The sequence below is a fragment of the Somniosus microcephalus genome, chromosome 26 (genome assembly GCF_052327205.1).
Source record: "Somniosus microcephalus isolate GS21.2 chromosome 26, FLI_Smic_1.0, whole genome shotgun sequence".
Taxonomy (NCBI): domain Eukaryota; kingdom Metazoa; phylum Chordata; class Chondrichthyes; order Squaliformes; family Somniosidae; genus Somniosus; species Somniosus microcephalus.
The window spans coordinates 52,974,357-53,096,252 of record NC_141012.1 but is presented as its reverse complement, the minus strand read 5'-3'; the positions used below and the strand labels follow the sequence as shown (position 1 = coordinate 53,096,252).

Sequence of the window (121,896 nt, the reverse complement as noted above, 5' to 3'; positions counted from 1 at the left end):
CGAGCAGTGCCGGGCTGGGCTGGACCGAGGTGACCAGCAGTGCGCTCTCGAGCAGTGCCGGGCTGGGCTGGACCGAGGTGACCAGCAGTGCGCTCTCCAGCAGTGCCGGGCTGGGCTGGACCGAGGTGACCAGCAGTGCGCTCTCGAGCAGTGCCGGGCTGGGCTGGACCGAGGTGACCAGCAGTGCGCTCTCGAGCAGTGCCGGGCTGGGCTGGACCGAGGTGACCAGCAGTGCGCTCTCCAGCAGTGCCGGGCTGGGCTGGACCGAGGTGACCAGCAGTGCGCTCTCCAGCAGTGCCGGGCTGGGCTGGACTGAGGTGACCAGCAGTGCGCTCTCTAGCAGTGCCGGGCTGGGCTGGACCGAGGTGACCAGCAGTGCGCTCTGGAGCAGTGCTGGGCTTGTAAGGATTCCGGGGGGGCTTCTTTTAAACTGGTTTAAGGTAATCTACCTGGCCAGCAGTCTTTTTGCTGCTGCACTCTAAACCAATTTACAAACAGCGGTTTCGAATCGCTACCCCTCCTTTAGTTCTGAGTGGAGGAACTTATAATTAATGATATTAAAACGGAACACGTGGTTTGGATGAGAGAAAATTATCAAGCTTTATTAACTAAAAGAAACTACAATCACAATATCAAACTATCCCACACGAACACAGTAAAATTGTAAAACTATATATCAAGGGGGTACACACGGCAAAAACGAGGGGTACAATGGCTACAATGTATTTAAACAATCTTAGCAATTCCCTTAAATCACCATCCCCCCTTAACTCCTGCTAGGTTGCCTTGTTGAGAGTCAGAAAATCTCTGCTCACATGGTCCAGCGAAGAGAGAGAGAGAGAGAGAGAGCTCACCTTATCGTCCCAGGAAGTCAAGAGTCAAGAGTCAAGAGAGCGAGCTGGCTGCTCAGCCCTTTTTTTATACCTGGTGAGCCCCTCACATCCTGCCTTGCAAGGGCCGAGTGCAAAATTAACCCCAAAGCAGTGATAGGCTAACTCAAAGTGGTTAGATTGAGTTAATGTGATTTTCAGAGCTCCCTTTGCTGAAACAAAAGGGAGGTACATCTGCTCTATTGTCCAGTGCTGGGTGATTGGAAACCCATTTAAAGTTGACGCTTCCCATTCAAGGTGCAAACGTCTCTTCTGCAGTTTCAGGTGTATCTAAACAAATGCTAATAGCATTCAGTTGCTTTGTAAACAAAGCATTGTCCTTTGTCTTCATCGAACCTTACTTCCAGACACAGAAAGCTGCATTCCAAACCTCTTTTGTCCATGTGGTGTGACAGCCATTTTATCTTTGGAAACTTAAAAGCACCTCGCTCAGGGATCCTTTAATCAAAAAAATGAATCTTCAGAACTGTAAATTATTGCGAATTCTTACAGGCTGGGCTCGACCGAGGTGACCAGCAGTGTGCTCTCGAGCAGTGCTGGGCTGGGCTGGACCGAGGTGACCAGCAGTGCGCTCTCGAGCAGTGCTGGGCTGGGCTGGACCGAGGTGACCAGCAGTGCGCTCTCCAGCAGTGCTGGGCTGGGCTGGACCGAGGTGACCAGCAGTGCGCTCTCCAGCAGTGCTGGGCTGGGCTCGACCGAGGTGACCAGCAGTGTGCTCTCGAGCAGTGCTGGGCTGGGCTGGACCGAGGTGACCAGCAGTGCGCTCTCGAGCAGTGCTGGGCTGGGCTGGACCGAGGTGACCAGCAGTGCGCTCTCGAGCAGTGCTGGGCTGGGCTGGACCGAGGTGACCAGCAGTGCGCTCTCGAGCAGTGCTGGGCTGGGCTCGCGCTGTTTACTTTGCACATCAATAATTTGGGAGAGGTCAAAGTTTTGGGGGCTGAGAGTGGTAAATCTGAACGACACAGGGTTTTTGTTCCTTAGAACCAGTGTTACCAGGAAATAGAGGATCCACTGAGCCAATCTAAATGAACAGGAAGCAACAACTGTTCTGCATCGGAGTCATGAGCCAAGTTCTTATCAGAGCCGGAGGCCACAGTGATAAGGACAGGAGAGAGCCCAGCAACGCAGCATAAAGTGTTTGAGCCCATTACAGAAAGTAAAACACTGGAACAAACTAAACCTGAGATTAGAGTGTGAGAACTGGAACAAAGATACCGAACAGGAATTCAATCACCCACTGGATTCGATTTATCCTGTACCTGCAGCATTACCTGTGCCCGAACCTGTGCCCGTACCTGTACCAGTGTGTCTGCCTTTACCATTACCTGTACCTGTGCCTGTCCAGTAAAATGTAATGATGAGCCTCACATGCAGTTTAGAGTTCATTCGAATTTTGAATTAAGCAAAACATTGTTTATTGGGAAGATAGGGAGATGTATCATTTTGTCTGAGGATGAAGCAGGGACAGGACTGGTAAAAACCATCGTACACTCTGAGACTGGAGCTGACCTTTGGAATAAAACGCGAGAGGTCCTGCAGACAGTCTCCTGGGTGGTGGTAAGATCAGCTACAAACTATACATATTTAACACACAAAGTTACTGAGATACAGTCGTGAGTTGCTCCTGTACATTGTGATATTCCTTCGATATGCAGATTAATTATTAATGTCATTAAATTTCTCATCAAGAAAGAAATAATAATTCAAACCCTGATCCTGCCTGTTCACTATTGGACTGGACAAAAGGTATCAATTCCTGGCCTGTAAATCCCAAGCTGCAGAAGGCGGGTCTGAAATTTATGATGGCCATCCCCTGTCCAGAAATCCCATTCCTTCAGTTCCCGGTGATCAGTTTCATTCGACAGGTGGATTCCCCTTCCGCCCGCTCCCTCCCCCGAGCAAGAAGCGAGGCAACAGAGCTTAAGGAACAAAACAAAAGTAAAGAAAGTTCAGAATAATTGGGCAGAAATCATCAGCTTCTCAATGTGGATCAAGGAATGTACAGGAGCTGCTCCTCACTCAGAGCTGAGTCTTCATCTCACTCCTCATCAGAAACGTTCAACAGACGGGCGCACGAGTTCTTCTCTGAGCTCTTCAGCTGCCCCAGCTCCATCGCACCAGCTCGCTTCGATTTTATCTGCAGGAAGCTGCAAGGAAAGAGATTCGTTTCAGAGAAAGTGTAGAGAGTAAAGCAACCTGTCGCCACACTCTACCGTCCTGATATTACACCTGCTTACAGACAGTGGGGGGCAGTTATAGACAATGGGGGATTTCCTGCACCAGTCCCGGTCCCTGTGCCTGTATCAGGGTCAGTACCTGTCCCTGTGCCTGTATCAATGTCAGTCCCGGTCCCTGTGCCTGTATCAGTATCAGTCCCTGTCCCTGTGCCTGTATCAGTATCAGTCCCTGTCCCTGTGCCTGTATCAGTATCAGTCCCTGTCCCTGTGCCTGTATCAGTGTCAGTCCCTGTCCCTGTGCCTGTATCAGTGTCAGTCCCTGTCCCTGTGCCTGTATCAGTGTCAGTCCCTGTCCCTGTATCAGTCCCTGTCCCTGTATCAGTGTCAGTCCCTGTCCCTGTGCCTGTATCAGTGTCAGTCCCTGTGCCTGTATCAGTATCAGTCCCTGTCCCTGTGCCTGTATCAGTATCAGTCCCTGTGCCTGTATCAGTGTCAGTCCCTGTCCCTGTGCCTGTATCAGTATCAGTCCCTGTCCCTGTGCCTGTATCAGTATCAGTCCCTGTCCCTGTGCCTGTATCAGTGTCAGTCCCTGTCCCTGTGCCTGTATCAGTGTCAGTCCCTGTCCCTGTGCCTGTATCAGTGTCAGTCCCTGTGCCTGTATCAGTGTCAGTCCCTGTCCCTGTGCCTGTATCAGTGTCAGTCCCTGTCCCTGTGCCTGTATCAGTATCAGTCCCTGTCCCTGTGCCTGTATCAGTGTCAGTCCCTGTCCCTGTGCCTGTATCAGTGTCAGTCCCTGTGCCTGTATCAGTGTCAGTCCCTGTCCCTGTGCCTGTATCAGTGTCAGTCCCTGTCCCTGTGCCTGTATCAGTGTCAGTCCCTGTCCCTGTGCCTGTATCAGTGTCAGTACCTGTCCCTGTGTCTGTATCAGTGTCAGTACCTGTCCCTGTGTCTGTATCAGTGTCAGTACCTATAGCTGTACCGTGGGGTACTGGGGCCCCTGTGGCATTTATTGACCATTCCGAGTTGCCCTTGTGAAGGTGGCGATGGGCCTTCTCTTGAACCACTGCAGTCCGTGTGGTGAAGGTCCTCCCACCCTGCTGTTAGGGAGGGAGTTCCAGGATTTTGACCCAGCGACGAGGTGGGGTTGGTGAGTACTGGAGCCCCAGGTTTCCTTTCACTGACACATTAAGCAGAGGTTCTGACAGTTTTGAACCCAATATTGAACACACTCCCTTTTGTTCGGTGCTATCCAGAGCAGGACATGTGATGACTGCCACACCTCAGGCCCTGTGGCAGGTGGAACTCACCAGTACATCAGCGTGAAACTGATCGCCACGATACCGATGGCGACTGCGAAATGCCAGCAGAAGCACATTGTAATGAACATGATGTTTTCGTGGTCATCCTCTTTCCAGTTGGACCCACCGCTGGGCGGGTACAGGACGAAGCCAATCTGAAAGAGACGAGACAGCTCTCAGTGTTAATGTACAGTTAGAGCACAGCGTTAATCTCCATAACTGGGTGTTAATCTCCACTCGCGCCCAGTGACATGGAGAGACAGACAGACAGACAGACAGACAGAGCTACGGAGGGGGGTTGGGAGTCCATTGTGAAGGAAGCTGCTCACCTGCCAGAACCAGCTCCCCTGCAGGATTGCCAGGCTGGTTCGCAGCAGCTCCAGGATGATGTTGTCTCGCAGGAAAACCTCCATCATTATGATTAAGGAGCCTCCGAACACTGCGGTGAGCAGAAGTGAGTGGATGTGCAGGTCCAGGGGAGGCCGGTTATGGACGTGGAAGTAAAATAGGAACCCTGCAGAAATGAAGATATATATCAACGATCAATCACACGTGTGCTGGTGAATAAACCGTCAATCACACGCGTGCTGGTGAATAAACCGTCAATCACACGCGTGCTGGTGAATAAACCGTCAATCACACGCGTGCTGGTGAATAAACCGTCAATCACACGTGTGCTGGTGAATAAACCGTCAATCACACGCGTGCTGGTGAATAAACCGTCAATCACACGCGTGCTGGTGAATAAACCGTCAATCACACGCGTGCTGGTGAATAACCCGTCAATCACACACATGCTGGTGAATAAACCGTCAATCACATGCGTGCTGGTGAATAAACCGTCAATCACACGTGTGCTGGTGAATAAACCGTCAATCACACGCGTGCTGGTGAATAAACCGTCAATCACACGTGTGCTGGTGAATAAACCGTCAATCACACGCGTGCTGGTGAATAAACCGTCAATCACACGCATGCTGGTGAATAAACCGTCAATCACACGCGTGCTGGTGAATAACCCGTCAATCACACACGTGCTGGTGAATAAACCGTCAATCACACGCGTGCTGGTGAATAAACCGTCAATCACACGCGTGCTGGTGAATAAACCGTCAATCACACGCGTGCTGGTGAATAAACCGTCAATCACACGCGTGCTGGTGAATAAACCGTCAATCACACGCGTGCTGGTGAATAAACCGTCAATCACACGCGTGCTGGTGAATAAACCGTCAATCACAGGCGTGCTGGTGAATAAACTGTCAATCACACGCGTGCTGGTGAATAAACCGTCAATCACACGCATGCTGGTGAATAAACCGTCAATCACACGCATGCTGGTGAATAAACTGTCAATCACATGTGTGCTGGTGAATAAACTGTCAATCACACGCGTGCTGGTGAATAACCCGTCAATCACACGTATGCTGGTGAATAAACTGTCAATCACATGTGTGCTGGTGAATAAACTGTCAATCACACGCGTGCTGGTGAATAACCCGTCAATCACACACATGCTGGTGAATAAACCGTCAATCACACGCATGCTGGTGAATAAACCATCAATCACGTGCGTGCTGGTGAATAAACCGTCAATCACACGCGTGCTGGTGAATAAACCGTCAATCACATGCGTGCTGGTGAATAAACCGTCAATCACATGCGTGCTGGTGAATAAACAGTCAATCACACGCGTGCTGGTGAATAAACCGTCAATCACACGCGTGCTGGTGAATAAACCGTCAATCACACGCATGCTGGTGAATAAACTGTCAATCACATGTGTGCTGGTGAATAAGCCATCAATCACACGCGTGCTGGTGAATAAACCATCAATCACACACGTGCTGGTGAATAAACCATCAATCACACGCGTGCTGGTGAATAAGAACATAAGAACATAAGAAATAGGAGCAGGAGTAGGCCAATTGGCCCCTCGAGCCTGCTCCGCCATTCAATAAGATCTGATCTAATCCTAACCGCTAATCCACTATCACAGAACCATCTCCTGAATCGAACAGAATTAGACACACGAAATAGGAGCAGGATCAGGCTACACGGCCCCTGGGCCCGCTCCGCTACCCACAGGGCCATGACCGATCCAAACCTAGACTCATGTCCAAATTCCTGCCCGCTTATCGTAACCCTTAATTCCCTTTACTTCTAGGAAACTGTCTATTTCTGTTTTAAATTTATGTAATGATGTAGCTTCTACAGCTTTTTGGGGCAGCATATTCCATGGACCTACCACCCTCTGAGTGAAGTAGTTCCTCCTCATCTCAGTTTTGAAAGAGCAGCCCCTTATTCTAAGACTATGCCCCCTAGTTCTAGTTTCACCCATCATCGGGAACATCTTCCCTGCATCCACCCGATCCAACCCCTTCACAATCTTATATGTTTCAATAAGATCGCCTCTCATTCTTCTGAACTCCAATGAGTAGAGTCCCAATCTACTCAACCTCTCCTCATATGTCCATCCCCTCATCCCCGGGATTAACCGAGTGAACCTTCTTTGTACTGACTCGAGAGCAAGTATGTCCTTTCTTAAGTATGGACACCAAAACTGTACGCAGTATTCCAGGTGCGGTCTCACCAATACCTTGTACAACTGAGGCAATACCTCCCTATTTTTATATTCTATCCCCCTAGCAATGAAAGCCAACATTCCATTGGCCTTCTTAATCACTTGCTGCACCTGCATACTAACCTTTTGAGTTTCGTGCACCAGGACCCCCAGATCCCTTTGTACTTCAGTACTTTCCAGTTTCTTGCCATTAAGATAATAACTTGCTCTACGATTTTTCCTGCCAAAGTGCATAACCTCACACTTTCCAGTATTGTATTCCATCTGCCAAATCTCTGCCCACTTACTTAGCCTGTCTATGTCCCCTTGCAGGTTTTTTATGTCCTCCTCACTCACTACTTTCCCTCCCATCTTAGTATCATCTGCAAACTTTGATATGTTACACTTGGTCCCCTCCTCCAAATCGTTAATATAGATTGTAAAGAGTTGGGGACCCAGCACCGACCCCTGCGGAACACCACTAGTTACTGATTGCCAGTCTGAGAATGAACCATTTATCCCAACTCTCTGCCTTCTGTTAGATAGCCAATCCTCTATCCATGCCAGAATATTACCCCCAATCCCGTGATTTTTTATCTTAAGCAATAATCTTTTGTGTGGCACCTTGTCAAATGCCTTTTGGAAGTCTAAATACACTACGTCCACTGGTTTCCCTTTATCCACCCTATATGTTACTTCCTCAAAGAACTCCAGCAAATTTGTCAAACATTGACTTCCCCCTCATAAAACCATACTGACTTTGTCCTATTAAATTATGATTATCCAAATGTCCTGTTACTGTCTCCTTAATAATGGACTCCAAAATTTTACCTACCACAGATGTTAGGCTAACCGGTCTATAGTTTCCAGCCTTCTGTCTACTGCCCTTTTTAAATAAGGGTGTTACATTAGCAGTTTTCCAGTCTGCCGGGACCTTTGCCGAGTCCAGGGAGTTTTGGAAAATTATTACCAATGCATCCACAATCCCTACCGCCACTTCCCTCAAGATCCTAGGATGTAAGCCATCAGGTCCAGGTGATTTATCCGCCTTGAGTCCCATTATTTTACCGAGTACCACTTCCTTAGTGATTTTGATCGTGTTTAGCTCCTCCCCCCCTTTCGCCCCCTGTTTGTCCAGTGTTGGGATATTCTTAGTGTCCTCTACTGTAAAGACTGATACAAAATATTCATTCAGTGTTTTTGCCATCTCCATATTTCCCACCATTAATTTCCCGGTCTCATTCTCTAAGGGACCAACATTTACTTTAGCCACCCTTTTTCTTTTTATATAACTATAAAAACTCTTACTATCTGTTTTTATATTTTTTGCTAATTTACTTTCATAATCTATCTTCCCTCAATCACATGCGTGCTGGTGTGTAAACCTTCAATCACACGCATGCTGGTGAATAAACCGTCAATCATCTGCATGCTGGTGAATAAACCGTAAATCACACGCCTACTGGTGAATAAACCATCAATCACACACATGCTGGTGAATAAACTGTCAATCACATGCGTGCTGAATAAACTGTCAATCACACGCGTGCTGGTGAATAAACCATCAATCACACGCATGCTGGTGAATAAACCGTCAATCACATGCGTGCTGGTGAATAAACCATCAATCACATGCATGCTGGTGTGTAAACCATCAATCACATGCGTGCTGGTGAATAAACCATCAATCACACGTGTGCTGGTGAATAAACCATCAATCACATGCGTGCTGGTGAATAAACCATCAATCACACGCATGCTGGTGAATAAACTGTCAATCACATGCGTGCTGGTGTGGAAACCATCAATCACACACGTGCTTGTGTGTAAACCATCAATCACATGTGCTGGTGTGTAAACCGTCAATCACACGCATGCTGGTGAATAAACCGTCAATCACGTGCGTGCTGGTGTGGAAACCTTCAATCACACGCGTGCTTGTGTGTAAACCATCAATCACATGTGCTGGTGTGTAAACCGTCAATCACACGCATGCTGGTGAATAAACCGTCAATCATGTGCGTGCTGGTGTGTAAACCATCAATCACACGTATGCTGGTGTGTAAACCGCCAACCACATGCGTGCTGGTGTGTAAACCGTCAATCTCATGTGTGCTGGTGTGTAAACCGTCAGTCACACACGTGCTGATGTGTAAACCGTCACTCACATGCGTGCTGGTGTGTAAACTATCAATCACATGTGCTGGTGTGTAAACCGTCAATCACACGTGTGCTGGTGTGTAAACCGTCAAGCACACGTGTGCTGGTGTGTAAACCATCAATCACGTGTGCTGGTGTGTAAACCGTCAATCCCACATGTGCTGGTGTGTAAACCGTCAATCCCATGCGTGCTGGTGATTAAACTGGCAACCACACGCATGCTGGTGAATAAACCATCAATCACACATGTGCTGGTGTGTAAACCATCAATCACATGTGTGCTGGTGTGTAAACCGGCAATCACACGCTTGCTGGTGTGTAAACCATCAATCCCACGCGTGCTGGTGAATAAACCGTCAATCACACATGTGCTGCTGAATAAACCGTCAATCACATGCGTGCTGGCGTGTAAACTGTCAATCACATATGTGCTGGTGTGTAAACCGTCAATCACACATGTGCTGGTGTATAAACCGTCAATCACATGCATGCTGATGTGTAAACTGTCAATCACATGCATGCTGGTGAATAAACCATTAATCACACGTGTGCTGGTGTATAAACCATCAATCACATGCGTGCTGGTGAATAAACCATCAATCACACGCGTGCTGGTGAATAAACTGTCAACCACACACTTGCTGGTGTATAAACCGTCAATCACACATGTGCTGGTGAATAAACCGTCAATCACATGCGTGCTGGTGTGTAAACCATCAATCACACGCGTGCTGGTGTGTAAACCATCAATCACATGCGTGCTGTTGAATAAACTCAATCACACGTGTGCTGGTGTGTAAACCGTCAATCACACGTGTGCTGGTGAATAAACCATCAATCACATGCGTGCTGTTGAATAAACCGTCAATCACACACATGCTGGTGTATAAACCATCAATCACACGCGTACTGGTGTGTAAACCGTGAATCACGCGTGCTGGTGTGTAAACCATCAATCACATGCGTGCTGGTGAATAAACCGTCAATCACATGCGTGCTGGTGAATAAACCATCAATCACACATGTGCTGATGAATAAACCTCGATCACATGCATGCTGGTATGTGAAACATTAACCACACGTGTGCTGGGGCTATGCTGGGTAGTACTGTAAAGTTGTCCCTGTCACCCACCCTATTCGATGGCTCCCGATGTGTGAGATGGTGTTGGAAGGATCTGTCCCCGAGTCTCTGCTCCAGGTGTTTCAAACAGGATGTGACCATCCTGGGATGGAAGCGGAGCTTCAGTATGAGACTCACTGGCGGCAGCAGCAAGAACGGTCCTGGGTGGAGACTGAGCACAGAGAACAGGGATTTAAGGAGCAGGGAGAGAGAGAGCGGCCCAGACTCACCGGCGGCAGCAGCGAGAGTGGCCCTGGGTGGAGACTGAGCGTGGCGACCGAGGAGTTAAAGAGCGGGGAGAAAGAGAGCGGCCCAGACTCACCAGCAGCAGCAACGAGAGTTGCCCTCGGTGGAGACTGAGCGCGGCGACCGAGGAATTAAGGAGCGGGGAGAGAGAGAAATAAAAAGTAATTGAAGTGTGACGTCACCAGAAAGCAGGTAAGTGATTGGTTGGTGAGTATTTCTCTCTTCTTGCTTTTTTCCAAACTTAATCTTTGTGGTTTATAGTTTCTGGAGTCTCTGTTGTGTAGCGGGGAGTGCTAGTAAACAAGGGCCCTTTAATTTAATTAATTAAAGGGTAAGTCATAGCAGCACAGCTCGGGCCCGTGGCATGCTCCTCCTGTACTATGTGGGAAATCAGGGACACGTCCTGTGTCCCTGACGACCATGTGTGCAGGAAGTGTATCCAGCTACAGCTACTGGCAGACCGCATTGTGGCACTGGAGCTGTGAATGGATACATACTGGAGCATTCGCGATGCTGAGGACATCGTGGATAGCACATTTAGGGAGTTGGTCACACCGCAGGTAAAGGCTGCACAGGCAGGAAGGGAATGGGTGACCGCCAGACAGAGTAGTAGGTGCAGGCAGGTAGTGCAGGGGTCCCCTGTGACCATCTCCCTCTCAAACAGATATACTGCTTTGGATATTGTTGAGGGAGATGGCTTATCGGGGGAAGGCAGCAGCAGCCAACTTCCTGGCAGAAGGGGTGGTTCTGCTGCACAGGATGGGAGGAAAAAGAGCGGGAGAGCTATAGTGATAGGGAATTCTATTGTAAGGGGAATAGATAGGTGTTTCTGCGGCCGCAAACGAGACTCCAGGATGGTCTGTTGCCTCCCTGGTGCAAGGGTCAAGGAGGTCTCAGAGCGGCTGCAGGGCATTCTGGAGGGGGAGGGTGAACAGCCAGCTGTCGTGGTGTATATAGGTACCAACGATATAGGTAATAAATGGGATGAGATCCTAAAAGCTGAATATAGGGAGTTAGGAGGTAAATTTAAAAATAGGACCTCAAAAGTAGTAATCTCCGGATTGTTACCAGTGCCACATGCTAGTCAGAGTAGAAATAGAAGGATATTTCAGATGAATACGTGGCTAGAGGAATGGTGCAAGGGGGAGGGATTCAAATTTCTGGGACATTGGAACCAGTTCTGGGGGAGGTGGGACCAGTACAAACTGGACGGTTTGCACCTGGGCAGGGAGTGTTTGCTAGTGGTGTTGGGAAGGGTTTAAACTAAAATGGCAGGGGTTTGGGAGCCTGTGCAGGGAGACAGAGGAAAGGGAAGCAAGGATAGAAGCAAAAGGCAGGAAGGAGAAAAGCAAAAGTGGAAGGCAGAGAAATCAAGTGTGTAAATCAAACAGGGCCACAGTAAATAATAATTCTAAAAGGACTAAGAGTGGTAAAAAAACAAGCCTAAAGGCTTTGTGTCTTAATGCGAGGAGCATTTGTAATAAGGTGGATGAATTAGCTGTGAAAATAGATGTAAACGGATAGGATATAATTGGGATTACGGAGATATGGTTCCAGGGTGACCAAGGCTGGGAATTCAACATCCAGGGGTATTCAATATTCAGGAAGGACAGGCAAAAGGGAAAAGGAGGTGGGGTAGCATTGCTGGTTAAAGAGGAGATGAACACAATAGTAAGGAAGGATATTAGCTCTGACGATGTGGAATCTGTATGGGTAGAGCTGAGAAATACCAAGAGGCAGAGAACGGTAGTGGGAGTTGTATACAGACCCCCAAACAGTAATGCCGAGGTTGGGGATGGCATTAAACAGGAAATTAGAGACACGTGCAATAAGGGCACAGCAGTTATCATGGGTGACTTTAATCTACATATAGATTGGGCTAACCAAATTAGTAACAATACTGTGGAGGAGGAATTCCTAGAGTTTTTATGGGATGGTTTCCTGGACCAATATGTCGAGGAACCAACCAGAGATCAGGCCATCTTAGACTGGGTATTATGTAATGAGAAAGGATTGATTAGCAATCTTGTTATGCGAGGCCGCTTGGGGAGGAGCGATCATAATATGATAGAATTCTTCATTAGGATGGAGAGTGAAGTAGTTGACTCAGAGACTAGGGTCCTGAATTTAAATAAAGGAAACTACGATGGTATGAGGCACGAGTTGGCTAGGATGGATTGGGGAACGTTACTTAAAGGGTTGATGGTGGATAGGCAATGGCAAACATTTAAAGATCGCATGGATGAACTACAGAATTTGTCTATCCCTGTCTGGCATAAAAATAAAACAGAAAAGGTGGCACAACCGTGGCTAACAAGGGAAATTAGGGATAACATAAGATCCAAGGAGAGGACATATAAATTGGGCAGAAAAAGCAGCAAACCTGAAACTTCAGGAGAAACTTCTTTACCCAGAGAGTGGTGAGAATGGGGAACTCGCTACCACAGGGAGTGGTTGAGGTGAATAGTATAGATACAGTTAAGGGGAAGCTATATAAGCACATGAGGGAGAAATGAATAGGAAGATATGTTAATAGGGTGAGACAAAGTAGGTGGGAACATAAAGCTGTGGGCCGAACGGCCTGTTTCTGTGCTGTACATTCTATGTAATTAAATGTAATTCATCATCCATAGAAAATGATGCTGGTACTAAAAAGGTTAAATGATGTGGCCAGGTTACACAGGCTAGATTTCGAATCCCTTGAGTATAGAGGATTAATGGGTAATATAATTGAGCTGTTTAAAATGATTAAAAGAGTTGTAGATGGAGAACAAAGAAGATGTTATTGGACTAAGTGTTCCTTCCTGTTCCAGCTCGAGTCCTGGGAGAGCGTCTTCAGGAATGACGAATCAGTGTGAAGCCGGAGCAAGATTTGGGTGTTGTGGAATCATAGAATAGTACAGCACGGAAGGAGGCCATTCGGCCCATCGAGTCTGTGGCGGCTCTTTCAAAGAGCAACGAATCACACTCACGGGCCTATGTTTCAGTCCAGGAGTATTTTAGCTCTCGGGCCTCATTTAAATACCGCCGGTCTGGGCGTAAAGAGAATGCAGAACAGCTGTCGGAGGGCAAAGGTTAGGCTGGAGGACAAAGGTTGGGCTGGAGGGCAAAGGTCGAGCTTGAGGGCACAGATCGATGGCCAAGGGTCACTCGCCAGCTTCCTGGTAAGTGACAGGTTTCGGGAGGGCCTTGCAGGAGGGAATGGGTAGGGGAGGCCGTGACTTTCCTTGTGGGCCTCTTCATCCTCTCCACTAACTGCTGACCTGCTTCAGCCTGGCAGAAGGCTGGATTTCCCACTCAGGCCCCGGTTACAATTAACGTAAGTGAACCCTGATTTGCAAAAATTTATGAGGCTCCAGCCTGCTTTAGGGCCCTCACGTGCCTGCAGAAACCCACAGTTACTATCGGAGATGGCGGGAGAGAGTCGTGTTCTGAATGGGTAAGTAACGTTTTTAAACCCCATGAATTCCACCAATGAAGTTAAATTGACGCTGGGTCTTCATTCCCGTAGGCTCTACACTGATCGGTTATTGATGTTCAGGAGAATCATCGGCACCTTGAGGACCTCGGGGTCAATTCTAACTGTTGTTGTCGGGAAAGGAAAATCAGGCAGAGGGTAAAACAAACACCCTGCTCTCTGCTGCCCACTGCCCACCCACTGGGAACCGGTAAAACCAACATCCTGCCCACTGCCCACCCACTGGGAACCGGTAAAACCAACACCCTGCCCACTGCCCACCCACTGGGAACCGGTAAAACCAACACCCTGCCCACTGCCCACCCACTGGGAACCGGTAAAACCAACACCCTGCCCACTGCCCACCCACTGGGAACCGGTAAAAGCAACACCCTGCCCACCCACTGGGAACCAGTAAAACCAACATCCTGCCCACTGCCCACCCACTGGGAACCGGTAAAACCAACATCCTGCCCACTGCCCACCCACTGGGAACCGGTAAAACCAACACCCTGCCCACTGCCCACCCACTGGGAACCGGTAAAACCAACACCCTGCCCACTGCCCACCCACTGGGAACCGGTAAAAGCAACACCCTGCCCACTGCCCACCCACTGGGAACCAGTAAAAACAACATCCTGCCCACTGCCCACCCACTGGGAACCGGTAAAACCAACATCCTGCCCACTGCCCACCCACTGGGAACCGGTAAAACCAACACCCTGCCCACTGCCCACCCACTGATGGGGCAGTCTGTCTCAATGGGTCAGCCTGTGGATGGGTCAGTCTGTCTCAATGGGTCAGTCTGTCTCAATGGGTCAGTCTGTCTCGATGGGGCAGTCTGTGGATGGGTCAGTCTGTCTCGATGGGTCAGTCTGTCTCGATGGGTCAGTCTGTCTCGATGGGTCAGTCTGTGGATGGGTCAGTCTGTCTCAATGGGTCAGTCTGTCTCGATGGGGCAGTCTGTCTCGATGGGTCAGTCTGTGGATGGGTCAGTCTGTCTCGATGGGTCAGTCTGTCTCGATGGGTCAGTCTGTCTCGATGGGTCAGTCTGTGGATGGGTCAGTCTGTGGATGGGTCAGTCTGTCTCGATGGGTCAGTCTGTCTCGATGGGTCAGTCTGTGGATGGGTCAGTCTGTCTCGATGGGTCTGTCTGTCTCGATGGGTCAGTCTGTCTCGATGGGTCAGTCTGTGGATGGGTCAGTCTGTCTCGATGGGTCAGTCTGTCTCGATGGGTCAGTCTGTCTCGATGGGTCAGTCTGTGGATGGGTCAGTCTGTGAATGGGTCAGTCTGTCTCGATGGGTCAGTCTGTCTCGATGGGTCAGTCTGTCTCGATGGGTCAGTCTGTCTCGATGGGTCAGTCTGTGGATGGGTCAGTCTGTCTCGATGGGTCAGTCTGCCTCGATGGGTCAGTCTGTCTCGATGGGGCAGTCTGTGGATGGGTCAGTCTGTCTCGATGGGTCAGTCTGTGGATGGGTCAGTCTGTTTCGCTGGGTCAGTCTGTCTCGTTGGGTCAGTCTGTCTCGATGGGTCAGTCTGTCTCGATGGGTCAGTCTGTCTCGATGGGGCAGTCTGTCTCGATGGGGCAGTCTGTGGATGGGTCAGTCTGTTTCGATTGGTCAGTCTGTCTCGATGGGTCAGTCTGTGGATGGGGCAGTCTGTCTCAATGGGTCAGTCTGTCTCAATGGGTCAGTCTGTCTCGATGGGGCAGTCTGTCTCAATGGGTCAGTCTGTCTCGATGGGTCAGTGTGTCTCAATGGGCCAGTCTGTCTCGATGGGTCAGTCTGTGGATGGGTCAGTCTGTCTTGATGGGTCAGTCTGTCTCGATGGGTCAGTCTGTCTCGATGGATCAGTCTGTCTTGATGGGTCATTCTGTCTTGATGTGTCAGTCTGTCTTGATGGGTCAGTCTGTCTCAATGGGTCAGTCTGTCTTGATGGGTCAGTCTGTCTCAATGGGTCAGTCTGTCTCGATGGGGCAGTCTGTCTCAATGGGTCAGTCTGTCTCGATGGGTCAGTGTGTCTCAATGGGCCAGTCTGTCTCGATGGGTCAGTCTGTGGATGGGTCAGTCTGTCTCAATGGGTCAGTCTGTCTCGATGGGTCAGTCTGTCTCGATGGATCAGTCTGTCTTGATGGGTCATTCTGTCTCGATGTGTCAGTCTGTCTCGATGGGTCAGTCTGTCTCGATGGGTCAGTCTGTCTCGATGGGTCAATCTGTGGATGGGTCAGTCTGTCTCGATGGGTCATTCTGTCTCGATGGGTCAGTCCATCTCGATGGGGCAGTCTGTCTCGATGGGTCAGTCTGTGGATGGGTCAGTCTGTCTCAGTGGGTCAGTCTGTCTCGATGGGTCAGCCTGTCTCGATGGGGTAGTCTGTCTCGATGGGTTAGTCTGTCTCGATGGGTCAGTCTGTCTCGATGGGGTAGTCTGTCTCTATGGGTCAGTCTGTCTCGATGGGTCAGTCTGTCTCGATGGGTCAGTCTGTCTCGATGGGTCAGTCTGTCTCGATGGGTCAGTCTGTCTCGATGGGTCAGTCTGTGGATGGGTCAGTCTGTCTCAATGGGGCAGTCTGTCTCGATGGGTTAGTCTGTCTCGATGGGTCAGTCTGTGGATGGGTCAGTCTGTCTCGATGGGTCAGTCTGTCTCGATGGGGCAGTCTGTCTCGATGGGTCAGTCTGTGGATGGGTCAGTCTGTCTCAATGGGGCAGTCTGTCTCGATGGGTTAGTCTGTCTCGATGGGTCAGTCTGTCTCGATGGGGCAGTCTGTCTCGATGGGTCAGTCTGTGGATGGGTCAGTGTGTCTCAATGGGGCAGTCTGTCTCGATGGGTTAGTCTGTCTCGATGGGCCAGTCTGTCTCGATGGGTCAGCCTGTCTCGATGGGTCAGCCTGTCTCAGTGGGTCAGTCTGTCTCGATGGGGCAGTCTGTCTCAATGGGGCAGTCTGTCTCGATGGGGCAGTCTGTCTCGATGGGGCAGTCTGTCTCGATGGGGCAGTCTGTCTCGATGGGTCAGTCTGTCTCAATGGGGCAGTCTGTCTCGATGGGGCAGTCTGTCTCAATGGGTCAGTCTGTCTCGATGGGTCAGCCTGTCTCGATGGGGTAGTCTGTCTCGATGGGTTAGTCTGTCTCGATGGGTCAGTCTGTCTCGATGGGTTAGTCTGTCTCGATGGGCCAGTCTGTGGATGGGTCAGTCTGTCTCAATGGGGCAGTCTGTCTCGATGGGTTAGTCTGTCTCGATGGGCCAGTCTGTGGATGGGTCAGTGTGTCTCAATGGGGCAGTCTGTCTCGATGGGCCAGTCTGTGGATGGGTCAGTCTGTGGATGGGTCAGTCTGTCTCAATGGGCAGGAGGCAGTTTTTACCTTTATGTTCTAGACTTGCTCAGTGTGTTTCCAGTGTGATGGGACCATGGTTACACACAGGAGGTAATGCTGGTTTTGGGTGCTGGTGTATAATGGGCGGCTGAATCGATATCGCCTGTGTTACACTGTTCCCCAAAGTCAAAATTACCCCCAAATAGTGTTGTGTCAAGCAGGCAACGTATAGGACCATGAACTCACTCACCTTCCATAAACACTGCTAGAGAGAGCACCAGGCGGTCCAGGCCAATGGGGATCTTGAGTGAGCTGTACGTGAGGATGTCTATGATCCCGGAGATGCCAAAGAACAGGTACATGGTGCTGTGCTGCCAGTTCATTAGTTTAACCCACGATTGTCTGTCCTGGCTCAATAGGTGCAGGTGGGGCCCATCAGGGACAAACTGCTCGGCTAGAATTCCTAGAGACAGACCCAGACACAAAGAGCAGAGCTAAACTCTCCGACATCTATCCATCAATAAGCATGCGCAGCAAACCAGTGTAACAGCGCACCATCTGAACTGTAGCCTGAGCAGGAAAACGTTTGGCATTCTCACCAGGTAAGGACAGCAGGAGAGAAGCCAGGGCCAGTGAGAACTAAACAGGTGAGGTCTTTCACTGTCACTGGGGGCCCAGGAGAAACAGTGTGTGTTCACCATGGTAGTGTGGTTGCCGTGACACGGTGTGTGTTCACCATGGGAGTGTGGTCACTGTGACACGGTGTGTGTTCACCATGGGAGTGTGGTCACTGTGACACGGTGTGTGTTCACTATGGTAGTGTGGTCACCGTGACATGGTGTGCGTTCACCATGGGAGTGTGGTCACCGTGACACGGTGTGTGTTCACCATGGGAGTGTGGTCACCGTGACACGGTGTGTGTTCACCATGGGAGTGTGGTCACTGTGACACGGTGTGTGTTCACTATGGTAGTGTGGTCACCGTGACATGCTGTGCGTTCACCATGGGAGTGTGGTCACCGTGACACGGTGTGTGTGCACCATGGGAGTGTGGTCACTGTGACACGGTGTGTGTTCACTATGGTAGTGTGGTCACTGTGACACGGTGTGCGTTCACCATGGGAGTGTGGTCACCGTGACACGGTGTGTGTTCACCATGGGAGTGTGGTCACTGTGACACGGTGTGTGTTCACTATGGTAGTGTGGTCACTGTGACACAGTGTTTGACGTAATAAAACTCACTACACACTTGGTTTGAGTATAAAGCAAGGCTTTAATCAACTTGTTTCAGAACATGGAGGTCTAGTTGTACTTCACTAGTTCCTTGTCTTACAAAATGTCCCTGGGCAAGTTGGGGCCGACGCCCGAGTATTTATACTCCTTGGACGGCGCCACCAGCTGGCCGTCCAGTGTCATTTCATGAGTAGTTTCTTGATGAATGATGAGATTTATAACATTCTTCCTGCCTAAAAGATTTGGAAGTCCAACGACTTCCTCTTAGCGGATCAGGCGGACCACGAATAGCCGCAGTCTTTTAGATTTTTGTTTATAGCCAGAAGGCACGTCTCCCCGGACCGTGTCTTGGTCCCTGGGCCGCTTGATCCATACCGGTGGATCGGCAGGGCCCGTGTTGCTCTGATCGACCCGAGGGAGGCTGGGGAGATCGTGACTCCGGGTGCGGGTCCCCACAGGCGCAGAACTGGCTTCACCCTGTTGGATAGCCGGGGATTGACCGGCGTCCTGGCCTCGGATGGCCATCCCATGGGGAGCGCTCGGCTCCCCGAGTGGATCCGGTGGGGCAGCTGGCAGATCTCTCGATGCCCCAGGTAGGGCGTCATCTTTGGGGGAGCGCAGAGTGTCGGCATCATCCCCGTGGGTCCCTCTATTGGTTGAGTCCGTTGAACCGGCTGGACAGGGAGCCAGGTCCTGGAGCGAAACGGTGGACTCCCGGCTATCAGGGTACCGCATGTGTGCGTACGTGGGGTTGACGTCCGTGAGTTCTACCTCATCAACGAGAGGATCGGTTTTAGATGATCGGACGAATCTTCAGAGCAGCACGGGGCCGGGAGCTGCCAACCATGACGGTAGGGACATCCCATGGCTGGAGCGACACTGGAAGCTGAAGAATCGCTTGTGAGGTGTGACATTGGTAGACGTAGAAAGGAGAGACCTGATGGAATGCAACGCGTCAGGGAGCATAGTTTCCCACTGCTGGTCTGGCAGGTTGTGTGACCTCAGTGCAAGACGAACAGCGTTACAAAAGGTAGCGTTGTATCTCTCAACCTGTCCGTTACCGATGGGACAGTAGGATGTCGTTTTACTTGTGGCGATTCCCCGTTAGGAGAGATAACTTTTGAGTTCGTTTGACATGAAGGAGGGACCCCGATCAGAGTGGATGAAATTGGCCGTACCGCAAAGGGAAAAGACTTGATTGAGGCATTTGATCACTGTGGAAGTAAGCATATTGGAACAGGGGAAAGCATGAATATTCATCCACCATAGTCAGTAAGTAGGTGTTCCGCGTTGAGGAGGGCAATGGGCCTTTAAAGTCAATGCTGAGTCGCTGCATAGGCTGCATAGCGTGTATGAGCGAGCCATCCGATGGACGGAAGAATTGCGGTTTTAATTCCGCACAAATTCTACAGGAGGAGCATGTTCTTTTCACATCTTCCATAGGAAATGGGAGATTTTTAGATCGCGCAAAGTGCAGCATACGGGTAACGCCAGGATGGCAGAAGTCAGTATGAAGATCCGCCAGAATCAAAGTTGACATAGAAGAGCAGAATGGCCACGTGATGGCATCCAGGACTACATTCTCTTTGCCGGGTCGATAATGTATGGTGTATCCAAAGGTGGCCAATTCCATCCTCCAGAGTTGTATTTTGTTATTCTTGATCTTAGTGCGTTTCCGGTTATCCAGCATAAAGGCCACGGAGCGCTGATCGGCTATAAGTGTGAAATGGCGATGAGCGAGAAAATGACTCCATTTACGTACCGCTTCGATGATAGCCGTAGCCTCCTTCTCGACAGGAGGATAATGGAGCTCGCTACCCTGCAAAGTTCTGGACAGAAATGCCACGGGTCGACCACCTTGATTCAAGGTAGCAGAGATCGCCACCTCCGATGCATCGCACTCGACCACGAAAGGAAGATTTTCATCAATGGAGCGAAGCATGGCTTTTTCCAGTTGTCGCTTGAGGAGGTTGAAAGCTGAAATAGCCGTTGCCTCTAATGGAAATGACTTTGCGTGAAGCAGGGGCTGGATCTTGTCGGAGAAGTGGGGTATCCATTTCGCATAATAGGCGAACATGCCGAATGCCCGACGAAGAAAGCCGAGATTCGTAGGGGGAGGGAGCTCCTGAAGCAGACGAAGTCGCTCTGGATCCGGTTTGATGACTCCGTTGTCCACCCAGTAGCCAAGGATGTTGACTGATGGTACTGGTTTCACAGATTTGGACTCATTTAAGGTTAAGTTGCGACGACGGAGAACGTCAAAAAATTTCTGGAGGTTGGCGTCATGCTCCTTCTGGTGCTCCAGCACGGTGGCATAGTGGTTAGCACTGTTGCCTCACAGCGCCAGGGTCCCGGGTTCGAATCCGGCCTCGGGTGACTGTCTGTGTGGAGTTTGCTCATTCTCCCCGTGTTTGCATGGGTTTCCTCCGGGTGCTCCGGTTTCCTCCCACAGTCCAAAGATGTGCGGGTTAGGTTGATTGGCCATGATAAATTGACCCTTAGTGTTAGGGGGATTAAATACGTGGGGTTACGGGGATAGGGTGGGATATGTGTTGGTATAGGGGTTACGGGGATCGGGTGGGATATGTGTCGGTGCAGGCTCGATGGGCCGAAATGGCCTCTATCTGCACTATGGGGTTTCTGTGATTCTGTGATTCTGTGATGACCAGCAATGGTGATATTATCCAGATATGGAAAAGTGTCCGTTAAGTTCTCCTGTTTGACTAGGCTATCCATTGCCCGTTGAAAGACGGCCACCACATTGGTGACCCCAAATGGAAGGCGACGAAACTGGTAAAGCCGACCATTGGCCTCAAAGGCCGTATACTTCTTGTCAGAGTCCTTTAACGGCACTTGATGATATGCGCTCTTTAAATCAAAAGTTGAAAATACCTTGTAGTTGGCAAGGTTATTGACCATGTCATCGATGCGTGGTAGTGGGTAGGCATCCAGGTCGGTATACTGGTTAATAGTTTGCGAGTAATCGATGCAAAGACGTTTCTTGTGTTGCTTCAGAGGATCTTTAACAACGACGACTTGAGCCCGCCAGGAAGATGAACATGGCTCAATGAGTAGGGCAAGGCTGGATGGCATTTATTTGAATGCAAGGAGTCTTGCGAATAAGGTGGATGAACTGAAGGTGTTGATGAACAGATGGGAGTATGATATTGTTGCTATCACGGAGATATGGTTGAGGGAGGGGCAAGACTGGCAGCTCAATATTCCGGGGTATAGAATCTTCAGGCGAGACAGAGGGGGGGGGGTAAAAGAGGAGGGGGTGTCACAATATTAATTAAGGAGTCAATTACTGCTGTAAGGAGGGATGATATATTAACAGGTTCCTCTAATGAGGCCATATGGGTTGAACTTAAAAACAAAAAGGGGGCAAGCACTTTGCTGGGAGTGTACTATAGGCCCCCAAACAGTCAGGGGGAGACAGAGGAGCAGATATGTAGGCACATCTCAGAGCAATGTGCAAATAATAGGGTAATAATAGTGGGGGATTTCAACTTCCCCAGTATTAACTGTGATAGTCAGAGTGTGAAAGGCTTAGAGGGTGCAGAATTCTTAAAGTGCATCCAGGAGAGCTTTTTGAGCCAGCATGTAGCAAGTCCTACAAGAGAGGGGGCGGTACTGGACCTAATTCTAGGGAATGTGGCCAGGCAAGTGGTAGAAGTGTTAGTAGATGAACACTTTGGTGACAGTGACCATAATTCGGTGAGATTTAAGGTAGTCATGGAAAAGGACAGAGATGGACCGGAAATAAAGGTTCTAAATTGGGGGAAGGCCGATTTTAATATAAGGCAGGATCTGGCCAAAGTGGACTGGGATCAGCTACTTGTAGGAAAATCCACATCAGAGCAATGGGAGTCTTTCAGAAAGGAAATTGAGAGAGTACAATGGCAACATGTTCCCGTAAAGGTCAAGGGTGGGACCAACAAGCCCAGGGAACCTTGGATGTCAAGGGATATACGAGAATGGATTAGGAAAAAAAGGGAGGCAGATACAAAGGACTAAAGACAGAGGAAGCCCTAGAGGAGTATAAAAAGTGCAGGGGGATACTTAAAAAAGAAATTAGGAGAGCGAGGAGGGGCCATGAAATAACACTGGCGAGCAAAATAAAGGAAAATCCTAAGGTGTTTTATAAGTACATTAAGGAAAAGAGGATAACTAGGGAAAGAGTAGGCCCCATTAGGGACCAAAGTGGCAATCTGTGTGTGGAGCCAGAAGATGTAGGTGGGGTTTTAAATGAATTTTTTGCATCTGTGTTCACTATAGAGAAGGACGATGTAGACATAGAATTCGGGCAGGGGGACTGTGATATACTTGAACATATTAGCATCGAGAGGGAGGAGGTACTAGCGGTTTTAGCAGGCTTAAAAGTGGATAAATCCCCAGGCCCAGACGAGTTGTATCCCAGGCTGCTGTGTGAGGCAAAGGAGGAGATTGCAGGGGCTCTGACACAAATTTTCAGAACCTCTCTGGCCACAGGGGATGTGCCAGAGGACTGGAGAACAGCTAACGTAGTACCATTATTCAAGAAGGGTAGTAGGGATAAACCAGGGAATTACAGGCCAGTGAGCCTAACATCAGTGGTAGGGAAATTATTGGAAAAAATTCTGAGGGACAGAATTAGTCTCCATTTGGAGAGGCAAGGATTAATCAGGGATAGTCAGCATGGCTTTGTCAAGGGAAGATCATGTCTGACCAATTTGATTGAATTTTTCGAGGAGGTGACTAGGTGTGTGGATGAGGGTAGTGCAGTGGATGTGGTATACATGGATTTCAGTAAGGCTTTCGATTAAGTCCCGCATAGGAGACTGGTCAAGAAGGTAAGAGGCCATGGGATCCAGGGTGCCTTGACACATTGGATCCAAAACTGGCTTAGTGGCAGAAGGCAGAGGGTGATGGTCGAAGGTTGTTTTTGTGACTGGAAGCCTGTGTCCAGTGGGGTACCACAGGGATCGGTGCTGGGTCCCTTGCTGTTTGTGGTCTACATTAATGATTTGGATGTGAATGTGAAAGGTATGATCAGTAAGTTCGCAGATGACACGAAAATTGGTGGGGTGGTAAATAGCGAAGTGGGTAGCCTCAGTCTGCAGGACGATATAGATGTGTTGGTCAGATGGGCGGAACAGTGGCAAATGGAATTTAACCCTGAAAAGTGTGAGGTGATGCATTTTGGAGGGACTAACAAGGCAAGGGAATACACAATGAATGGTAAGACCCTAGGAAGGACAGAGGATCAAAGGGTCCTTGGTGTGCATGTACATAGATCCCTGAAGGCAGCAGGACAGGTAGATAAGGTGGTTAAAAAGGATTATGGGATACTTGCCTTCATTAGCCGAGGCATAGAATATAAGAACAGGGAGGTTATGATGGAGCTGTACAAAACGCTAGTTAGGCCACAGCTGGAATACCGTGTGCAGTTCTGGTCGCCACACTATAGGAAGGATGTGATTGCATTGGAGAGGGTGCAGAGGAGATTCACCAGGATGTTACCTGGGCTGGAGTGCTTCAGCTATGAAGAAAGACTGGACAGGCTGGGGTTGTTTTCCTTAGCGCAGTGAAGATTGAGGGGGGACCTGATTGAAGTGTACAAAATTATGAGGGGCATAGATAGGGTAGATAGAAAGGAACTTTTTCCCTTAGTAGAGGGGTCAATAACAAGGGGGCATAGATTCAAGGTAAGGGGCAGGAGGTTTAGAGGGGTTTTGAGGAAGAACTTTTTCACCCAGACGGTGGTTGGAATCTGGAACTCACTGCCTGAAAGGGTGGTAGAGGCAGGAACCCTCACAACATTCAAGAAGCATTTGGATGAGCACTTGAAATGCCATAGCATACAAGCCTACGGACCAAATGCTGGAAAATGGGATTAGATTAGACAGGGCTTGATGGCCGGCGCGGACGCGATGGGCCGAAGGGCCTCTTTCTGTGCTGTATAACTCTATAACTCTATGACTCTATGATACCGTCAGCTGGAAGGCGAGAGATTTCTGTCTCGATAAAGGATCGATCATCTTGGCTGAAACGTCGTGATTTAGTGACTATGGGCTTACATTGGGGGGAAAGATTGGCAAACAAGGAGGGCTCATCGAGCGAAGCCGCCGAAAGCGCACAAAACGGTACTTTGGAAATAGTAAGCTCCGGCTTTGACCCTCCAAACTCGAAAGTGATTCTTTTGTGTTGTTTCTGGAAATCCTGTCCCAGGAGCACATCACTGCATAGGTTCTTGAGCACCCCGAGCCTGGTGGAGAAATAAGTGCGGCCATTGAGAATAAGGTCGACAAGACAAAAGCCGGATGAATTGGTGGTCAGTGTCGTCAGAGCCATTGCAATTTCCCTGTCCGAGGGGTAAATACGCAGTTTTAACTTACTGACAGCCCGCTTACTAATGAAGCTGTCAGAGCTGCATGAGTCGATTAGTGCACTCAAAATGTGTCCATTTACCGAAACCTTCGTGGCTGCATGGGACAGACTTTGGGGAAAAACAGCTGTGATGGGAGGAGGGGCAGTTTTACCCTTGACAGCTGTAACCTTAGTGGTGGTTCTTGGGGGAGGAGCAGTTTTATAGATTGCAGTTGTAACCTTAGTAGTGGCTCTTGGGAGAGGAGCAATTTTATAGATAGTAGCTGCAAAACTAACAGGAGCTCTCGACCGGTATACCTTAGAAAAGTGGCCTTTCTTACTAACAGCAGCTCTTGACTGGCATACCTTAGAAAAGTGACCTTTCTTGCTGCAATGATTGCAGGTCGCATTATGAGCAGGACAAAATTTCCTATAATGGAACGCACCTCCACAGAAGAAACACTTTCTTCCAGATTGCCAAGATGCCGCTAGGGCGGGGTCATCATCAGTGTAGGTTTCTAGGGTAGGGTTGTCATCAGCCAGGTTGGAGTCGTCATCCGTGAGGGCTTCCGCCCGAGGCCTATCGAAAGAGTCACTAAAAGTGATAGCAGCAGCCCGTGCACGTGGTGAAAGGTGTCTGCATTGCTCTTTGCTAAGTCCAGAGAACATGCCTGGTCATAGGCAGCCTGTAACTTGAGGGTTTTATTCTCCAACAGACACTGACGTATGAAGGGAGACGCAATCCCATTAATAAAGGAATCACGAATTAACTCCTCCTGGTACTGTTCAGCTGTAACAGCTTTAAGATTACAATCCTTGCTGAGCCTGCGAAGTTTCTGGAGGAATTCGTCAAGTGATTCCCCGGGTTGTTGTCGAGTCGTGGCCAGTAGATGCCGAGCAAAAGTTTCATTTGGGGACTTGACATATAGCTGCTGTAGTATTTGGATAGCGGCGTCATAGTCTACACAGTCTTCGATATAGTCAAACACATGAGGGGATACATAATTAGCAAGCATTCGTAACTTGTTAGGAACATTCTCACCACACTCCTCAAGGAAGTTGCTAAAGGTACGATACCAGTGTTTCCATACCTTAGCGGCTGTAAGTGAATTCAGGTCCAGGTCGAGACGGGCGGATCTGAGTAGTTTCTCCATGATGGATCGATTACTTGTCTGAGTTCCCTTCTACGGTTCGAGTCATAGCTGGCTGTTCCCGAATCACCCAAAGCGTGGAGTCGATATCAAGTTGATTAAATTGACGGAATAAAACTCACTACGCACTTGGTTTGAGTATAAAGCAAGGCTTTAATCAACTTGTTTCAGAACATGGAGGTCTAGTTGTACTTCACTAGTTCCTTGTCTTACAAAATGTCCCTGGAAAGCTGGGGCCAACGCCTGAGTATTTATACTCCTTGGACGGCGCCACCAGCTGGCCATCCAGCATCATTTCATGAGTAGTTTCTTGATTATGATGAGATTTATAACAGTATGTGTTCACTATGGGAGTGTGGTCACCATGACATGGTGTGCATTCACCCTGGGAGTGTGGTCACCATGATACGGTGTGTGTGTTCACTATGGTAGTGTGGTCACTGTGACACAGTGTGTGTTCACCCTGGGAGTGTGGTCACTGTGACACAGTGTGTGTTCACCCTGGGAGTGTGGTCACTGTGACACAGTGTGTGTTCACCATGGGAGCGTGGTCACCGTGACATGGTGTGCATTCACCCTGGGAGTGTGGTCACCATGATACGGTGTGTGTGTTCACTATGGTAGTGTGGTCACTGTGACACAGTGTGTGTTCACCCTGGGAGTGTGGTCACTGTGACACGGTGTGTGTTCACCCTGGGAGTGTGGTCACTGTGACACGGTGTGTGTTCACCATGGTAGTGTGGTCACCGTGACACGGTGTGTGTTCACCATGGGAGTGTGGTCACTGTGACACGGTGTGCGTTCACCCTGGGAGTGTGGTCACTGTGACACGGTGTGTGTTCACCATGGTAGTGTGGTCACCGTGACACGGTGTGTGTTCACCATGGGAGTGTGGTCACTGTGACATGGTGCGTGTTAACCCTGGGAGTGTGGTCACTGTGACACGGTGTGTGTTCACCATGGTAGTGTGGTCACCCTGACATGGTGTGTGTTCACCTTGGGAGTGTGGTCACTGTGACACGGTGTGTGTTCACCCTGGGAGTGTGGTCACTGTGACACGGTGTGTGTTCACCCTGGGAGTGTGGTCACTGTGACACGGTGTGTGTTCACCCTGGGAGTGTGGTCACTGTGACACGGTGTGTGTTCACCCTGGGAGTGTGGTCACTGTGACACAGTGTGTGTTCACCCTGGGAGTGTGGTCACTGTGACACGGTGTGTGTTCACCATGGTAGTGTGGTCACTGTGACACGGTGTGTGTTCACACTGGGAGTGTGGTCACTGTGACACGGTGTGCGTTCACCATGGGAGTGTGGTCACTGTGACACAGTGTGTGTTCACACTGGGAGTGTGGTCACTGTGACACGGTGTGCGTTCACCATGGGAGTGTGGTCACCGTGACACAGTGTGTGTTCACCCTGGGTGCGCGGTCACTGTGACATTTTATGGAGTTGAACAGTTGCTCTGTCTCTGGGTAAATTCCCATTTCCCCACTACCTCAAGCAGCAAACAATAACCACAAGGACTGAGAGTACTCACCCACCAATGAGAAAATGGCTTTCGCTATCCCCTCAGCGAGCTCCACTCGGTCGAAGCACAGCCTGAAGGACTTATTCTTCTTCATTAAAAATTTGAATGAATATTTCACTGACCACCAGAGGCCGAAGAGCAGGAAGAAGCTGCCTGGCAGAGCGTGTCCTTTGAAATTCGCCATCGCCAATTGGGTTTGAAACCCTGTACAGACGGACAGTTCATTACTATTGCTAACAACAACAACAACTTGCATTTATATAGCGCCTTTAAAGTAGTAAAATGTCCTAAGGTGCTTCACAGGAGCGCCATCAAACAAAATTTGACACCGAGCCACATAAAGAGATATCAGGACAGATGAACAAAAGCTGGGTCAAAGAGGCAGGTTTTAAGCAGCATCTTAAAGGAGGAGCGAGAGGTAGAGAGGCGGAGAGGTTTAGGCAGGGAATTCCAGAGCTTAGGACCCAGACAACTGAAGGCGCAGCCGCCAATGGTGGAGCGATTAAAATTGGGGCTGTGCAAGAGGCCAGAATTGGAGGAGCGCAGAGATCTCGGAGGGTTGTGGGGCTGGAGGAGGTTACAGCGATAGGGAGAGGGCTGAGGTCATGGAGCGATTTGAACACAAGGATGAGAATTTTAAATTCGAGTTGTTGCCAGACTGGGAGCCAGCGAGCACAGGGGAGATGGGTGAATGGGATTTGGTGCGAGTTTTGGATGAGCTCAGGTCTACGGAGGGTGCAAGGTGGGAGGATGGTGAAGATAGCATTGGAATAATCGAGTCTAGAGGTAACAAAGGCATGGATGAGGGTTCCAGCAGCAGATGAGCTGAGGCGGGGCAGAGACAGGCGGAAGTGGAAATAGGCGGCCTTGGTGATGGAGAGGATTTGGGGTCAGAAGCTCAGCTCAGGTTGAAATAAGACGCTGAGGATGGGAACGGCCTGGTTCAGCCTCAGATAGATGTTAGGGAGAGGGATGGAGTCAGTGGCTCGGGAACGGAGTTTGTGGCGGGAACCGAAGACAATGGATTTGGTCTTCACAATATTTAATTGGAGGAAATTTCTGCTCAGCCAGTACTGGATGTCAGACAAATAGCGTGACAAATCAGAGACCGTGGAGGGGTTGAGAGAGGAGGTTGTGAGGTAGAGCTGTGGGTTGTCAGTGTACATGTGGAAACTGATGCTGTGTTTTCAGATGATGTCACCAAGGGGCAACATGTAGATGAGAAATAGGAGGGGCCCAAGGGTAGATCCTTGGGGGACACCAGAGGTAACGATGCGGGAGCGGGAAGAGAAGCCATTGCAAGGGAGTATAACCCTGGATATACTACAACAGCAACTTACATTTATATCACGCATTTAACATAGGAAAATGTCCCAATCAACATTCCCTATAAGTTGCACGGCCGCGCAACTCTCTGCCGGTCCTGCGCAGTCCCTTGAGTGGGCCGTGCACCTAAAAAACACCAGGGGGATCATTGGTCCCAGTGCGTTTCACAGAGCTGTACTTAACAGAAAAGGACATCAAACGAAAGAAGGAGATATTAGGACAGGTGACCAAATGCTTGGCCAAAGAGGTAGGTTTTAAGATAGGTCTTAAAGGAAGAGAGAGAGAGGTAGAGAGGCGGAGAGGTTTAGGGAGGCAATTCCAGAGTTTGAAGCCTAGGCAGCTGAAGGCACGGCCGCCAATGGGGGAGGAGAAGGGAAGAGTGGATACACAAGAGGCCAGGGTCAGAGGAATGGAGAGTTATTGGAGGGTTGTAGGGCTGGAGGAGGTTACAGAGATAGGGAAGGGCAAGACCATTCGGGGTTTTAAACACAAGGATGAGAATTTTTAATTTGAGGTGTTGGGGATCAGGAGCCAATGTCGGTCAGCGAGTCTAGATGTAACCAAAGCATGGATGAGGGTTTTAGCAGCAGATGAGCTGAGGCAGGGGCGGAGTCGGGAGATGTAACAGAGTTGGAAGTAGGCAGTCTTGGTGATGGAGTGGATATGGGATCAGAAGCTCAGCTCAGGGTTGAATAGATGGGAGGGTACGAACAGTATGTTTTGGCCTGAATTAGAGTGCATGGTTGCAAGGGTACAGATTCTGTTGCGGGGCCCGAAGACAATGGCTGTGATGTACAACACGCGCCCACCATTGTATCGCTCACCACATCCAGCTGGGCATATCCCACTCTAACACGGGTAGCCAACAATACTTTTAACTAGCGTTCCCTCCTTCTCCCTTCTGTCCTGAAAGTGTGACCTGCTGCAATAGGTCTGCGGCAACAAGGAACCAGCTCTATCTTGTTTTAATCAGCTGCCTGTCCCTTTAATTCACAATACAGGAAACTCTCTTTTAACTGGCACCTAAATATCCGGAAATCTCTCTTAACCGGCAAAATTCAGGAGTAGGTTCAGGTACATTTTACTATATATTAGTGGCCGTGTAACCGGGGTTCCTGAATCTGTGGCCGTGTAACCGGGGCTCCTGCACCTGTGGCCGTGTAACCGGGACTCTCGTACCTTGGTAAGTATACCTCTCTAATCTAGACTTTTTGATCAACCGGCACCACGCCGGTCCCGTTGGTGCCGGATAAAAGAGAGTTTCCTGTATATGAAGACTTTGATATCGAGCTGCACTGACTTAGCTTCAAGCGATACGAACGCTGCCCCGTATCTTCAAGCAAAGATACTTGAGGGAGGAACGAAGACACACATTTCAAATAAAAACATGCTGTGGGATTGGCTCAGTTTTGAGTATGACTGACAGTTATGATTGAGCCTTCCTTTCAGTTCTGGAAATAGGTTGGGGGGGAAAGTATCTGTAGCCAAGCTGTTCAACAAACTGAGCTGAGCTGTGTTAGCAGAGGAAGTAACATTAGGTAAAATGGTATCAAACACAATGGAATCTTCACAGAAAGACATTGTGCACTAGCTCGCTCCCAGAATTAGGAAAGATTACAAGAAAGAGAAGATCTACTTGTAAAAAGAACTTACATTTATATAGTGCTTCACAGCCAATCTGTAACCAATATAGAAAATGAAACAGCCAATTTGCGCACAGCAAGGTCCCACAAACAGCAGTGTGATAATGCCCAGATAACCTGATTTAGTGATGATTGTTCAGGGATAAATATTGGTCAGGACACCGGGGAGAATTACGCTGCTCTTCTTCGAATTGTGCCATTTTACGTCCACCTGAGAGGGCCGTCAGTACCTCAGTTTAAAGTTTCATCCGAAAGATGGCATTTCCAACAGTGCAGCACTCCCTCAGTGCTGCACTGGAGTGGCGGCCTGAATGATAGGCTCAAGGCTCTGGAGTGGGGCTTGAACACACAACCTTCTAATTCAGAGATATAAAGTCTACCACTGAGCCACAGCTGACACGTATGAGCATGTGACCTTGATGGGGTCTGATCAAGGCTTCATACAACTGAAGCATCACTTTCCCCCTCTGTATTCCAGCCCCCTCGAGATAAAGGCCAACATTCCAATAGCCTTTTTGATTATTTTTTGTACCTGTGCACTATCTTTTAGAGATTTGTGTACATGGATACCAAATCCCTTTGCTCCTCCAGAGTTCCTAGTCTCTTGCCATTTAGAAAATATTCCAATTTTTCTTTCTCAAATCCAAAGTGGATGACCTCACACTTTCCCACATTGAACTCCATCTGCCACTGTTTTGCCCACTCGCTCAATCTATCAATGCCCCTTTGTAACTTGTTGCTCCCATCTACACTGCTTACGGCACCTTCGAACTTACTGATAAAGGACAATATTACAGCGGTTTAAAGAAGGGATGTCAGTGAGGGTGAGCAGGGGGCGGAAGCACTATGGGTAGAATTAAGGATGACCAAAGCAAGCAAGACTCTGGTAGGAATTGGGTACAGACCTGCTGACAGTAGTGATGAAGTCAGGCGTTGCATAAATACAGAGATCAGGGAAGCATGTAGCAAAAACAATGTGTTTATTGTAAAGTCTGTGGGTTGTTTAGTTAATTAATACACAGACTACAGAGTAACTTAAAACAGGACTTTACTATTTGAAGGTCAGGGCGAATCTGCCCAATAAATCCTGACACAGCACTTATATACCGGTGTGGTTACCGTCGGTATTACAGTATACAGAAGCCAACAAAGTAGTGAAACACCTAACGTAGTTCTCTTAAAGGTGGACGGTTACATACAATAGTTCTCTTAAAGGTAGACGGGTACATACACTACATTTATAATGGGAGATTTAACTTTATACGGTTTGTAGTGTATGTAACCGTTCCACCTTTAAGAGAACCGTTCTACCTTTAAGAGAACTATTTTAAGAGTTGCACTAGGGAGAACGGGACCGAGCGAGGGAGACCGAGCGAGCGAGGGAGAACGGGACCGAGCGAGGGAGACCGAGCGAGATTTCCGCCCAGCGGCTTACAGCAGCTTTCCGCAAAGGACCAAGAGCTGGAACTGTCCGCCGCCAACTGGTTGTCCCCAGCGCCCGGTTGCCCCTGTCGGGAAAGGGAACAAGGAACTCAATCAACTGTTCTCGCGCTTTCAGAATAAACTGAAGCCGGCGCACAGGCTGCGAACCCCAAAAGCCAGCGGTCGTCGCCCGAGGGCAAAGCTTCACCCCTTCCGCCAGAGGAAGAAACGCGGGAAGCCGCCATTTAGGCGGGGAAGAAGACAAGCGCGGGAAACCGCCATTCTCAGAGGCGGGGAAGAAGATAAGCGCGGGAAACCGCCATTTTTGAAAAAAAAGTTAAAGAAAAATTTCGTTGTTGTTTCTCAAAAAGATTGCGAAGATGCCTAAGCGTGGTAACATCAACGATTTCGATCCCGATGTGGAAGATTGGGCCACGTATGTAGAACGCATAGAGATATATTGTAAGGCAAATAAAATATCAAATGATGATAAAGCACTAACCTTACTAAACTCAATGGGTGCGAAGACATACGGGCTATTGAAGCATCTTCTATCACCAGCTAAACCGACGGATCAGACTTTCGCTAATATTGTTGCTGTCCTGAAGGATCATTTGAACCCCACACCGCTGATGTTAGCGGAACGATTTAAATTTTATGCGAGAACGCAACTGAAAGAGGAAAGCAATGCGGAGTACTTGGTTGAACTGCGTAGGCTAGCGAAATACTGTCAGTTTGGGGAAAATCTGACAGAGGCACTGAGAGAACAAGTTCGTGTGTGGGTTGTCAAAGGAAGGAACACAAAAGCGACTGCTCGAAGAGAATGATCTTACACTTGATAAGGCTGTCTCTATTGCAGCATCGCACGAAGCCGCAGCGAGAGGCACGGCGGAAATGCAGCTGAAGGCAGCGGTACTCGGCGTAGATCAAATGGCTTTGGGTACAACGAAATGTTATCATTGTGGAAAGACAACACACGATCAGAACCAATGCTGGTTTAAAAACCAGGAATGTAGAAAATGTGGCAAGCTTGGTCACATAGCTAACGTATGCCGGTCAGGTAAGAAGACCAGCAACAAAAAGTCACCACAGGAAAAGTGCAGAAAGGTACATAAGGTGGCTGAGAAGAGTTCGGATGAACAGAATGCGGATTCAGACTCCAACAGCCAGGAACTGGGTAGTCTGAGAATTCACAATGTGAGTAAGGAAGCTGACCTACAAACTACCTGGGTCACGCTCAAGATAGCCGGAGTCCAAGTGAAAATGGAATTGGACACAGGATCAGCCCTAACAGTCATAAACCGAAGGGACTACAAGCGGCTATTCTCACATATACCCTTGAGAGATACCAAGATTGTATTGCAGACATACACGGGGCAAAGAGTATACCCCATCGGAAAGATAAAAGTCAAGGTGAGACACAAGGGCAAAGAACACCAAGGAATGGACTTATATGTACTACCTGAGGGAGGTCCACCACTTCTGGGACGGGAGTGGATCAGGAAAATAAATATGGACTGGCACTCCCTAAAAGCAATAAAGAGTGAGAACTCGGTGAAGACAATCAGCTCAGACTCTGGAACTGATGATGGTAAGACCAGCCCATGTGCAAAAGACAAGTCTAAAATGGACTTGCAGACTAATGATGGAAAAACGAAGGAGTGCATAAATGCTTATGCTTCAGAGGAGAACAAAGTATCAGAACAGAATTCCACTGAACAACAACAACATATTTTGACAGAGAATTCTGAGTCTGTCCAGTCTACAGACATGCACATTTCTGAGGAACACTGGGCTCGAACTCAACTCCATTTCAAACTACAACAGCAATTAGAACAAATGATTTGCCGTTTTGAGCAAGAGATGAATGCAACGAAAAAGTTCTTTGACACAGAGTGGGAGAATCTGGAAAGACAGCAGAAGCAGCTGATGGAGAAAATGGAGCAGGAACACACAAACCGTCTGCGCGAGGAGGCCAAACGAATCAAAACTGACTCGGTTTCTGAAGGTGCGTGCTCTAATCTGGTGGAGCAAGATGTTCAGCAACTGAAGGCGCTTGTTAGCAGGTTGCAGGCAGAAAAGGCTGATTTGGTTGCCATGAATTCCGAGCTCCTACTGAAGTTGGGTGCAGCATCACCGGACGATTCATTTGTTGAAATTCGAATGGTGGAGGCTGCAGATGATGGCGAATTAAAAGCAGCAAAGGAGCCCCAGTGCAAGGTTACAAACAGCCCGGCAGCCTATACGTCAAAAACACATGACGACGATACTGGGAAACGTCTGATGTCAGAAGAGTTAACGGTCAGCCAACTCCTTCATATGCTGAGGGACAAGACTCTGAAATGGGAAAAACTTGAACATGAGCTTCAATCTTCAAAGGAAAGGGGTTCGCACCTCTCAAAAGTTATTGAAATAGCTGAGGTTGCAACACAGACTGAGAAGATTGCAGCAGAGCAGCCCTTGGATGCCAAGAGTACGCTGACTCACGTCAATGTAGAACAACAGAATGCTGAAACAGCTGCTCCAGTAGAGGGATTGAATAGTCCGATCAATCAATCTCCGAATGAAGTTGAAGTATTGAAATCACAAATGATGTCATTAGTAAAAGACTTGCAGGAAGCCCAGAAAAAGCTGGATGAAGCTGAACACATGAAGAAGTCTCTTCAGGAGAGATGTCTGGATTTGGAACAAAAGCTGGCTAACGTCCAGCTGGGCATGGAGGAAATAGAAGACCCTCTCGCTGGCCTAGCTCAGGACGACACCGAATATTACCACGACCTGTTCTGCCCAGCTTGTGGGGAAATCTTCCAAAGTGCAAAAACCATGAAGAATCACGAAAAGTCTAAGAAACACCGGGAGATGGTGGCGCTAATACGGCAACAGGAGGAAGAGGAGGAGGAACTGTGCATGCAGCTGGGAGTGGAGCCCAGAGAGTCTCCAAGAAGCAGAAAAGGAAAAGACGAAGCAGAAGATGATGACCCATCTGAACCATTATCACCTCTACCAGGTCACGCACGTGGTCCCTCTGAACTGAGTCGAATCAGTTTGGAAATAGAAAAACTTCCCAAGGTACTCGAGCTTTTAGAAGTCAACAATGCTGGTTCTGAAGTTACGGAAGTTCAAGCTGGTTCTGAAGCTATGGAAGTTCAAGCTGTTAAGTCCAGTGAAGGACTATTAGATGAGTCACCCCAGCAACAAGAACCTACTACACCATCGAAAACTACTACACCACCGAGGCGTTATCTGGACCGAATCAGGAAGCGCAGGAGGCGCCACCGCAGAGACTGAATCTGTGAACTGTTTTCACATGAAGTTGTGTATATATGTTATGATGTTATGTTTAATGGGGAACATATACTGTTAAGCTAAAAAGGGAGGATTGTAGTGTATGTAACCGTTCCACCTTTAAGAGAACCGTTCTACCTTTAAGGGAACTATTTTAAGAGTTGCACTACTTTATCTTGGCTGCTGTATACTGTAATACCGGTGGTGACCACACCAGTATATAAGTGCTGTGTAATGATTTATTGGACAGTTCCGCCCTGACCTTCGAATAGTAAAGTCCGGTTAAAGTTACTCTTGTGGTCTGTGTAGTAATTCGCAATATAACACACAGACTTAACACATTTCACCTACATATTTATCCTTTCCGCATGAACCTTGGTCCCTGCCTGGTTTAGGTACAGCCCGTCGCAGCAGTACAGCTTCTTCCTATCTTCACTTGTTCATTGTTTGTTTAAGAAAGAAAATAGTTTTTAACCTAACAGGAGATCTGACATGGTATTCCACCACTATTGAAGACACAAGATCATTTCCAGTAAACGTAGACATAGAAACATAGAAGATAGGAGCAGGAGTAGGCCATTCGGCCCTTCGCGCCTGCTCCGCCATTCAATGAGATCATGGCTGATCATCCAAATTCAGTACCCTGTCCCTGCCTTCTCCCCATATCCCTTGATCCCTTTAGCCTTAAGAAATATATCCAACTCCATCTTGAATATATTTAGTGAACTGGCCTCCACCGCCCTCTGTGGCAGAGAATTCCACAGGTTCACCACTCTCTGGGTGAAGAAATTCCTCCTCATTTCAGTCCTAAATGGCTTACCCCTTATTCTTAGACTATGACCCCTGGTTCTGGACTCCCCGGCCATCAGAAACATCCTTCCTGCATCTAGTCTGTCCAGGCCTGACAGAATTTTATAGGTTTCGATGAGATCCCCTCTCAATCTTCTAAACTCCAGTGAGTATAAGCCCAATTGACACAATCTCTCCTCATACGTCATTCCTGCCATCCCAGGTATCAGCCTGGTGAATCTTCGCTGCACTCCTTCCATGGCAAGAACGTCCTTCCTCAGGTAAGGCGACCAAAACTGCACACAATACTCAAGGTGCGGTCTCACCAAGGCCCTGTACAACTGTAGCAAGACATCCTTGTTCCTGTACTCGAACCCTCTTGCTACGAAGGCCAACATACCATTTGCCTTCTTAACCGCCTGCTGCACCTGCATGCTTACCTTCAGCGACTGGTGCACAAGAACACCCAGGTCTCTTTGCACTTCCCCTTCTCCCAATCTATTGCCATTCAAATAATAATCTGCCTTCCTGTTTTTGCCACCAAAGTGGATAACCTCACATTTATCCACATTATAGTGCATTTGCCATGTTTCTGCCCAATCACCCAACCTGTCCAAATCGTACTGGAGTTTCACGACATCCTCCTCACAACATACCCTCCCACCCAGCTTTGTGTTGTCTGCAAATTTGGAGATATTATATCCAATTCCCTCGTCCAGATTATTAATGTATATTGTGAACAGCTGGGGTCCTAGGACCGATCCTTGCGGTACCCCACTAGTCACTGCCTGCCACTCGGAAAACGACCTGTTTATTCCAACTCTTTGCTTCCTGTCTGCCAACCAGTTCTCTATCCAAGTCAAATACCTTGCCCCCAATCCCATGTGCCTTAATTTTGCACGCTAATCTCTTATGTGGGACCTTATCGAAAGCCTTCTGAAAGTCCAAATACACCACATCCACTGGTTCTCCCTTATCTATTTTACCAGTTACATCCTCAAAAAATTCCAGTAGATTAGTCAAGCACGATTTACCTTTTGTAAATCCATGTTGACTTTGTCCGATCCGGTCACTTTTTTCCAAGTGTTCTGCTATTACATCTTTTAGAATGGACTAGCATTTTCCCCACTACCGATGTCAGGCTTACCGGTCTATAATTCCCCGTTTTTTCTCTACCACCTTTTTTAAATAGTGGGGTAACATTAGCTACCCTCCAATCCATGGGTACTGTTCCAGAGTCTATCGAGTTCTGGAAGATGACCCGCAATGCATCTACTATTTCTAGGGCCACTTCCTTAAGTACCCTGGGATGTAGACCATCAGGCCCTGGGGATTTATCGGCCTTCAGTCCCATCAATTTCCCTAACACCATTTCCCTACAAATACTGATTTCTTTCAGTTCCACCCTTTCATCAGACCCTATGTTCCCCGACATCTCTGGGAGGTTATTTGTGTCCTCCTTTGTGAAGACAGAACCAAAATATGTATTTAATTGGTCTGCCATTTCTTTGTTCTCCATTATAAATTCCCCTGATTCTGACTGCAAGGGGCCTACGCTTGACTTCACCAATCTTTTTCTCTTCACATATCTATAAAAGTTTTTACAGTCAGTTTTTATGTTCCCTGCAAGCTTACTCTCATATTCTATTTTCCCTTTCTTAATTAATCCCTTTGTCCTCCTTTGTTGAATCCTAAACTGTTCCCAATCCTCAGGATTATTGCTTTTTCTGGCCAATTTATATGTCCTCTCCTTGGATCTTATGCTATCCCTAATTTCCCTTGTTAGCCACGGTTGAGTCACCTTTTTTGTTTTATTTTTATGCCAAACTGGGATGAACAAATACTGTAGCTCATCCATTCGGTCTTTGAATGTTTGCCATTGCCTATCCACCGTCAACCCTTTGAGTGCCATTCCCCAATCAATCCTACCCAACTCGCTCCTCAGACCATCGTAGTTTCCTTTATTTAAATTGAGGACCCTAGTCTCTGAGTCAACTACTTCATTCTCCATCTTAATGAAGAATTCGATCATATTATGATCGCTCTGACCCAAGGGGCCTCGTACAACTAGATTGCTAATTAATCCTTTCTCGTTACATAATACCCAGTCTAAGATGGCCTGATCTCTGGTTGGTTCCTCGACATATTGGTCCAGGAAACCATCCCGTAAACACTCCAGGAATTCCTCCTCCACAGTATTGTTACTAATTTGGTAGCTAAAGTATTAATAGAAAGCTTTTCCCATTTATTACCCGAGTGAAGACTCTCGGAGGCAGATGTTGGGGCTCACTTCTGTGTCATAAGAACATAAGAAATAGGAGCAGGAGTCAGCTATACGGCCCCTTGAACCTGCTCCACCATTCAATAAGATCATGGCTGATCATCGACCTCGACTCCACTTTCCTGCCCACTCCCCATATCTCTTGATTCCCTTAATATCCAAAATTCTATTGGTCTCTGTCTTGAATATACTCAATGATGGAGCCTCCACAGCCCTCTGGGGTAGAGACTGCCAAAGATTCACAATCCTCTGAGTGAAGAAATTCCTCCTCAGCTTAGCCCTAAATGGCCGACCTCTTATCCTGAGACTATGGCCTAGAAATTCAGTATAGCCACTTTTGGGGCGGTAAAGTCGGGCGGCTGCTAAAGTTTGCGCCCGGCGCAAAGTCGCGCCCCCTTCGCCGATATTCAGTCGCAATGCCCCAAGAGGTTGCTGCTGCGCTAAAACAGGCGATGCACGACTATCTTTAGGCGCTAAGCCGGCGGTGCTGAGCGATACCACCGAGGCCGGGCGCAGCGCAGGTGCGGCGAGTTTTTGATTGACGGCAGACACTCTGGCGCCAGTCAGCTCTTAAAGGGGGAGGGTCGATTTGTTTGCCTGCCATGCCCTGCACACTGCAGCCCTCAACCTAGGCCTGACCACTTCAGCTTCACCTGTACAACGCCCAGGACTATGGAGAAGGCCAGGGAGAGAGCGTAGTGCTTCAGCGGCGGTGACCTGAGGGTGCTGGTTGGCGGAGTGGAGCGCAGGCGCCATGTTTTGTACCCAGAAGGTGGCAAGAGGCCGCTGCCCAGCGCCTACCGGAAAGCCTGGAGGGAGGTGTCCAACAGGGTGTCTTCCAACAGCGTGGTTGCCAGGACTGCTGTGCAATGCCGGAAGAAGTTCAACGACCTCACTCGGGTTGTCAGGGTGAGTACCCTTTCCAGTGTCCTCCTCATCCTTGCATGTGCACCTCACATTATGGGCAAAGGGACCTGAAAGCCCTAATGGCCAGCCCTCATCCAGCAGCTATGGGACTGGCATGAAAATCACTTGCACATTCAGCACTTTACACACTGTCCAAGCTATTCGACCATGGGAGGCAGTGCAGACAAGATCAGGGCTACACACTGTCCAAGCTATTCGGCCATGGGAGGCAGTGCAGACAAGATCAGGGTTACACACTGTCCAAGCTATTCGACCATGGGAGGCAGTGCAGACAAGATCAGGGCTACACACTGTACTTAGAGGCTGTCCTTTCTCTTGCAGGCCAAGGTTGCGCACAACCGGCGCAACCAAACTGAGACCGGGGGAGGCCGTCCTGACATCAAAGAGCTCTCCGACCTCAACCAGCGTGTGGAGCGCATTATGGGAGGCCGGCTGATTGGCCCCGTCGCCACTGGAGATGCCGACCCTGTTCTGGGCACCAATGGTAAGGGCATGATCTTTTGGACCTCTCTCGTTCCACTTGCGCATCAGATCAGCATCCTTTGCCACTGTCCGACCAATGCGGTGAATGGCACCACTCATGCCTCCCTCGCTGCCGCCCTGTCCTCACTCTAAAGCTACTCTTGTGCCTTCCTGCTTTCAGATGGTGAATCGCCAGGTGAGGAGGCGGGCCCTCAAGCTGCCACTGTCAGCCCTTCGGAAGACGAGGAGGAGGAAGAGGAAGCCGGCCCATCAGTGCCACCCTCAGCCGCGCCAGCCCATGCCGATGTAGGGGACACGTCTTCCCTGGAGGGGAGCCGGGGGGAAGGGTCGGGGGAGAGTGAAGCTCCGGGACCCAGCGGCCTGCAGCAATGCGGGAGGGGTGGGGAAGCTCGGCGGGCTTCTCCCCAGAGGGTGAGTGCGGCCTCCAGTCCTGCGACGGTCAGCGCAGAGGAGGTGCGCCTCCTAGAGGAAATGGCCGTCCAGGCTGAGCGCAGGCACACTGAGCTCATGGCTGCAGTGGCACGGATGCCTGACTCCATAGAGTCACTGGCAAGGAGTGTGCAGGAATTCGGGTCAGCACAGGCCAGGAGTCTGCAACAATTCAGTGCAGCACAGGCCAGGAGTCTGGAACAATTCAATGCAGCACAGGCCAGGAGTGTGCAGGACATCAATGCAGCACAGGCCAGGAGTCTGCAGGACATCGCGGCAGCACAGGCCAGGAGTCTGCAGCACAGTCGGCTTCTAGCCAAGTGCTCAGTCGTGCCGTCCATTCACTGGCTGGTGTATTGCGGACACAGACCAGGGCCACACGGGCACTAACTGCTGCCACCCTCGCTGGATCAGGCAGGCATCGCCAGGGCACTCGCCGCGCAGCAGCAGCCCAGCAATCTGTCCTTCAGCTGTTTGCTGCGCATGCTGCAGTGCTGGCCCGTGCGAGTGCCAATGTGTCAGGCGACCAGCGAGCACCTGCGATCTGCCAGGTTGCCACCATTCCTGCAGCCGACACTGCCACTCCACCATTGCAGCTGCCACGAGCTGCTGGACAGACTGCTGCCGCCCAGCCACAGTTGGAGCAGTCAGCAGCCGGCCCCTCCAAGGCCAGAGCTGGTGCAGGCCGACCCCCAAGGGCATCTGCTGTCTCGCCATCTGCCCCTCAGCAGCCTTCCCCCAGCCTTGCTGCAGCCACTGGGCTCCCATTGAGGAGGAGCAGCAGGGCGGGCAGGGGCCAGGCAAGGATGCGCAAGGCATCACCCTCGCAGGGCAAAAAGTAGAGGTATGCACAAATGCCTGGTGCTTGTTGGAAGGCCGACACTTGTGCAGTTGTTTGGGTGTAAGGCCGAGACTGGTGTCTATCTTTATTTGTGTAAGGCCGAGACTGATGTCTATCTTTATTTGTGTAAGGCCAAGACTGGTGTCTTTCTTTATTTGTGTAAGGCCGAGACTGGTGTCTTTCTTTCTTTTTGTAAGGCCGAGACTGGTATTTTTGTGTTTTTGGAGGGGGCTTCTCCACATGAGCATGTAATGTGGGAAGGGCAGAGGTTTTCAATACATTTTTGTTGTTAAATTGCAGTGTGCATGGTTTTTTGGTTAAGTCCTGGTTGCCCTGCTCGGCTAAGGGCTTGTGGAGCGGCTACATTCATCTGCTGACATTGGCACAAGCCAGTCCCTGAGAGGGGGCCTAGAACCGACGTTCAATAAGCCGGCGACGGGCGGCCCTTGCACTTTGTGCCTCCCTCCTGTGCTGGTCCTCCTCCTCCTCCTGCTCCTCCTCCTCAGGTGGTCCTCCAATGTGTGGTGGCAGTGGCTGAGTCCTGCGGATAGCCAGGTTGTGCAGCATGCAGCAAACGACGACGAAATGGGAGACTCGCTCCGGCGAATACTGCAGTGCTCCCCCGGAATGACCGAGACAGCGGAACCATTGCTTCAGGACGCCGATTGTTTGTTTGATGATGTTCCTGGTCGATTGATGGCTCTCGTTGTATCGCTCTTCAGCAGGGGTGCTGGGCGCACGGAGCGGGGTCATCAGCCAGGTACACAAAGGATAGCCTTTGTCCCCGATAAGCCATCCTCGTGGGTGAGGCTGGGCCTGGAACATGTCTGCCACAGAAGTCTGTCGGAGGATGAAGGCATCGTGGCTGCTGCCTGGAAAGCGGGCATTGACAGCTAGGATGAGCTGCCTGTGGTCACACACCAGCTGTACGTTCAGCGAATGGTAGCCCTTCCGGTTGCGGTAATCCTCGGCATTCTCCAGAGGTGCCCGCAAAGCCACATGCGTAGTCAATGGCGCCCTGCACCATGGGGAAGCCCGCGAATGCTGCAAAGTCCATTGCACGCTGTTGCTGCTTGGCAAGGGCCATGGAGAAGGAGATGAACTGACGTCTCCTTTTGAAAAGGGCATTGGTCACCTGGCGGATGCAGCAATGCACGGCGAACTGGGAGATGTTGGCAATGTCGCCAGTAGCGGCTTGGAAGGAGCCGGTGGCATAAAAGTTGAGAGCCACCGTCACCTTCACTGCCACCGACAGAGACGTCCTGCACCTCAGCTGTGGCTGCAGATCACCGGCAAGCAGCTGGCAGATCTCTGTGACCACGTCCCTTCTGAATCGCAGCCTCCGAACACACTGCTCCTCAGACATCTGGAGATAGGAGAACTGCTGGCGGTATACCCTGGGTGGGTAAGGCCTCCTTTGCCGACGCCTGTTGCCCCCTCTCCGTCTAGCCAGGGCTGCCAGTCTCTCATGGCGTCTCTGAGCCCTTTGGATGTAATTGAGAAAGCCAGCGTTTACACCCATTGCAGCCCCCATAATATGCTGGCAAACAATGAGATGTCAATGAAGGCAAAAACTTTTTGAAAGCTGTGGCCTGAAGCCAGAAGTACCTGTCCGAGTGTTGGGCCAAAGCAGAAAGCTATCTACCTTGGTCTCTCTCCAAAGATCCGTTTCGCAAGAAGGTGTGCTGCAAAATGGCAGCCTTTTATATTGCAGGATGAGTGCCCTTTAATTTGCGCCCCCTGCGCCCCGCATCGGCTGAGCACCGTTCCACTTCACAGTCGCTAGGGGCGCCAGGCGCACAATGGGGCGGCGCGACTGAAGTTCCGGTTGGGGGCGCACAAAGGGCGTTGCATGAGGAAATGACGTCATGATCTGCGTGCGCAGCTGAGCGCGCGCAAAGACTTTGCGCCGCCGCTAAATCTCTAGTGAAGTTGGGGCGAGGCCCGGGCGCAAGCCGCCTCGCGCCCGGAACCTACTCCTCCTAAGGCGCTAACGGCTGGCGCAACCAACTGAATTTCTAGGCCAAAGACTCCTAGTTCTAGACTCTCCAGCCAGGGAAAACAGCCTCTCAGCATCTATATGGAGATCAGGGAAGCATGTAGCAATAACAATGGGGGAGAAATTCGGTATCACCCTGTTTGGGGCGCAATTATCGGCTGGGTGCAAAGTTTAGCGCCTGGCGCTAATTATCGCCTCCGACTGCAAACTTGGCTTCTATCGCCCCTGGAGGTGATTGGAGCACTAAATCAGGCGCTACACACCTCTCTTAAGGCGCTAATGCTGAGGAGCGAGGCACTACCTCAGAACGCTGGCGAAGCTCAGGTGGTGTCAGTCAGCAATGGAACACAGACACACTGGCGCCGGCCAGTTCTTAAAGGGAAGGGTCGATCTTGCTCTCCATCCACACCCTGCTCATTGCAGCCTTGAACCTCGACCTGGAGAGACCTGTACATCAAATCTGCTGGAAAGAACAATGGAGAGGCCCAGGGAAAGAGCTCAGAGTGCAGCCCCCATAGTCTCTTCTAAATCGATGCAAGGAACGTCAAATCAAAATGAGCCTGCAAAGTGCTGCTCAGTACCCAAAACTCCTTCATACAGCGTTGAATCTCTCCAGAAGTCTCTCTCTCTCTCTCTGAATGCGTGGTGCAAAAATGTCGCCGACAAAAAAAGGCAGGAAGCGGTCGCCTTTAAATAGCACTCCCCCAGTCCCTTCCCAACTGCAAAACGTTCCCCTCAAGCTGTCGTCGCTAGTGGCAGGCGGTAAGGCAGGGGGCGCCACTCAATATCCGGTCTGGGACGCTACCAGGACGTTGCACGCTCGACTGATGTCACAATCTGCCGGCGCAGGAGATCGTGGCGGTAGTGTTTAGGGCGCTAACCTGAGGCGCAAAGCAATCGAACTTTTCCCCCAATGTGTTTATATTGGGAGATTTAATTTTATACATTTCAATGAGATCACCTCTCATTCTTCAAAACTCCAGAGATATCGGCCCAATCTACTCAATCTCTCCTCATAGGACAATCCCCTCATCGCAGGAATCAATCCAGTGAACCTCCGTTGCACTCCCTCGAAGGCAAGTATATCCTTCCTTGGGTAAGGAAACCAAAACTGTACACAGTACTCCAGGTGTGGTCTCACCAGGGCCCTATATAATTGCAGCAAGACTTTCTTACTCTTATGCTCCAACTCCCTTGAAATAAAAGCTAAAATACCATTTGTCTTCCTAATTGTTTGCTGTACCTGCATGTTAACTTTCTGTGATTCGTGCACAAGGACACTTAAATCCTTCTGAATACCAACATTTACTAGTTTCTCACCTTTTAAAAACTATTCTTCTTTTCCATTCTTCCTACCAATTGGAGAGCGGGAATATGGTATTGAGATAGAGGATCAGCCATGATCTCATTGAATGGCGGAGCAGGCTCGAAGGGCCGAATGGCCGACTCCTGCTCCTATTTTTCTATGCTTCTATGTTTCTAAGACAGACACAAAATATTTATTTAACACCTCTGCAATTTACTTTTTCCCCATCATCGCACATAATCGACTTCCTATTACATCATCACACGTAATCCACTCCCTATTACATCATCGTACGTACTCCACTCCCTATTACATCATCACACATAATCCACTCGCTATTACATCATCACAAGTATTCCACTCCCTATTACATCATCACACGTAATCCACTCCCTATTACATCATCGCACGTAATCCACTCCCTATTACATCATCACACGTAATCCACTCCCTATTACATCATCACACATAATCCACTCGCTATTACATCATCACAAGTATTCCACTCCCTATTACATCATCGCATATAATCCACTCCCTATTACATTACGGTGGGTAATCCAGGCCCCATTACATCACGGTGGGTAATCCAGTTCCCATTACATCACGGTGGGTAATCCAGTCCCCATTACATCACAGTGGGTAATCCAGTCCCCATTACATCATGGTGGGTAATCCAGTCCCCATTACATCACGGTAGGTAATCCAGTCCCCATTACATCACGGTGGGTAATCCAGTCCCCATTACATCACGGTGGGTAATCCAGTCCCCATTACATCACGGTGGGTAATCCAGTCCCCATTACATCACGGTGGGTAATCCAGTCCCCATTACATCACGGTGGGTAATCCAGTCCCCATTACATCACGGTGGGTAATCCAGTCCCCATTACATCACGGTGGGTAATCCAGTCCCCATTACATCACGGTGGGTAATCTAGTCCCCATTACATCACGGTGGGTAATCTAGTCCCCATTACATCACGGTGGGTAATCCAGTCCCCATCACATCACGGTGGGTAATCCACTCCCCATTACATCACGGTGGGTAATCCAGTCCCCATTACATCACGGTGGGTAATCCAGTCCCCACTACATCATGGTAGGTAATCCAGTCCCCATTACATCACGGTGGGTAATCCAGTCCCCATTACATCACAATTACAAAAAGAAAATACTGCAGATGCTGGAAATCTGAACTAAAAACAGAAAACGCTGGAGAAACTCAGCAGGTCAGGCAGCATCTGTGAAGAGAGAAACAGAGTTAACGTTTCAGGTCAATGACCTTTCGTCAGAACTGGAAAAAAGCAGGAAATGGAACAGATTTTTAAGCAAAGGTAGGGGCTGGGAAAGGGGGGAGGGGATGAAGGAACAAAAGGGAAGGTCTGTGATAGGATAGAAGGCAGGAGAGGTTAAGAGACATAGCAGAGCACTTGGAAAACTGTGACAGGATCGGACAAAGTCAACATGGATTTACAAAAGGTAAATTGTGCTTGACTAATCTACTGGAATTTTTTGAGGATGTAACTGGTAAAATAGACAAGGGAGAACCAGTGGATGTGTTGTATTTGGACTTTCAAAAGGTTTTCAATAAGGTCCCGCATAAGAGATTAGCGTGTAAAGTTAAGGCACCTGGGATTGGGGGTAAGGTACTGACTTGGATAGAGAACTGGTTGGCAGACAGGAAGCAAAGAGTTGGAATAAACGTGTCTTTTTCCGAGTGGCAGGCAGTGACTAGTGGGGTACCGCAGGGATCGGTGCTAGGACCCCAGCTATTCACAATATATATTAATGATCTGGACGAGGGAACTAGATGTAATATCTCCAAGTTTGCAGATGACACAAAGCTGGGTGGGCGTGTGTGCTGTGAGGAGGATGCCGAGAAACTCCAGTATGATTTGGACAGGTTGGATGATTGGGCAGAAACATGGCAGATGCAATATAACATGGATAAATGCGAGGTTATCCACTTTGGTGTCAAAAACAAGAGGGCAGATTATTATCTGAATGGCAATAGATTGGGAGAAGGGGAAGTGCAACGAGACCTGGGTGTCCTTGTGCAGCAGTCGCTGAAGGTAAGCATGCAGGTGCAGCAGGCGGTTAAGAAGGCAAATGGTATGTTGGCCTTTGTAGCGAGAGGGTTTGAGTACAGGAACAAGGATGTCTTGCTGCAGTTGTACAGGGCCTTGGTGAGACCACATCTTGAGTATTGTGTGCAGCTTTGGTCGCCTTATCTGAGGAAGGATGTTCTTGCCATGGAAGGACTCCTGCTCCGACCTTCTATATTTCTATGTATTGGGACAGGTTAAGAAACAAAGGATGGCTCTAGATGGAGTGTAAATTGCACTGGCAGAATGAAAGACGGCTGCCACGTGGGAGAGAAGAACAAAAGGCACATACTAAAAGTGTGGATAAAAAATATATATATGATGATCGGGGCCAGGTTATGATCTGAAATAGTTGAACTCTATTTTGAGTCCAAAAGGCTGTAAAGTGCTGAATCGGAAGATGAGGTGCTGTTCCTCGAGTTTACGCTGAGCTTCCATGGAACAATACTAGAGGCCAAGGACGGTGAGGTCTGAGTGGGAATGGAGCGGTGAATTAAAGTGACAGGCGGCCGGAAGCTCAGGGTCACCCTTACGGACTGAACGGAGGTGTTCCAGAAAGCAGTCACCCAATCTGCGTTTGGTCTCCCCAATGTAGAGGAGACCGCATCGTGAGCAGCGAATTACATCACGGTGGGTAATCCAGTCCCCATTACATCACGGTGGGTAATCCAGTCCCCATTACATCACGGTGGGTAATCCAGTCCCCATTACATCACGGTGGGTAATCCAGTCCCCTTTAAATCACGGTGGGTAATCCAGTCCCCATTACATCACGGTGGGTAATCCAGTCCCCATTACATCACAGTGGGTAATCCAGTCCCCATTACATCACGGTGGGTAATCCAGTCCCCATTACATCACGGTGGGTAATCCAGTCCCCATTACATCACGGTGGGTAATCCAGTCCCCATTACATCATGGTGGGTAATCCAGTCCCCATTACACCACAGTGGGTAACCCAGTCCCCATTACATCACAGTGGGTAATCCAGTCCCCATTACATCACGGTGAGTAATCCAGTCCCCATTACATCACGGTGGGTAATCCAGTCCCCATTACATCACGGCGGGTAATCCAGTCCCCATTACATCACGGTGAGTAATCCAGTCCCCATTACATCACGGTGGGTAATCCAGTCCCCATTACATCACAGTGGGTAATCCAGTCCTCATTACATCACGGTGGGTAATCCACTCCCCATTACATCACGGTGGGTAATCCAGTCCCCATTACATCACGGTGGGTAATCCAGTCCCCATTACATCACGGTGAGTAATCCAGTCCCCATTACATCACGGTGAGTAATCCAGTCCCCATTACATCACAGTGGGTAATCCAGTCCCCATTACATCATGGTGGGTAATCCAGTCCCCATTACACCACGGTGGGTAATCCAGTCCCCATTACATCACGGTGGGTAATCCAGTCCCCATTACATCACGGTGGGTAATCCAGTCCCCATTACATCACGGTGGGTAATCCAGTCCCCATTACATCACAGTGGGTAATCCAGTCCCCATGACATCACGGTGGGTAATCCAGTCCCCATTACATCACGGTGGGTAATCCAGTCCCCATTACATCATGGTGGGTAATCCAGTCCCCATTACATCACAGTGGGTAATCCAGTCCCCATTACATCACGGTAGGTAATCCAGTCCCCATTACATCACGGTGGGTAATCCAGTCCCCATTACATCACGGTGGGTAATCCAGTCCCCATTACATCACGGTGGGTAATCCAGTCCCCATTACATCACGGTGGGTAATCCAGTCCCCATTACATCACGGTGGGTAATCCAGTCCCCATTACATCACGATGGGTAATCCAGTCCCCATTACATCACGGTGGGTAATCCAGTCCCCATTACATCACGGTGGGTAATCCGGTCCCCATTACATCACGGTGGGTAATCCAGTCCCCATTACATCACGGTGGGTAATCCAGTCCCCATTACATCACGGTGGGTAATCCAGTCCCCATTACATCACGGTGGGTAATCCAGTCCCCATTACATCACGGTGGGTAATCCAGTCCCCATTACATCATGGTGGGTAATCCACTCCCCATTACATCACGGTGGGTAATCCAGTCCCCATTACACCTCACTAGAAGGAGACGTACCGCGGGACACACTGACTAGAAGGAGACACCGCGGGTCACACTCACTTAAAGGAGACACCGCGGGTCACACTCACTGGAAGGAGACACACTAAAAGGAGGTCGCGACCCAGGAGCGAGGTCGAGGCCCAGGAGCGAGGTCGCGGCCCAGGAGCGAGGTTAAGGCCCAGGAGTGGCGCAGTGTGGACCAACAGCGGGGTCGGGCGGACCACACTGCAGCCTATGAAACCCAAGCAGATAGGACCTGCGGGAAGGAGGGAAGAGGGCAGTAGGAGTATGTTTGTGTGTGTGTGCTAGGCCGATGTAGCAGAGCCTGGTCTCCAATCGTCTTGGATCCCCTTGCCATTGGACCAAGACCTTGCTCTGTCAAGCCCGTGTGGTAGCTGGTGTGCAATGGCCACCCCACTTTAAAAGAATTCACGCACAGGCTTCTTCCACCCTTTAAAATGAAGTTCGGGACCTGGAATGTCAGGACCCTCATGGACAACCCCAACAGCGACAGACCGGAACGCCGTACTGCTATCGTTGCCCGGGAGCTCAGACATTTCGACATAGACATCGCCACCCTAAGCGAGACCTGGCAGGCAGGGGAAGGCCAGCTCAAGGAGCAAGGCGGTGGTTACACCTTCTTCTGGAAAGGCAAACCTGAAGAAGAACACCGCCTCCATGGGGTAGGCTTTGCCATAAAAAATGAGCTAGTTGAACGTCTCAGAGACTCTCCTAGCGGTGTAAACGAGCGTCTCATGCCTCTACGGCTCACCCTAGTCCGGAACCAGTGTGCTACAGTCATCCGTGCGTACGCCCCAACACTGGAAGCCACAGACGAGACCAAAGAGGAATTCTACTCCAGCCTCGAAAAACCCTGACCCGAGTCCCAACGGGCGACAAGCTGATCCTCCTTGGCGACTTTAATGCCAGAGTTGGAAAGGACACAGTCCTCTAGGGAGGTGTGATCGGCAGAGAGGATGTAGGGAAAGCCAACTCCAATGGTTTCCTCTTCCTGACGAAATGCTTAGGACATGGCCTTGTCATAACCAACACCTTGTTCCGTCAGAGAGACAGGTACAAGGCTTCATGGCAGCACCCTCGTTCCAAGCACTGGCATCTGCTGGACTACGTCATCGTCCGAGTGAGGGACCGCAAGGAAGTCCGCATCACCCGCGCCATGACAGGAGCTGACAACTGCTGGACAGACCACCGCCTAATCCGCTCTGTCATCTCCATCAATGTAGCCCCAAAACAGCGGCAGCAACAGAAGCAATGCTGCAGGAAAATCAACGCTGGAGCACTCAAAGACCACGCTAAGAAAGCCCTATTCAGCCTACGCCTCACAACCAACCTGACAACTCCCAGTGATTCAGAGACACAGAGTGTCCACAGCGCCTGGTCTGCACTCAAAGGCCTCCATAATCAGCACCTGTGAAGAGATGCTCGGTCACTCAACCAGGAAACAACAAGACTGGTTCGTCAAGAACGACCAGGAGATCCAGGAGCTAATAAGCCGCAAGCGCAAGGCATTCCTGATCTGGAAACAGCAACAGAACTTGAGAGCAAGAAAGCAGCTCTACAGACGCCTGAAGGCCGAGGTCCAACAAAAAACTCGTGACCTAAAGAACAGATGGTGGGTGGAGAAAGCGCAGGAGATCCAGCAGCTGGCCGACAACCACGATGTGCGTGGATTCTTTAGCGCAGTGTAGACACAAAAGGCATCAAGGGGTATGGGGAGAGAGCAGGAATATGGTATTGAGATAGAGGATCAGCCATGATCATATTGAATGGCGGAGCTGGCTCGAAGGGCCGAATGGCCGACTCCTGTTTCTATTTTTCTATGTTTCTATGTTTCTAAGACCATCTATGGCCCAAGCGCCCACTGCGGGCCAAGAACGGAGAGGTACTCATCAAGGACAGAGAAGCAGTCAGTGCCCGCTGGAAGGAACACTTTGAAGATCTCCTTAACCGCGACTCTGTCTTCGACGTGAGTGTTCTCAACTCCATCCCACAGCATGCTACCCGCCACCATCTCAGCACAACCTCAGCCCAGCATGAGGTTGAAAAGGCCATCCAACAACTGAAGAACAACAAGGCCTCAGGAGCAGATGGAATCCCTGCCGAGGCGTTAAAACATGGTGGAGGAGCACTATTGGTGCGAATTCATGAACTCATTCCTCTTAGTTGGAAGGAGGAGCGCATGCCAGGGGATTTCAGAGACGCCGTAATTGTGATCATCTTCAAGAAAGGTGACAAGTCCAATTGCGGTAATTACAGAGGAGTCTCCATGCTGCCTGCCACAGGGAAAGTCATCGCAAGAATCCTCCTCAATCGCCTCCTCCCAGTGGCTGAAGAGCGCCTCCCAGAGTCGCAATGCGGATTCCGCCCACTAAGGGGCACAATGGACATGATCTTCACCGCACGTCAATTAGAAGAGAAATGCAGGGAACAGCACCAACCACTGTACATGGCCTTCTTTGACCTCACAAAGGCCTTCGACACCGTCAACCATGAGGGATTATGGAGAATCCTCCTCAAATTCGGCTGCCCTCAAAAGTTTGTCACCATGCTTCACGACGACATGCAAGCCGTGATCCTGACCAACGGATCCACCACAGACCCAATTCACATACGGACTGGCGTCAAACAAGGCTGTGTCATTGCACCAACGCTCTTCTCGATCTTTCTTGCTGCAATGCTCCATCTCACCCTTAGTAAGCTCCCCGCTGGAGTGGAGCTAATCTATAGAACAAACGGGAAACTGTTCAACCTCCGTCGCCTCCAGTCCAGATCCAAGGTCGTCCCATCCTCTGTCATCAAATTACAGTATGCAGACAACGCTTGCGTCTGCGCACACTCTGAGGCCGAACTCCAAACCATTGTCAACACCTTCACCGAAGCATACGAGAGCATGGGCCTTACACTAAACATCCATAAGACAAAGGTCCTCTACCAACCTGCCCCCGCTACACAGTACTTCTTCCTGATGATCAAAATCTATGACGAGGCCTTGGACAGTGTGAGCCACTTTCCATACTTTAGGAGCCTACTGTCAACAAGGGCAGATGTCGATGACTAAGTCCAACACCGCCTTCAGTGTGCCAGTGCAACCTTTGGTTGAATGAAGAAGAGGGTGTTTGAAGACCAGGACCTCAAACCCAGCACTAAGCTCATGGTCTACAGAGCAGCAGTGATACCTGCCCTGCTGTATGCTTCAGAGACATGGATCATGTACAGCAGGCACCTCAAAGCACTGGAGAGGTACCACCAACGCTGCCTCCGCAAGATCCTGCAAATCCATTGGCCGGATAGGCGCACCACCGTCAGTGTTCTCGCTCAGGCCAACATCCCCAGCATCGAAGCTTTGGCCACGCTCGATCAGCTCCGATGGACGGGTCACATCGTCTGCATGCCCGATATGAGACTCCCAAAACAAGCGCTCTACTCGGAGCTCCGACACCGCAAGAGAGCCCCAGGTGGGCAGAGGAAACGCTTCAAGGACACCCTCAAAGCCTCCTTGAAAAAGTGCTATATCCCCACCGACACCTGGGAATCCCTGGCCCAAGACCGCACAAAGTGGAGGAGAAGCATCCAGGAAGGCGCCGAACACCTCGAGTCTCTTTGCTGGGAGCAAGCGGAAGCCAAGCGCAAACAACGGAAGGAGCGCACGTCAATCCAAGCACCCCACCCACCTGCTCCTTCAACCACCATCTGCCCCACCTGTGACAGAGACTGTCGGTCCCGCATTGAACTCATCAGTCACCTGAGAACTCATTTTTAGTGTGGAAGCAAGTCATCCTCGGTTCCTGGGGAATGACTAAGAGAAGACATCACGGTGGGTATCCAGTCCCCATTACATCATGGTGGGTATCCAGTCCCCATTACATCATGGTGGGTATCCAGTCCCCATTACATCATGGTGGGTATCCAGTCCCCATTACATATCAATGATCTAGACTTGAATATAGGAGATATGATTAAGAAGTTTGCAGATGATACTAAAATCGGCTGTGTGGTTGATACTGAAGGAAGCTGTAGACTGCAGGAATATATCAATAAATTGGTCAGGTGGGCAGAAGAGTGGCAAATGGAATTCAATCCGGAGAAGTGTGAGGTAATGCATTTGGGGAGGGCTAACAAGGAAAGGGAATACACATTAAATGGTAGGACACTGAGTAGTGTAGAGGAACAAAGGGACCTTGGAGTGGGTATCCACAGATCCCTGAAGGTAGCAGGCCAGGTAGATAAGGTGGTTAAGAAGGCATACTGAATGCTTGCCTTTATTAGCCGTGGCATAGAATACAAGAGCAGGGGGGGTTATGCTTCAACTGTATAAAACACTAGTTAGGCTTCAGCTAGAGTACTGCGTGCAGTTCTGGTCACCACATTACAGGAAAGATGTGATTGCACTAGAGAGGGTACAGAGGAGATTTACAAGGATGTTGCCGGGAGTAGAGAATCTTAGCTATGAGGAAAGACTGGATAGGCTGGGCCTGTTTTCCTTGGAACAGAGGAGGCTGAGGGGAGACCTTATTGAGGTGTATAAAATTATGAGGGGCATCGATAAAGTGGGTAGAAAGGACCTATTTCCCTTAGCAGAGGGGTCAAAAACCAGGGGGCACAGATTTAAAGTAATTGGGGGGATTAGGCTGGATAGCTCTTTGTTGGCCGGCGTGGACACTATGGGCTGAAATGGCCTCCTTCTGTGCTGTAACTTTCTATGATTCTACATCATGGTGGGTAATCCAGTCCCCATTACATCACGGTGGGTAATCCACTCACTATTAAATCACGGTGGGTAATCCTGTCCCCATGACATCACAGTGAGTAATCCACTCCGTAATACATCACAGTGGGTAATCCACTCTCTATTACATCATGCTGGGTAATCCAGTCCCCATTACATAAGAACGTAAGAACATAAGAAATAGGAGCAGGAATAGGCTATTCGGCCCCTCGAGCCTGCACCACCATTCAATAAGATCATGGCTGATCTTGGGCTCAAAGCCACTTCCGCGCCCACTCCCCATAACCCTTCACTCCCTTATCTTGCAAAAATCTGTCTATCTCCACCTTAAATGTATTTAATGACCCAGCCTCCACGACTCTCTGGGGCAGAGAATTCCACAGATTTACGACCCTCTGAGAGAAGAAATTCCTCCTCATCTCTGTTCTAAAAGGGCGACCCTTTATTCTAAAACTGTGTCCCCGCGTTCTAGATTTCCCCACGAGGGGAAACATCCTCTCTGCATCTACCTTGTCAAGCCCCCTCAGTATCTTATATGTTTCGATAAGATCACCTCTCATTCTTCTAAATTCCAATGAGTATAGGCCCAACCTGCTCAACCTTTCCTCATAAGTCAACCCCCTCATCTCTGGAATTAACCTCGTGAATCGTCTCTGAACTGCCTCCAATGCAAGTATATCCTTCCTTAAATAAGGAGACCAAAACTGTACACAGTACTCCAGGTGTGGTCTCACCAATACCCTGTACAGTTGTAGCAGGACTTCCCTGCTTTTATACTCCAACCCCCTTGCAATAAAGGCCAACATTCCATTTGCCTTTTTGATTACTCGCTGTACCTGCATGCTAACTTTTTGTGTTTCATGCACAAGGACCTCCAGATCCCTCTGAACTGTAGCATTTTGTAATCTCTCTCCATTTAAATAATAATTTGCTTCTTTATTTTTCCTGCCAAAGTGTATAACCTCGCACTTCCCAACATTATACTCCATCTGCCAAATGTTTGCCCACTCACTTAGCCTGTCTATATCCCTTTGCAGGTTCTTTGAGTCCTCTGCACAACTTGCTTTCCCATCCATCTTTGTATCATCCGCAAACTTAGCTACATTACACTTGGTCCCTTCATCCAAGTCATTAATGTAGATTGTAAATAGTTGGGGCCCCAGCACCGATCCCGGTGGCACCCCACTAGTTACCGTTTGCCAACCGGAAAATGACCCATTTATCCTGACTCTCTGCTTTCTGTTAGTTAGCCAATTCTCTATCCATGCTAATATATTACCCCCAATTCCGTGAGCTCTTATCTTATGCAGTAACCTTTTATGTGGCACCTTATCGATTGCCTTCTGGAAATCCAAATACACCACATCCACTGGCTCACCCTTATCCACGCTGCTCGTTACCTCCTCAAAGAACTCCAGCAAATTTGTTAAACATGATTTCCCTTTCATAAAATCATGCTGACTCTGTTTGACTGCATTATGATTTTCCAAATGCCCTGCTACTGCTTCCTTAATGAAGGACTCCAGCATTTTCCTAACGACAGATGTTAGGCTAACTGGTCTATAGTTTCCTGCTTTCTGTCTCCCTCCTTTCTTAAATAGGGGTGTTACATTTGCGGTTTTTCAATCCGCTGGGACCTCTCCAGGGAATTTTGGTATATTGCAACCAATGCATCCACTATCTCTGCAGCCATCTCTGCAACCATCTGGTCCAGGGGACTTGTCATCTTTTAGTCCCATTATTTTACCAAGTACTATTTCCTTAGTGATAGTGATTGTCTTTATTCCCCCCTCCCTGTGGCCCCTTGATTATCCATTATTGGGATGTTGTTAGTGTCTTCTACCGTGAAGACAGATACAAAATATTTGCCATTTCCCCGTTCCCCATTATTAATTCCCCAGTCTCATCCTCTAAGGGACCAACATTTACTTTAGTTACCCTCTTCCTTTTTATATACCTGTAGAAGCTCTTACAATCTGTTTTAATGTTTCTTGCCAGTTTACTCTCATAATTCATCTTCTCGCTATTTTTTTTTTAGTCATCCTTTGCTGGTTTTTAAAAATTTCCCAATCCTCTGGTCTCCCACCAATCTTGGCAACATTGTATGCCTTCATTTTCAATTTGATAACATCCTTTACTTCCTTAGTTACTCACAGATGGTGCTCCCTTGTGTTAAAATCTTTCTTTCTCACTGGAATATATTTTTGTTGAGAGTTATGAAATATCTTCTTAAATGTCCGCCACTGCATTTCAACTGTCTTACCCTTTAATTTGTTTTTCCAGTCCACTTTAGCCAGTTCTGCCCTCATGCCATTATAATTGCTTTTGTTTAAGATCAGGACACTGGTTTGAGATACAACTTTCTCACCCTCCAACTGAATTTGAAATTCAACCATGCTATGATCACTCTTTCCTAGAGGATCCTTTACTATGAGATCATTTATTAATTCTTTCTCATTACACAGTACCAGATCCAAGATAGCCTGCTCTCTGGTTGGTTCCATTACATACTGTTCTAGGAAACGATCCCGGATGCACTCTATGAACACCTCCTCAAGGCTACCATGGCCAATTTGATTTGTTCAATCAATATGGAGATTAAAATCACCCATGATTATTACCGTACCTTTTTTACAGGCCTCCATTATTTGTTGATTTATATTCTGTCCAACAGTATTGCTACTGTTCAGGGGCCTGTAGACTACGCCCACCAGAGACTTTTTCCCTTTATTAATTTTTATCTCCACCCAAAACGATTCTACATCTTGATCGTCTGAGCCAATATCACTTCTCACCACTGCACTGACCCCATCCTTTACCAACAAAGCCACCCCACCTCCCTTTCTTTTCTGTCTATCCTTCCGAATTGTCAAATACCCCCGAATATTCAGTTCCCAGCCCTGGTCACCTTGCAACCACGTCTCTGTAATGGCGATCACATCATACCCATTTGTATATATTTGTGCCGTCAACTTATCTATCTTGTTACGAATGCTGCATGCATTCAGATATAGAGCATTTAACTTTATCTTTCAAAGATTTCTCCTTGTTTTGGTGCCATTTTTTCTTGCTCTCTCATTTTTAAATATTCTGCCACTTCCTGTCACACTCTGGTTATTATTTCCCCCATCTCTATCCTGCTCCATTGCTTTCTCATTTCTCATTGATGGTTAATCCAGTCCCCATTACAACACGGTAGGTAATCCAGTCCCCATTACATCACAGCGGGTAATCCAGTCCACATTACATCACGGTGGGTAATCCAGTCCCCATTACATCACGTTAGGTAATCCAGTCCCCATTACATCACAGCGGGTAATCCAGTCCCCATTACATCACAGTGGGTAATCCAGTCCCCATTACACCACGTTAGGTAATCCAGTCCCCATTACATCACAGCGGGTAATCCAGTCCGCATTACATCACGGTGGGTAATCCAGTCCCCATTACATCACAGCGGGTAATCCAGTCCCCATTACATCACAGTGGGTAATCTAGTCCCCATTACATCACAGCGGGTAATCCAGTCCCCATTACATCACAGCGGGTAATCCAGTCCCCATTAAATCACGGTGGGTAATCCAGTCCCCGTGACATCACGGTGGGTAATCCAGGCCCCATTACATCACGGTGGGTAATCCAGTCCCCATTACATCACGGTGGGTAATCCACTAACCAGTACATCACAGTGGGTAATCCAGTCCCCATTACATCACGTTAGGTAATCCAGTCCCCATTACATCACAGCGGGTAATCCAGTCCCCATTACATCACGTTAGGTAATCCAGTCCCCATTACATCACAGCGGGTAATCCAGTCCCCATTACAGCACAGCGGGTAATCCAGTCCCCATTACATCACGGTGGGTAATCCAGTCCCCATGACATCACGGTGGGTAATCCAGTCCCCATTACATCACGGTGGGTAATCCAGTCCCCATGACATCACAGTGGGTAATCCAGTCCTCATTACATCACGGTGGGTAATCCAGTCCCCATTATATCACGGTGGGTAATCCAGTCCCCATTAAACCACGGCGGTAATCCAGTCCCCATGACATCACAGTGGGTAATCCAGTCCTCATTACATCAGCGTGGGTAATCCACTCCCCATTACATCACGGGGGGTAATCCAGTCCCCATTACATCACGGTGGGTAATCCAGTCCCCATTACATCACGGTGGGTAATCCAGTCCCCATTACATCACAGTGGGTAATCCAGTCCCCATTACATCACAGTGGGCAATCCAGTCCCCATTTCATCACGGTGGGTAATCCAGTCCCCATTACATCACGGTGGGTAATCCAGTCCCCATTACATCACGGTAGGTAATCCAGTCCCCATTACATCACAGTGGGTAATCCAGTCCCCATTACATCACAGTGGGTAATCCAGTCCCCATTACATCACGGTGGGTAATCCAGTCCCCATTACATCATGGTGGGTAATCCAGTCCCTATTACATCATGGTGGGTAATCCAGTCCCCATTACATCACAGTGGATAATCTAGTCCCCATTACATCACAGCGGGTAATCCAGTCCCCATTACATCACAGCGGGTAATCCAGTCCCCATTAAATCACGGTGGGTAATCCAGTCCCCGTGACATCACGGTGGGTAATCCAGGCCCCATTACATCACGGTGGGTAATCCAGTCCCCATTACATCACGGTGGGTAATCCACTAACCAGTACATCACAGTGGGTAATCCAGTCCCCATTACATCACGTTAGGTAATCCAGTCCCCATTACATCACAGCGGGTAATCCAGTCCCCATTACATCACGTTAGGTAATCCAGTCCCCATTACATCACAGCGGGTAATCCAGTCCCCATTACAGCACAGCGGGTAATCCAGTCCCCATTACATCACGGTGGGTAATCCAGTCCCCATGACATCACGGTGGGTAATCCAGTCCCCATTACATCACGGTGGGTAATCCAGTCCCCATGACATCACAGTGGGTAATCCAGTCCTCATTACATCACGGTGGGTAATCCAGTCCCCATTATATCACGGTGGGTAATCCAGTCCCCATTAAACCACGGCGGTAATCCAGTCCCCATGACATCACAGTGGGTAATCCAGTCCTCATTACATCAGCGTGGGTAATCCACTCCCCATTACATCACGGGGGGTAATCCAGTCCCCATTACATCACGGTGGGCAATCCAGTCCCCATTACATCACGGTGGGTAATCCAGTCCCCATTACATCACAGTGGGTAATCCAGTCCCCATTACATCACAGTGGGCAATCCAGTCCCCATTTCATCACGGTGGGTAATCCAGTCCCCATTACATCACGGTGTGTAATCCAGTCCCCATTACATCACGGTGGGTAATCCAGTCCCCATTATATCACAGTGGGTAATCCAGTCCCTTTACATCACAGTGGGTAATCCAGTCCCTATTACATCACGGTGGGTAATCCAGTCCCCATTACATCACAGTGGGTAATCCAGTCCCTATTACATCACAGTGGGTAATCCAGTCCCCATTACATCACGGTGGGTAATCCAGTCCCCATTACATCACAGTGGGTAATCCAGTCCTCATTGCATCACGGTGGGTAATCCAGTCCCCATTACATCACGGTGGGTAATCCAGTCCCCATTACATCACGGTGGGTAATCCAGTCCCCATTACATCACCGTGGGTAATTCAGTCCCCATTACATCACGGTCGGTAATCCAGTCCCCATTACATCATGGTCGGTAATCCAGTCCTCATTGCATCACGGTGGGTAATCCAGTCCCCATTACATCACGGTGGGTAAGCCAGTCCCCATTACATCACGGTGGGTAATCCAGTCCCCATTACATCACGGTGGGTAATCCAGTCCCCATTACATCACGGTGGGTAATCCAGTCCCCATTACATCACGGTCGGTAATCCAGTCCCCATTACATCACGGTGGGTAATCCAGTCCCCATTACATCACAGTGTGTAATCCAGTCCTCATTGCATCACGGTGGGTAATCCAGTCCCCATTACATCACGGTGGGTAAGCCAGTCCCCATTACATCACGGTGGGTAATCCAGTCCCCATTACATCACGGTGGGTAATCCAGTCCCCATTACATCACGGTCGGTAATCCAGTCCCCATTACATCACGGTGGGTAATCCAGTCCCCATTACATCACAGTGAGTAATCCAGTCCCCATTACACCACAGTGGGTAATTCAGTCCCCATTACATCACGGTGGGTAATCCAGTCCCCATTACATCACGGTGGGTAATCCAGTCCCCATTACATCACGGTCGGTAATCCAGTCCCCATTACATCACGGTGGGTAATCCAGTCCCCATTACATCACAGTGAGTAATCCAGTCCCCATTACATCACGGTGGGTAATCCACTCCCCATTACATCACGGCGGGTAATCCACTCACTACTACATCAGGGTGGGTAATCCACCCCCCATGACATCACGGTGGGTAATCCAGTCCCCATTACATCACAGTGGGTAATCCAGTCCCCATTACATCACGGCGGGTGATCCAGTCCCCATTACATCACGGTGGGTAATCCAGTCCCCATTACATCAGAGTGGGTAATCCAGTCCCCATTACATCACAGTGGGTAATCCAGTCCCTTTACATCACGGTGGGTAATCCAGTCCCCATTACATCACGGTGGGTAATCCAGTCCCCATTACATCACAGTGGGTAATCCAGTCCCCATTACATCACGGTGGGTAATCCAGTCCCCATTACATCACGGTAGGTAATCCAGTCCCCATTACATCACGGGGGGTAATCCAGTCCCCATTACATCACGGTGGGTAATCCAGTCCCCATTACATCACGGTGGGTAATCCAGTCCCCATTACATCACGGTGGGTAATCCAGTCCCCATTACATCACGGTGGGTAATCCAGTCCCCATTACATCACGGTGGGTAATCCAGTCCCCATTACATCACGGTGGGTAATCCAGTCCCCATTACATCACGGCGGGTAATCCAGTCCCCATTACATCACAGTGGGTAATCCACTCCCCATTACATCACGGTGGGTAATCTACTCACGACTACATCAGGGTGGGTAATCCACTCCCCATGACATCACGGTTGGTAATCCAGTCCCCATTACATCACAGTGGGTAATCCAGTCCCCATTACATCACGGTGGGTAATCCAGTCCCCATTACATCACAGTGGGTAATCCAGTCCCCATTACATCACAGTGGGTAATCCAGTCCCCATTACATCACAGTGGGTAATCCAGTCCCCATTACATCACGGTGGGTAATCCAGTCCCCATTACATCACGGTGGGTAATCCAGCCCCCATTACATCACGTTAGGTAATCCAGTCCCTATTACATCACGGTGGGTAATCCAGTCCCCATTACACCACGGTGGGTAATCCAGTCCCTATTACATCATGGTGGGTAATCCAGTCCCCATTACATCACGGTAGGTAATCCAGTCCCTATTACATCACGGTGGGTAATCCAGTCCCCATTACATCACGGTGGGTAATCCAGTCCCCATTACATCACGTTAGGTAATCCACTCCCCATTACATCACGGTGTGTAATCCAGTCCCCATTACATCATGGTGGGTAATCCAGTCCCTATTACATCACAGTGGGTAATCCAGTCCCCATTACATCACGGTGGGTAATCCAGTCCCCATTACATCACGGTGGGTAATCCAGTCCCCATTACATCACGGTGGGTAATCCAGTCCCTATTACATCACAGTGGGTAATCCAGTCCCCATTGCATCACGGTGGGTAATCTAGTCCCCATTGCATCACAGTGGGTAATCCAGTCCCCATTACATCACGGTGGGTAATCCAGTCCCCATAACATCACGGTGGGTAATCCAGTCCCCATTACATCACGGTAGGTAATCCAGTCCCCATTACATCACGGTAGGTAATCCAGTCCCCATTACATCACGGTGGGTAATCCATTCCCCATTACATCACGGTGGGTAATCCAGTCCCCATTACATCACAGTGGGTAATCCAGTCCCCATTACATCACGGTGGGTAATCCATTCCCCATTACATCACGGTGGGTAATCCAGCCCCCATTACATCACGTTAGGTAATCCAGTCCCTATTACATCATGGTGGGTAATCCAGTCCCCATTACATCACGGTGGATAATCCAGTCCCCATTACATCACGGTGGGTAATCCAGCCCCCATTACATCACGTTAGGTAATCCAGTCCCTATTACATCACGGTGGGTAATCCAGTCCCCATTACATCACGGTGGGTAATCCAGTCCCCATTACATCATGTTAGGTAATCCAGTCCCCATTACATCACAGCGGGTAATCCACTCCCCATTACATCACGGTGGGTAATCCAGTCCCCATTACATCACGGCGGGTAATCCAGTCCGCATTACATCACGGTGGGTAATCCAGTCCGCATTACATCACGGTGGGTAATCCAGTCCCCATTACATCACGGTGGGTAATCCAGCCCCCATTACATCACGTTAGGTAATCCAGTCCCTATTACATCACGGTGGGTAATCCAGTCCCCATTACATCACGGTGGGTAATCCAGTCCCCATTACATCATGTTAGGTAATCCATTCCCCATTACATCACGGCGGGTAATCCAGTCCCCATTACATCACGGTGGGTAATCCACTCCCCATTACATCACGGTGGGTAATCTACTCACGACTACATCAGGGTCGGTAATCCACTCCCCATGACATCACGGTTGGTAATCCAGTCCCCATTACATCACGGCGGGTAATCCAGTCCCCATTACATCACGGCGGGTAATCCAGTCCGCATTAAATCACGGTGGGTAATCCAGTCCGCATTACATCACGGTGGGTAATCCAGTCCCCATTACATCACGGTGGGTAATCCAGCCCCCATTACATCACGTTAGGTAATCCAGTCCCTATTACATCACGGTGGGTAATCCAGTCCCCATTACATCACGGTGGGTAATCCAGTCCCCATTACATCACGGTGGGTAATCCAGTCCCCATTACATCACGGTGGGTAATCCAGTCCCCATTACATCACGGTGGGTAATCCAGTCCCCATTACATCACGGTGGGTAATCCAGTCCCCATTACATCATGTTAGGTAATCCATTCCCCATTACATCACGGCGGGTAATCCAGTCCCCATTACATCACGGTGGGTAATCCACTCCCCATTACATCACGGTGGGTAATCTACTCACGACTACATCAGGGTCGGTAATCCACTCCCCATGACATCACGGTTGGTAATCCAGTCCCCATTACATCACAGTGGGTAATCCAGTCCCCATTACATCACGGTGGGTAATCCAGTCCCCATTACATCACAGTGGGTAATCCAGTCCCCATTACATCACAGTGGGTAATCCAGTCCCCATTACATCACGGTGGGTAATCCAGTCCCCATTACATCATGGTGGGTAATCCAGTCCCCATTACATCACAGTGGGTAATCCAGTCCCCATTACATCACGGTGGGTAATCCATTCCCCATTACATCACAGTGGGTAATCCAGTCCCCATTACATCACGGTGGGTAATCCAGTCCCCATTACACCACGGTGGGTAATCCAGTCCCCATTACATCACGGTGGGTAATCCAGTCCCCATTACATCACGGTGGGTAATCCAGTCCCCATTACATCACGGTGGGTAATCCATTCCCCATTACATCACGGTGGGTAATCCAGTCCCCATTACATCACGGTGGGTAATCCAGTCCCCATTACATCACAGTGGGTAATCCAGTCCCCATTACATCACAGTGGGTAATCCAGTCCCCATTACATCACGGTGGGTAATCCAGTCCCCATTACATCACGGTGGGTAATCCAGTCCCCATTACATCACAGTGGGTAATCCAGTCCCCATTACATCACGGTGGGTAATCCAGTCCCCATTACATCACAGTGGGTAATCCAGTCCCCATTACATCACGGTGGGTAATCCAGTCCCCATGACATCACGGTGGGTAATCCAGTCCCCATTACATCACGGTGGGTAATCCAGTCCCCATTACATCACGGTGGGTAATCCATTCCCCATTACATCACGGTGGGTAATCCAGTCCCCATTACATCACAGTGGGTAATCCAGTCCCCATTACATCACGGTGGGTAATCCAGTCCCCATTACATCATGTTAGGTAATCCAGTCCCCATTACATCACAGTGGGTAATCCAGTCCCCATTACATCACGGTGGGTAATCCATTCCCCATTACATCACGGTGGGTAATCCAGTCCCCATTACATCACGGTGGGTAATCCAGTCCCCATTACATCACAGTGGGTAATCCAGTCCCCATTACATCACGTTAGGTAATCCAGTCCCTATTACATCACGGTGGGTAATCCAGTCCCCATTACACCACGGTGGGTAATCCAGTCCCTATTACATCATGGTGGGTAATCCAGTCCCCATTACATCACGGTAGGTAATCCAGTCCCTATTACATCACGGTGGGTAATCCAGTCCCCATTACATCACGGTGGGTAATCCAGTCCCCATTACATCACGGTGGGTAATCCAGTCCCCATTACATCACGTTAGATAATCCACTCCCCATTACATCACGGTGTGTAATCCAGTCCCCATTACATCACGGTGGGTAATCCAGTCCCTATTACATCACAGTGGGTAATCCAGTCCCCATTACATCACGGTGGGTAATCCAGTCCCCATTACATCACGGTGGGTAATCCAGTCCCCATTACATCACGGTGGGTAATCCAGTCCCTATTACATCACAGTGGGTAATCCAGTCCCCATTGCATCACGGTGGGTAATCCAGTCCCCATTGCATCACAGTGGGTAATCCAGTCCCCATTACATCACGGTGGGTAATCCAGTCCCCATTGCATCACGGTGGGTAATCCAGTCCCCATTACAGCACGGTGGGTAATCCAGTCCCCATTACATCACGGTGGGTAATCCAGTCCCCATTACATCACGGTGGGTAATCCAGTCCCCATTACATCACGGTGGGTAATCCAGTCCCCATTACATCACGGTAGGTAATCCAGTCCCCATTACATCACAGTGGGTAATCCATTCCCCATTACATCACGGTGGGTAATCCAGTCCCCATTGCATCACAGTGGGTAATCCAGTCCCCATTACATCACGGTGGGTAATCCAGTCCCCATTACATCACGGTAGGTAATCCAGTCCGCATTACATCACGGTGGGTAATCCAGTCCCCATGACATCACGGTGGGTAATCCAGTCCCCATTACATCACAGTGGGTAATCCAGTCCCCATTACATCACGGTGGGTAATCCAGTCCCCATTACATCACGGTGGGTAATCCAGTCCCCATTACATCACGGTGGGTAATCCAGCCCCCATTACATCACGTTAGGTAATCCAGTCCCTATTACATCATGGTGGGTAATCCAGTCCCCATTACATCACGGTGGGTAATCCATTCCCCATTACATCACGGTGGGTAATCCAGTCCCTATTACATCACGGTAGGTAATCCAGTCCGCATTACATCACGGTGGGTAATCCAGTCCCCATGACATCACGGTGGGTAATCCAGTCCCCATTACATCACAGTGGGTAATCCAGTCCCCATTACATCACGGTGGGTAATCCAGTCCCCATTACATCACGGTGGGTAATCCAGCCCCCATTACATCACGTTAGGTAATCCAGTCCCTATTACATCATGGTGGGTAATCCAGTCCCCATTACATCACGGTGGGTAATCCAGTCCCCATTACATCACGGTGGGTAATCCAGCCCCCATTACATCACGTTAGGTAATCCAGTCCCTATTACATCATGGTGGGTAATCCAGCCCCCATTACATCACGTTAGGTAATCCAGTCCCTATTACATCACGGTGGGTAATCCAGTCCCCATTACATCACGGTGGGTAATCCAGTCCCCATTACATCATGTTAGGTAATCCAGTCCCCATTACATCACAGCGGGTAATCCACTCCCCATTACATCACGGTGGGTAATCCAGTCCCCATTACATCACGGCGGGTAATCCAGTCCGCATTACATCACGGTGGGTAATCCAGTCCGCATTACATCACGGTGGGTAATCCAGTCCCCATTACATCACGGTGGGTAATCCAGTCCCCATTACAGCACGGTGGGTAATCCAGTCCCCATTACAGCACGGTGGGTAATCCAGTCCCCATTACAGCACGGTGGGTAATCCAGTCCCCATTACATCACGGTGGGTAATCCAGTCCCTTTATATCACAGTGGGTAATCCAGTCCCCATTACATCACGGTGGGTAATCCAGTCCCTTTATATCACAGTGGGTAATCTAGTCCCCATTACATCACGGTGGGTAATCCAGTCCCCACTAAGGTGGTCATGGAAAAAGACAAAGACGGCCCGGAAATCAGGGTTCTAAATTGGGGGAAGGCCGATTTTAATAAGATAAGACAGGATCTGGCAAAAGTGGACTGGGAGCAGCTACTTATAGGAAAATCCACATCAAAACAGTGGGAGGCTTTCAGAAGGGAAATAGAGAGAGTACAACACCAACATGTTCCTGTAAAGGTCAAGGGTGGGACCAACAAGCAAAGGGAACCTTGGATGACAAAGGATATACAAAAATGCATTAGGAAAAAAAGGGGGGCTTTTGGCAGTTACAAAAGACAAAAGATGGTGGAAGCCCTAGAGGAGTATAAGAGGTGCAGGGGCATACTTAAAAAGGAAATTAGGAGGGCGAGGAGGGGCCATGAAATAACACTGGCGAGCAAAATAAAGGAAAATCCTAAGATGTTTTATAAGTATATTAAGGGCAAGAGGATAACCAGGGAAAGGGTAGGGCCCATTAGGGACCAAAGTGGCAAGCTGTGTGTAGAGCCAGATGAAGTAGGTGGGGTTTTAAATGAATTTTTTGCCTCAGTGTTCACTATGGAGAAAGACGATGTAGACATAGAAGTCGGGCAAGGGGACTGTGACATACTTGAACATATTAGCATCGAGAGGGAGGAGGTACTAGCGGTTTTAGCAGGCCAAAAAGTGGATAAATCCCCAGGCCCGGACGAGATGTATCCCAGGCTGTTGTGTGAGGCAAAGGAGGAGATTGCAGGGGCTCTGACACAAATTTTCAGAACCTCTCTGGCCACAGGGGATGTACCAGAGGACTGGAGAACAGCTAATGTAGTACCATTATTCAAGAAGGGTAGCAGGGATAAACCAGGGAATTACAGGCCAGTGAGCCTAACATCTGTGGTAGGGAAATTATTGGAAAAAATTCTGAGGGACAAAATTAGTCTCCACTTGGAGAGGCAAGGATTAATCGGGGATAGTCAGCATGGCTTTGTCAAGGGTAAATCATGTCTGACCAATCTGATTGAATTTTTCGAGGGGGTGACTAAGTGTGTGGATGAGGGAAATGCTGTGGATGTGGTTTACATGGACTTCAGTAAAGCTTTTGACAAGGTCCCGCATAGGAGACTGGTCAAGAAGGTAAGAGCCCATGGGATCCAGGGGGCCTTGGCGCGTTGGATCCTAAACTGGCTGAGTGGCAGGAGGCAGAGGGTGATGGTCGAAGGTTGCTTTTGTGACTGGAAGCCTGTGTCCAGTGGGGTACCTCAGGGATCGGTGCTGGGTCCCTTGCTGTTTGTCATCTACATTAATGATTTGGATGAGAATGTAAAGGGTATGATCAGTAAGTTCGCGGATGACACGAAAATGAGTGGGGTGGTAAATTGCGAGGAGGAAAGCCTCAGGCTACAGGACAATATTAACGGGTTGGTCAGATGGGCGGAAAAGTGGCAAATGGAATTTAACCCGGAAAAGTGCGAGGTGATGCATTTTGGACGGACAAATAAGGCAAGGGAATACACAATGAGTGGTAGGACCCTAGGAAGTACAGAGGGTCAGAGGGACCTTGGTGTACATGTACATAGATCCCTGAAGGCAGCAGAACAGGTAGATAAGGTGGTTAAAAAGGCATATGGGATACTTGCCTTCATTAGCCGAGGCATAGAATATAAGAGCAGGGAGGTTATGATGGAGCTGTACAAAACGCTGGTGAGGCCACAGCTGGAGTACTGTGTGCAGTTCTGGTCGCCTCACTATAGGAAGGATGTGATTGCTTTGGAGAGGGTGCAGAGAAGATTCACCAGGATGTTACCTGGGATGGAGTGCCTCAGCTATGAAGAGAGACTGGACAGGCTGGGGTTGTTTTCCTTGGAGCAAAGAAGGCTAAGGGGGGACCTGATTGAGGTGTACAAAATGATGAGGGGCATAGATAGGGTAGATAAAGAGGAACTTTTCCCTTAGTAGGGGGGTCAATAACAAGGGGGCACAGATTCAGGGTAAGGGGCAGGAGATTTAGGGGGGATTTGAGGAGGAACTTTTTCACCCAGAGGGTGGTTGGAAGCTGGAACTCACTGCCTGAAAGGGTGGTAGAGGCAGGAACCCTCACAACATTCAAGAAGCATTTGGATGAGCACTTGAAATGCCATGGCTATGGACCAAATGCTGGAAAATGGGATTAGACTGGACAGGGAGGGATGGGCGGCGCAGACACGATGGGCCGAAGGGCCTCTTTCTGTGCTGTAAAACTCTATGACTCGATGACATCACGGTGGGTAATCCAGTCCCCATCGCATCACGGTTGGTAATCAAGTCCCCATTACATCACGGTGGGTAATCCAGTCCCCATTACATCATGGTGGGTAATCCAGTCCCCATTACATCACGGTGGGTAATCCAGTCCCCATTGCATCACGGTGGGTAATCCAGTCCCCATTACATCACGGTGGGTAATCCAGTCCCCATTACATCACAGTGGGTAATCCAGTCCCCATTATATCACGGTAGGTAATCCAGTCCCCATTACATCACGGTTGGTAATCCAGTCCCCATTACATCACGGTGGGTAATCCAGTCCCCATTACATCATGTTAGGTAATCCAGTCCCCATTACATCACAGCGGGTAATCCACTCCCCATTACATCACGGTGGGTAATCCAGTCCCCATTACATCACGGCGGGTAATCCAGTCCGCATTACATCACGGTGGGTAATCCAGTCCGCATTACATCACGGTGGGTAATCCAGTCCCCATTACATCACGGTGGGTAATCCAGCCCCCATTACATCACGTTAGGTAATCCAGTCCCTATTACATCACGGTGGGTAATCCAGTCCCCATTACATCACGGTGGGTAATCCAGTCCCCATTACATCATGTTAGGTAATCCATTCCCCATTACATCACGGCGGGTAATCCAGTCCCCATTACATCACGGTGGGTAATCCACTCCCCATTACATCACGGTGGGTAATCTACTCACGACTACATCAGGGTCGGTAATCCACTCCCCATGACATCACGGTTGGTAATCCAGTCCCCATTACATCACGGCGGGTAATCCAGTCCCCATTACATCACGGCGGGTAATCCAGTCCGCATTAAATCACGGTGGGTAATCCAGTCCGCATTACATCACGGTGGGTAATCCAGTCCCCATTACATCACGGTGGGTAATCCAGCCCCCATTACATCACGTTAGGTAATCCAGTCCCTATTACATCACGGTGGGTAATCCAGTCCCCATTACATCACGGTGGGTAATCCAGTCCCCATTACATCACGGTGGGTAATCCAGTCCCCATTACATCACGGTGGGTAATCCAGTCCCCATTACATCACGGTGGGTAATCCAGTCCCCATTACATCATGTTAGGTAATCCATTCCCCATTACATCACGGCGGGTAATCCAGTCCCCATTACATCACGGTGGGTAATCCACTCCCCATTACATCACGGTGGGTAATCTACTCACGACTACATCAGGGTCGGTAATCCACTCCCCATGACATCACGGTTGGTAATCCAGTCCCCATTACATCACAGTGGGTAATCCAGTCCCCATTACATCACGGTGGGTAATCCAGTCCCCATTACATCACAGTGGGTAATCCAGTCCCCATTACATCACAGTGGGTAATCCAGTCCCCATTACATCACGGTGGGTAATCCAGTCCCCATTACATCATGGTGGGTAATCCAGTCCCCATTACATCACAGTGGGTAATCCAGTCCCCATTACATCACGGTGGGTAATCCATTCCCCATTACATCACAGTGGGTAATCCAGTCCCCATTACATCACGGTGGGTAATCCAGTCCCCATTACACCACGGTGGGTAATCCAGTCCCCATTACATCACGGTGGGTAATCCAGTCCCCATTACATCACGGTGGGTAATCCAGTCCCCATTACATCACGGTGGGTAATCCATTCCCCATTACATCACGGTGGGTAATCCAGTCCCCATTACATCACGGTGGGTAATCCAGTCCCCATTACATCACAGTGGGTAATCCAGTCCCCATTACATCACAGTGGGTAATCCAGTCCCCATTACATCACGGTGGGTAATCCAGTCCCCATTACATCACGGTGGGTAATCCAGTCCCCATTACATCACAGTGGGTAATCCAGTCCCCATTACATCACGGTGGGTAATCCAGTCCCCATTACATCACAGTGGGTAATCCAGTCCCCATTACATCACGGTGGGTAATCCAGTCCCCATGACATCACGGTGGGTAATCCAGTCCCCATTACATCACGGTGGGTAATCCAGTCCCCATTACATCACGGTGGGTAATCCATTCCCCATTACATCACGGTGGGTAATCCAGTCCCCATTACATCACAGTGGGTAATCCAGTCCCCATTACATCACGGTGGGTAATCCAGTCCCCATTACATCATGTTAGGTAATCCAGTCCCCATTACATCACAGTGGGTAATCCAGTCCCCATTACATCACGGTGGGTAATCCATTCCCCATTACATCACGGTGGGTAATCCAGTCCCCATTACATCACGGTGGGTAATCCAGTCCCCATTACATCACAGTGGGTAATCCAGTCCCCATTACATCACGTTAGGTAATCCAGTCCCTATTACATCACGGTGGGTAATCCAGTCCCCATTACACCACGGTGGGTAATCCAGTCCCTATTACATCATGGTGGGTAATCCAGTCCCCATTACATCACGGTAGGTAATCCAGTCCCTATTACATCACGGTGGGTAATCCAGTCCCCATTACATCACGGTGGGTAATCCAGTCCCCATTACATCACGGTGGGTAATCCAGTCCCCATTACATCACGTTAGATAATCCACTCCCCATTACATCACGGTGTGTAATCCAGTCCCCATTACATCACGGTGGGTAATCCAGTCCCTATTACATCACAGTGGGTAATCCAGTCCCCATTACATCACGGTGGGTAATCCAGTCCCCATTACATCACGGTGGGTAATCCAGTCCCCATTACATCACGGTGGGTAATCCAGTCCCTATTACATCACAGTGGGTAATCCAGTCCCCATTGCATCACGGTGGGTAATCCAGTCCCCATTGCATCACAGTGGGTAATCCAGTCCCCATTACATCACGGTGGGTAATCCAGTCCCCATTGCATCACGGTGGGTAATCCAGTCCCCATTACAGCACGGTGGGTAATCCAGTCCCCATTACATCACGGTGGGTATTCCAGTCCCCATTACATCACGGTGGGTAATCCAGTCCCCATTACATCACGGTGGGTAATCCAGTCCCCATTACATCACGGTAGGTAATCCAGTCCCCATTACATCACAGTGGGTAATCCATTCCCCATTACATCACGGTGGGTAATCCAGTCCCCATTGCATCACAGTGGGTAATCCAGTCCCCATTACATCACGGTGGGTAATCCAGTCCCCATTACATCACGGTAGGTAATCCAGTCCGCATTACATCACGGTGGGTAATCCAGTCCCCATGACATCACGGTGGGTAATCCAGTCCCCATTACATCACAGTGGGTAATCCAGTCCCCATTACATCACGGTGGGTAATCCAGTCCCCATTACATCACGGTGGGTAATCCAGTCCCCATTACATCACGGTGGGTAATCCAGCCCCCATTACATCACGTTAGGTAATCCAGTCCCTATTACATCATGGTGGGTAATCCAGTCCCCATTACATCACGGTGGGTAATCCATTCCCCATTACATCACGGTGGGTAATCCAGTCCCTATTACATCACGGTAGGTAATCCAGTCCGCATTACATCACGGTGGGTAATCCAGTCCCCATGACATCACGGTGGGTAATCCAGTCCCCATTACATCACAGTGGGTAATCCAGTCCCCATTACATCACGGTGGGTAATCCAGTCCCCATTACATCACGGTGGGTAATCCAGCCCCCATTACATCACGTTAGGTAATCCAGTCCCTATTACATCATGGTGGGTAATCCAGTCCCCATTACATCACGGTGGGTAATCCAGTCCCCATTACATCACGGTGGGTAATCCAGCCCCCATTACATCACGTTAGGTAATCCAGTCCCTATTACATCATGGTGGGTAATCCAGCCCCCATTACATCACGTTAGGTAATCCAGTCCCTATTACATCACGGTGGGTAATCCAGTCCCCATTACATCACGGTGGGTAATCCAGTCCCCATTACATCATGTTAGGTAATCCAGTCCCCATTACATCACAGCGGGTAATCCACTCCCCATTACATCACGGTGGGTAATCCAGTCCCCATTACATCACGGCGGGTAATCCAGTCCGCATTACATCACGGTGGGTAATCCAGTCCGCATTACATCACGGTGGGTAATCCAGTCCCCATTACATCACGGTGGGTAATCCAGTCCCCATTACAGCACGGTGGGTAATCCAGTCCCCATTACAGCACGGTGGGTAATCCAGTCCCCATTACAGCACGGTGGGTAATCCAGTCCCCATTACATCACGGTGGGTAATCCAGTCCCTTTATATCACAGTGGGTAATCCAGTCCCCATTACATCACGGTGGGTAATCCAGTCCCTTTATATCACAGTGGGTAATCTAGTCCCCATTACATCACGGTGGGTAATCCAGTCCCCACTAAGGTGGTCATGGAAAAAGACAAAGACGGCCCGGAAATCAGGGTTCTAAATTGGGGGAAGGCCGATTTTAATAAGATAAGACAGGATCTGGCAAAAGTGGACTGGGAGCAGCTACTTATAGGAAAATCCACATCAAAACAGTGGGAGGCTTTCAGAAGGGAAATAGAGAGAGTACAACACCAACATGTTCCTGTAAAGGTCAAGGGTGGGACCAACAAGCAAAGGGAACCTTGGATGACAAAGGATATACAAAAATGCATTAGGAAAAAAAGGGGGGCTTTTGGCAGTTACAAAAGACAAAAGATGGTGGAAGCCCTAGAGGAGTATAAGAGGTGCAGGGGCATACTTAAAAAGGAAATTAGGAGGGCGAGGAGGGGCCATGAAATAACACTGGCGAGCAAAATAAAGGAAAATCCTAAGATGTTTTATAAGTATATTAAGGGCAAGAGGATAACCAGGGAAAGGGTAGGGCCCATTAGGGACCAAAGTGGCAAGCTGTGTGTAGAGCCAGATGAAGTAGGTGGGGTTTTAAATGAATTTTTTGCCTCAGTGTTCACTATGGAGAAAGACGATGTAGACATAGAAGTCGGGCAAGGGGACTGTGACATACTTGAACATATTAGCATCGAGAGGGAGGAGGTACTAGCGGTTTTAGCAGGCCAAAAAGTGGATAAATCCCCAGGCCCGGACGAGATGTATCCCAGGCTGTTGTGTGAGGCAAAGGAGGAGATTGCAGGGGCTCTGACACAAATTTTCAGAACCTCTCTGGCCACAGGGGATGTACCAGAGGACTGGAGAACAGCTAATGTAGTACCATTATTCAAGAAGGGTAGCAGGGATAAACCAGGGAATTACAGGCCAGTGAGCCTAACATCTGTGGTAGGGAAATTATTGGAAAAAATTCTGAGGGACAAAATTAGTCTCCACTTGGAGAGGCAAGGATTAATCGGGGATAGTCAGCATGGCTTTGTCAAGGGTAAATCATGTCTGACCAATCTGATTGAATTTTTCGAGGGGGTGACTAAGTGTGTGGATGAGGGAAATGCTGTGGATGTGGTTTACATGGACTTCAGTAAAGCTTTTGACAAGGTCCCGCATAGGAGACTGGTCAAGAAGGTAAGAGCCCATGGGATCCAGGGGGCCTTGGCGCGTTGGATCCTAAACTGGCTGAGTGGCAGGAGGCAGAGGGTGATGGTCGAAGGTTGCTTTTGTGACTGGAAGCCTGTGTCCAGTGGGGTACCTCAGGGATCGGTGCTGGGTCCCTTGCTGTTTGTCATCTACATTAATGATTTGGATGAGAATGTAAAGGGTATGATCAGTAAGTTCGCGGATGACACGAAAATGAGTGGGGTGGTAAATTGCGAGGAGGAAAGCCTCAGGCTACAGGACAATATTAACGGGTTGGTCAGATGGGCGGAAAAGTGGCAAATGGAATTTAACCCGGAAAAGTGCGAGGTGATGCATTTTGGACGGACAAATAAGGCAAGGGAATACACAATGAGTGGTAGGACCCTAGGAAGTACAGAGGGTCAGAGGGACCTTGGTGTACATGTACATAGATCCCTGAAGGCAGCAGAACAGGTAGATAAGGTGGTTAAAAAGGCATATGGGATACTTGCCTTCATTAGCCGAGGCATAGAATATAAGAGCAGGGAGGTTATGATGGAGCTGTACAAAACGCTGGTGAGGCCACAGCTGGAGTACTGTGTGCAGTTCTGGTCGCCTCACTATAGGAAGGATGTGATTGCTTTGGAGAGGGTGCAGAGAAGATTCACCAGGATGTTACCTGGGATGGAGTGCCTCAGCTATGAAGAGAGACTGGACAGGCTGGGGTTGTTTTCCTTGGAGCAAAGAAGGCTAAGGGGGGACCTGATTGAGGTGTACAAAATGATGAGGGGCATAGATAGGGTAGATAAAGAGGAACTTTTCCCTTAGTAGGGGGGTCAATAACAAGGGGGCACAGATTCAGGGTAAGGGGCAGGAGATTTAGGGGGGATTTGAGGAGGAACTTTTTCACCCAGAGGGTGGTTGGAAGCTGGAACTCACTGCCTGAAAGGGTGGTAGAGGCAGGAACCCTCACAACATTCAAGAAGCATTTGGATGAGCACTTGAAATGCCATGGCTATGGACCAAATGCTGGAAAATGGGATTAGACTGGACAGGGAGGGATGGGCGGCGCAGACACGATGGGCCGAAGGGCCTCTTTCTGTGCTGTAAAACTCTATGACTCGATGACATCACGGTGGGTAATCCAGTCCCCATCGCATCACGGTTGGTAATCAAGTCCCCATTACATCACGGTGGGTAATCCAGTCCCCATTACATCATGGTGGGTAATCCAGTCCCCATTACATCACGGTGGGTAATCCAGTCCCCATTGCATCACGGTGGGTAATCCAGTCCCCATTACATCACGGTGGGTAATCCAGTCCCCATTACATCACAGTGGGTAATCCAGTCCCCATTATATCACGGTAGGTAATCCAGTCCCCATTACATCACGGTTGGTAATCCAGTCCCCATTACATCACAGTGGGTAATCCAGTCCCCATTATATCACGGTAGGTAATCCAGTCCCAATTACATCATGGTGGGTAATCCAGTCCCTATTACATCATGGTGGGTAATCCAGTCCCCATTACATCACGGTGCGTAATCCAGTCCCCATTACATCACAGTTGGTAATCCAGTCCCTATTACATCATGGTGGGTAATCCAGTCCCTATTTCATCACGGTGGGTAATCCAGTCACTAGTTCATCACGGTGGGTAATCCAGTCCCTATTACATCACGGTTGGTAATCCAGTCCCTATTACATCATGGTGGGTAATCCAGTCCCTATTTCATCACGGTGGGTAATCCAGTCCCTATTTCATCACGGTGGGTAATCCAGTCCCCATTACATCATGTTAGGTAATCCACTCCCCATTACATCACGGCGGGTAATCCAGTCCCCATTACATCACGGTGGGTAATCCAGTCCCCATTACATCACGGTAGGTAATCCAGTCCCCATTACATCATGCTGGGTAATCCAGTCCCCATTACATCACGGTGGGTAATCCAGTCCCCATTACATCACAGTGGGTAATCCAGTCCCCATTACATCACGGTGGGTAATCCAGTCCCCATTACATCACAGTGGGTAATCCAGTCCCCATTACATCACAGTGGGTAATCCAGTCCCCATTACATCACGGTGGGTAATCCAGCCCCCATTACATCATGGTGGGTAATCCAGTCCCCATTACATCACAGTGGGTAATCCAGTCCCCATTACATCACGGTGGGTAATCCAGTCCCTATTACATCACGGTGGGTAATCCAGTCCCCATTACATCACGGTGGGTAATCCAGTCCCCATTACATCATGGTGGGTAATCCAGTCCCCATTACATCACGGTAGGTAATCCAGTCCCTATTACATCACAGTGGGTAATCCAGTCCCCATTACATCACAGTGGGTAATCCAGTCCCCATTACATCACAGTGGGTAATCCAGTCCCCATTACATCACGGTGGGTAATCCAGTCCCCATTACATCACAGTGGGTAATCCAGTCCCCATTACATCACGGTGGGTAATCCAGTCCCCATTACATCACAGTGGGTAATCCAGTCCCCATTACATCATGGTGGGTAATCCAGTCCCCATGACATCACAGTGGGTAATCCAGTCCCCATTACATCACAGTGGGTAATCCAGTCCCCATTACATCATGGTGGGTAATCCAGTCCCCATTACATCATGGTGGGTAATCCAGTCCCCATTACATCACAGTGGGTAATCCAGTCCCCATTACATCACGGTGGGTAATCCAGTCCCCATTACATCACGGTGGGTAATCCAGTCCCCATTACATCACAGTGGGTAATCCAGTCCCCATTACATCACGGTGGGTAATCCAGTCCCCATTACATCACAGTGGGTAATCCAGTCCCCATTACATCACATTGGGTAATCCAGTCCCCATTACATCACGGTGGGTAATCCAGTCCCCATTACATCACGGTGGGTAATCCAGTCCCCATTACATCACAGTGGGTAATCCAGTCCCCATTACACCACGGAGGGTAATCCAGTCCCCATTACATCACGGAGGGTAATCCAGTCCCCATTACATCACGGAGGGTAATCTAGTTCCCATTACATCACGGCGGGTAATCCAGTCCCCATTACATCACAGTGGGTAATCCAGTCCCCATTACATCACAGTGGGTAATCCAGTCCCCATTACATCACGGTGGGTAATCCAGTCCCCATTACATCACGGCGGGTTATCCAGTCCCCATTACACCACGGTGGGTAATCCAGTCCCCATTACACCACGGTGGGTAATCCAGCCCCCATTACATCACGGTGGGTAATCCAGTCCCCATTACACCACGGTGGGTAATCTAGTTCCCATTACATCACGGTGGGTAATCCAGTCCCCATTACACCACGGTGGGTAATCTAGTTCCCATTACATCACGGTGGGTAATCCAGTCCCCATTACATCACGGCGGGTAATCTAGTTCCCATTACATCACGGCGGGTAATCCAGTCCCCATTACATCACAGTGGGTAATCCAGTCCCCATTACATCACAGTGGGTAATCCAGTCCCCATTACATCACGGAGGGTAATCCAGTCCCCATTACATCACGGAGGGTAATCTAGTTCCCATTACATCACGGCGGGTAATCCAGTCCCCATTACATCACAGTGGGTAATCCAGTCCCCATTACATCACAGTGGGTAATCCAGTCCCCATTACATCACGGTGGGTAATCCAGTCCCCATTACATCACGGCGGGTAATCCAGTCCCCATTACATCACAGTGGGTAATCCAGTCCCCATTACACCACGGTGGGTAATCCAGTCCCCATTACACCACGGTGGGTAATCCAGCCCCCATTACATCATGGTGGGTAATCCAGTCCCCATTACACCACGGTGGGTAATCCAGTCCCCATTACATCACGGTGGGTAATCCAGTTCCCATTACATCACGGCGGGTAATCCAGTCCCCATTACATCACGGCGGGTAATCCAGTCCCCATTACACCACGGTGGGTAATCCAGTCCCCATTACACCACGGTGGGTAATCCAGCCCCCATTACATCACGGTGGGTAATCCAGTTCCCATTACATCACGGAGGGTAATCCAGTCCCCATTACATCACGGTGGGTAATCCAGTTCCCATTACATCACGGAGGGTAATCCAGTCCCCATTACATCACGGTGGGTAATCCAGTCCCCATTACACCACGGTGGGTAATCCAGTCCCCATTACATCACAGTGGGTAATCCAGTCCCCATTACATCACGGTGGGTAATCCAGTCCCCATTACATCATGGTGGGTAATCTAGTTCCCATTACATCATGGTGGGTAATCCAGTCCCCATTACATCACAGTGGGTAATCTAGTTCCCATTACATCACGGTGGGTAATCCAGTCCCCATTACATCACGGTGGGTAATCCAGTTCCCATTACATCACGGAGGGTAATCCAGTCCCCATTACATCACGGTGGGTAATCCAGTCCCCATTACACCACGGTGGGTAATCCAGTCCCCATTACATCACAGTGTGTAATCCAGTCCCCATTACATCACGGTGGGTAATCCAGTCCCCATTACATCACGGAGGGTAATCCAGTCCCCATTACACCACGGTGGGTAATCCAGTCCCCATTACATCACGGTGGGTAATCCAGTCCCCATTACATCACGGTGGGTAATCCAGTCCCCATTACATCACAGAGGGTAATCCAGTCCCCATTACATCACGGCGGGTAATCCAGTCCCCATTACACCACGGAGGGTAATCTAGTTCCCATTACATCACGGTGGGTAATCCAGTCCCCATTACATCACGGCGGGTAATCCAGTCCCTATTACATCACGGTAGGTAATCCAGTCCCCATTACACCACGGTGGGTAATCTAGTTCCCATTACATCACGGCGGGTAATCCAGTCCCCATTACACCACGGTGGGTAATCCAGTCCCCATTACATCACGGCGGGTAATCCAGTCCCTATTACATCACGGTAGGTAATCCAGTCCCCATTACATCACAGTGGGTAATCCAGTCCCCATTACACCACGGTGGGTAATCCAGTCCCCATTACATCACGGTGGGTAATCTAGTTCCCATTACATCACGGTGGGTAATCCAGTCCCCATTACACCACGGTGGGTAATCCAGTCCCCATTACATCACGGTGGGTAATCCAGTCCCCATTACATCACGGTGAGTAATCCAGTCCCCATTACATCACGGTGAGTAATCCAGTCCCCATTACACCACGGTGGGTAATCTAGTCCCCATTACACCACGGTGGGTAATCCAGTCCCCATTACACCACGGTGGGTAATCCAGTCCCCATTACATCACGGTGAGTGACTCAGTGCTATGATCAGCTATCAGCAGTTTCTGAGCTTTGCTCCTGTGCCCCTCCTGCTCAGCATGGCTCAATCTCACTGCTTTAACTACCTGAGCTGTTCGACGAAGTATTGTTCAATTTGTAAAGTTAAACAATCTTTATCAAATAATTAGTCATCCTTTCTGCATTTTATTTTATCCTAACTAGTAATTGGTGTAAAAGCACGTTTGTGTACTCACACTCATACATTCTCCCTGGCGCTCGCTCTCTGCTGTTACTCTCACAGCTAATAACCCAAAAGATTTCAACTTGTTTTGTATTGAATTGTTTCCTTTTCAGACCTCTTTTGTTATAATATTCCAATTATTTCCTGTTGTCCTTTAGAAAGCAATACAAAAATGACGAACTTACTGCGGAATCTGAGAACTTTAGTTCTTTTAGTTGCTTGTTCTGTGTGAGTCAATAACCTTTGGCTCACATACCTGTGTCAGAACTGCTACCAGAGACACCGATCAGGATAACCTTCACACTGCAAACTGACCAGTGTTGTTCAGAGTTTATTGAACTGCTGTGGGCTGCCTGCTCCTTTCAATCTGTTAACTTCCTCACACGTCTCCAGATCCTCCTGAATTTCACAATAACAGGTGCAAACTCTAAGCTACACCTGTCTCCCAGGCACAGATTGCTTGGTTACATCGCCACTCCCTGAACCCGGCCTGATGGAGCACCACCACCTGCTGGGCCAGGCTGGCATTACAGCACACTGCCCTTAAAGTGGAACTCCACCCAGTACAGTAACACTCACTCATCCGGAAAGGCTCCCATCACTTTCTCGAACTGGATCTTTAAGGAATCAAAGATTTTTTCCTCCACTATCCCACCCGGGGACCACTACATGTGTTGGTAACTCTGTGTGAGGAAATTCTTCCCGACATCTGCTTTAAATTGTCCATTAATTGAATCATAGAATGATACAGCACAGAAGGAGGCCATTCAGCCCATCTTGCCTGTGCCGGCTCTTTGTGACAGAGCTATCCAAGTAATCCCATCCCCCTGCTCTTTCGCCATAGTCCTGAAAATGTTTCCTGTCAAGTGTTTATCCAATCCTTACTAGGTTTTGTCTATGGCTTCTTGTTCTGATATCCTGGCAATACCTTCAAGTTCTGGATTAACCTTAACGATGCCATTTAACACCTTGCCTTCTTCGATAAGGTCCCTTCTCTGTCGCCTGTTTGAAGTTCCCAGAGCCGCAGTTTCTCAATCCTATGGAGTTGGGGCCTGACCTCCTGGCTCCTCCCTACGCTGCCTCCACTGAATGTTTCCCACGTGTCCAGAGCTGAACACAGTACTCAGGTGAGCTTTGACCAGGACCCTGTACAGCTTCAGGAAGCAATTTTAACTTTTATTGCCAGATGAAAAATGGCTGAATCACCGTCCATTTTACACCGCGCCTGATTGGAAAAGAGAATATGGTGAGATGTAAAAGGTGCGGGCGATTCGATATCACCTGTTTATTGTCTTTATATAGCGCCTTTAGCATAGTAAATTGTCCCAAGATGCTTCGCAGGAGTGTTATCAAACAACATTCGACACCGAGCCACAAAGGGAGATATTAGGACAGGTGACCAAAAGCTTGGTCAAAGAGGTAGGTTTTAAGGTGCATCTTAAAGGTGGAAAGAGAGGTAGAGAGGCAGAGAGGTTTAGGGAGGGAATTCCAGAGCTCAGGGCCCAGGCAGCTGAAGGCTCGGCTGCCAATGGTGGAGCTGTGGCGGTACCACCGGTTGTCCCTTACATTGAGATACATAATTCCCTTTAACCTACCTGTTTGGGCCGTTGCCCCTTTAACCTACCTGTTTGGGCCGTTGCCCCTTTAAGACGCGCCCTAGCGCGCTGACGTCACGTCACGTACCACGTGACGTACGTGCGGCAGCTGCCGGCCCGACTCGGCCTTCCAGGACGGCCGCCGGCACAGCCCGGCCTCGCGACTTCGGCCGCATCGGCCAGCCGACGGGAGCGACGCGATCTTCCGCTCCCGCGGCAAGCACCGGCTCAGCCTGGCCTCCAGCTCCCGTTCCCGCGCTCGCGACTTCGGCCTCAACGGCCAGCGACGCAATGACGCGCATCATGTGACACCCTAAGCACGGGAAACGTGAACAACGTGATGACGTCACAACACAAACGCAATGACGTCATCACGCTATTCACAGGACTGCGAAATCAGTCCTCGTGGCGTCCCCGCTGGGGAAAGACCTACACCACGGTGCTCCTACAATCAGCCATCTTACCTGCTACCTTACCTGTTGTATTTAACCTGTTCCTGTAAATAAACAACTTATTTATAGTTCGTCGAAGTCGAACTCGATTATTTAGTGGCGATGCACACGAATCGCTACAGAGCGATGAAAATTGGGGATGCACAAGCGGCCAGAATTGGAGGCGTGCAGAGATCGCGGAGGGTTTGTGGGGCTGGAGGAGATTACAGAGCTAGGGAGGGGCGAGGCCATGGAGGGATTTGAAAACAAGGATGAGAATTTTAAAACCAAGGCATTGCTGAACTGGGAGCCAATGTAGGTCAGCGAGCACAGTGGGGGTGAGTTAGGATTTAGGTAGCAGAGTTTTGGATGAGTTGAACTTTATGGAGTGACCCCCCCCCCCCTTAGTGCGACAGCCTCTGACTGACTGTGCTGACCCAGCAATGTAATGAAACATCCTCTTCATTTTACTCAGTGCTGCCCACAATGGCTGGGTGTAATATGATGGCATGCAAATGTGGAAACTTCATCATCTGGTGCATGTCCCATCCTCGACACTGTAGAAACGCTGGGAATGGGGAAGTCAGTGTAATGGAAATCCCCAGGACTGCAGACTCACTCACTCTCTGGCAGGTGAACTTCCTTCTCCCACCTGAGGGACGTGCTTCACATGCCATAAATGGTGCCAGGCCCACCTGAAATATTTACACACTTGTTCAACAGGCCCATATTCAAAGGAGACAAAACAGGCACAGGCAACTACAAGCCCATCAGTCTTACTCCCATTCCATATAAAAGAATAAAATCCATTATCAGGAGCAAACTTGAGGATCATCTGAACTACAACAACACGGTTTAGATGGGGCCGATCCTGCCCGACCAACCTCCCTCATCTCTTTGAGAAAAGGACAACTAATTCGGCTGTGGTAATCCCCATGATATTGTGTACTTAGACTACCAAAAATAATTTCATAAAATTCATCATGAAAGGTTGCTAGTTAGGCTCAAAGCTGTGGGGAGTCAGGACCAAACTTGGCATTGATAAGTATTTGGCTGAAGGGTAGCGAACAATGGGCAGAGGGTGACACCAGGGTTGGGGTAGTGGGGCGTTCCAGGGCTCAGTATTGGCTCCAGTGATGTTTCTAATTTGCGTTAATGCAAATAGATCAAATTGGCAGATACCAAACTCAGAGAGTCAATGGAATCGATGGACACAGTCCAGAAACTGCAAACTATGTCAGTGGTTCAACCAACGGCAGATGGAATCCATTATTGAGGAAGTGGTAACAGGGCACTTAGAAAGTTATAATATGATTAGGCAAAGTCAACATGGTTTTATGAAAGGGAAAGAGTTTTTTTGAGGATGTAACTAGGAGAGTAGATAAAGGAGAACCAGTGGATGTACAGTAGTATGTTCGCAACCCTGGTGTCATAATTGACCCTGAAATGAGCTTCCGACCACATATCTGCAGCATAACAGCGACAGCCTATTTCCACCTCTGTAACATCGCCCGTCTCCGCCCCTGCCTCAAGCTCATCTGCTGCTGAAACCCTCATCCATGCCTTTGTTACCTCTAGATTTGACTATTCCAACGCACTCCTGGCTGGCCTCCCACATTCCACCCTACATAAGCTTGAGGTCATCCAAAACTCGGCTGCCCGTGTCCTAACTCGCACCAATTCCCGTTCGCCCATCACCCCTGTGCTCGCTGACCTACTTTGGCTCCCGGTTAAGCAGCGCCTCGATTTCAAAATTCTCATCCTTGTTTTTAAATCCCTCCATGGCCTCGCCCCTCCCTATCTCTGTAATCTCCTCCAGCCCCACAACCCCCCGAGAGATCTGCGCTCCTCTAATTCTGCCCTCTTGAGCATCCCTGATTATAATCGCTCAACCTTTGGTGGCCGTGCCTTCTGTTGCCTAGGCCCTAAGCTCTGGAATTCCCTCCCTAAACCTCTCCGCCTCTCTACCTCTCTTTCCTCCTTTAAGATGCTCCTTAAAACCTCCCTCTTTGACCAAGCTTTTGGTCACCTGCCCTAATGTGGCTCGGTGTCAAATTTTTTGTCTTAAAATACTCCTGTGAAGCACCTTGGGACGTTTTACTACATTAAAGGCGCTATATAAATACACGTTGTTGTTGTCATATTTGGATTTCCAAAAGGCATTCGATAAGGTGCCACATAAAAGGTTGTTATGTAAGATAAGGGCTCATGGGGTTGGGGGTAATATAGTAACATGGATAGAGGATTAGTTAACAGACAGAAAACAAAGGCTTATAAATTGGAATGAAGGTGGGCTATCCAAGGCCCCTTGCAGAAGGGAGGAGATAGCTAACTCCACCACAGCCACACATCACCCAAACACATTGCACCACACTCACTGACACGCTTCACCCAAACACAGTGCACCACACTCACTGACACACTTCACCCAAACACATTGCTCTACACTCACTGACACGCTTCACCCAAACACACTGCACCACACTCACTGACACACTTCACCCAAACACATTGCTCTACACTCACTGACACACTTCACCCAAACACATTGCTCTACACTCACTGACACACTTCACCCAAACACATTGCACCACACTCACTGACACACTTCACCCAAACACACTGCACCACACTCACTGACACACTTCACCCAAACACACTGCACCACACTCACTGACACACTTCACCCAAACACATTGCTCCACACTCACTGACACACTTCACCCAAACACACTGCACCACACTCACTGACACACTTCACCCAAACACATTGCACCACACTCACTGACACACTTCACCCAAACACATTGCTCCACACTCACTGACACACTTCACCCAAACACACTGCACCACACTCACTGACACACATCACCCAAACACACTGCACCACACTCACTGACACACTTCACCCAAACACACTGCACCACACTCACTGACACACTTCACCCAAACACATTGCACCACACTCACTGACACACTTCACCCAAACACATTGCTCCACACTCACTGACACACTTCACCCAAACACACTGCACCACACTCACTGACACACATCACCCAAACACACTGCACCACACTCACTGACACACTTCACCCAAACACATTGCACCACACTCACTGACACACTTCACCCAAACACATGGCTCCACACTCACTGACACACTTCACCCAAACACATTGCTCTACACTCACTGACACACTTCACCCAAACACACTGCACCACACTCACTGACAAACTTCACCCAAAGACATTGCCCCACACTCACTGACACACTTCACCCAAACACATTGCACCACACTGACTGACACACTTCACCCAAACACATTGCACCACACTCACTGACACACTTCACCCAAACACATTGCACCACACTCACTGACACACTTCACCCAAACACATTGCACCACACTCACTGACACACTTCACCCAAACACATTGCACCACACTGACTGACACACTTCACCCAAACACATTGCACCACACTCACTGACACACTTCACCCAAACACATTGCACCACACTCACTGACACACTTCACCCAAACACATTGCACCACACTCACTGACACACTTCACCCAAACACACTGCACCACACTCACTGACACACTTCACCCAAACACATTGCACCACACTCACTGACACACTTCACCCAAACACATTGCTCCACACTCACTGACACACTTCACCCAAACACATTGCACCACACTCACTGACACACTTCACCCAAACACATTGCACCACACTCACTGACACGCTTCACCCAAACACATTGCACCACACTCACTGACACACTTCACCCAAACACATTGCACCACACTCACTGACACACTTCACCCAAACACATTGCTCCACACTCACTGACACACTTCACCCAAACACATTGCACCACACTCACTGACACACTTCACCCAAACACATTGCACCACACTCACTGACACACTTCACCCAAACACATTGCACCACACTCACTGACACGCTTCACCCAAACACATTGCACCACACTCACTGACACACTTCACCCAAACACATTGCACCACACTCACTGACACACTTCACCCAAACACATTGCACCACACTCACTGACACACTTCACCCAAACACATTGCTCCACACTCACTGACACACTTCACCCAAACACACTGCACCACACTCACTGACACACTTCACCCAAACACATTGCACCACACTCACTGACACGCTTCACCCAAACACATTGCACCACACTCACTGACACACTTCACCCAAACACATTGCTCCACACTCACTGACACACTTCACCCAAACACATTGCTCCACACTCACTGACACACTTCTCTTTCTCTTGCAGGCCAAGATGGCACATAACAGGAGGGAGCAACGACAGATTGGGGGCAGCCAAACTGCAATGCAGAACCTCACTGACCTGGAGAAACCTGTCCTTGACATCATTGGAGGGGCAGTAACGGAGGCTGTGGCCATGGGAGAAGTTGAAGCCATTGCTGATAATAATGGTACGGTCGTACCTAATCCTTCTTCTCACATCCCACTTCTCCCTCATCCCACAATCTCTTCTCACTTACAAGCTGCTGATGGATATCTTGCTTTCCCCCCTCTCCTCACCACAACCCGACCCTTGTGACTTTCTGCTTTCAGATACCCAAGAACTGCCAGCAGTCCAGCCTGTCCCTCGTGTTCACCAAAGTGGAGAAGGAGACGAACATAGAGTCATAACGGCACAGAAGGAGAAGAAAAGACACCAGCACAGCCTCTGACACCACCTCAGCAGATGGCACTGTGTGGAATGTACGGGGTAGTATAGAGGCAGGATCTGCACATGAGGAGGCATTGGGCATGAGTGGGCTGCAGCCAGGCCAGGGGGAAAGAGCAGCTCGGGTGCCAGCTCCCCGGAGGGTGAGTTCTGCTGCACAGGACTCAGACGATCATAGAATGGTTACAGCACAGAAGGAGGCCCACAAAGCCACATGTGTGGAGTCAATGGCGCCCTGCACCATGGGGAAGCCCGCTATCCTAACAAAGCCACCTGAGCTTGTCCTGCTTCTCTCTGTTCAGAGAGAAGACAATGTAGTCCCTTTTCCTGGAGTAGTGAGCCATGCTGAGGCGGTGCAGTCTACAGCCGGACCTGCCAGGTCCAGAGTTGGTCGAGGACGTCCCTCACAGACACTCAGCAGCCTTCCACCAGCCCTACTGCAACCACTAGTGGGGCCAACACTTCGTAGGAGCACTAGAGTAGGCAAAGGCACAGGAACAACAGGTACTAAGGGATTGCACAAGGGTGAATAGTTAATATTTTTGGCCTGCTATTACTTCACTTACCATTCTTTTTGTGGTGTCTCTCATTTCAGCTTTGCGCTGTGGTATGGGCTACGAGAAGGATGGAATGATGGGGATCTGGGGTTTAAGTCATCCTGGTGTGAGGCTGGAGGTCTGTTTGGAGGAGGTGGCAGAGTTCTGTGACCACCTCCTTGGTGAAGTGGAGCCATCTAATACACTGCTCCTCGCTTAATTGAAGGTAAGAGAAGTGCTCTCGGAATACCCTTGGAGGGTAAGGCCTCCGGGTGAGAACCCTGATGTCCCTCCTCATCTTTCTGCGCACATGTTCCCGTATTTCTCGCTGCCTACGCTCCCTCCACCGTAGATCCTGGAGGGTGAGGTCGGCTGCCTGTACAGCCCCCATTAATGTTACCAAGTGTAGCAGTTTGAATCTTTGACAAATAAATGTAGCTACTTTTTAGTTGCCAGAAGACTCCTGATACAAAAGAACCTTGAAATTACTGATTGAAACTGTTGCAATGAGTGAAAATAACAAAAAAACCACTGAAAGTGCATTAACCTGACAGCTCTGAGTGATTACTGATGATCCCTTTAAATAACATCCCTGGAGCCAGCTTCCTGGTGCTGCACAGCGGCTCTCACTGTGAGGTGAGGTAAGTGGCGAGAATCAATTTTGCAAATCGGGCGACCAGTGAGCGTTGCACACTCACTGACGTCCAATCTACTTGGCATTGACATTCCCGGCGATACCTCTTACTGGTGGCACTACGGGGGGGGGGGGGCACTGCATTTGGTGCGCGGCGCTTGATTCGCCTCGCTCCGGTGATACTGGTTTAGCACCCTATTGGCGCCATCTACTGGCGCTAACAGGAGGCGCTAAGGGGACAAACATTTCCCCTAGGTGTGTAAGGCCTCCTGTGGAGAGCTCTCCTCCTCCTCCCTCTTCTCCTTGCAGTGTCCGCTCCCTCTCCTGAAGTTACTCGAGTGTGAGGGGGACTGGAAGAAGAGCTCCCATGACTGTGAACAACTGGTGTGAGCAGATGCCTTTGAATGAGGATTAAGGCGTTCTCCACTTGCAGCAACACTCCCTGTGACCTCAACAACTTTAAACCAGTTTAGAACGCTGCGAGAGTTGCAGAAACTTAGACCGAGCCAGTCAAACTGAGAAACCATGTCAGCTGCAAGCTGTTGATGATGATCTGTTTAAATATCGCTGCTGGGGGCTCCTTCCTGCTGCTGATCACTTGATCAGCTGGTCGTGATTTAAGAGAGAGTGTTAAATGGAGCGGCAACATCGAAAATGGCAGATCGTGTGTCAAGTGAGCGTTGCACTCTCACTGATGTCGCAACCTGCCTCATTTGCATTTCTACAGTGAGCGCAGGCAATGGCCATGCTGCCGATCTGCCGAAAATGGTGGCCACCGCGGGACCCCCCGGAAGCAGGTGGAAGCGAGTTGGCCGCCATTTTTTCATCAAAACAGGCCTTAACGGCTGGCGCTAAATCCCCGAATTTCTAGGCCAGACAGTAGGGATAAACAGGTCATTTTCAGGTTGGCAGGCTGTAACTAGTGGGGTATTGCAAGGATCAGTGTTGGGGCCTCGGCTATTTACAATCTATATTAATTACTTAGATGAAGGGACCGAGAGTAATGTATCCAAATTTTCTGATGATACAAAGCTAGGTGGGACAGTAAGCTGTGAGGTGAACACAAAGACTCTGCCAAGGATATAGATAGACTGAGTGAGTGGGCAGTAAGGTGGCAGATGGAGTATAATGTGGGGAAATATGAGGTTATTCACTTTGGTAGGTAGATTGGAAAACAGAATATTTTTAAAATGGTGAGAACTTATTAAATGTTGGTGTTCAGAGAGATTTAGGTGTCCTCGTACAGGAAACACAGAAAGTTAGCATGCAGGTAATTAGGAAGGCAAATGGCATGTTAGCCTTTATTGCAAGGGGGTTGGAGTATGAGAGTAAGGAAGTCTTGCTCCAATTGTGTAGGGCTTTGGTGAGACCACACCTGGAGTGCTGGGCACAGTTTTGGTCTCCTTATCTGAGGAAGGATATACTTGCCTTGGAGGCGGTGCAACGAAGGTTCACTGGATTGATTCCTGGGATGAGAGGGCTGTCCTATGAGGAGAGATTGTGTAGATTGGGCCGATACTCTCCGGAGTTTAGAAGAATGAGAGGTGATCTCATTGAAACATTAGATTCTGAGGGGGATTAACAGGGTAGATGCTGAGAGGTTGTTTCCCCCTGGCTGGAGAGTCTAGAACCAGGGGTCACAGTCTCAGGATAAGGGTTTGATCATTTAGGACTGAGATGAGGAGGAATTTCTTCACACAGAGGGTTGTGAATCTTTGGAATTCTCTGCCCCAGAGGGCTGTGAATGCTGAGTCGTTGAGTATATTCAAGGCCGAGATCGATAGATTTTTGGACTCTAGGGGAATCGAGGGATATAGAGATCGGGTGGGAAAGTGGAGTTGAGGTTGAAGATCAGCCATGATCTTATTGAATGGCGGAACAGGCTCGAGGGGCCGTATGGCCGACTCCTGCTCCTAATTCTTATGTTCTTATGAATATGGGATGTGTGACATCTGTACTCTCTGAATGGTGTTGCAATAGCAGAGCGAACGTGGTAGAAAGTCTTAGTAGACTCAACATTCCACATGTATTGGAAAGGTCTATAATATATCAATCAGACAGGTCTATCATATAACTGAACCCTAATATAGCTGAACCCCGAATATAACTGAACCCCTATTTTTATTTAATCATTCACGGGATGTGGGCGTCGCTGGCAAGGCCGGCATTTATTGCCCATCCCTAGTTGCCCTCGAGAAGGTGGTGGTGAGCCGCCTTCTTGAACCGCTGCAGTCCGTGTGGTGAAGGTGCTCCCACAGTGCTGTTAGGGAGGGAGTTCCAGGATTTTGACCCAGCGATGATGAAGGAATGGCGATATATTTCCAAGTCAGGATGGTGTGTGACTTGGAGGGGAACTTGGAGGTGGTGGTGTTCCCATGCGCCTGCTGCCTTTGTCCTTCTAGGTGGAAGAGGTCGCGGGTTTGGGAGGTGCTAACGAAGAAGCCTTGGCGAGTTGCTGCAGTGCATCTTGTAGATGGTACACACTGCAGCCACGGTGCACCGGTGGTGGAGGGAATGAATTTTTAAGGTGGTGGATGGGGTGCCAATCAAGTGGGCTGCTTTATCCTGGATGGTGTCGAGCTTCTTGAGTGTTGTTGGAACTGCACTCATCCAGGCAAGTGGAGAGTATTCCATCACACTCCTGACTTGTGCCTTGTAGATGGTGGAAAGGCTTTGGGGATACAGGAGGTGAGACACTCACTGCAGAATACCCAGCCTCTGACCTGCTCTTGTTGCCACAGTATTTATGAGGCTGGTCCAGTTAAGTTTCTGGTCAATGGTGACCCCCAGGATGTTGATGGTCGGCGATTCAGCGATGATACTGCTGTTGAATGTCAAGGGGAGGTGGCTCGACTCTTATTGGAGATGGTCATTGCCTGGCACTTGTGTGTCACGAATGTTACTTGCCACTTATCAGCCCAAGCCTGAATGTTGTCCAGGTCTTGCTGAATGCGGGCATGCACTGCTTATTATCTGAGAAACATAGAAACATAGACATAGAAACATAGAAGATAGGAGCAGGAGTAGGCCATTCGGCCCTTCGAGCCTGCTCTGCCATTCAACGAGATCATGGCTGATCATCCAAACCCTAGCACCTGGTCCCTACACCGACAACCATCCCACCCAAGCCCTATCCCCACATATTTAATCCCCCCTAACACTAAGGGCCAATTTTTTTTATCATGGCCAATCAACCTAATCCGCACATCTTTGGACTGTGGGAGGAAACCGGAGCACCCGGAGAAAACCCACGCAAATATGGGGAGAATGTGAAAACTCCACACAGACAGTCACCCGAGGCCGGATTTGAACCCAGGTCCCTGGCGCTGTGAGGCAACAGTGCTAACCACTATGCCACCGTGCTGCCCACGTTGTGAATGAAACTGAGCAGTGTGCAATCATCAGTGAACATCCCCACTTCTGACCTGATGATGGAGGGAAGGTCACTGATGAAGCAGCTGAAGATGGTTGGGCCTAGGACACTGCCCTGAGGAACTCCTGCAGCGATGTCCTGGGGCTGAGATGATTGGCCCCAACAACCACAACCATCTTCCTTTGTGCTCGGTATGACTCCAGCCAATGGAGCTTTTTCCCCCGATTCTCATTGACTTCAGTTTTACTCGGGCTCCTTGATGCCACACTCGGTCAAATGCTGCCTTGATGTCAAAGGCAGTCACTCTCACCTCACCTCTGGAATTCAGCTCTTTTGTCCATTTTTGGACCATGGCTGTAATGAGGTTGAGATCCGAGTGGTCTTGGCGGAACCCAAACAGTGAGCAGGTTATTGGTGAGTAAGTGCCGTTTGATAGCACTGTCGATGACACCTTCCATCACTTTGCTGATGATTGAGAGTAGACTGATGGGCGGTAATTGGCTGGATTGGATTTGTCCTGCTTTTTTGTGGAGAGTACATACTGGGGCAATTTTCCACTTTGTCGGGTAGATGCCAGTGTTGTAGCTGCACAAGTCTTCAGCATTACAGCTGGGATGGTCGGGACCCATAGCCTTTGCTGTATCCAGTGCGCTCAGCTGTTTCTGGATATCATGTGGAGTGAATCACATTGGCTAAAGACTGGCTTCTGTGTTAACTGAAGACTGGCTTCTAATATAAGTGAGCCCTTTATTTCACTACCTCCTGGTTAGGTTGCTGAGATGGTGACTGGGAGGTGAATTGTACTGTTGGTCAATAGGTGGCGCTATTACCCCAGTCCAAAGATGTGCGGGTTAGGTTGATTGGCTATGATAAATTGACCCTTAGTGTTAGGGGGATTAAATATGTGGGGTTACGGGGATAGGGTGGGATATGTGTCGGTGCAGGCTCGATGGGCCGAAATGGCCTCTATCTGCACTGTGGGGTTTCTGTGATTCTGTGATTCTGTGAAACCTCCACAGGCTGGTTCCCATTCGATTCTCCTCTCACCATAACATACGTGTAACACAACTGCCAGCTTGTTTGTTTGAAATCAGGCCATTGCATCAATTTCCTGACTGTACCTTATCTGAAGCAGTCAGTAATACAATAACAAGCAGCACTCTGTTCCGCCCTTGGTAAAAACTCGCCCCTGATTCACTAACAACTGCAATTTCAAAATCCCAACTGTCTAGCCCTTGGTCCTCGATCCACCACGACAATTCTGCAGCTACCGATCTGCTCAACCTCCGCCCTAGTCCCCATTTAAACCATTACTCTCTCTCGCCCTGGTCGATCCCCGTGGCCTGACCCTCATCTCCCCTCCCTTAAGTCTAAGAGACGCAGACTTGAGTGTATATGGCAGACAACTGGTTTAGCCATTCACCGCCAGATCTGGCTGGACCACATAAAGCATTATCGGGTCCTGCTCTCCTCGGCCAAAACTGATCGCTTTTCTAGGATCATCCTGGGATGCAAAGATAACCCCGGCTTCTTTCCTCTATTGCAAACCATCTTCTTAAACCCCTCTCCCCTGCCTCCTCCACTCTCACCTCCAACAAATGCGAGAAGCTCATGGACTTCTTTGTCTCTGAGATTGAGACCATCCGTTCAGCTGCCTCTGCCGCTTCCCTCCCTTCCCCATGCCCACCGGGCCAAACCTCCTCTAAGGCTCCCCCTTGCCCCAGCGCTAAACTCGCACCTTTCTCTAGTTTCCAATGTTCCCTTTAAGCTGCGTGGCCGCACGGTCACTCAGCGCTCTGGAGCTCCTGCGCAGCCTGCTCACCGGCTTTTAAATAGAAAAACTGCGCCTGTGCGGAACTTTGAATGAGCCACACAGCCCATTAAAGGGGGCTGGGTGGCCCAAGAAAGGGAACATTGTTAGTTTCTCTCCGATCTCCCCTCATGCCCTCTCTGAGCTCATCTTGTCCATGAGCCCACCTCCTGCTTCCTCGACCCTATTCCCACTGAACTGCTGATCACCCAACTTCCCTGCCTGCCCCCCCATGTTAGCTGATATTGCTGACAGTTCTCTCTCCTCAGGTACTGCCCCCCGCTCTCCTACAAATTTTGCCATTATCACCCCTCTCCTCAAATAAACAACGCTTGACCCCTCCGTTCTTGCAAACTATCGCCCCATCTTTTTTAAAATTCATTCACGGGATGTGGGCGTCGCTGGCAAGGCCAGCATTTATTGCCCATCCCTAATTGCCCTCGAGAAGGTGGTGGTGAGCCGCCTTCTTGAACCGCTGCAGTCCGTGTGGTGAAGGTACTCCCACGGTGCTGTTAGGGAGGGAGTTCCAGGATTTTGACACAGTGACGATGAAGGAACGGCGATATATTTCCAAGTCAGGATGGTGTGTAACTTGGAGGGGAACTTCGAGGTGGTGGTGTTCCCATGCGCCTGCTGCCCTTGTCCTTCTAGGTGGAAGAGGTCGCAGGTTTGGGTGGTGCTGCCGAAGAAGCCTTGACGAAACGGCTCTCATCAAAGTCACAAATGGCATCCAATGTAACTGTGACAGTGGTAAACTATCCCTCCTTGTCCTTCTCAACCTTTGACACAGTTGACCACACCATCCTCCTCCAACACCTCTCCTCTGTCATCCAGCTGGGTGGAACTGCAGTTGCCTGGTTCCATTCTTATCTAGCAAGTCATAGCCAGAGAATTACCTGCAATGGTTTCTCTTCTGGCTCCCGCACCGTTACCTCAAGGATCTATCCTTGGCCCCCTCCTATTTCTCATCTACGTACTGACCCTCATCTGAAAACAGCGTCAGGTTCCACAATGCCCTGCACTTGCTTAAAACCTGTTCTATCGCTAACGTTTTTCAGTTCTGACGAAAGGTCATTGACCTGAAACGTTAACTCTGTTTCTCTCTCCACAGATGCTGCCTGACCTTCTGAGTATTTCCAGCATTTTCTGTTTTGATGTCAGGTTCCACACATACACTGACGACACCCAGCTCTACCACGCCACCACCTCTTTCAACCCCCCCGCGGTCTCTGATGTAAGAAAACTACTAGGCACTTGGTCTGAGTAGTAAACAAGGCTTTAATCAACTGTTTTTCAACATGGAGATCAAGTTGTGTCCTTCACTAGTTCCTGTTAAAGAATGTCCTGAGCAAGCTGGGCCCATGCCCGAGTATTTATACTCTCCCTGGACAGCGCCACCAGCAGGCCGCCCAGTATTATTTCATAAGTCATTTCCACATGAATGACAAGCTTCATGTCAATCTCTAAATTGTCAGACTGCTTATCCGACTTCCAGTTAACTTTGTTAACCAAGATATTTTAAGTCACAACAGTACTGGATGAGCAGAAATTTCCTCCAGCTAAATATTGGGAAAACCAAAGCCATTGTTTTCGGTCCCCGTCACAAACTCAGTTCCCTAACAACTAACTCCATCCCTCTCCCTGGCAACTGTCTCAGGCTGAACCAGACTGTTCGCAACCTTGGTGTCGTATTTGACCCTGAGATGAGATGCCGACCACATACCCGCTCCATCACTAAGACCACCATTGCCAGCCTTATGGGTGGGTGACCTGGGCAACCACCCAGGGCTCCGTGGTCGGGGGAGGGGGGGGCCTTGGTCAAGGGGGTCTGACATTAATGGCATCGACTTCTGCGAAGAACTTGGCTATCTCCAAAGTCTGCTTCCAACAGACTGGAGGGCTCCTCACAAAGAGCAAACTTCAAGTTTCAAGAGCAAGTTCCCAATCACATGGATAGTCCTCAGGATCCTGTTCACCATGCCCGTATCGGAGTTAGCAGCCAATGGAGCTTCTCGAAGTTTGAAGCTCATAAATACATATTTGCGATCGAGCATGGGAGATGACAGGCTATCTTCGCTGGCCATCCTGGCTACCAAGAATGATGTGACTTAAAATATCTTGGTTAACAAAGTTTTTCATTTGTTATTGTTATTTATTAGTTTTGTGTTTAATTTAATGTTTTGTTTATTTGTTGCTTAACTATAATGTTATATTTTATGACTGATATCATTTATTATTTAAATGATAAAAATCTTTTGAGATTACAGCTTTATTTCTGGAAAATTTCAGTAATAGTACTCCATACTTAATCTCAAAGAAAGGGCGCAGTTTTCCCTAAGGCTGGCCATGAAGACCGCCTATTTCCACCTCCGTAACATTGCCCGACTCTGCCCCTGCCTCAGCTCATCTGCTGTGGAAACCCTCATCCATTACCTCTGGACTCGACTATTCCAACGCTCTCCTGGCCAACCTCCTATCTTCCACCGTACATAAACTGGAGCTCATCCAAAACTCTGCTGCCCCGTGTCCTAACTCGCACCAAGTCTCGTTCACCCATCACCCCAGTGCTCACTGCCCCGTGTCCTAACTCACACCGTCCCGTTCACCCATCACCCCAGTGCTCACTGCCCCGTGTCCTAACTCACACCCAGTCCCGTTCACCCATCACCCCCTGTGCTCACTGCCCTGTGTCCTAACTCGCACCCAGTCCCGTTCACCCATCACCCCCTGTGCTCACTGCCCCGTGTCCCAACTCGCACCCAGTCCCGTTCACCCATCACCCCCTGTGCTCACTACCCCATGTCCTAACTCACACCCAGTCCCGTTCACCCATCACCCCCTGTGCTCACTGCCCCGTGTCCTAACTCACACCCAGTCCCGTTCACCCATCACCCCGTGCTCACTGCCCCATGTCCTAACTCACACCCAGTCCCGTTCACCCATCACCCCCTGTGCTAACTCACACCGAGACCTAACTCGCACCCAGTCCCGTTCACCCATCACCCCCTGTGCTCACTACCCCGTGTCCTAACTCACACCCAGTCCCGTTCACCCATCACCCCCTGTGCTCACTGCCCCGTGTCCTAACTCACACCCAGTCCCGTTCACCCATCACCCCGTGCTCACTGCCCCATGTCCTAACTCACACCCAGTCCCGTTCACCCATCACCCCCTGTGCTAACTCACACCGAGACCTAACTCGCACCCAGTCCCGTTCACCCATCACCCCCTGTGCTCACTGCCCCGTGTCCTAACTCGCACCAAGTCTCGCTCACCCATCACCCCCTGTGCTCACTGACCTACACTGGCTCCCGGTCTGGCAATGCCTCAATTTTAAATCACTCATCCTTGTTTTCAAATTGCTTCATGGCCTCACCCCTCCTTATCTGTGTAAACTCCTCCAGCTCTACAACCCTCCGAGATATCTGCGCTCCTCCAATTCTGGCCTCTTCAGCATCCCCGATTTTAATCGCTCCACCATTGGTGGCCGTGCCTTCTGTTGCCTGGGCCCTAAGCTCTGGAATTCCCTCCCTAAACCTCTCGGCCTCGCTACCTCTCTTTCCTCCTTTAAGACGCTCCTTAAAACCTACCTCTTTGACCAAGCCTTTGGTCACCTGCCCTAATATCCCCATATGCGGCTCGGTGTCAATTTTTGTTTGATAATCGCTCCTGTGAAGATCCTTGGGACATTTTACTATGTTAAAGACGCTATATAAATGCAAATTGTTGTTATTATGAATCAATGAGACAGTAATTCAATAACACTCTCAATCACTGACTGTAATACATGGTATTTCCAGAACAGAAACAGGACATTCGGCCCAACAGGTCCATGCCGGTCTTTATGCTCCACACGAGCCTCCTCCCACCCCTCTTCATCTAACCCGAGCAACATATCCCTCTATTCCCTTCTCCCCCCTGTGTTTAACTAGCTTCTCCTTAAATGCAGCAATGTTATTTGCCTCAACCACTCCCTGTGGTAGCGAGTTCCACATTCTCACCACTCTCTGAGTAAAGAAGTTTCTCCTGAATTCCCGATTGGATTTATTAGTGACTCTCTTATATTGATGGCCCCTAGTTCCGGTCTCCCCCACAAGTGGAAACACCTTCTCTATGTCGACCCGATCAAACCCTTTCATAATCTAAAGACCACTATCAGGTCGCCCCTCAGTCTTCTCTTTTCTAGAGAAAATGCCCCAGCCTGCTCAATCTTTCGTGATAGGTAAAACCTCTCAGTTTTGGTATTATTCTAATAAATCTTTCTTTTACCCTCTCCGGTACCTGTATATCCATTTTAGAATATGGAGACCAGAACTGTGCGCCGTACTCTCAGTGTGGTTTCACCAAGGTTCGATACAAGTTTAATATAACTTCTCTGCTTTTCAATTCTATCCCCCTAGAAATAGACCAGTCCTTGGTTTGATTTTTTACGGCCTTATTAACCTGTGTTGCTACTTGTAGTGATTTGTGAATCTGTACCCACAGATCCCGTTGCTCCTCTACCCCAGTTAGATTCTTATTTTACAAGGAGTGTGTGGCCTCCTTATTCTTCCTACCAAAATGCACCACCTCACACTTATCTATGTAGAAGTTCATTTGTCAATTACACGCCCATTCTGCAAGTTTATTATTGTCTTCCTGTATTTTGTCGCAGTCTTCTTGCTATGGAGAAATGTCAACACAGGCAGGCTGTTAGCTGCAAGACACACACTGACTGGGAGCTGTATTACAGTACCAGTCCCTCCCCTTAATCACCCATATCCTCCCTTTCCTTATCCATCATCACCCCTTTATCAGTTGACCCTTGACCTCAGTCACGTCCTGTTCACACCCACACACATCACACGTTCCACCCCAAATCCTGTTCACAACAGTGACTCCACTTCAAAAAGTACTTCATTGGCTGTAAAGCGCTTTGAGACGTCCGGTGGTCGCGAAAGGCGCTATATAAATGCAAGACTGTCTTTCTTTCTTTAACTAAGCCCCTAATATAACTGTGTGTGAGTGTGAACAGGGGGTGGGGGAGACCGTGTGATGTGTGTGAGTGTGAACAGGGGGCGGGGGAGACAGTGTGATGTGTGTGAGTGTGAACAGGGGGTGGGGAGTAAGTGTGATGTGTGTGAGTGTGAACAGGGTGTGGGGGAGACAGTGTGATGTGTGTGAGTGTGAACAGGGGGTGGAGAGTAAGTGTGATGTGTATGAGTGTGAACAGGGGGCGGGGGAGACCGTGTGATGTGTGTGAGTGTGAACAGGGGGTGGGGAGTAAGTGTGATGTGTGTGAGTGTGAACAGGGTGTGGGGGTGACAGTGTGATGTGTGTGAGTGTGAACAGGGGGTGGAGAGTAAGTGTGATGTGTGTGAGTGTGAACAGGGTGTGGGGGCGACAGTGTGATGTGTGTGAGTGTGAGCAGGGAGTGGGGAGTAAGTGTGATGTGTGTGAGTGTGAACAGGGTGTGGGGGCGACAGTGTGATGTGTGTGAGTGTGAGCAGGGAGTGGGGAGTAAGTGTGATGTGTGTGAGTGTGAGCAGGGTGTGGGGGAGTGTGGTGTGTGTGAGTGTGAGCAGGGTGTGGGGGAGTGTGAGGTGTGTGAGTGTGAGCAGGGTGTGTGTGAGTGTGAGCAGGGTGTGGGGGAGTGTGATGTATGTGAGTGTGAGCAGGATGTGGGGGAGTGTGACGTGTGTGAGTGTGAGCATGGTGTGGGGGAGTGTGAGGTGTGTGAGTGTGAGCAGGGTGTGGGGGAGTGTGAGGTGTGTGAGTGTGAGCAGGGTGTGGGGGAGTGTGATGTGTGTGCGTGTGAGCAGGGTGTGGGGGAGTGTGAGGTGTGTGAGTGTGAGCAGGGTGTGGGGGAGTGTGAGGTGTGTGAGTGTGAGCAGGGTGTGGGGGAGACAGTGTGAGGTGTGTGAGTGTGAGCAGGGTGTGGGGGAGTGTGAGGTGTGTGAGTGCGAGCAGGGGGTGGGGGAGTGTGAGCAGGGTGTGGGCGAGTGTGAGCAGGGTGTGGGCGAGTGTGAGCAGGGTGTGGGGGAGTGTGAGGTGTGTGAGTGTGAGCAGGGTGTGGGGGAGTGTGAGGTGTGTGAGTGTGAGCAGGGTGTGGGGGAGTGTGGTGTGGGGGAGTGTGAGCAGGGTGTGGGGGAGTGTGAGGTGTGTGAGTGTGAGCAGGGTGTGGGGGAGACAGTGTGAGGTGTGTGAGTGTGAGCAGGGTGTGGGGGAGTGTGAGGTGTGTGCATGTGAGCAGGGTGTGGGGGAGTGTGAGGTGTGTGAGTGTGAGCAGGGTGTGGGGGAGTGTGAGGTGTGTGAGTGTGAGCAGGGTGTGGGGGAGTGTGGTGTGGGGGAGTGTGAGCAGGGTGTGGGGGAGTGTGATGTGTGTGAGTGTGAGCAGGGTGTGGGGGAGTGTGAGTGTGTGAGTGTGAGCAGGGTGTGGGGGAGTGTGAGGTGTGTGAGTGTGAGCAGGGTGTGGGGGAGTGTGAGGTGTGTGAGTGTGAGCAGGGTGTGGGGGAGTGTGGTGTGGGGGAGTGTGAGCAGGGTGTGGGGGAGTGTGGTGTGGGGGAGTGTGAGCAGGGTGTGGGGGAGTGTGAGGTGTGTGAGTGTGAGCAGGGTGTGGGGGAGTGTGAGGTGTGTGAGTGTGAGCAGGGTGTGGGGGAGTGTGGTGTGGGGGAGTGTGAGCAGGGTGTGGGGGAGTGTGGTGTGGGGGAGTGTGGGCAGGGTGTGGGGGAGTGTGAGCAGGGTGTGGGGGAGTGTGGTGTGGGGGAGTGTGAGCAGGGTGTGGGGGAGTGTGGTGTGGGGGAGTGTGAGCAGGGTGTGGGGGAGTGTGAGCAGGGTGTGGGGGAGTGTGGTGTGTGTGAGTGTGAGCAGGGTGTGGGGGAGTGTGAGGTGTGTGAGTGTGAGCAGGGGGTGGGGGAGTGTGAGCAGGGGGTGGGGGAGTGTGGTGTGGGGGAGTGTGAGCAGGGTGTGGGGGAGTGTGGTGTGGGGGAGTGTGAGGTGTGTGAGTGTGAGCAGGGTGTGGGGGAGTGTGGTGTGGGGGAGTGTGAGCAGGGTGTGGGGGAGTGTGGTGTGGGGGAGTGTGGTGTGTGTGAGTGTGAGCAGGGTGTGGGGGAGTGTGGTGTGGGGGAGTGTGAGCAGGGTGTGGGGGAGTGTGGTGTGGGGTAGTGTGAGCAGGGTGTGGGGGAGTGTGGTGTGGGGGAGTGTGGTGTGGGGGAGTGTGAGCAGGGTGTGGGGGAGTGTGAGGTGTGTGAGTGTGAGCAGGGGGTGGGGGAGTGTGAGCAGGGGGTGGGGGAGTGTGGTGTGGGGGAGTGTGAGCAGGGTGTGGGGGAGTGTGGTGTGGGGGAGTGTGAGGTGTGTGAGTGTGAGCAGGGTGTGGGGGAGTGTGGTGTGGGGGAGTGTGAGCAGGGTGTGGGGGAGTGTGGTGTGGGGGAGTGTGGTGTGTGTGAGTGTGAGCAGGGTGTGGGGGAGTGTGGTGTGGGGGAGTGTGAGCAGGGTGTGGGGGAGTGTGAGGTGTGTGGGGGAGTGTGGTGTGGGGGAGTGTGGTGTGGGGTAGTGTGGTGTGTGTGAGTCTGAGCAGGGTGTGGGGGAGTGTGGTGTGGGGTAGTGTGGTGTGTGTGAGTGTGAGCAGGGTGTGGGGGAGTGTGAGGTGTGTGAGTGTGAGCAGGGTATGGGGGAGTGTGGTGTGGGGTAGTGTGGTGTGTGTGAGTGTGAGCAGGGTGTGGGGGAGTGTGAGGTGTGTGAGTGTGAGCAGGGTGTGGGGGAGACAGTGCGAGGTGTGTGAGTGTGAGCAGGGTGTGGTGGAGTGTGGTGTGGGGTAGTGTGGTGTGGGGGAGTGTGAGCAGGGTGTGGGGGAGTGTGGTGTGGGGTAGTGTGGTGTGTGTGAGTGTGAGCAGGGTGTGGGGGAGTGTGGTGTGGGGTAGTGTGGTGTGTGTGAGTGTGAGCAGGGTGTGGGGGAGTGTGAGGTGTGTGAGTGTGAGCAGGGTGTGGGGGAGACAGTGCGAGGTGTGTGAGTGTGAGCAGGGTGTGGTGGAGTGTGGTGTGGGGTAGTGTGGTGTGGGGGAGTGTGAGCAGGGTGTGGGGGAGTGTGGTGTGGGGGAGTGTGAGCAGGGTGTGGGGGAGACAGTGCGAGGTGTGTGAGTGTGAGCAGGGTGTGGTGGAGTGTGGTGTGGGGTAGTGTGGTGTGGGGGAGTGTGAGCAGGGTGTGGGGGAGTGTGGTGTGGGGGAGTGTGAGCAGGGTGTGGGGGAGTGTGGTGTGGGGGAGTGTGAGCAGGGTGTGGGGGAGTGTGGTGTGGCGGAGTGTGAGCAGGGTGTGGTGGAGTGTGGTGTGGGGGAGTGTGAGGTGTGTGATTGTGAGCAGGGTGTGGGGGAGTGTGGTGTGGGGGAGTGTGAGCAGGGTGTGGGGGAGTGTGGTGTGTGTGAGTGTGAGCAGGGTGTGGGGGGGTGTGAGCAGGGTGTGGGGTAGTGTGGTGTGTGTGAGTGTGAGCAGGGTGTGGGGGAGTGTGAGCAGGGTGTGGGGGAGTGTGAGGTGTGTGAGTGTGAGCAGGGTGTGGGGGAGTGTGAGCAGGGTGTGGGGGAGTGTGAGGTGTGTGAGTGTGAGCAGGGTGTGGGGGAGTGTGAGCAGGGTGTGGGGGAGTGTGGTGTGTGTGAGTGTGAGCAGGGTGTGGGGGAGTGTGGTGTGGGGGAGTGTGAGCAGGGTGTGGGGGAGTGTGGTGTGGCGGAGTGTGAGCAGGTTGTGGGGGAGTGTGAGCAGGGTGTGGGGGAGTGTGAGGTGTGTGAGTGTGAGCAGGGTGTGGGGGAGTGTGGTGTGGGGGAGTGTGAGCAGGGTGTGGGGGAGTGTGGTGTGGGGGAGTGTGGGCAGGGTGTGGGGGAGTGTGAGCAGGGTGTGGGGGAGTGTGGTGTGTGTGAGTGTGAGCAGGGTGTGGGGGAGTGTGGTGTGGGGTAGTGTGGTGTGTGTGAGTGTGAGCAGGGTGTGGGGGAGTGTGGTGTGTGTGAGTGTGAGCAGGGTGTGGGGGAGTGTGGTGTGGGGGAGTGTGAGCAGGGTGTGGGGGAGTGTGGTGTGGCGGAGTGTGAGCAGGGTGTGGGGGAGTGTGAGCAGGGTGTGGGGGAGTGTGAGGTGTGTGAGTGTGAGCAGGGTGTGGGGGAGTGTGGTGTGGGGGAGTGTGAGCAGGGTGTGGGGGAGTGTGAGGTGTGTGAGTGTGAGCAGGGTGTGGGGGAGTGTGAGGTGTGTGAGTGTGAGCAGGGTGTGGGGGAGTGTGGTGTGGGGGAGTGTGGGCAGGGTGTGGGGGAGTGTGAGCAGGGTGTGGGGGAGTGTGGTGTGTGTGAGTGTGAGCAGGGTGTGGGGGAGTGTGGTGTGGCGGAGTGTGAGCAGGGTGTGGGGGAGTGTGAGCAGGGTGTGGGGGAGTGTGAGGTGTGTGAGTGTGAGCAGGGTGTGGGGGAGTGTGGTGTGTGTGAGTGTGAGCAGGGTGTGGGGGAGTGTGGTGTGGGGTAGTGTGGTGTGTGTGAGTGTGAGCAGGGTGCGGGGGAGTTCATTCCTCCGCGGGGCGCTGTCAGATTGATTGTTTGTCAGTGAGCCGCGATTAGAGAGGTGTAAAGTACCAAAGCTGAGGAATGTGTTTGAAGCAAAGAGCGTGGCACGGAGCCGGGGTGCAGTGTGTGTAATGGTGCAGTTATTGAGAGGAGCCGGTTGATGTTCCATTGTGTGGATTCCGTGGGATTCAGTGGCTCCTGGGAATTGGAGCGCTGACTGATTTAATCCATGGAAAGACCGGGACAGTCCAGCTGTTGGACTGTGGAGAAACTATTCCAGCAATGACTTCACTGCCGATCCTGGCGGAGTCACGGCTCGGGGTCTGGGTGAACAGGGTGCTCGGGTGCATTACACAGGGAGGAATTAGCCGAGCTGGGCTAGAAATGGTTGGTCACATCCAAAGTGAACGACCCCGGGGTGGTGTCAGACTCTGCTGGAACCAGTCTGCAGAATACCCGGACCCATGCTCCTGTTTAAAAGAGGGGAAATAATCAGCACCTTTTGCAACAAATCAGACTTTCCCCACCCTGTTGAAAGTTTCTGTGAAACGACCTGCTGTCATTAAGAGATTAGCTGGGCACAGGGTCTGTGACGCCGGAGGCTCCTGTTAATAATTATATGTGCACAACAGATGCCAGTTGTTTTGATGGGAAACACTTCACTAATGAGCAGGATTTTTGGAGCAGGGAGGAGCTGGGAGCAGAGTTTACTCAGCGTCTGATTTCACTCTTTAATTGTGCAATTTGAGAAAGGGACAGCTAATGTTCTTTCAGATAAACCGCGCCAGTCAATCCAGCCAGGGCTTTGGCATTTAGCAATCTGGGTACTTGGAAGATCAGAGGGACAGCGACGCCACTCTGCCACATTGTACAGACACCTCCAGGGTCCAGAGCTCAGGCACCTGACACAACAAACCACAGCAAATACAGGCTATTGTAGGGGACCAGGCAGGAGTCTGCAGTGGACATGGAGCCTCGCTACCTGGCATTAGTTTGTGTAAGATCACCGCTAATACTGACCACCCATTCCCATTGTAGTTAACCCCCCGAGCACTGGACCACTCTCCCAGAATCCACAGCAGTGTTTCTGATCTGGACCCAGAGGTAAACTCGGGAAATGGACGTCTATCTTTATCATTAAATGTTTTATTTTTAGCCTGTAGGGGCTAGGGAACATTATGGCAGTGGAAAATCTGTCGGATTGTCGTAAACACCCATCTGGTTCACTAATGTCCTTTAGCGAAGGAAATCTGCCGTCCTCACCCAGTCTGGCCTATATGTGACTCCAGACCCACAGCAAGGTGGTTGACTCTTAACTGCCCTCTGAAATGGCCCAGCAAGCCACTCAGTTCTAAAAAACCGCTACAAAAATGTATAATAAGAATAAAATTGGACGGACCACCTGACTTTGACCCATACATCGGATTCGGACACGACAATGGCACACGCAGCCCAGTCGACCCTGCAAAGTTCTCCTCACTAACAACTGGGAACTTGTGCCAAAATTGGGAGAGCTGTCCCAGATTGTCAAGCAACAGCCTGACACAGTCGTACTCACAGAATCATATCTTTCAGCCAATGCCCCACCGGCAGGACAGACCCACCAGGGGTGGCGACACAGTGGTATACAGTCGGGAGGGAGTGGCCCTGGGAGTCCTCAACATTGACTCCGGATGTCATGAAGTCTCGTGGCTTCAGGTCAAGCATGGGCAAGGAAACCTCCTTCTGATTACCACCTACCGCCCTCCCTCAGCTGATGAGTCAGTACTCCTCCATGTTGAACACCACTTGGAAGAAGCACTGAGGGTAGCAAAGGCACAGAATGTACTCTGGGTGGGGGACTTCAATGTCCATCACCAAGGGTGGCTCGGTACTGACCGAGCTGGCCGAGTCCTGAAGGACACAACTGCCAGACTGGGCCTGCGGCAGGTGGTGAGAGAACCAACAAACAAACCTACTTGACCTGGTCCTCAACAATCTACCTGTCACAGATGCATCTGTCCATGACAGTATTGGTAGCAGTGACCACCGCACAGTGATTGTGGAGTCTTAGGCCGCGAGTTTGCTGACCTCAGTGGGTCCGTGGCGGGTGACGTTAGTGGCAGGTCCCAATCCTGCTGCTGGCTCCATCTCGCTGTCTGAAATGAATTTACTTTGATTGGGCTTATTAAGCCCACCCAGCGCATTTCCTGGCCAATTAGAGGAAGCGGGTCTGGTGACGTCATTTGATGATGCATCATAAGAACATAAGAACATAAAAAATAAGAGCAGGAGTCGGCCATACGGCCCCTCGAGCCTGCTCCGCCATTCAATAAGATCATGGCTGATCATCGACCTCAACACTTTCCCGCCCGATCCCCATATCCCTCGATTCCCCTAGAGTCCAAAAATCTATCGATCCCAGCCTTGAATATACTCAAAGACTCAGCATTCACAGCCCTCTGGGGCAGAGACTTCCAAAGATTCACAACCCTCTGAGTGAAGAAATTCCTGCTCATCTCAGTCTTAAATGGCCGACCCCTTATCCTGAGACTGTGCCCCCTAGTTCTAGACACTCCAGCCAGGGGAAACAACCTCTCAGCATCTACCCTGTCAATCCCCTTCAGAATCTAATGTTTCAATGAGATCACCTCTCATTCTTCTAAACGCCAGAGAGTATCGGCCCATTCTACACAATCTCTCCTCATAGGACAGCCCTCTCATCCCAGGAATCAATCCAGTGAACCTTCATTGCACCGCCTCTAAGGCAAGTATATCCTTCCTTAGATAAGGAGACCAAAACTGTGCCCAGTACTCCAGGTGTGGTCTCACCAAGGCCCTGTACAATTGCAGCAAGACTTCCTCACTCTTATACTCCAACCCCCTTGCAATAAAGGCCAACATGCCATTTGCCTTCCTTATTGCTTGCTGTACCTGCATGCTAGCTTTCTGTGTTTCTTGCACAAGGACACCCAAATCTCTCCGAACATCATCAGCCAGTTTTCTTAAAGGGACCATGGCTAACTTTCTTTTGACATTTGTGCTGTCAGTGTTCTACAGCATTGAGGTGCTGCAAACACTGAGAATGACTGCACAGAGGTGCAAGGCTGCACTCAGGTTCTCCCATGACTCCCTCCATAAGCAGGATGGCCCTTTTCCCTTCCCATGGGTGGAAGAGACCTCCCCAGGAGATCAACACAGCCTGGTTGCACATTGCAGAGGAGGGCACAAGCAGGGATGTGGTCAGGAGGGCCTGGGTGCAGTGCCGCAAACGTTTCAGTGATCTCAGTAGATCATAAAACGTTAGTACAAAGCCACACTCAACCTCATCCTGCTGTGCCTCTCATCACATCCCCATCACTCTGCCTTCTCCACCCGACTCCTGCACATCCTTACATCAACTTACCTTGTACCTCCACCCATCCCTCTCTATCTACATTATCACTTCCCCATCGCACTAGCTACCCCTCACACTCACCCTCATCCTATTGCAATCATACCAACTAACACTACACAAGGGTAGGCACTTGGGTGTTTTATGCAATGTTCATGTAAAGTTTCTGTTAATATTCTGTTAGTTGGCTGTAAAGCGCTTTGTGACATCCTGCAGTTGTGAAAGACGCTATAAATGCAATTCTTTCTTCCTATTGAACCTGTGACCTGTTGTTCTCTCCTTGTTTTGCTCAGTCCTGTGAATGTTGTGCCTTTCTGCCTCGGCTCAGAGGAAAACACTCAGAACAACTGACAATTCTGCACCAATAAGCTGCCACACTTCCATCAGCTGCGTGACCGGGGCGGAGTTTGCTTTTTCTAAACTCCTAACCTGGTGAAGTTGAACATGATCACTGGATTCAAGCCGTCTGCATTCAGGGTATAGACTGGAGCAGGTCATTTGTGGGCCAGAGTCTGGACAGCAACATCTGTGACTCCCTCAAAGCAAAGTTATCAACTAATGTCCAGACACATCCACCCGGCCCCTCACCCCTCACAACCTGCCGACCAGACACATCCACCCGGCCCCCGGCCCTCAGAACTAGCCGACTAGACACAGTCTCCCAGTCCCCGGCCCTCAGAACCAGCCGACTAGACACAGTCACCCAGCCCCCAGCCCTCAGAACCAGCCGACTAGACACAGTCTCCCAGCCCCCGGCCCTCACAACCAGCCGACCAGACAGTCTCCCAACCCCCGGCCCTCAGAACTAGCCGACCAGACACAGTGTCCCAGCCCAAGGACTCACAGGACCTGCCGACCATTACAAGTTACCTGGTAGCAAGCATCTGGATTGCATGGGATTTTGTCAGATCACTGTGAGCAGGGTATGGAACCATCTCCCATCCTGTCCCACTGCTGTCGCTCACAGACACGACTGAGCCTCACACGTTCGGTATCAGGGTTCTGCCCCCTCATCCCAGAGTCACCCTTGCAATGACTGTAGGGGCTGACATGGGCCTCAGTAGTGAGCTCATACTGCTCCTCTGTGCCATTGGCTGAGGTGGCTTCATTGCCAGACATCGATTCACTTGTCACTTAGAGACAGTCGAATGAGCCGATTCAATATGGCTGCAGCCCAGGACGCAGCTGGTCAGCACAGCTTGCCAGACCGCGTGCAACCTCTACTGGCATCCCATAATAACCACACCAGTCTCACGCGAAGGCTTCTGGGCAGGTCATTGCTAGAACTGCACCTATGGATAGGGCAAGTGTGCACATCTGGACCCGCGAGCCAGGGCGAGTGTGCACATCTGGACCCGTGAGCCAGGGCGAGCGTGCACATCTGGACCCGTGAGCCAGGGCGAGCGTGCACATCTGGACCCGTGAGCCAGGGCGAGCATGCACATCTGGACCCGTGAGCCAGGGCGAGCGTGCACATCTGGACCCGTGAGCCAGGGCAAGTGTGCACACCTGGACCCATGAGCCAGGGCGAGTGTGCACATCTGGACCCGTGAGCCAGGGCGAGTGTGCACATCTGGACCCGTGAGCCAGGGAGAGTGTGCACATCTGGACCCGTGAGCCAGGGCGAGTGTGCACATCTGGATCTGTGAGTGAGGGCGAGTGGGCCTGTTAGAAGAGAGGGAGCTGCTCATAGAGTGTCATACCCAGCCCAAGGGTCTAGAGGCCAAGGGTCGCTCTCCTGCATAGACTGAGGAGCACTGTATGCGGAGGCTGTCGCTGATCTGTGCAGCCTCCAGCAACAGGATCCACTGGCCCAGATAATCATGCCCTTAACCTTTTTACCTCAGGTCAGGCTCCTCCCAGGCTGTTCCAGATGATATCACCCACATCTCCCAATCTCCAGTGCACAGCTGTATCAAGCAGGTTGTGGCAGAACCACTGAATGACTCTGGCTAACTGTATATAATTCTCTTTAACGATGTTCTAACACCAGCCTAAACCTGTACCATTGTGTTAGGCATTACTGTGTTTTGTATATAGAGTTTGCATGTACGGGGCGTGGCCCCTTTAAGAGCGCGGGAAAACGTGGATAAACGCGATGACGTCACGCCGCAGACCACGGGGCTGCTCAGGGAGTCCTTGTGGCATCTCCGTTGAGTAAAGACCTGTTTAATTGTTCTCTTGTGTCGATCTCCGTTATTCGTAGGAATTCGTTAATTCCTACATTGCTGACCCCATTTTTGTGAACGTTTTCATAAAAGAAGAGCACAGCATGGAAGCAAATGCCGTTTCGCTAAAGCTACCGCAGTTCTGGGAGCAGCAAGCGTCCTCGTGGTTTATTCAGGTCGAGGCCCAGTTCGCCCTGAGGAATAGCGATGCGGATCAGACCAAGTACCTTTATGTGGTCTCCGCACTCGACAGCTCTACCGCCTCTCGGATCGTCAGCCTCCTCGAAAACCCCCCAACGGAGCGCAAGTATGAAACCCTCAAAGCGGGGTTACTGCAGGTTTTCGGGCTCACAAAATCGGAGCACGCCCGTCGATTACTCGCTATGCCCGGGCTCGGGGACTCCAAGCCTTCAGAGTTGATGAGCCAAATGCTCACACTCCTGGGCTCAGAACGGGAATGTTTCCTATTCCACAAGATTTTCCTCAGCCAACTGCCTGAACAAGTACAAGCTGCCCTGGCCAGATCTGAAGTTGAAGACTGCGCAACACTCGCTGCGGAGGCTGACAAAATTGTCGCTGTAACTCGGCAGTACTGCGCTGCCACGAGGCACCCATTCCCCGCAGATGCCGCCCCAGCTCGTCAGCCTGCTGGACTGTGTTTCTACCACGCGCAGTTCGGCGCGAAGGCGAAGCGTTGCCGCCCTCCCTGCAGTTTTCCCCAACAAAACAAAAAACAACTGACACTGCGACCACCGAGGGATGGGTCTAACGGGCACCCCGTGGCTGCGATGGCGATCGGCAACGCGGGAAAATTGCTGTTCATCACTGATACTCTCTCCGGTCGTCATTTTTTGTGTGACATCGGAGCGCAGTGCAGCATTATACCCACGTCCACCCTCGATGTGCAGACGGGGAATCACGGCCCCACCCTTGAAGCGGCCAATGGCGGAGCAATTCGGACCTTCGGCAGACGGCGAGTGGAGGTGTGCCTCGGGGGGCAACATTTTCACTGGGAGTTTGTTACGGCCAAAGTTTCCCAGCCCCTCCTCGGCGCGGATTTCCTGTGCGCTAACAGCCTCCTGGTCGACGTTAGGAACCGACGGCTGATCAACGCAGCAACTTTTAATTCTCTTCCATGTTACCGCAGTAACACTACGTCGCACACCGTCTCCTGTGCGTTCCCGACTCCTGATGAGTTCGCTCGCCTGCTCAGCGAATTCCCCGACCTGACAAGACCCACGTTCTCCTCCACAGCCACGAAACATGGTGTGGAACACCACATCACCACCAACGGCCCCCCGGTCTACGCGCGGGCCCGGCGCCTGGAACCTGGCAAGCTGGCGGTCGCAAAGGCGGAGTTCGCAACCATGGAACGGTTAGGGATTATTCGCCGGTCAAATAGTCCCAGGTCTTCACCCCTCCATATCGTCCCGAAGCCTGGCGGCGGATGGCGGCCATGCGGCGACTATCGACGACTAAACGGCGCCACCACTCCTGATTGGTACCTGATCCCCCACATTCAGGATTTCTCTGCCCATTTGGTAGGGAACACCGTGTTCTCAAAAGTCGACCTCGTCCGGGGCTACCACCAGGTCCCAGTTCATCCACAAGATGTCCAGAAAACCGCAGTCATCACCCCATTCGGCCTCTTCGAGTTTTTACGAATGCCATTTGAGTTAAAGAATGCCGCCCAGGCTTTCCAACGCCTGATGGACTCCGTGCTGCGGGACCTCAAGTTCCTCTTCGTCTACCTAGATGATACCCTAATTGCCAGTCCTACTAAGGAAGAACATACCTGTCACCTACTCACCCTTTTGCGACGCCTCAGCCAACACGGCCTGATTATCAACCCGGCCAAGTGTCAGTTTGGCCTGCACCAAATTGACTTCCTGGGGCATCGCATCACCTCAGAGGGAGCGGTTCCTTTACCTTCGAAGGTAGAGGCGGTGACATCCTTTCCGTGCCCGCAGAACGTAAAGGCCCTGCAGGAATTCCTAGGCATGGTAAACTTTTACCACCATTTCGTGCCTAAGGCGGCACTACTCATGCAGCCCCTGTACGAGGCCCTCAAGGGCAAGACTGGCAAGAACCCGGTAGACTGGACGGATGACATGGCCCGAGTGTTCGCCGACACCAAAAGTGCCTTAGCCAACGTGACTATGCTGGCGCACCCGCTGCCAGGAGCCACCATCGTCCTCACCACTGACGCGTCGGACTACGCAGTCGGTGCCGTGCAACAGCAGTGGGTGAACGGGACGTGGCAGCCATTGGCATTCTTCAGCCGTCAACTACGGCAGAACGAGAGAGCATACAGCACGTTCGACCGGGAGTTGCTCGCCCTTTTTCTGGCCATCTGCCATTTTCGGTTCCTATTGGAAGGACGTCCTTTCACCGCCTTTGTGGACCATAAGCCGCTAACCTTTGCAATGGCCAAGACCGCCGAACCATGGTCAGCCCGACAGCAGCATCAACTGACCTACATATCCGAATTCACCACGGATATACAGCACGTGGCTGGTAAGGACAACCTGGTGGCAGACTGCCTCTCCCGCGCGATCGTCAATACGGTTCATTTGGGCATTGACTACGCCCTCATGGCAGCGGACCTAGCCTCAGGCCCGGAAGTCCAAGCTTACAGAACGGCCATCACTGGCCTCCAGTTGGCCGACGTCCAGTTCCATTCGGCAGGTACCACGCTGTTGTGTGACGTCTCCATACAGGATCCTCGCCCTGTCGTGCCGGTTGTCTGGTGCCGCAAAGTGTTCGACGCCATACATGGGTTGTCACACCCAGGAATGAAGGCCTCTGAGAAGCTGATGTCAGTGAAATTTGTATGGCATGGCATGCATAAAGATGTCCGCGACTGGGCCAACACCTGCGTGGTCTGCCAAAAGGCCAAGGTACAGCGCCACATCAAAGCTCCGTTGGCCACCTTCACAGTTCCGGAGCGATGTTTTGACCATGTCAATGTGGACCTGGTAGGACCACTCCCACCCTCCCATGGTTTTTCACACATCCTGACCATGGTTGACCGCACCACCAGATGGCCGGAGGCGGTCCCTCTGTCATCCACTACTTCGGCGGACGTGGCCAGGGCATTCATTTCCTCCTGGATCGCCCGTTTCGGAGTGTCCGCAGATATTTCATCAGACAGGGGACCGCAGTTTTCCTCCGAACTCTGGAATGCAGTGGCCCAAGGACTCGGTGTCAAATTGCACCGCACCACAGCCTACCACCCACAGGCGAATGGCCTCTGCGAATGCTTCCACCGGTCAATGAAAGCCGCCCTGAGGGCCAGCCTCCAAGACGCTGGATGGGCAGGCAAGCTTCCGTGGGTCCTGTTGGGCCTTCGCACGGCCCCCAAAGAGGACCTTCACTCTTCATCAGCGGAACTTGTGTATGGTCAGCTGCTGCGAGTCCCGGGGGACTTCCTACCAACATCGATGGAGCCATGGTCCGCGTCTGCCCAGCTTGCTAGTCACCAAGAGGCGGCCAGATGTTTCGCACCAGTGCCCACTTCGCACCACGGGCTGCAGAGGTCACACGTTCCCATGGAGCTTCACAAGGCTGAATATGTTTTTATTCGCCATGACGCACATAGGGATCCACTCAAGGCCCCATATACCGGCCCCTTCCGCGTGTTGGAAGCAGGGGACAAAACCTTCACGGTAGATGTCGGTGGTAAACCGGACCACATTTCAGTCAACCGCTTAAAGCCAGCACACTTAGACCTCGACCGCCCCGTCGAGACAGCACAACCGCCGAGACGGGGTCAGCCACCCATCGTCGTTACGGCAGACCGAGTGTGACCGCCCGCCAGACCGCCAGCCGACCAGCAGCCTCCGCCTCGAGAGTACAGGAGTCGTTCTGACAGGCTCGTCAGACCCCCTCACCGTTTGACTTTGTCCGTTAAAGTGAATTCTGGGGGGGGCGCATGTGGCAGAACCACTGAATGACGCTGGCTAACTGTATATAATTCTCTTTAACGATGTTCTAACACCAGCCTAAACCTGTACCATTGTGTTAGGCATTACTGTGTTTTGTATATGGAGTTTGCATGTACGGGGCGTGGCCCCTTTAAGAGCGCGGGAAAACGCGGGTAAACGCGATGACGTCACGTCGCAAACCACGGGGCTGCCCAGGGAGTCCTCGTGGCACCTCCGTTGAGTAAAGACCTGTTTAATTGTTCTCTGGTGTCGATCTCCGTTATTCGTAGGAATTCGTTAATTCCTACAATGTCACCAATTCCCTATTTTCCAAGGCCAACCCATTCATTACCTTTCCTAGAATGCCAACACTCAAAATGATAGAGCTCTGGGATTAACCATATTGGCTGGCTTCTCGCATGTCCAGGGCTTCATAGACCGTGCTCATGTAGCCATCAAACAACCAGAAGATGAGCCAGCAACTTTTGTCAACAGGAAGAGCTATCACTCAATTAATGTCCAGCTGGTGTGTGATCATCACAGAAGGATCATGCAAGCCTGTGCCAGTTTTGCAGGCAGCACTCATGAAGTCTTCATTTTGTGACACTATTAATCTCCCCACTATTCCACCCTTCCAGGAATGCAAGAGGACAGGTGCTTGGGGATACCCCCTGTACACAGGGCACCACATCTGAACACCTCAGGTACAAGCAAAGCCATGGGAACACCAGGGCCATCAGTGAGCACACTATTGGGTTATTGAAGCAAAGATTCAGGTGCCTGGATAGTATGCCCCACACAACAACTTGCATTTATATATCCCCTTTATCAAACAAAATTCAACACCGAGCCACGTAAGGAGATATTAGGGCAGATGACCAAAGCTTGCTCAAAGAGGTAGGTTTTAAGGAGGAGAGAGAGGTAGAGAGGCGGAGAGGTTTAGGGAGGGAATTCCAGAGCTTAGGTCCTCGGCAGCTGAAGGCACGGCCACCAAAGGTGTAACGATTAAAATCGGGAATGCGCAAGAGGCCAGAATTGGAAGAGCGCAGATATCACGGAGGGTTGTAGGAGGTTACAGAGATAAGGAGGGGCGAGGGCATGGAGGGATTTGAACACAAAGATGAGAACCAAGTCTGTGCCATCATTGCAGTGTGCTGTATGTTGCACAACATGGAAATACAGAGAGGATTACAGGTGGAGTAGGGATTGAAACAGGAAGAGTCATAGAAACATAGAAACTAGGAGCAGGAGTAGGCCATTCGGCCCTTCGAGCCTGCTCCGCCATTCAACGAGATCATGGCTGATCATCCAAACCCTAGCACCCGGTCCCTACACTGACTGCCATCCCACCCAAGCCCTATCCCCGTAACCCCGTAACCCCACATATTTAATCCCCCCCTAACACTAAGGGCCAATTTTTAATTATTTTTTTTATCATAGCCAATCAACCTAACCCGCACATCTTTGGACTGTGGGAGGAAACCGGAGCACCCGGAGGAAACCCACGCAAACACGGGGAGAATGTGCAAACTCCACACAGACAGTCACCCGAGGCCAGATTTGAACCCGGGTCCCTGGCGCTGTGAGGCAACAGTGCTAACCACTATGCCACCGTGCTGCCCTCATCTGATGGGGAAGAATTGGGTGAAGAAGGAGGGTGAGCACAAGGCATTGCAGCCAGAGAGGCCAGTGATCTGTTGATAGACTAACGCTTTCAGTGACCTGCTCATTCCCCTCCCCTGGAAAGTTACACAAAGCCTCTCTGCATTAACAGTCCCTGTTATACTGTCACCATTCCTTTAATCCTGCATAAAACAACATTGAAACCATTCAGGCAACTTTTATATCAGTGATGTACTGACCATGCAGACTCATAGTCTGTGATGAACAGACACTGCAGACCAAAGTGCCAAATGTCTAAAAGGTGATTAATTTAATGCTGAACACAATTGCCTTGAATTCATCTCTCAGCCAAGGGTAGGTGTTTAGGCAAGAGTCATCATCTGGTGAGGAAGAATTGGGTGAAGGTGAGGGAGAAGCAGAAGGAGAGTGAGCACAAGGCTAATGCTGAACAAATGTACATTGGGACAGGAAGGGAATATCCTTCTTACCCCCACTGGGGAATATTTAAACTAAAAACTGGGGAAGGGCATGACTGGAGAATAAGAAAATTTAATAGCATAGAATGAGGGAGGCAAGGGGTTAAAGAAGACTACAAGGTAGGGATCCCAGCAAAGAGCGAACTCGCATTAGACCTCACTGCAGAACAGTGCAGAAGGCAGTTATACTGCTGTAGTGAAGTGTATTTGTGAATCACACAGGCGAGAATTGAAACCATTGCCCTGTCAATTAGTGTAATGACAATTAGCAGTGAATGTGGACCAGACGTGACATGGCTCATCCACCCTGACTGTAGAGCCACAACACAAATCTGCAGAGTCCACAGCAGAGGGAGCACGTCCTTTTTGTCAAATCTGTTTAACAATGGTCTCCGCCGGTTTTCCATGTCTTTCAGAATCAGACTGTAAATGAGAGAGTCAAGAACTGGACAGAAAATATAGAGCACTGCACCATTAGATCTACTCACTGTGTATATTACCAGAACTAATCAATACAGTTGGTGAGAACATAAATAGAGCAAAACTGTGTCTACCTTGTGATAGTATTATGTCTACAGGAAATATCATACATCCCAATATTGGGAATCCACAGAACAGTTGTACAATAATAGTTGTGGTGTCAAAATTTTCAGATGATACGAATATAGGAGTTCATTCTTGAGAAGAGCAAAGTAAGCTGCAAAGGGACATTGATAATATGGGGAATGGGCTAGAAAGTGGCAGACGGAATTCAAAGTCAGTACGTGTGAGGTAGGCTTGGTGCTGTGGCAGAAAGAAAGACTTGCATTTCCACAGCGCCTTTCACAACCTCAGGACGACACAAAGCGCTTTACAGCCTATGAAGTACTTTTGAAGTGTAGTCACTGTTTGTAATGTGGGAAATGTGACAGCCAATTTGTGCACAGCAAGCTCCCACAAACAGCAATGTGACAATAACTAGATAATCTGCTCTTTTGTGGCGTTGGTTGAGGGATAAACATATTGGTTTGGACAGAGCAGAAGGATTTTGGGGGGTGGGGGACAGGTTCACAGGACATTAAAGGCAGCACCTCAGGCAAAAAAAGCGAATGGAATTCTAGGTTTTGTTACAAGAGACACAGGGAGCAAAATTCCCCTCGTTTGCTCCTCTGGTCAGAGGCACCAACATGGCGCAAATGGCTTCCCCACCCCAAGGCGATAACCGCGCCTCCTGTGAAATTCCACGGCAGCACGGTGGCATAGTGGTTAGCACTGTTGCCTCACAGCGCCAGGGACCCGGGTTCGAATCTGGCCTCGGGCGACTGTCTGTGTGGAGTTTGCACATTCTCCCCGTGTTTGCGTGGGTTTCCTCCGGGTGCTCCGGTTTCCTCCCACAGTCCAAAGATGTGCGGGTTAGGTTGATTGGCTATGATAAATTGACCCTTAGTGTTAGGGGGATTAAATATGTGGGGTTACAGGGATAGGGTGGGATATGTGTTGGTGTAGGGGTTACGGGGATTGGGTGGGATGTGTGTCGGTGCAGGCTCGATGGGCCGAAATGGCCTCTATCTGCACTGTGGGGTTTCTGTGATTTCTGTGATTTCTGTGTTAGCGGCGGCACCAGGTATCACCCCGATCTTCTGCGCCCGGAGATCATGACATCATTTCCGGGTGCAGCGCCCCAGTAGTGCCTCAGGAGAAAAATTCACACTCGCGCCCCGCAGCAGCGCCGGGCAATGTTACCGACTGCTGCAGGGGTCACGAACAGTGAGGCCGGCCGCTCACTGGGCGCAACTTAAAAGCGCGGTGGGCGGCCGGCCAAAAAGAAAAAATGGCGATTAAATTTTTTTTTATTGTCGGCCACTGGTCACGGCGTCCGTGCCGCGATTGCTTAGCCCGGCACTCTGCTTGAGTCGCACGGCACTCCCGCTCCCCGGTAGCCCAGAAATCTACAATGAAACCTGCAGCGCTCGCGGCGCTGGGCCCCTTCCCGTTAATGCAGGGAAGAGCCCCTGCAACGCGGCAGCTCCACGCGTGGCCACACGTGGTGCTGCTGAGCACATCGCCCCAGATCGGGACATTCCCCGTCTCTTGCACTCCAAGTGGAGAGCTGGATTTTACGCCCCACTTCCCTCTTGGAGCAAAAAGAGGGAATTTAACAAATGTTAAGAAATATTTGGCGCTAACTTTCCAAACATTTTTCACTTAGCCCCATATGGCCCTCGAGGGGAATTTCTCCCCCATAGAATATAAAAGCCAAGAAGTAACGATGAGCCTAAGTAAAACCTCAGTGAGGCCTCAGTTAGAGTACTGTGTGCAGCATTGGGTCCACAGTATAGGAAGCATATTGAGAATTTAGAGAGGGCACAATGCAGAGCCTGGTATGAGGAAATGCAAATAAATTCAGTCTATTTTTGTAATAACAATGCAAATTATGGGGTGATATGATAGAAGTGCTTCAAATGATTAAATGATGGGACAAGAGCCGATCGAAGAAGATTGCTTCAGTAGTCGAGCGGTCTGGAATGAGGGGCCAGAGATACAGGATTAAATGTAAGAGATGTAGAACAGAGAGCAGGCGAAACTTCTTCACAGAGAGAGTTGTGAAGCTGTGGAATTCACTGCCAGGGTTAGTGGGTGAGGCAGAAACTATGGTCGGAATATTCCCCTAAAAATCCCGGCTGGGTTTGGTACGTGGGGGCAGTTAAATTGTTAAGAATGGAATTCCTGACCTGATCCCGTCGCCAATCCGCCCGCTTCCAGTTTTAACAGGGGCGGGACGGCGACTGGACAGGCAACCAACCCGCTCCCAGGGGGCGGTATGTCAATTTAAATATTGTATTGACACTGGAAGCCTCTTTTTCCCCCGTCCACTTTGAATTTAACTACATGTGGACGGGTTTCACACAATTCGTAAAACCCGGCAGTTAAACAGAGGCGGGAACTGCTGCATCCAGGAGGTAAGTGGCTTTATACCTACCTCCTGGATCCAGGGTCCCTACCTAACCCCCTCACCTCCCCACGCTTCCGATCCCCACCATGATGCTTCCTCCCTCCCCCAAGCCCACCGATGATGCTGAGGCTGACCACAATCCTCCAGTGGCGAGCCCTGATCCTCTCTCCCCCCGCCGATCTCTGACCGACACCACCCCACACAACAAGTGGTTAGGATCTGGAATGCACTGCCTGATAGGGCGGTGGAAACAGATTCAATCGCAGCCTTCAAAACGGAATTGGATAAATATTTGAAGGAGAAAAAATTGCAGGGATATGGGGAAAGAGCGGGGGGAGTGGGACTAACTGGATTGCTCTTCGAAAGCAGACTCGATGGGCTGAATGGCCTCCTTCTGTGCTGCACTATTCTATGATTCTATGGTTAAGAAGATAGACCATTCGATCCGACGTTCAGGAGGACCCAGATGCCCCGTTGCCCTTGTTATCAGCTCGCACTTCCAGCGCAGATATAGTGTGAGCTGAAGGCCGAGGAATAAAGTCCAGTTGACATCGCTCGTCGCCAGAGGCCCCGCTCTAGCAATTGCTGGGCCAATATTCAAGATTAGATTTGATAGATGCATGAAGGAAAAGGGGTTGAAAGGATATGGGAACAGGGTGGGTAAATTTCACTATGAGTATTTGTTCGTGTGGAGGGTAAACGGTGATACAGTATGGTATGGCAGCTGTAGCTACTATGACCGGAAAGCCCTGCAGCGGGTAGTCAAAACTGCCCAACGCATTACCGGCACCCGGCTACCGACCATAGAGCACATATACCAGAAACGCTGTTTACGGAGGTCACGGTCCATCATCAAAGACCCTACCCACCCCAGCCACAGTCTGTTCGCCCTCCTGCCATCTGGGAGACGCTACAGATGCATTCGCACCCGTACGACCAGATTTAGGAACAGCTTCTTTCCCAGGGCTGTCATCCTACTGAACTCCACAAATAAACTCTAAAGCCTGCACATCTGCCAATGCACTTTATTATGGTTATGTTTATGTTAATGTATTACAAGCCAAATGTATGTTGAATGTTTAAATGTCTTAATCTAAATGTACACTCTCGGGAGCCGCAAGCCTACATTTCGTTGTACTGCACTTGTGCACTAACAATGACAATAAAAGTTGATTTGATTTGATTTTGATTTGAATGTGACATCCATGTAATACCCCCAATGTTGGGAATGTACCTAACAATCAGAGTGTGGAACTCTCCATAGGCCGGCTTATGCTTTTATTTGCATGGAACACCACAAAAAGCAAACACGTTCGACAGCTTTCTGTGTTAACATAACCAAAACTATCTTCCTTTATCCTAATATGGATCTCCAATACTATCAGATTAAGGAACCACATGGAATAGCTGAAACAGAGAGCATTGATGCATTTAAAGGGAAGGCTTGATGCATACTAATATGTCGAGGAACCAACTAGAGATCAGGCCATCTTAGACTGGGTATTATGTAATGAGAAAGGATTAATTAGCAATCTTGTTGTGCGAGGCCCCTTGGGGAGGAGCGATCATAATATGATAGAATTCTTCATTAAGATGGAGAGTGAAGTAGTTGACTCCGAGGCTAGGGTCCTGGATTTAAATAAAGGAAACTACGATGGTATGAGGCGCGAGTTGGCTAGGATGGATTGGGGAACGTTACTTAAAGGGTTGACGGTGGATAGGCAATGACAAACATTTAAAGATCGCATGGATGAACTACAGAATTTGTTCATCCCTGTTTGGCATAAAAATAAAACAAAAAGGGTGACTCAACCGTGGCTAACAAGGGAAATTAGGGATAGCATAAGATCCAAGGAGAGGACATATAAATTGGCCAGAAAAAGCAGTAAACCTGAGGATTGGGAGCAGTTTAGGATTCAGCAAAGGAGGACAAAGGGATAAATTAAGAAGGGGAAAATAGAGTATGAGAGTAAGCTTTCAGGGAACATAAAAACTGACTGTAAAAGCTTCTATAGATATGTGAAGAGAAAAAGATTGGTGAAGTCAAGCGTAGGTCCCTTGCAGTCAGAATCAGGGGAATTTATAATGGGGAACAAAGAAAATGGCAGACCAACTAAATACATACTTTGGTTCTGTCTTCACAAAGGAGAACACAAATAACCTCCCAGAGGTGTCGGGGAACATAGAGTCTAATGAGAGTGCGGAACTGAATGAAATCAGTATTTGTAGGGAAATGGTGTTAGGGAAATTGACGGGATTGAAGGCCGATAAATCCCCAGGGCCTGATAATCTACATCTGAGGGTACTTTAGGAAGTGGCCCTAGAAATAGTAGATGCATTGCTGGTTATCTTCCAAAATTCTATGGACTCTGGAACAGTTCCCATGGATTGGAGGGTAGCTAATGTTACCCCACTATTTAAAAAAGGTGGCAGAGAAAAAACAGGGAATTATAGACTGGTTAGCCTGACATCGGTAGTGGAGAAAATGCTAGAGTCCATTATAAAAGATGTAATAGCAGAGCACTTGGAAAACAGCGACAGGATCAGAGAAAGTCAACATGGATTTACAAAAGGTAAATCATGCTTGACTAATCTACTGGAATTTTTTGAGGATGTGATTGGTAGAATAGATAAGGGAGAACCAGTGGATGTGGTGTATTTGGACTTTCAGAAGGCTTTTGATAAGGTCCCGCATAAGATATTAGCATGTAAAGTTAAGGCACATGGCATTGGGGGCAAGGTATTGACTTGGATAGAGAACTGGTTGGCAGACAGGAAGCAAAGAGTTGGAACGGGTCTTTTTCCGAGTGGCAGGCAGTGACTAGTGGGGTACCACAGGGATCGGTGCTAGGACCCCAGCTATTCACAATGGCCCAGAAATTCGGGTCTCCACGGGTGAGTACGCATGGGGTACTCTTCCCGTAGGCCCAATGGAAGTGCCGGTTTTGTGCATGCACTGCGCATGCATGGGAAACCGGCACTTCCGCTCCCCTGAAAGAAGGGGTTCAGAAGTCGAACGCGTGCGCAGGTGAGGCTGCGCGTCGAACTTACGTTTTTTTTGCAGGTTTTCCCGGGAGTGTAAGTCTCCAGAAGTTACACATATAAAAAGCAGCCGCAAGGCCTGCCTTTTACAAGGTAAGTGGTGAATTAATTAAAATTAAAACATTTTTTCCACAGGTTTATTATTTTTAAATACTTTGAAGAAAGGTAAGTTTATTTTTAGCCCCGTTGAAAATAAAATTATTTTTTCCAAAAATTTAAATTATTGTTTAAAATAATTATTTCATGTAATTTATGGTTTATTTAAAAAATGTGATGTTTTAAAAAAAATTATTTGAAGATTTAGTGATGTTTTGGGGCTTATAGTATTTATAAGTTTGACAGCCCTTCCTGTCAAACTTATGAATGAAGCATTCCCTGCTACCATTGGCTCTCCATGGCCCACGTGATCCCAGGGGATGCTTCGAACTAACTGCGCCCCTGGGATACGCAAGCACTGCGCACTGGCCGTTGGAGGGGGCCCAGGATTGCAATTCCACGGGGGCCCACAGCTCAACGGCCGGCGCGCTAGGTAAGTGCAGGTCGAGGGCTTACACCCGCGGGAAGCCCCCGACCTGAATTTCTGGACCAATATATATTAATGATCTAGACGAGGGAACTAGATGTAATATCTCCAAGTTTGCAGACGACACAAAGCTGGGTGGGCGTGTGCGCTGTGAGGATGATACAGAGAAACTCCAGTATGATTTGGACAGTTTGGATGATTGGGCAGATGCATGGCTGATGCAGTATATTGTGGATAAATGCGAGGCTATCCACTTTGTTGGCAAAAACAGGAAGGCAGATTATTATCTGAATGGCAATAGATTGGGAGAAGGGGAAGTGCAACGAGACCTGGGTGTCCTTGTGCACCAGTCACTGAAGGTAAGCATGCAGGTGCAGCAGACGGTTAAGAAGGCAAATGGTATGTTGGCCTTCGTAGCAAGAGGATTCGAGTACAGGAGCAAGGATGTCTTGCTACAGTTGTACAGGGCCTTGGTGAGACCACACCTTGAGTATTGTGTGCAGTTTTGGTCACCTTATCTGAGGAAGGATGTTCTTGCCATGAGGGTGTGCAGCGAAGATTCACCAGACTGATACCTGGGATGGCAGGAATGACGTATGAAGAGAGATTGGGTCGATTGGGCTTGTATTCACTAGAGTTTAGAAGAATTAGAAACAGCGCCAGGGACCCGGGTTCTAATCCGGCCTCGGGCGACTGTCTGTGTGGAGTTTGCACATTCTCCCCGTGTTTGCGTGGGTTTCCTCCGGGTGCTCCGGTTTCCTCCCACAGTCCAAAGATGTGTGAGTTAGGTTGATTGGCTATGGTAAATTGACCCTTAGTGTTAGGGGGATTAAATACGTGGGGTTACGGGGATAGGGTGGGATATGTGTTGGTGTAGGTGTTACGGGGATCGGGTGGGATATGTGTCGGTGCAGGCTCGATGGGCCGAAATGGCCTCTATCTGCACTGTGGGGTTTCTGTGATTCTGTGATTCTGTGACTAGACAGACTAGATGCAGGAAGGATGTTCCCGATGGTGGGGGGGTCCAGAACCAGGGGTCACAGTCCAAGGATAAGGGGTAAGACATTTAGGACTGAGGTGAGGAGGAATTTCTTCACCCAGAGAATGGTGAACCTGTGGAATTCTTTACCACAGAAGGCAGTTGAGGCCAATTCATTAAATATATTCAAGAAGGAGTTAGATATATTTCTTAAGGCTAAAGGGATCTAGGGATATGGGGAGAAAGCAGGGACAGGGTACTGAATTTGGATGATCAGCCATGATCTCATTAAATGGCGGAGTGGGCTCGAGGGGCCGAATGGCCTATTCCATGTTTCTATGTTTCTATACCTGAGGGAAAAAAGATCAGATACGGGGGCGGGGCAGGAAGAGGTAATTAGAGTGGGAGGAGGCTCGTGTGGAGCATAAGCCAGTTGGGCCGAATGGCCTGTTTCTGTGCTGTTGATTCTGTGTCAATCTATGTGGAAAGTAACTAACCTGCGAACGCATGAGGAATTAAGGTGCAAATCTCAGAAACTCACATCAACATCCACACAACATCACTTCCCCTTCAATTCCTATTTTGGAGGCGAGCTTCCGCCAGACCCCATACCCCAGCAGAGAATCGGACCGAATGGAATCCCCAATCAAATTAGCATTCCAGTGTACTCACACCTCCACCCATATCTGGGCATAACCACGGTTAACATTGGTCCCAGGAGGCAGCTATATCAAGAGATGAAAACCTTCAGATCCTGAAGAAACTTCTCTCGAGTGGTTGAGCGCAGAGCAAGGAAAAGATTCCAACTCTAATCATCCAATTCCTCACTCCAGAGTTGATCTCATTGTTCAGAAAAACATTCTCTTTATAGGAGAGTTGATCCCAAAACACCGAGGAAGGAAATGATGCAACAAATCCATCCACCTGGCGTGGAAGGTTGCAATAACAAGCCTGTAATCTGGGCTCTCTGATCTGCTTACCCATCCCACGTTAATGCAGTGCCGTGCGGTTGCCAGTAAACATTCGAGGGAAGCTGCAGGTAATCATCAACACAGCATAGGGCAAGCAGCTAAATTGGCCATCACGGTCAGCATTGAGGCAAGGTGCCAATGCCAGAACTCACTACCAGAAGGCAACAATCACTTGCTGCTCTTAGCTCCCCCTGAACCGTGGGCATTCTTCCTCATATCACAACATCACAAAATAGGTACAGGTGGATAAGGAATGAGGGATGATGAAGGGGTGATACCGATTGAGGGATGGTCAAAGAGGTAGGTTTTAAAGAGTGTTGTAAAGGAGGAGAGACAGGTAGAGAGGCAGAGATGTTTAGGGAGGGAATTTCAGAGCTTAGGGCCTTTTCAGCTGAAGGCACGGCTGCCATTGGTGGAGTGAACAAAATTAGCGATGCTCAAGAGGCCAGAATTGGAGGAGTGCAGAGATCTCGGAGAATTGTAGGGCTGGAGGAGGTTACCGAGATAGCGAGGGGTGAGGGCCATGGAGGGATTTGAAAACAAGGATGAGAATTTTAAAATCGAGGTGTTGCCGGATT

The 121,896-nt window shown here is 50.0% G+C and overlaps 1 protein-coding gene across 2 annotated transcripts; it reads right to left on the bottom strand.

Annotated features, from left to right (window-relative positions):
• Nucleotides 1-575: 575 nt before the first annotated feature.
• tmem45b (transmembrane protein 45B) lies at nt 576-79,142 on the bottom strand. Of its 2 annotated transcripts, none has more exons than XM_085968185.1 (6): nt 78,861-79,142; nt 27,488-27,682; nt 17,471-17,683; nt 4,695-4,879; nt 4,375-4,520; nt 576-3,037 (listed from the first exon to the last, which is right to left on the bottom strand). In XM_085968185.1, the coding sequence occupies exons 2-6, from the start codon at nt 27,660-27,662 to the stop codon at nt 2,929-2,931; spliced, it is 828 nt and encodes a 275-aa protein (XP_085824311.1). In that variant the 5' UTR covers nt 27,663-27,682; nt 78,861-79,142; the 3' UTR covers nt 576-2,928. The 2 variants fall into 2 exon arrangements, with proteins under 2 accessions (XP_085824311.1, XP_085824312.1); XM_085968186.1 differs by having other exon boundaries at nt 78,932-79,142.
• Between the last annotated feature and the right edge of the window lie 42,754 nt (nt 79,143-121,896).

Excerpts from the sequence above, each read along its gene's own strand:
- tmem45b (XM_085968185.1), bottom strand. The coding sequence starts at position 27,662 with ATGGCGAATTTCAAAGGACACGCTCTGCCAGGCAGCTTCTTCCTGCTC. Across the intron at positions 17,684-27,487 it reads AGCCATTTTCTCATTGGTGG|GAATTCTAGCCGAGCAGTTT; the intron begins GTGAGTACTCTC and ends GTCTGTCTCTAG. Across the intron at positions 4,521-4,694 it reads AGGGGAGCTGGTTCTGGCAG|ATTGGCTTCGTCCTGTACCC; the intron begins GTGAGCAGCTTC and ends CGTCTCTTTCAG.